This window comes from Pipistrellus kuhlii, unplaced genomic scaffold (assembly GCF_014108245.1).
Source record: "Pipistrellus kuhlii isolate mPipKuh1 unplaced genomic scaffold, mPipKuh1.p scaffold_m20_p_15, whole genome shotgun sequence".
NCBI classification, from domain to species: Eukaryota; Metazoa; Chordata; class Mammalia; order Chiroptera; family Vespertilionidae; genus Pipistrellus; species Pipistrellus kuhlii.
The window spans coordinates 36949749-37093927 of record NW_023425460.1 but is presented as its reverse complement, the minus strand read 5'-3'; positions in this window follow the sequence as shown (position 1 = coordinate 37093927).

Genomic DNA, 144179 nt, shown 5'->3' with positions numbered 1-144179 from the left:
TCTTTTTCAGTGAAACTGATTTGGTTTCCAGCAGAACTCCTTAACTCAGACCACCAATTCAAATGCTAATCTCTTCTGGAAACACCCTCACAGATACACCTTGTAATAATTTTCTCCCAGCCATCTGGGCATTCCTCAGCCTAGTAAACTTGACACATAAAATGACACATCACAGAACTCTTAAAGGAGTCATTCTAGGATTCACTTGAATTCTTTTAGATTGGAGCATATATTTTATTTATGTGTAACAGTTCCTGAACATAATTTTTAGAGAAATATTCTTCCACTAACTGTAAAGTATTCTACAAGGTAGAAATCATGATTCATTGGTCCATGGTAAGTAAAGAGAGCTGGGTGCTCCCTCCTGGGCAGAGAGAAAAAGATCTTACACCGAAGAAATCAAGTGGTTATTTTTCTCTTCACAGATTATGTCAGGATAGTTTTCCATGTTTCCTGGATTTCAGTGTTGGAAGCATCTCATTTGCCCTGAGTAGGGTAACACAGTATAATTTTGTTGGCTGATTATAGAACTTCTCCAGGGCATTCAGGCCACACTAAGGTCCCTAGAACTCATGCTATCAGATGCCCCTTAAGTGTTGTCTCTAAGAGTCCTGTGTTGCTTTGATATGTGTGTGTGTGTGTGTGTGTGTGTGTGTGTGTGTGTGTGTGTACATCTGTGAGTACACATGCTGATTCCCATGAGAGCAATCATGGCTGTGTCATTGGTACTTAATGGAGACTTTTTTGGGGGGCAAAATCATGTCAACTGGAATGCCTTTGGTGGTGGAAATGATTCTGCTGTTGGAGTATAGTGCTGGAGCAGCTGCAGAACTGGCTTCTTTCTTTAGGGCAGCTCTTAAACAGCACCTGACTGAGCTTCTTAAGATCAGCCTGGGACCACAGGGTGTCATCTCAGTGTTTACCTGCTCACTTCCATCTCTCGTTTCTCAGCTGGTAGGCAGAAATGCATATTTATGTTTTCATTTATCCTTATTTAAATTTTTTTCTTGCCTATTGGGACAAATTGGAATAGCAACTTTCAGTCAGTGGTGAGCACAGAATACTAAAAAATCTTCAAAAAGAAAAACACATAAAGCACTGCACAGGTGAAGTTTTATAATTTCCCTATAAGAACATTTGTAGCTAAATTTCACAAAATCTCAGACAGGAAAAGAGAGAGATTGAAAAATAATAACAATTAATGTATATGCAGTATATTCAATCATCAACTCATGCCAGAGTAGAATTAAATTATTATTTGACAGAAGGGGAAACCAAGGTATAGTGTGGTCGAATGATTTGTATAAGATCACATGATAAATTCGTCCTTAGGCTGAGAATATGGCTCTTACAGGTTTTTTGGGGGAGGTTGTTATGGAACATTTCAGGATTCCTATGAAAGCTGTGAATGAAAAAGAGAAAGAGAGAGGGGGGGATCTGTCTGCCCATGTGGTTACTTACATTTAATTTCAGGTGTTTCCTAGGCCCCTCAAGTCCATCCATGGGATAAGAACCCTTTCTCACCTGAGGGTCATTTTTCCAGTATCCTGACCACCAGGTAAATAAATTATTTAAAAGGCTCGTCAGAGAAAGGATGAAAAGCCAGGTGATGTGTATAGTTTTTGAAAGCCAGTGGTTCAGTATCTTGCACACAGCATTCTGTGAATAGGTAACATTGCTATGCTTTTTTTTTGCACAGTTAGTCTGGAAAGAGAAGTTCTATACCGTTAGTCTAGAATGAGAAGTTCTACACTGTTAGTCTGGAATGAGAAATAACTTCCATAAGGCTGATATTGTAGGGCCTGGGCTCCTGGATCCAATCAGTAGCCCAAGGCATGGTTTGGACCATTCCCATCAGTCTACAAGGGAATTTAAAAATCACAAAAAGGACAAGTAAGTTTTTTACTCAAAGTATAAGGGCCACTATATATGTGGTGGTTATGAGTACAAGCTGGGTGCCAAGTTCCCTGGGGCCATAGGCTAGCTCAGCTCTAAGGCTGGATTGGTTTCCTTCTTGTAAAATGGGAATAATAATAGTACTAACATCTTAAGGCATTGTGTCAATTAAATGAGCTAATAGACATAAAACTCTGAGAAGAATAAGCTGTTAGTAAATATTAAGTAATATGAAAAGTGGATGGCTTGAAATGTATATAACCTGATGGCAAAATGTTTTGCAACTCTATGATAATTTCCCAAGTTATTATTGTTGTTGTTGTTATATTGGAGTTACACTGATTATGAAAATCCAAATGTCTACGTCCTAAGTGAAAATGGGCAAAAGAGGGAGAGGAATTAGGAGAAAGCACACAGGAATGAGAAAAATAACTGATGAATTCTTTTCTGGGAATTACTATGGTTTTTTGTTTTGTTTTGTTTTTTGTCTAAAAGGAAGAAGAAGACTAGGTAGTTGAGTTCCATTAGATCTGCTTTTATGTGAGAGCCTTGATTAAATTTATACTGTGTATGTGCATGTCCTCTTCCAGAGTGTCAGCTGTGAAATCATCAATCTTGTCTGTCTTATTCACTGCTGCTCCTCCAGCACAGAGGAGTTTGTGAAGCTCAACCATTATTTACTGAACAAAAGAGTGATCATTTGATGAATCCATTAGTGCCAAAGGCTCTGACAAAAAATTGTGTTACGTTGCAAGTGTACTGTCCTCTCTTGACCCCTGCCTCCCACTAGCCAAGGGCACAGCTGCTGCCCAGCTCAATCCAGAGTCCCCTGGTGGGGATGGCTTGAATATTCCTTCAGTCTGGGTTGTAACACTGGCCACCAACCTCCCTCTATCCCTATCTCTATTTATCTACATCTATGTATACATATTACAAGATAATAATTCTCAAGCAGTTTTTGGCAATATTAATTCTAAATGTTAATTGACAGGAAAGTAAAAAGCGTTATAGCATTAAATAATTGACTTCATCCAGATCCTCCCCAAATTAAAATAGGTGGAGAACATAGAGGGGCATCTTGGATATTATGACTCCTCAAGGGGTGGGTAGTTCATGCAAGACTTCCAAAGTTATTTGAACGTAAGACTCATTCCCTCTTTTATTCTCTGTAGAGTGTTTCATGGGAGAGTGAATAGTCCATAGAATATGTTTTGGGATATGCTGGTATAGACTTTGGCTCTTCTCATTTGAAGATTTAAGTCACTAGCCCATGGTGCCTACATTCTGAATACCCTCCTCAAAAAAGGCACCCTCCTCCTGCCCAGGAGGGTGTGTGTTTGTTATTGGAGGGGACTTCTCAACCCCTCCCTCGGGGTTTAATGGGTTGTTACTAATCAAACTTTACAGTAATAGGAAAGCTTTTGCTAATCAGCCCAACTAATTACAGGGACGAGTGAATCAATTGCTAAGCATCGCTAGCACTGCTAATAAATCACAAAATCATTTAAACAGGGTTTAAATCCCAGAAAAACGTGGGAGAGTGAAGAACATTCAAATGAGTGTCCCTGTTGCTAAAGGCTTAGCAGGACATAACTTATGGGCACTTCTTCCATCCTCTGGTATGTCCAACATTTCCTGAGCATTTACCACATGGTGAGTGATGTGTTAGGCATTGAGGCATCTCATTTAGTCCTCTCACCTGCCCTCTAAGGTAGGTATGAGTATTCTCTCTTGATGAGGCTTGTGAAACTTGGAGAAATTAATGTTTGACGAAACCCTAGAGTTTATAAATGGAGACACTGGGATGGAAATGAAGGCTTCTGGCTCCAAACCAGCCTCCTCTAGCTTCCCCAGCCACACCCTGAGCAAGTCCATGGGCCCTTTGGTGTCTAGGGCAGGGGGCATCAGGGTGACACACAGAATATTCCTGTTTTTACAAGGAAAAGTAACTGCTTTATGCACTATGAAACATTATGTAGGAGAAAACCATGAGATTAAAAGTAATCATTATGATAACCATTAATATATGTTTTATTAGGAGATGCTTGGGAAAGTGCTTTTACAAGTTATGCCTTTTTATCTCTACAATGACCCTATGAGAGTTTCCATTATTGTCATTACATTTTATACATGAATACTTTAAAGTACACTAAAAAGGATTTAAAAACGTGCCTAAGATCACAGGGCTTAGGATCACAGGGCTAACTCCCAACCAGCCCGACTCCAAAGTCAGAAAAGGTCAGACTCATTAGCTTCAGTAGGAGTAAGGGAGTCTGCCTTCTTGTGCTAGAGCTTCCAAGCACTTGGGTTTGGGAGCTTAATCTCAATTAAAACGCATTTAATTTTTTAATTTGTGAATTAAAATAATTTAATTAGAATAGATGATGTCTAGACAGACTCTGTCTTTACAATGTATCTCATAATTATTTTCTTTAAAATATTATTTACAGCCTTGACTTGTTCTGATCTAGTGTTTAAATGGTTGTCACATAACCACAGGTATATCAGAAAGCCCCTTTGCTTGTTACTACATGGAAATATAGCCTTTCTTCTCCGGTCTCATCTCATCTAAACCAGGAAAACCAGGAATATTTTTGTTTAAGGAAATATATAATTAAACACAAAGAGAAAAGAAGACATAAAATGTATCTGAGGAAATTTAGACAGTTTTATATTTTTTGTTTTACTTTATTGTTAATTGTTCAATTTTTTTGTAATAGATCTGTTACTTTTATTATTATAAGACTAGGGGCCCAATACACGGATTTGTGCATTGGTGGGTCCTTCGGCCTGACCTTCAAGGATCTGGCTGAAACCGGCTCTCAGACATACCTTGAGGGGTCCTGGATTGCAAGAGGGTGGTTCTTGGGTGATGCATCCCGGAATCAGGCTCCCTCCTCTCTGGTTCTGGGTGCATCATCTGAGAACTGCAGCTGCCAAGTCACACTGCAGCTCGGCAGCTCCTGCATTGAGCACCTGCCCCCTGGTGGTCATTGTGCATCACAACTACCAGTTAGATGATCAAATGGTAGGATGGTCACTTAGGCTTTTATATCTATACATATAAATGGTTTGTTTTGCCTTTCTGCCCACTTCAGTTTTGCTTTTTATATTATTCTCAAGTTGTTATTATTATAATAGATCATATTATATTATTGATTTTTTTTTTAATATGTGCTTTGTCTCTTAAATTAGGTTGTAGATTCCTTGAGGACAGGCCATAGAAACATTTTTTGATATGCCACTTCATATTTTCTGTGTGTTTACTTATTGTTTTAACATTACAAAACTATTATTTGTCAATTTAAAAAAATGCAAATACCTCATATAAATATTTTTGCCTGAAAAGAACAAATTTTCATATTTGCACATAAAGTTTATTCTGTATTTGGGACAATTTTCACAGGAAAAACTGTATAATTAACATTATATATAAAATCTGTCTTTGAACATTTTTTTTAATCCTCGCCCAAGGATATATTTGTTTATTTTAGAGAGAGGGGGAGGTAGGAGAGAAAGACAGACAGACACAGAGAGAGAGACATTGATTGTTTGCCTCCCCAAAGTGCCCCGACCAGTGATTGAACCTACAACCCAGGCATGTTTCTTGACTGGGAATCAGACCCACAACCTTTTGGTGTATGGGGTGATGCTCCAACCACCTGAGCCACCCAGCCAGATCTGTCTTTGAACATTTTTTAAAGCTTGAATACACATTTTCTAGTGGCTTCCCTATAGCATAGCATATTCTCAACACAAATATGAGTGCCAGCTGAATTTTTCTAATCATTGATTATCTCAATTAAAAATATTATGACCAGCATAGTAAATGAAAATAGGATTTTGTTACTGTTCTAAATATAAGTTTTGAAGGCTGGACACTTTTTTTATATACATAATTCTCTAATAAATTTCCTCGTGATTTTTTCCCCAAGTTTACTGTCTATTTAGTTTGGCCTTGAGTATTTTTTATCTTCTTCTGTTAGTTCTTATAGAAAAACAGTTTGGCCCATTGATATACTTCCTAGATAACCTTGTCTCAGTTGATGTTCAGTTAGATAAAATGGCATTTTAAATTTTATATAGAAAAATATTTACAGTTTCTTCTCTTGCTTACATACTTAATATATGTACAGTTCTTAGACTTTTCAAGGACAACTCTGTGTTTACTCTAGGATGTTAAAGTGGAAAGCACAGTTTATAGTCAAGAAATAAAGTAAAACTAATTGCCTGGAATGAATGGTGAACACTTAGGTTATGGAATTGATTAATGTGTTTCTCTTTCCCCATGATTAAGACATCCTTTTCTTTCACTCCAGTTAGTTCAACTAAAGCCAACCAAGATTGGCTGAAAATAGAAGTGTTTCCCAGTACTTTAAAAAACAAACAAATACTATTTGTTAGCCATTGTGCTAAAATGATATAGATACTATCATTTAGTTTTTACAGTTATCCTCTATGGTCATTCTTATTACTTCCATTTTATAGATGAGGAAGCTGAGCCATCTAAATAACTTACCCAAACACACTCAATTAGTAAGGAGAGCCAGACTGAGTCTCAGGCATTCTGATTCCTATGAGAAGTAGCCACTTTGCAAAACTGCCTTCTGCTTGCCACATGCTCTGTTACTCCCCATGTCCTCACATCTCTCCTTTACATCACTTGTCTGGGTTTTTAAGGGTCTAAAGTCCAACACCTACTGTACCTTCTCATCTCTGTGTTCCTAAAGAACCGTGTAGGTGACTGGGGTGGAACCCTACTCACTACCAAGAACTGGCGATGACTTCTCCTTCATTTATCTCTAAAAAACAGTCCTTAGCTTGGAGGAGGCGAGTCTCCCAATATTTCAGGGTCAAAGATGAAGGAACTGAGAACATGATTGGCTTTCCTAGTCACACTACTGGTGATGAGATGCACAAAGCAGCCATTGGGCTGTGTTGGTGAGAGTCCATCCAGCTGATGATGAAGAGGACTGGAAAGTGGAATCTTGTGGTCCTTTGGACCCTCTAGTTCATGAGGTTTGCATTTTGCATGTTACTTTTACTTAGAGGCTAGGACGGCTGCTTTGTACATTTGTCAGTAACTTGAGAAGTTGATAAAAAGCTCCTGTCATGTAACAAAAAGAACACAAATTTAGACTGTACTTAAAAAAAAGTTCCATCTTCTTAACTCATAATATGAAAAAATGAGATGAATAAGCATACAAATTGGTTTGTTTCCTTTTAAGGAAAAGCTATTGACTAATTTTCACACCCAAACAATGTCTCTAACAAAAACAAATATACCAAAAATAAAAATAAAATACTGATAATGCATTTTAAAAATACATTTTGTATATTCATTGATAAAATGTGTGTGTGTGTGTGTGTGTGTGTGTGTGTGTATTGTGCTATGCTATGACTCATCACCAGAAGGTAATGGAGGGTTGTGGTGTGATGCAAAGTAAAATCATATACTGGGAGAGTAACTATGAGAGTTCTAATTTCTGCTATGAAAATTACTAATTTGGTAATTTGGAGGATGCTGCATAATTGCTCTGAATCTCACTTTATTTATTTGCAAAAAGTAGAAATAATGCTATCTACCACAAAGAGGTTGCACACACTGGTGTTTGAGAAAGATAAAGCATATGAACACCAGCCTGTAGCTATTTATTTTTAACAGATGTTACTTTATTTCCTTCATTGAAGCCACATTTCCTGAATTGCTAGCACATACCGTATTTTCCGATGTATAAGACGACCCCCTAATTTTACAGTTAAAACATAGGTTTAGGCCTATATTCGCTGTATAAGACTACCCCCCCACTTCCGAGGCAACACCAGTTCTTTTTTTTTAATAGGCCTAACCCTATGTTTTAACTGTAAAATTAGGGGGTCGTCTTATACGCCGGAAAATACGGTAGTTGTCCTAGGAAAATTCAATGAGGAGAGTTTCACCACTGAACTGCTAAACTCTTCATCCTACTCCAAGCCCCAGGCTCTTAATTATGATTTAAACTTTCCCTGAGAAACATGGCTCTCCTCAGATCTACTCTGTTCTCATCCTGACTCGGTGCATTTCTCAGAGTAGCTCACCTCTCTGGACCTCATCCTTCTCATCTGGTTTGTGTGACTGTCAGTAAGAACAGCATATTTCAGAGTAATACTTTATTTATTAATTCCAACTGGAGAGAGCAAATGTTGATCTCTCTGCTACAATTAACATTTCCCCCAAGAACATGGACTTTGTTGGGCATCTATCTAGCCACCATAGACACTGATCAAAATTGTGTGTTGGTTTCCATAGCAGTGGAAGCAAGTTGGCAAACTTCACTGACTGGTTAAGTTGCTATTAAACAGTTAAAGCTCCCAGTGCACTCTCAACTCACAGGTTATTGCAAAGGTGAAGCCTGGGAGTGGGGATTGGAATCAGATCGATTGTATTTGATTTCACTTCTGAATTTATGGATATAAGAACAAGATGATTAACACTTATGAGCTTTAGTTTCCTCATCTGTATAACAGAACAGGGATAGTTAACTCACATAAGTTTTATGAAGATATGACATACTAGATAGAAGTAATTGGGTAGGAGATTTTGCTTTCATGAAGTCTTCTGTGGCAATGAAACCATGTGTTAGGGGTAGAAGGCAACTTGATGTGAAGGAACTGGGGAATGTGCAAAAGAAATCTGATACTCATAGTAAAAGACCCTTCATTGCCTTGGTCTCACTTTCTGTTCTCTTTGAAATTCATTTCAGAGGCATGTACATGGTGAGGTCTGCCACTGAAAGTAAATGCCAATTTCTGAGACTGCAAAATGTTGACAGTTATTAATAATAACTACATAGTAGACACCTTTCTATTCCCAGAGATATATTACTTCTCCAACACACGATTTTCTAGATTTATTTACTACATCAATTTGGAGCCTTTATTTTGGAAGCAGCAGAAAACTTGACTCAAATTATTTTGGACAGAGGAAGTATTTATTTGGCCCAAGTAACCAGAAAGTTCAGAATGGGCTAGTTTTATTGGATCCTGTTTTAAATCTCAAATGTTATCATCAGAATCCAGTCTTCATCTCCCACATCTTATCTCTGGTCTGGTTTTAGTTCCAGGGTTCTTGTAAAAGGAAGATGACAAACAGCAGCCTCTGGCTTATATGTTTTCATATTCAAGGGCATTGCCAAAGCAGATGTCTCCTTGTCAGTCACTAAAAAAAGTCCTCCATGAGCTTAAATATCTTAACCGATTTCTAAACCAATCATTGCAGATGACAGTAAAATAGGATGATAGGCTTAAGTTACATGTTACCAGTAACATCAAATCCCTTCAAAGAAAGTGGACTTTGCTTCTTCAAAGGAAAAATCAGAACTGTTTTGTGGGGAAGAGGGTGGCTGTATGTCAGCAAAAATATCACACAGATTCTTTATTTTCTGCGAAGTCCTTCACCACCTCCATATGTTGAGTCTAACTGTTTCTTCCAGTCCTAAGTGTCACTTCCTCAATAGTATAGATCTTGAGTCAAGGCCTTTATTCAAGTCCCTTAGCTGTCTTCCTCCATTTAATCCAAATGACACTTATGCCTCTCACATGGATTTTATTATAATGCGCCTTTTCTTACTTGGATGTGTTTGAACATTGTCTTAACTAAAAGCTCATAAAGAGCAGAGACTCTGCCTCATCCTAATGGAATCCCTTTAAAGCAACTCACACAGCACATTACACTCAGGGGATATATTGTAAATATTTTCTAAATTAGATTCCAATAACAAGTCTATGTTCCTAAAATCATAATTAAATTTGAGCTGGAAAATTAAACAAAACAAATACTAAGCTCCAACTCTATTTCTTTGGTGAAAACATCATCCTAGATTTTGCTTTGATATCCTGTAAAGCCTGGTCTCAAACATTGGCAGCAATTTGAATTCACAGATTTAAGCTCATGTGATAGGTAAATGAGGAGTATCTCTTTAAATACAGAGCCATTCCATGTAACTGCCTCCATTGAACAGTCTTGACATGGTGATTTTTTTTTTTATGTGAACTGAACAGATTCTTAAGTCAAAAAGTAAATGAAAATCTGGGAAGATATATATGTTTGAATGAAAATAATGTTGCTTTGTACATGTTTGGGCTCCTAAGAGATCCCATGTAATTCATAAACATGAGGGGTAGTTGGAAATGTTATACTAGCCTGCATGTTTATACACCACAGATAATGATAAGTACAAAAACAGGCCCAGTCTCCTCATCTGAAATCCTATTTTTCTTATGATATGAATCAATCCACAGTGGAATCAATCCTCATCTATAATAGAGATGAGCAGATGAGATTGAATTATTATTTGACGTCCACAGTTTTAACCTGTGATTGATTTCCTGGGGGTAAAATGTACCTCTGAACTGGGGATTTTCTATTGCTTTTGTGAGTTGAATTTGACTATGATATTATACATTGGCATGCATTAAATGTATTATATATTTTAATTTTTTATTTATTGGCAGAAATGAAATCATTTATTAAATATTTATTGAGTATGTTCTCTGTGCTAAGCATTGAATTAGATACAGAGTAATGGAATTATCTTTTATCTTGAGGAACATTCAATTTTATCTGGGGGTTTGAATTTATATATAATACACCTCAATGGCCCAATTTCCAATTTCTGTCTCCTAATTTCAGCAAAATGGCCACGTTCTGCCAGGACTCTTAACTCTCTAACTCATGCCACAGTCTTTAAGGTACTGGGAGGCAGAAAGCTTGAGGAATTGAGGGCTGTCCTAATGGCTTTCCCCTCTGTTGAAGAGAGCCATTCTGTGCCCCCTAGTCCAGGGCCTAAAAATGGTTGCCTCATACATATATGTTTATGATGGGAAGGCTAGTCCAGAACTAGTTCCTCCATCATGGGCAGAAACAGAAATTATTATAATTATAAATAATTTTATCCAAAGGCAGATGGCTATTTCTACCTTCACCTTTGAAGAATGTCATCAGGGATATTTAATCCTGTGTTGTTACGTGCAACACTAGCTTTTCACTCTCTTCTTAGGAATTATCACCAGGATAATAGGTTAAGTGGTCGGCAAACTCATTAGTTAACAGAGCCAAATATCAACAGTATGATGATTGAAATTTCTTTTGAGAGCCAAATTTTTTAAGTTTAAACTTCTTCTAACACCACTTCTTCAAAATAGACTTGCCCAGGCCATGGTATTTTGTGGAAGAGCCACAGTCAAGGGGCCAAAGAGCCACATGTGGCTCACGAGCCACAGTTTGCCGACCATGGGTTTAGGTTATTGGTTTGTATATTATATATAACTGTCTGCATTGTTTTTAAGACATGAATAAATATAAAGTTCAATATAATTGACATGATAAAGTAAAAACAATTAATAAGGAGAGAAAGTTGATCATACTCATTATATGTGAGTGGATTGAAAAGAGCAACAATATGGATTGAAAGTTTATTACAAGAGTAATCAATTTCCTTGTGCAGTTTTGTCATAAGAAATTAGTATAAATGATGATGACTATTTTAAAATACCATGGACACTGAAGAGAGTAGAAAGTAGATGATGTGAAACAAAAAGATAATTTATTTTTCAGTTACAGATGAAATATTGAGTATGGAAATATGCAGATCATTTAGTTCATGATCCATTTAAAAATTATGTTTATTAGTATAAAAACAAATATATTATCTCATTAGGCAGTGATAGAGAACTCTGGCAAAAACAATAAATTCTCCAGTCCACCCACAACATGTATGCCTTAAACAGGCCCATGAGAGGGGTAATGTTCACCCAGGCAAGTGCATCTGAGAGTAGGCATAGAAGAAGACACAGTCACAGAAAAGGCCAACCTTGTCATTTGATAGGGATTATTAATAGCTGGTAAATGTTCTCACCAGATAAACATTTTTTCTGTGTGTCTCCCAGAAACAAATGTGTATTCCAAACTACATCCAGGATGAAAATAATAAAGAAAAAATATATGGGTATTACATTAAAGTAGAGCAGTTATATGCTGAACATTTCAGAGAAGGAGGAGCTATACATATTAGTTTTCTCCCAATCACTAGAATAATGTCAAATTTATGAGATGTAAAGTAACCCATATAAAAAATGCATCTTAAAAATCACCTTGTACATAGTCCTAATTTAATAAATGTTGATTAAATGAGTAATTACACATAAGTACTATCATTATTTTCTTGTTATAGGTGTTAGAGAAGCAATGATACTGTAACAAGCACACCTAGCACCCAGATCTTGGTTTCTAATACTCTTTCTGAACACATGGGGGCGAGGTTGCAAGAAGACAGGCTTCCAGGGGCTCCTAATGTTCCAGGTTTTGATTTGGCCATGGATTGAACTAATGCATTCAGTTTCTGAGAATTTATCAAGCCACATACTTTGTTAGGCACACTTTTGTATGTATATGGGTATACATGCACATATGTACATATATGGGTGTATATGTGTACATATAAAATATACATTAAGAATGTTATAAACACCAAAACATTAGCAAATAACTCAAAGATCACCTACAGCAATAAAAAGCAGTGCAACAAAATAATCACCAAGATCAGATTTTTAAAAAGCAAGAATCAAATTATAATAATGAGAAAATTAAAAAAGAATCCCTATATCAGAAAATCTATATTTAAGGAATGTATTATTGTTAGGTATAAAGTGAAACAATGAGCTTCCTGAGCTTCATTGTTTATGTTTGGTTATTTCATGACCAAAATTGGAATAGTATATTTATAACAAAAATATAATGTTGTTATTATTGTTAATAGTATTTTATGTATTAAACCAGTTTTGAACTCAGAGAAACATAGTATTTGAGACTTTATGTCAGGGATATTGAAGAGCCTAATATGTGATATTGTTAGTGTTTAAAACACTTATGCCCTATGTTTCATTCTTTTTAAGAAGGCTCTGAAATAGACGACATACACATATCCAAGACCCATAGTTAAGTGCTTTCGTGGTGGAGCACTATGTTGGCCCAATCTGGAACTGATAATTTATTAATTATCACTGCCATTTTGTTTCCCCCCCCCCTAAAAACATTATTATATGGTCTTGTTGATTTGGCTCAGTGACTAGAGAGTTGGCCCTTGGACTGAAGGGTCTCAGGTTTGATTCTGGTCAAGAGCACATACCTGTATTGCTGGCGCATTAGGGAGGCAACTAATGATGTGTCTCTCTCAGATCAACATTTCTCTCTCTCTGTCTCTCACCCTCACTTCCATTCTCTCTAAAATTAAATGGAAAAAATATCCTCAGTGAGGATTAACAAATAAAAGCATATATATATATATATATATATATATATATATATATATATATATATATATATATATGCCTAAGTGGCTGAATGACCAGTCGATGGGTCACTATTATGCACACTGACCACCAGGGGACAGACACTCAATGCAGGAGCTTCCTCTTTGGAGTCTGTGCGCTCCCACAGCTAACCTTCCACGGCTTCTCCCCTTCCCCAGGCCAACCAGCCCAATGGCTCTGATCAGGCCGGCTGGCCAACCTCCTGCAGCCCTGATTGGCCCCAATTGCTGGGCAAGCCGACGGACCCCACCCATGCAAAAATTTGTGCACTGGGCCTCTAGTCATTATATAACTTCCCTGGTTCTTGGAAAACAAAGCTTGTTTTATGCTGATTTAATGTGACACAGAACAGAGAAATACCAAATCCTGTGATATATGGTTAGCACTGTTGCCAAATGGTGATTTATTTTACAGTCCCCTCTTGGTCACTTCCTTCTCTTCAAAATCCATATTTATTCATTGCATTCAGGTCTCTGAGCAGGTGATTGACAAGTGCAATGACTCTGCAGGAAGAGCACGTTTCTGCAAGCAGAAGAAAAAGCCAAGGAGAATTGGATGCGTTGGTTGTGTGTGCAGATAGCCGGTGAAAGATTGGAATGTCACTCCAGCCAGACAGCAATAGAATAGGAAAGGCCATGTGTGTGATTGGTGTGCTGGGAAAGAGCCGGGTTTAGAAGTGGTCTTGGTTGTGAATGAGGGGCTGTGAAAGAGGAATTAGAGGAAATCCACATTTTCATTAAAACTATTAAAAGCCTCCCTCAGCTCCTGCTGTCAGGCCTTGCTCTGACTCCCCTGCATGTTGACCTGTAAAAGGGTCAGATCTCCATGCTGACTGTTTCTTATGGCAGTTTGGCTCGTGTGCATGCAAATGCCCAAGTTGTTCAGAAAACCCCTCACTGCTAAGTGGCTAGGGGCATTCCTGGTCCCACCTTCTGGACTCAACATAATTGAGAGTCAGAATCTGTCTTTAAGCCAAAGGGCAGGTGTGAGGGAGACTTTCTGGGTGGGCATGGAGGGATTCAGAGGGCTGGTACCTGTAAATGCAGTTCAGCTTTGCTTTCATTCAGCTACTCACCTCATGAGTTCTTGGTGTCTTTACCCAAACTGTTTTTTAGCTGCATTTGAGGTTTCTTAATGACATTGCTCAAATTATAATTTTCTGATGATGTGAATGTTGATCATTGCATACCAGATAACTGTAGTACGGTAATCCTCTCCCTATGGCTATGAATAATATGCAGCAACAGAACCCCCTTAAGAAGGGACAGCAGCTACTCTGTAAATTCAGGTTGTGCTGCTGTACCTGGAGCCCTACTAGCCAGTACAGGCAGCCTTGTCTTGCTGTCTTTGAATCCTAGCTGGTCTTTAAGTCAGACCTCCTCCATGTTTACAACTTTGACCATCTGAAGAGGGAAATCATATGATAGTGGACTAGTAAAGATGACACAGGCATGAATGACTAAATGAAAGTAAACACATTGGGCTTAGTGAGAAAGATGGCATTTGAGGGATATTACTGAGGTTGGCCTACTCTGGCCATTTTCCAATCCAGCCATCATCAAGTTACAGAACATTCTTTTTAAAAATTATATCAAATCACATTATTTTCCTCCTGTTTTTTTTTATGTAGAAGTAAGTAAAAAAAAAATAAAGATGAAAAACAAATACATGTCTGCCAAATTTTCCAACCCTATTTTTTCATTCCAGAAATATCAGTCTTTCTCAAATTCTTTCAGTGTGATACGTTCTTTCTGATCTCAGGACCTTTGCATATGCTCCCTGTTTTTTTGGTCTGGTCTTAATACCAAGACCCTTTCAATTGGTTAATTTATTCTATGTTCTCAGCTTAAATGTCACCTTTTCAGTGAGGCCATTTCTTATCAAGAATCACTTTCTAACGATAGAATGAAATAGGTCTACTTGTGTAGTAGTGAGCTACTTGTCACTAGGAGGATCTTTCAAATATTTGATGGAAATTATACAGAATGAAACAAAAGAATAAAAAGGGAAATTTTGGTGAAAGCTGAGAAAGAGCCAGTTTTATAAAAGTAGTGGAGGCTTGGTTGTGAAGTGAGAGTGTGAAAGATCATGCAGGGAAAATAAGGGTATGCAGAGGACATGGGGTGCCATAAACTTGACTTCTTCAAGAACCAGAAGGAAGAGAAGTGTTGCTAGACCATGCACAGGGCAGCAAGGCTAAGGTAGAGTGGCATGCAGGGTTATTGTACAGAAAGGGGCCTTGATGCCTATCTTGAAAGGTTCCTCTAGTGCCACAGGGTGCAGAAGCTCAACTGAACTTCATCTGGAGGTGCAGGAGTAAAATTGTGTTCTCTTGGGGAAACTTAAAGAATTCAGAGGTGGCCTGGGGCCCAGCCAATTTTATCCTGATGGAAAATTCAACGAAGTGTCGTGTAAAGTCAGAATATAAAACAGATTAAATCTAAATGTTTCTGAGGCAAAGGTCAGGGATATGCTGATAAATCTTCCTTTACTTCCCACATGAAAGAGTTCTTGAAACCCTTCCTGACAAATGCTCTTGTTCACTTCAGTGTTATTCCTGGCTGAAGAAAAGGCCCATGGGGTTTGGGGAAGTTGGCTCTTTCAATGTAACATTTTTCATGCTCTTCATAAAAATGTCACTGGGTTGATTTGAAAATATTTTTATTGGTACCCAAATTGGCAAGTCCGCAAAGGACTCTATATAGGTTGATCCTTTAGAACACACCAGGGCCCCTCCAGAGAAGAGCAAATAAAATCCTCAGATCTGAATCCGGAGAACTTTTTTCTTCTCTGAGCTCTGAAAAACATATTATTTTCCAGCAAACTTGGGGCAACTAAAATTGCTATTTTCTGCCAGGAAATAGTCCATTTTATCATATATTTATTTATTTACTTAAAAAACCAGTTTGAAATAGTTTTACATTGGAACCACTCGTGTTTTAGGCTGACAGAGGCATCATTTTGCTTTGCTAATAAGAATTAAAAACAAAACAAAACACACATATGTTTTTATTTATTTCAGAGAGGAAGGGAGAGGGAGAGAGAGATAGAACAGCAATGATGAGAGCGTATCATTGACCGACTGCTCCTGCACATCCTCTACTGGGGATCTAACCCAAGCATGTGCCCCTGACTGAAATCAATCCTTGGACCTTCCAGTCCACAGTCCAATGCTCTGTCCACTGAGCCAAATCATCTATAGCTAAGCATTTTTAAGTGATTATCCATTCACACCCTTGAAATATTTGAATAATCCTATTCACGAAGACATAAAAGAGGAAGGGAATCTTTGCATAGTTGCAAAGTAACTTCACATACACACACACACTATTAAAAAGAAAAGTTAACTGCAATGAGAAACACTACTGAATAGACATCATCATAAAGTGAACATTATCAGTAATGGGACAAATTGAAATCATTTAGATGACAAAAAAACAAAACAAAACAAAACAAAACAAAACAAAACAAAAAAACACAGAACCAAACTTACATCTACTCTAATCATGAGGTAACAGCAGACACACCATGAGAGACATTCTGCAAAGTGTCTGCCTGCAATTGTCAAAAGTGTCGAAGTTATGAAGTCAAGGAAAGATGCTGAAGCTGAAGGGGCCTAAAGAGGCAATGACACACAACCAATGATTCTGAACAAGATCTCTACTATAAAGTCATCTTGGGACAATTGATATGTGAGTATAATATAGCAGTAATTTCTGGCTTTATGCCCAGATTGCAGGCTTGATCTCCAGTAGGGAGTGTGTAGGAGGCAGATGATCAGTGATTCTATCTCATCATTGATGTTTCTAGCTCCTTCTCCTTTCTTCTCTCTGAAATCAATAAAAAACATATTAAACATACGTAAATAAATAAAGTAGGGTTAACTTTCTGTATGGAGACAGGTGTTTTAGGCTTTCCCTGCCATAGTATCTTTATCACAACTACTCAGTTGTCACTTTCATACAAAAACAGTGATAAACCAGTGAGTGTGATGGACTCCTATAAAACATCATACAAAAGGCCAAGAGACATATGAAAACATGCTCAAAGTCACTAATCATTCAAAATACTTTAAATAATAAAGAATTAATGAAAACACATTATTTACAAAAACAGGGTTGGGCTGTATTAGTTTTTTTTTTTAATTAAAATCATGAAATAAATGATTCCTCTTGTGTTTTTAGTTTCAAAATACTGAAAATCAGGAGTAATTAACTATTCATTCTATGATATAATGGATATAGAAATTCTACAGTATGACAGGGAAATGTCAGGGACCACACATGGAAGCACATTTGATCTCTAGCCTGGCAGCTATGGTTCCTGGCATCTGAGGGCCACCATCCAATGTCACTCCTGACCTCATTGACCCTCAAGTCAAGAAGAGGTTGGAAAAATATTATAATTGTTCTTCACTCTCAAATGTAGAAGAGAAATCATCTTAGAATGGATTTTATGCATCATTGTAAAGTAGGAGAGAGGAGCGTGTGGGACATGAGGGTCTGCTAGTGTGTGTAGCTTGGAAAAAAGAAGGCTTTCTATTTAGCTGCCTTCAGAAATACAGATTAAAGTCTCTAGTTTCTTCAAAGTTTAGCCTTGCTGCAAGTCTTTCTCTGATACTTCCTTGTATATTTAAATGAGCCATTTGATCAATTACCTGCCTCTTTTTGTCTTGGATGGTTTGCATTTCCCCAGCTGACATCTGAGTCTGAGCACTTTTCTGATCTAACGCTGCTGGTTGTAGAGGAGGGATCTAAACAGCATTGAGTCTGCTGCAGCCTTGACTGACAGCACTTGCAGGCACAAGGTCCAAGGCTGCTGACAAGTGGACTTCCCAGGACAGATCAGGCTGGGTTAACTCTCCCTTTTCATACAGTCTGTGTTGTTGTGGGGACAGGAGGCTCCTAGAATTGTGATGACTTGTACTTCAGATAATCTCTCTAAAATAAACACTATGTTCATAAAGTTTATTCTGGAGCGAGGCTAGCAATGTCAATGAGATGGCTTCACAATTACTTCTAATATTCACCACAGCAAAAAGCAAAAACAACATTTATATAGGACCTATTATTTAGCAGGCCCAGTTCTATAATATGTTAATCATATATTGTGGGAATGATGCCAGAGTGGCCAGGCAGTCATGGCAATTCAGAGTGTGAAAGGCCTTGTCGATAGTACTCCAGATGGCCAAGGCTACTCTGAACATGGGAATCTTAATCAGAATGTTCAAGGCTAAGGTATTATAAGCAGGTGAAAGGACAACAATTACAGTACACTGGGCACGCATACCGTACTATAGCCCGAATGATTGATGTCCCTGTTGGCTAGAAGCCTCTTTTGTGATACAGTAAGTTATTGACCAGCCAGTGTACGGCTTCTGCTGAGAGAGGAATGCAGGAAGGATGGAGACAGGGGAGAGGCCAGAGAGGCAAGAGCAGAGAGCTCAGATGCCTCTTCTATGTGAGGGGGTAAGTCTATGGGCAGCATGTGGCTGCTTAGATAATAGTTGTGGGTACAGAGGCTACTGCTTTTATGGGAAAGATGTATTCATTCACAAGCTGGTGTGCGGCTGTCTGTATGGGACTTTGCTGTGAAGGGCTATTTTGTCTGATAGCTATATGCTCTCTGGCTTCTACAGTAAAGGCTTTCTTAAGTACACCCACAACTGCTCATGGCTTCTTTGTCTACCACCAGTGTCCAAGAAGGTAATTTTAGACCCAGCTCTTCTATTGTATGATTAAAAGGCCCTAGATAAGTCATTGCCTCCTATTTCAAATGAGGGGATTGGTCTTACGGTAATTACTATTGTTTCCATTCAAAATGATATTATATGATTTTGTGATGTTTTTATGTAAAAATATTCCTGAGTACATTTTCAGATTCTAAATTATTCCTAGATTCATCTCAGTCTCTAAAGCTTGGAAATAAATGTAGATTAAATACTATTTGGGGGTCATTGGGATAGAACACAAAAACCTTAAATATAGAACACCCATGTTTAAAAACTCCACTAATACCATTTTTTAATAGAAATCATGTTGATTTCTCCAGGCTTCATGTTTCAAATGCATTTGAATGCCAGTGGTCAAATTTCTTTTTCTGGATGCCACACATGTGACCTACAAAGTACAAGACCACAGGATTTAGAACTCTCTTTGCCACGCTGCCATGGAAAATCCTAAACTGTGTTTCAAGGCATTCTTAAATGCTGAATTTTCTACTTATTTAACCAGGGCATACCAATCAGATATGCAGAATCAGGGAACCATCATGTCAATCAATGTTCACTTTATCTTTTGTAGGTATCCCACTAATTCATGTTCTCTGAATCCTTCAGGGTCATTTCCTATTTCTAGCTTTATGTAATATTGTGTCATAGACAAGCTTTCACTGGAATCCTGCTAGGTTTTTCTCATTTAGAATCTCTCTCTTTTCCTTAGTACTCTCATTGCCCTAATACACACACCTCAGTAATATGTTTAGGACCTTTCTTACAGAATATTAGAATCTGAGAAATAAAGCTAATTCCTTGCACCATTTAAACAAAAACAGATCCTTGAACTTTTTTCTACCTTTTCTCATGATTACATATTCAAATAGTTTACTGACATCCAGTTCTTTCTTTTTGATAAAAGTCCATGATATGAAGGCTGGAAATGTCAGATACTGCACTGGCTTTCTCAGGATTCCTTGGTTTTCAGACATAAAATTATGATGTAATCCATGCAAAGATTACCCAGGGGAAGTATCAGTCACCAGCTGGCATGACTCAGTGGTTGAGCATCGACCTATGAACCAGAGGTCATGGTTCGATTCCCCAGCAAGGCACATGCCCAGGTTGGGAGCTGGTCCCCAATAGGGGGCATACAGGAGGCAGCCAATCAAACATCTCTCTCATCGATGTTTCTCTCTCTCTCTATCCCTCTCCCCCTCTCTAAAATCAATATGAATACATTTTTAAAAAAGTATCAGCCAGTGATAGGGCATAAGAGGGACTCTGAAAAAGAAATGCATTTGAGTCTTTTCCACTTTCTTCCTTCAGTATGGTTAAATTAATGAATATATGATGCATGGAACAATAGTAGCCATTTTGTGATAATGAGGGCATAAATTTGAGGATTATGGCCAACATGCTAAAGTTGCTGGGTGGTAAGATGGGTAATAAATAGTGTCACTATGCTTCCTAATTAACCAAATCTGTAACTCTCTGGATCTTTTAGTTGAAATGATAAAAGCACTGATCTTAAGACACTTTTAATTGGTGATTCTCTAAGTTTCAGCTAAAAGCTGTTTGACACATTATGTAAATCCAAAATACCAACTTGCATAAACTTTTTCATTTCTTTTGTCTGATTTAACATTGTTTCTTTCATGATCCTGGGATAATTGTTATTTTAGAAGGATGCTAGATGGCAATATATGCTCCATAATTTATGGGGAAAGGGAATTTAAAATTAAGACTGAACTGTCAAAAGTATATAAAATGCTCAATTAAACTGTGAAAATATACTAGTTTCATTTACTCTTTAGCTCTGTGAACTTATTCTTTTAATTAAGCAGAAATAAAAATAAGAGAAATATTTGAGGGCTAAGTTGTTGGACAGTAAACTCTAATGTCCTACCCAGGTTAGGAAAAAAGAATGTCCTATCTCAAAAGTTTCTGTGCAAAGGCTAACAACATGCAAATCTCATTTACCTCTTTTATTTATGTAAGAAGGAACAACTGGTAATCCAGTGGGCCATGTGTAAAGTAAATATGTCTTAATCTGGGAAGAATTGCATTTTCTTTTGGGTCTGGAGAAAAATAATTTAAGAAATATTCACCATATGTTCAAATTTATTGCCTTAAGCTTTTGACCAAATATAGTCCTCTAGTTAATTTACTTTCATTTCCAAGAGGTAGTCTTAGAGATTGGAGTTGTCTTCACTCTTGATAGGAATTTGCATGTGAGTTTACCTTTGTGCCTTAACACATAAAAAAACCCCCACTATTATATCAAATACACCTTCCTCCAAATAAGCTACTGTTTGGGGCACCTTTTTAACAAAAGGTGTGTGTGTGTGTGTGTGTGTGTGTGTGTGTGTGTGTGTGAAAAAGAGAGGGGGGTAGAGAATGAGAATTCAGATGATAATGAAAACCTATGTATTTATATTTAGAATTTGCCTCATGTCACCATCCCTCTAGGCCCATCTGTGAAGTGACTCTTTTCAGACACACTGTTGCACACCAACAGAATGATAATATTTTGAATCCAATTGGTAATTAATTTCAGTAAAATGGGCACATGGACTTGAGAAATAGAAACTGTTTGCTCTTGTGTCCCAGTGGCAGGGCTGCTGTTTTGGCGGCAGCTTTCATCCATGTCATGGCTTTGCTTTCGGTACACATCATATTCCAGTTGACAATTAAACTTATTTCAAAATGTCTACCTCCTTAATTAATCACGAGTTAATTTGCTTTAAGTTATGACAACTGAAAAGGTGAAAATTGTTATCTTGATGTTTTTTAGAATAACCATGTTGAATGTCATGGGATAAGTGTGTGTCTCTGTACATATTTTAGAGGAAGAAATGCACTGGTTTCCATGATGTTACTCTTCTCTCTGATGCAAGAAATCATAACTTCTTCTTTCAAAATAGTATATTCTCATTAAGAAGTTGTAGGAAATTGCCGAAGCCAGTTTGGCTCAGTGGTAGAGTGTCGGTCTGCGGACTGAAAGGTCCCAGGTTCGATTCCGGTCAAAGGCATGTACATTGGTTGCGGGTACATCCCCGGTAGGGGGTGTGCAGGAGGCAGCTGGTCGATGTTTCTCTCTCATCGATGTTTCTGGCTCTCTATCTCTTTCCCTTTCTCTCTATTAAAAATCAATAAAATATATTTTAAAAAAAAGAAGTTGTAGAAAATCAAGACCATATGCTAAAGTTATTTGGCAGTTTGTAAGCATCTCTACTAAAGATTTATGAAAGGCAAAGTCAGTATAAGACATTTTATTTGAGTGTATTCCTAAAAGGATCAGTCTTGGATGGAGGCCTATTTATATTTTCACTAGAAATTGAATAATTGGATTCATTTCTGAGCTTGAGATTACTGAAGGTTTTTGTACAGGAACTTGATCCAAAACATTCAATATGATGAATATTCAATAGGGATGAATGTCCTCACACCAATTCAATAAATAGATCAGTTACAGAATTGAAGCCAGACAGCATTTCTCACGTAGGGATATAGATAGCTAAAATTTTGTGAGAGTCTAATACTAGGTGACAGGAGCCTAAAGAAAATTATCTCTAATCACCAGAAAATTTTTAGTCATTGTTTTCCATTATTTATGTGAGTGAACCTGAAGTCCCAAGAGGTTAAGTAACTTGCTGATAACGAAACTTGTCTTATTGCACACCAATGGATTAATCATTTTTATAATTCTCCAAATACAATGCATATGCATACATAACACACACATACACACAGTACAAGGAAGACCAAAGAACTGAGCTCTTTGTAAGCTTTAGCTTTTCTAACTGTTTGTGATAAAGAGCTATGTTTTCCTGATCCATGGTAGACCAATAATTTATGTTTAGAGAACTAAACAATAAATACAGAATTACGTAGAACATATCAGATGCTTAATAAACATTTGTCAAAAGATTTAAACAGATGCAGTGGTGTTACATCAAACTTTTACTGATGGCAATGGAAATGATTAACACTGTAGAAAACTGTGTGTATGTATTTTGAGATAATACTAAAAGTGTGGTTAGTAGAGATGCTTCCATCTGATGAGCCTTGGGAGGAAGAAATTATCTTGTATTTTCTCATTTCCAATAGAGATTAAAATTATTCCCAAAGAATGTATCAACTTTGGAAACACTTGCAGACAAAACTCACCATGAAATTCTTTAAGAGAAATACTCTCTATCCCTCAAAAAAGATTTGTGTGAAGATACTGCAATGCTTCCCTGTCCTTCAGTATGTTTTTAGAATATTTATTTCACCAAACTATAGTAAGAAAAAAGAAAACCTGCCTAACAGAACAATACAATAAATCATATCACTTGGAAAAATGGGAAACACAAAACAAAGCATATGTTATAGGAGGATTCGCAAGGCAGACATTTCTGCTTAGCTGAAAGAAAACGTGGCAGCACATTTTTTTATAAAATATTAATCCAGTGCCTCTGTATAAAATTATTAACATTTGTTGCAGAAAATTAGGATTTGTGATTTCTCTATTCAGCAGTGTGGTTGAAGAATAAAATTACCTCCCTTCAGAATGCAGTTGTTTGCATTAGACTGCCGGTCATGCATACAGAAGATTATATTTCATTTTAAGATTAATAGGTTTTTATGTATGAACTACATGCAAAAACGTTAAAAAAAACACACAAAACTAACATTCTTTCCTTCTCCTGTATAATTGCCAAGCAATCAGTTTTCCTTGCTGGATGAATAAAAATAAATAAGCTAATGTTTAATTCCTTTTGCATCATCCTTAATAACAACTGTTTCTTGAGTGTAAACCATATTTAAGGTATGCCTAGGGTATCTTTTGCATAAGAGAAAAATCACCTTATTGTCAGAGAGTAAATCATAAAACAATGAAAGATTATATTGGTTAGGACTCCCTTTGGTTACAAGGAACAGGATTCTTTACTGTTTAAAGTGGCTTAAACATTCAAAATATTCTTCTTCTGCCCTAGCCAATGTGACTCAGTTGGTTGGGCATTGTCCTCTGCACCAGAAGGTTGCTGGTTCAATTCCAGGGCAGGGCACACACCCGGCTTGTGGGTTAGATCCCCAGTTAGGATCCCTATGGGAAGCAACAGATCTATGTTTCTCTCTCACATCGATGTTTCTCTCTCTCTGCATTCCCCTCTCTCTAAAATCATTAAAAACATTAAAAATGATTCTTAAATATAAAGGAATTCAGATATCAGCAGCTTCTTTGTGATACCTCCATAGAGGCCAGGTGTCAGGAAGTCCTTGTTTGTGGGTGTGGCCAAGAGTCCACAGTTTGACCTAAAGCCATCATCTTTCTACTCATTATACCTCTGAGAACCCACAAGGTGGGTTAGAAAAGCATTATGAATAGCATGGAGGCTGGGCTACAAGGGAGGCAGTAGGAGGTGATGAAAAAGAACAAAGACTTTGGTATCAGGGTGACCAAGGATGAAATCTCGACTCCACCACTGCCACCTGGGATCTTGAGTGACTGAAATTCTTGAGTCTCCCTTCATAGCTTTCTAGAAATCATCTGGGGGAATAAACAATACCACTTGCAGAAGTTCTAAGAGGATCTAAAGATTTAAGGAAATGTGTGTAAAGTGCCTGGCATACAGTACATGGTCATGAACGGTAGAGTTTGTAAAAGACCCAAACTATGAATAAGAGGCTCATGGTTTGGATGTATTGCATAAATAGTGAGGTCAGCCTGTCAGGTGTGATTTTAATCCTGCGTTTAATGGCTGCACATAAGGTTTTCTCAGCATTGGGCTAGGAAATCAGGTGTTTGGCAAATGCATACTGGAGATTTATTCTTTATTCATGCTGTGAAAAGTAGTAGCATGAGACTTTCTACAAACACCATCATTTTTTAAGTGTAAAATTATTCATTAAATAATATTTCCTTGATGGAGTATGCATATTATTTCCATTATCTCATTTTTTATCCTTAAATTTAATTATTGAGTCTAATTATAATTACTTTATAATTACTGTATTTAGGCATTAATTATATAATCAAACCATTAACAATATTCTTTAGCATAAGGCTAATCAAATCTTGAACACACATAGCCCACGGCTTACCTGTAATATCTTGTTTCTTTCTTCTGTTTTTTTTTTTTTTTTTTTTAAATTTCTTTCTAACACATTTGTAAAGGCTTCTTGTTGATTTGGTTATTTTTCAGTCCTGTTTGCTCAGAGGCATATAACAAATGACTTATGGAACCTCGTTTCCAAGAAACAACTTTCTCCTCTCACTTACCAACAACCTGATCTCATCATTCATTGATCTTTTTCCAGAAAAGGTGCATCAAAGTTGTAGGAGATGGTCCCTAGGATTGGATTCTTGCTACAAAATGCAAATCTCTGTGTCTGTCATTCTACATACAGATTTACTATCTGAGCCTAGATTGAGAACATTTGAGGTATTTGAAAATCCCTCATTTCCATTCTTTCTCTCTCTTTTTCTTTTTCCCTTCTTTGCCTCCTCCTTCCTTCTCTCCTTTTCTCTGCTCTCCTTTCTATTCACTTTTTCATTACTTTTACTTTGTTTCAAAAAACCTTTCAAATTATTTTTATAATGTTAAATCATGTTGATGCTATTGATACTCTGTTTCCCTGAAAATAAGACTGTCTTATATTAATTTTTGCTCCCAAAAGATGCGCTAGATCTTATTTTCAGGGGATGTTTTATTTTTCCATGAAGTAGAATGCGGTACACATTTATTGTTAAATGAAAATAAAGGAAATTTATTACCTGTATACGGTACGGTAGTATGGTAGTTGTCAACACAAACCAGACAAACTGTGAATCCTACAGTATCAAGAATTTACTCATTTATTCAATGACAGTCATATCATCTTCTGGAACAGCATCATAACAATCCAATTCCTGAATTTCCTGGTGAATTTCTTGTGACTCCATTTCCTTCAGAATCAGTGGACCAAATCTCTCATGTTTAACAATAGCATTCTGAGACAGAGCCTAGGGGGGGCCTTATTTTCATGGGGTGCTTTATATGTTACTCAGAAGGAAACCTGTAAGTAGGCCTTATTTTCGGAGAAACACGGTAATTATAGTAATCAGAATGTTTTATAACTTTAATTTATAACTGTAATTTCATAAATAATATAGTATTTTTCAAGGTGCTTTCAGTTGAAATGCTCAGTGGCTATCTCTTCTTCAGGACAAACAGTACAAGTTGCTTCAAACTATTTTCAGGGAACGTTTATAAACTTTTGAAACTAAGCAAGTTTCCTTTGTGAATTATTTAAAAGACGCGCATAGAATTATGTTCCTACATGCTTATGGTGATTCTAAGGTATTGAACTCTAATGAAAAAAAAACTCTTCAACACATTAAGCCGAATCTTTATCACTGTTTCTTCAGAACAATATGCCTGTCATCAAACACATCTAAGTGTGAAAAAGACTTATATTTCTATGGGGCTTTTTGAGCCAGATAAGACTGTGTGATTCTATTATTAACTTTTCACTCCATTTTAACGTGAATATACTTATAAGCATAATTTTTAAGTACCTCCTCATTATGTAAGTGAAATGTTTTAAATTTTAAAGTAATGCACATTATAAAGAGGCATCCAAAATGCTCTTGGACAGGACCATTCAATGTCTATGTACATATTTTAAACCTATCTAATTGCACTTTAATTTTATAGAGTTTTAGAGTAGTTGAGTACAAGATGTGATTGAAAATTGTTTAAGTCTTGTTTTCAAGCCCTTTAACAAAGGATTATGGGAGTGAAAGGAATTAACAAAATGCAGAGGCCTTCCATAAGTCACCTAGTAAAGAGCCATGGATTCAAACTGCTGAAGGCTAAGAAAATGAGAAATTTGTAACTTGGGTTGTGGAGTAGAGAAGAGGAGGAAAAGCCAATTTGCAACCAGTACATTAAAGGATTTCTCCTAAGATAAAGTGACATTAATGGTCTTGGCAAATCATCCCTCTTAATTACTTTATTTTGAAGAATGCATAACGTGCCACTGAAGGGGAAAACAATTTTTGTTGTTTTTATAAGTGGAAAAAAACAAACAAACCCTGGACCATCAGATCTCTAGACATATATTACCTCAAGAATAAAATTAACATTTTTCCTCCCAAAGGCTGTGCAGTATGAGGATGTGGTCAGCACTACAAAGGAAGCAAATACCTTCTTCAGACACATTTCAGGTGGAAATCAGGAACCTTTCTCAAGCGCCTCCATAAGACATTATTTGATGTTCATTATGTATCACCAGAAAAGGCAACAGGAACATTAACTGCAGAAAAGTAAGTGATAACTAATGGAAATTGACCTAAAATTAGCATTGAGCTCATGTTGGGTCCAGAGAAAAAACAGAATGAGATTAATAATAATACCTGCCACACAGCATTGAAGAGTCAGATGGTGTTCTCCGTAGTTATATTATTTACTTCATCCTACCTGCTCCTTCATTACATAGTACAAATGAAGAAACTGAGGCACAGATATGTTGGGAGACATTCTCAAAACTGCACACTTGATAAATTGTAAAGTTAGGATTTCTACGTAGGCAGTGTGATGGGTTACAAGAAAATTGTTATAATTAGAGATCTGATTTAATTCAAATGTATCCATTTCCCATTCTATATCATTTACACCTTTAACAAAGAAGAAAATAGGAGTTGAATTAACTTCTACTTGTCATGGAGGTCTTAGCATAGATGTCAGTTATCTAGAATAAAGTTTCTCAAACGTCCTTATCAGTAAGATTATCTAGGATCCTTGTTAAAAATGCATATTTAGGAATCCTGACTTCAAAAGTTCTGATGAAGAAAGTCTAGGTTAAAGTCCTACAATCAACATTTTCATTTAAAAAATATATTTTATTGATTTTTTACAGAGAGGAAGGGAGAAGGATAGAGAGCTAGAAAAATCGATGAGAGAGAAACATAGACCAGGTGCCTCCCTACCAGGAATGTGCCCACAACCAACGTACATGCCCTTGACCGGAATCAAACTTGGGACCTTTCAGTCTGCAGGCCTACACTCTATCCACTAAGCCAAACTGGTTTCATCTACAATCAACATTTAAAAAAAATAGATTTTATTGATTTTTTAGAGAGGAAGGGAGATGGATAGAGAGTTAGAAACATCAATGAGAGAGAAACATCAAGCACTGCCTCCTGCACACCCCTGTAATTGAACCTGGGACCTTTCAGTCCACAGGTCAACGCTCTATCCACTGAGCCAAACCAGTTTTGGCCAATCAACATTTTTAATGAGCAATTCAGGGAGTTCAGATATAGTCTGTAAATATTCCTTTATCAGATACTCTCCCTGGCACCAAGATTGCCTAGCTGGCCCACATATTGCCTTCAAAGAACCTCCCTGCCTTCTATATTTTACCTTCATTTACTCTTCATTCTCTTCTGGACTCTGAGGTCTTTAAGGGCAAGGATTGCATTACTCTGCTGATGTGTTTCTCATATCTACTGATGACCTTCCACACAGTAGGTGCTTGACAACTATGTCCTGAAGGAATGAACTGTAGGTTGAGTGAGGGGAGGAATGATTATCAGATGGTCTTATAATATGCAAAGCAAAGAATCATTTTCAGATAACTGGTTCAGTATGCCTAATTGTCTCACTTAGTTGAATACGTGTATATAAAGAGATAAAAATTGTTTCAGTGATCTAAGTTTATATAACAAACTATCCTAACAATTAATGGCTAATGTTTCTCTTCACTTCTCTCTCTGCCCATATTGCACAATTTTAGCCTTTCCTTTCCAATTCATTTCCTGGGATTTTATTCCACTATATAGTTTCTCAGAAAATGTTCATGAACTGAATGATAGCACTCATTGAAAACGGATGGATTTGTTTGGCAATGTCTTTGGAAGAGTCAAGGCTCCAGAATATGCTATTTGCATACCACGCTTCCTCTTGGACAGGAGACAGCCTTGGACTTTTGCATTAATGTCTTCGGTCCTAGCATGGACCTTGGTCAATGACAGATCCACATCATTCATTTTCACAAGTGTTTATTGGTATGCTACTGTGATGTTAAATACCAGAGAAGAGCAGTTTAGAAGATAGAGTGCTTTTTTTATAAGCATTCTCCCACATTTCACCTCCCTTTATTCTTGAAATAAGCATTTGAGATGGACAAAACACTTGGTGTCTTTCTTATTTCCTTTAACACACTAAGCCTCAGAAATAGAGTGATTGCCCAAGGTTAAACACCTGTCTAGTGACTCCGTTGGGCCTGAAACACATTTCATAAAATTTGAGAAAGAATACCATCTAGGCTCTTTCAAAAATTTCATTCAGTTAAATAAACTTTTATGGAGCCAATTCCCAGTGATGGGTAGTGGGCTAGAAACAAGGAATTCAAAGATAAGTTAGCAATTCTACGTGCCCTCAAGTATCATAGGTTACTACAGGAAATGGACTTCTAAAAAGTACATTAAAATCAACATGGTAAGTGACATCATAAAGGCATGAACCGAGGGCAGATTGTAGAGAGAGGAGCGGCACCTTCCCAGGGCCAGCAGAAAAAGCTACTTTTTAAAGCTGTATCTTTAAGTCTTGCCTCTGGAATTATGATGGTTTATGAAAGAAGGTATTTGCCTTAAGTCAAGTTTTGGATTCCTCAGAAAATAGCCATTTTATTTTCTAAAACAGGCTAAATGAGTGATTGGAGTAGATAAAAAAATCATTTTCTGCATGATATTTTGTAGATTAATGAATGTATTAAACCATTCTAATGATAGATAGGGAATCTTTTTCACTAACGTAAAGAACTAACACTCAATTTTAAATTAAAGAGATCTAAAATTTGTCAAGCTTATCAAAAGTGCATGAGCAATAAAGAGGTAGCAATGTATATAACCCATTTTGGAGCACATTAATTTCTTAACATGCATAATTTTCTGCTTCATTACTGTTAGTGTGATCCTTGTAGAAAATAGTGATTTGGTGGAAAATAAATATAGGCTTGAGTAATAGCTTTCTAGGGGAATGCTGAAATTTCTCTACTTGATTAGCATATTGCAAATTCAATTTACTTCATTGGCATTGTCCTCTCTGTAGTCTCTGTATTCTAAGCTAGAAACATGATCTACTGTGTTTAGTAATCAAATCCAGATTTGAACAAAATCCGATGAAAATGTTAGCTAAGGCTATAAAAATGAACAAAGGGTTTAATAAAGTTAGAAAAGCAGCAAAGAACGGCAGGATCCAGCTGGGAAAAACACACACACCAAAACTCAAATTAAGTAAGCAAAACTACCCGCAGTGGTAACCTGGAAGAGAGGACATTTACATAATGAACTTGTGAGTGATGCAGAATGTTACAGACTCAGTTGGCTTCAGTTTCACTCCCCATGCAATGTTTGGAGGACAGAGAAATGAACTGAAAAAAGAGCTGTGTTCCCTCCTTCTCCTCCGCGCCCCCCCCCCCCCCCCCCCCCAGCAGCATTTAGAAGCTATACAAGGGGTAAGGCTTGCCTGGTTGGTAAAATTTTCTTGTCTTTAGTCCTTCCAGGAAGTAAAGGATTTTCTAAGTGAAATGAGGGTTGGGCCAAAGGGCAAATCAAGGGTATAGTTGTAACACCCTTTTAAAAGAATCTTTGAAAGCGTTAAGTTACTCACCCACCAGAATCTTCTCAGTTAGACAAAGTGGCTTTCTAAGGGTATCATTCTACAGCAGCCTGGCACAGCCAATGTAGAAAAAGGCCTGTCTCTTAGCCTTCCCAGCTATTTCTCTCAATACATTTTTTAAGTATGTCTGAACTCATTTTGATTTCTGCTCCCCACAGAAACTTTATTTAAGTTAAGCTGAAAGAGGTGCTCTATTTCTCAAGACTTGCAATTAAAGACTTAGAAATATGTCTCAATGATTCAGGTGGCTCTAACTTGGATCATGTGATTAACCTTAAATAAATCCCTGTGGACAGGTGTATATGCCATTCTTATTGGTGACTAGAGGCCCGGTGCATGAAATTTGTGTATGGAAGGGAGTCCCCTCAGCCCAGCCTGCGCCCTCTCCAATCTGGGACCCCTCAGCAGATGTCCGACTATCAGTTGGGATCAGGCCTAAACTGGCAGTCAGACATGCCTCTCACAATCCAGGACCACTGGCTCCTAACTTCTCAACCTGCTTGCCTCCCTGATCAACCCCTAACTGACCTCCCCTGCCAGCCTGATCACCCTCCCAGCAGCCTGGTCACTCCCTACTGTCCCCTCTTCCCCACCAGCCTGGTTGCCCCTTAATGCCTCCCCCCCCCAGCAACATGTTAAAAAAAATAGTGGAGCCCAGCTGGCATGGGTCGCTGGTTGAACACTTATCTATGAACCAGAAGATCATGGTTTGATTCCTGGTCAGGGCACATACCCAGGTTGTGGGCTTGATCCCCAGTAGGGACTGTGCAGGAGAATCAATGATACTCTTTCATATTGATGTTTCTCTCTCTCCCCCTCTCCCTTCTTCTCTGAAATCAATAAAAATATATATTTTTTTAAAGAAAATAGTGGAGAGTATCTCACCAAGAAAAACAAGAGGCTATAACCAAAAGGGGAAATGAATGCATTGCAGGTAAAAATACCAATGTCCTCTGTATTCTTAACTTACTTTCCAGCCTCTTCTTCAGCCTGGCAGCTTGTGAGTTGTGTTCTTCCTCTATGGTGCTGTCAGCCACCAACAACACATCTAGCCCTGCTTGGCTTCTGGCTTCATTTCCTACCTCCCTTTCCTGGGCAAACACACATCTCTTCGCAAACACTCCATTAGCTTTGATGTTTGTCTGGGCGCCCTGGCGTGTTTGAGGGGTTTCTCTGAGGTCTGCTGACATTTCCTGATTGCTTACTATGCACGATTTCTGTTTTCGTCCTGGGCCATCATTCTCAGAAAGGCATCTACTTCATCAATATCCTTTAACACTGTTTGGATTTGTGGGTGTGCATTCAAGCAAGAAGGGAGGCCTAGGAGGTTAGCAGAATCTCACTGATGTGTTTTGTCAAGTACCAGGGAAATTTCATGGTAAACAGAGAAGCTGGCTCAGGCAGGCTGTTAGAACAGACCTGGTAGGTAATGGAAGAGATGCTCAGGTGAGAGAGAAGGGCAGGTTGAATATGTATAGGTCACCCTTCTGCATGTCATCCATCTGGAAGAACAGAAAGTCTTTAACATTTTCATCTGAGACTGAGAAACTGTGGCCACCACTCTCTCTACTGGTTCTCAGGAAAAGGCAGAATGCATTGTCTCTTCCACAGTTTGTCAGCTGCTCGTTGTAAATATTCTCAGATACCCTTGAGTTGTCCAGGCATTTCTGCCCGGATTCATATTATAGGAATGGTAACATTCTGCCTCCTAGATGCTGTTAGAGATGCAGTTTTTAATGTATGGTACACAGTTTTGAGGGTATAGTGGTAAGTTTAATTCATGGATAGCCCAGGCTGTAGTTCAGATCCTCAACACTAACCTGGCACCATTATCACTTGGTCACAGTGTGGATTGTAGAAGGAAGCATATATGATGTGACACAAAAGGATCACCTCTTTTCCTCTTTAACTTTCACCAGTTCCTTTAACTATCTTTCCTGAATTACCTATTACATGGGTGACTCCAAAATGTTAATTTCCTAATATTATCCTTGCTCCCAGTCTTACAGCAGGGATTTGACTTGGAAAGGTCACGTTTTAAAATGCACATTATGAAATATTTATATTGTCATGGATGTAAACATTCCAAGATATATTTATCATGTTTCAGAAACAACAAAGAAAAAAAACCTGTGTTTTATAAGCCTGTGCAGCCGGGTGCTTCTTTGGACAGGACAGAAAACAGAGTAGAATTCTTATGGCCTGTTCATTTGTTGGTCATTTTTACCTATTTCTACCAGCACCAATTCTACTGTATCCTTAAGGTTCTAACTCTATTAAATTAATCTCTTCAAAGGTTTGTCGCAGTGTTTTGGGAGTACTGTGGGCTGTGATGCAGTTTCCAATGTATTATTGTTCAAAGGATATTAGACTAGGATTCTAGAGTCATGGATGCTGCTAACCACATTATGATCATCCATTTCTACATCAAAATGAAGATGTGTGACTTTATTTCTTTTTATTCCTAACATTGGTTGGTCCTCGAATTCTATGCCTCCACAACTTTTCATGAATATTTTGATGGATTCCAGATAACCTTTATTTTTTCAAGCCTTCACTCTTTTAGGATAGTAAAGAGCATCTCTAAAGGTTTTCAGGACTCTAAGAAGATTCTTTAAAGGGCTAGGCCTTGCCGAAACCGGTTTGGCTCAATGGATAGAGCGTCGGCTTGGGAACTGAGGGGTCCCGGGTTCGATTCCGGTCAAGGGCATGTACCTTGGTTGCGGGCATATCCCCGGTAGGGGGTGTGCAAGAGGCAGCTGATCGATGACTCTCTCTCATTGGTGTTTCTAATTCTCTATCTCTCTCCCTTCCTCTCTGTACAAAATCAATGAAATATATTTAAAAAAATAAAAAAAATAAAGGGCTAGGCCTTATTGTATGTGCAAAATTGGGTATCCTCATCACCACTATCATCCCTCACCAACATCTACTTCAGTGTATTTTATGTGCCAGGCCTGATGCTAAAGTTATTATATATATATTTTTTCTCTTGTGATATTATAATAAAAGGTGCTAGAGTTATCCTAATTTCACAGATGAGAAAAATTAAATTAAAGGAAAGATTGCCCAAGGATGTACAAGTAGGAAAGGATGGAACTCAGTTCTCAAAGTCATTTTGGTTTGACTCTAAAGTGCATGTGCTTCACAACTATTCTGAATTAATTTCTCATGGGCACATTTAATGAGATAAATTATTGGAGTCGTTATGAGGTCTGTAATTAAATTAATTAGAACAAGGACATTTTTTTCTTTATATATGGGTCACTTATACCCATATATACCCACAATATACATTAATGACTATCCTTAAATTTTAGCTTTATCCATTGTAAACAGTCCCAAAAGTTGTCCATCATAAGGTTGCCAAAACTATGGCTTCAAACTTCAACATGGTTTCCTTGGAGTTTTTTTGTCTTAAACTTCTCTTATTTAAAAACTGTTTCTCTCTTTCTTGGTTTCTATGTTAGAATCTTTCTTTATTTCTATGTTCAGATATTCCCATGTATTTTCAGGATTTAATATTCCAGTGACTCATTACATTTTAGAAATAACATTCTCACAGTAATAGACAAATACAAGATCCCAAATACAGAGACATCTTTGTGACATCATCCTTAATTAGAAAACAAATGAAAGAACAAGTGTTATTTGCTATTTCTTTTCCTGCCAAACTCTTCTATTCTTTTAGTTTCCTGTCTTTACTCAGAAGTGAATTTGCCATTTCTCCATAACACCACTCAGAGAAAGAAGATAACTCTCCCTCTTCCTTTATCCACTCCACCCTGCTCTTTGAAACAATGTCTAAGGATTCTCAGAGGCCAGAAATAGAGGAAGGACTGCTGAGAAGAATTTGTATATATTCTTCTACTTGCATGTGTTTATTTAATGTGCTTCCAAACATTTCTCTGTGTCCTTGAACTATACATTTTAAAATTAAAACATGTACATTTCTACTCGGTTTAAGGAAGATAATTTTGCAAGTGAACATTTATGGTGGCTGACATTTTAACATGTCATTAAGGAAAACAGCAAAGGAAGTAGAACCTGAATGTAGGTTATATAGACCCATTAGTCATATGCCCATATAGACTGCTTGTTGGCCTGTCATAGTCTATGTCTGGCATTATGAGTTCATGGCGGTGAAACCTTAAATAACATAACACATTTAGGCTCTGCCTTTATGGAAAAATATGTAGTTTACTTGGCTTTCAACTTTTCTTATTCCAGCTCTTGTGAGGTTGAATTAATTATCCCCTTATTATAGATCACTATTCAAAATAATATATAAAATGTATGCAATCCTCAGTTTCCAATTCCACATCTATTAAGCATAGCCTGTAGAAGGTGTGTGGAGGATGGAGGCAGGGCATTGGAGTAGATGGCTTCCCTTTGGGTATTTACCTTCCAGCGGCTGTGGAATCAGGAAGAAAGATGTGAAAGGTCCAGAACACCTGGTAGCTTATTACTCATAAACATGGATCATTTTAGACTGAAATAGTAGAGCAAAAGGAAATTAATATAAGGAGGCATATTAATATAGTATTGGGCAAGGACAGTATCTAAAGAGAAGGTGAGAAGAAAAAATCAACCCATTCTGTGAATTTCCCAGTTATACCTATGTATCATATATACTAGAGATCTGGTGCATGAAATTTGTGCAGTTGGGGAGGGGTCTCTCAGCCTGGCCTGTGCCCTCTTGCAGTCTTGTAACCCTCAGGGGATGTCTGGCTGACAGCTTAGCCCGCTCCCCATGGGTGAGCCCAGCTTCTGGCTGAGCAGTGCTCCCCCTGTGGGAGTACACTGACCACCAGGGGGCAACTCCTACATTGAGCGTTTGTCCCCTGGTGGTCAGTGTGCATCATAATGACCAGTTGTTCCACCATTTGGTCAATTTGTATATTAGCCTTTTATTATATAGGATATATGTGTGTATATCTATACTAATAAAAGGGTAATATGCTAATTATACCGAGAGACCTTCCGGACAAAGCCATGGTGGTGGGGCCAAGGCAGAAGAGGTTAGGAGCAATGAGGTTGGCAGGGGAGGGCAGTTGGGGGCAAACAGGCTGGTGGGAAGGGCAATTGGGGGCAATCAGGTAGCAGGCAGAAGGAGAGAGTAGGAGTGATCAGGCCAGCAGGGGGGGCAGTTGGGGGTGAGCAGGCCAGTTGGGGGGGAAAGTTTGGAGGTAGCAGGCTGGCAGGGGGGCAGTTGGGGGCGAGCAGGTTGCAGGGAGATTTTTGGGGGCAAGAATGCAGGCAGGCAGAGTGATTAGGGGTGATTAGGCAGGCAGGCAGCTGAATGGTTAGGAGCCAGAGGTCCCAGTTTGTGATCCAGGAATCGGGCCTAAATTGGCAGTTGGACATCCCCTGAAGGATCCCAGATTGGAGAGGGTACAGGTCTGGCTAAGGGATAACCCCCGTGCACGAATTTTGTACACCAGGCCACTAGTATATATACTGTACACTGAGTGGGCAGATTATTATGATCTCTGAATGCATAATAATCTGGCCACTCAGTGTATATTTTATATAATAAAAGGCTAATAAGCAAATTGTCCCCTCAACCAGGAATTCGACAAGTAGGCAGGCTGGCTAACTGCCCATGTCCCCTCCCCCTGGCCAGGCTGGCCAGACCCCACCCATGCATGAATTCATGCACCGGATCTCATATATATATATTTACTGAGTGGCCAGATTATTATGAGATCAGAGATCATAATAATATTTGGCCACTCAATGTATATTTGTGTGTGTGTGTGTGTGTGTGTGTGTGTGTGTAACATATTGAAATTTAATGTGATTGGAATCTTTTTCTTAACTATTCCTCCCACATAAGTTCTACATGGTTAGTATTATTATCCAGATTTATAGATGGTCAGACTACATGATAGACACAAAATGTACATGTACAAGTTTTCAATTTCTATGGTCCGTATTTTTCGGACCATAAGACGCTCTGGACCATAAGACGCACCAGTTTTTAGAGAAGGGAAATGAAGAAAAAAAGATTCTGAAACAAATAGTGTCCTAAAATATTTTATGTGCATTAAAACCCAACATCACAGTCATAAACACATGTAATCAACCCTGTAAAGTAAACAGCAGCATTTAGAACCATTTTAGAGCCGGGCAAGCACACAGAGACCACACAGAGCCGGGCAAGTAAAAAAAACTTTTTTTTTAAAGTATATGTGTAGGCTATATTTGGACCATAAGACGCAGGGACTTTTTCCCCCCACTTCTGGGGGGAAAAAAGGGCGTCTTATGGTCCGAAAAATACGGTATATATTTCTCTGTCCAAGCAGGGGGCACGGAAGCAAGTGTTTGAAGAGGGAGACACCTAATGATTTGTTGAACTTCTAAATTCAGCCTCACCTAAGGGCATTTTCCCAGTTGGTTTGTTTGCTTGTTTTGGCTTAAGGGCCTCAGTTTAAATTAGATTTTTGTCACTGTAATCAAGATAGTACTGATTTTAGTGTGGAAAATTGGAAGGGTAAAAGTTAGACTGAAATATTGCTCAGGGTCCTGTAGGAAGTCGTCCTCTGTGATCCAAATCTGGCATAGTAAACATTTAATGGAAAAGGGTATTGAATTTCCCTAGGGCAGTGGTTGGCAACTGCGGCTTGAGAGCCACATGCGGCTCTTTGGCCCCTTGAGTGTGGCTCTTCCACAAAATACACGCCCTGGGCGAGTCTATTTTGAAGAAGTGGCATTACAAGAAGTTTAAGTTTAAAAAATTTGGCTCTCAGAAGAAATTTTAATGGTTGTACTATTGATATTTGGCTCTGTTGACTAATGAGTTTGCTGCCCACTGCTCTAGGGCAAACAGAATGTAGGGAGGAGGGAAGAGGATATAAGGACAAAGAACTGTGTACTTGAGCCAGCATCATGGTGGAACACCCCCGCCCCCCCCCCCCCCCCCCCCCAGGCATCTGCATCAACTAGACAGGGGGAGGAGGAGATAATTAGAAAATGCCTCAGCCCATTTTATTAAATGGCCGGAAAGGAGACAATAAGACCTTGGTTACATATGAGGAAACAGTTAACCCCATAATACTTAGCCAATGAGGAACTAGAGAAAGGACTCTCACACAGTAGGGGGATAAATAGGCTGTGATCTCTACTCCATGTATGCCTGTTCAATGGAGAACATATTAAAAGTCTCATTTTCACCATATTTCTGTCTCCTAGTCCATTATTTTAATCCTGACAGGTGAGCATTTCTCACAGTCCTTCCAGCAGAGGGGCTGGAGAAATTTTTCAGGGTGACCTAATTTTCCTCTTCATTTAGTAAGAGTAATTTTTATACTAAGTAAGTTACTAAATCAGTGTACCTGAGAGGTGGGTTGTTTTTTTCTCCCTCATGAAGGGGAACTTGCAAATTTTTAATAAGCTAAGCAAAAAAGGCAAGATATTTATTATGAAAAGTCTAAAATGAGTGCTGTTCCACTTAGACTGATTTGGAGATATTAAAGTAGGAGAGGCTGGGAAGAAGTGCATTTTTTCCATACACAAACATCATCTATTTTATTTGCTGTGCTTGCTCTCTAGAGAGCTGTTGCCCTCCTCATTTCTTATGTCTAGGTTCCCTCCTTTATCAATCAATTCCTATGACTCTCTCTTTCCCTCCCTCCCCCAAAAAGAGAAACTTATTTTTTAAATTATATTTTTTATTGATTTCAGAGAGGAACAGAGAGGGAAAGAGAGATAGAAACATCAATGATGAGAGAATCATTGATAGCTGCCTCCTGCATGCTTCATATCTGGTATTGAGCCTGCAACCCGGGCTTATGCACTGACCAGGAATCAAACTGTGATCTCCTGGTTTAGAGGTTAACAAACAACTACTGGGCCATGCTGGCTAGGCAGAAAGAGGAACTTCTAACCTTGAACTTTGGTATTTCCTACAAGTTTGTTTATCTATTCCTTAAGCAGCAGTGTGGCAGAAAGATGGACAGTGCCCACTGGTTACATGAGTTTTTGCCTTGGTGACAGTTGGCAGCACGACCTTATGACCTTATTTTCCCTCTCTTTTCTCACTTCTCAGCTTTGTTCAGTTCATGTGGGGTGAGGTGGCTATGCCGGGGAAACTAAATGCTACACTGAGTAGAGTCATAAAAAAGTTATAATTCAGGTCTGTAGTCTTGTGTCTTTCAGGATTACAGGATAAGAGAGGCCCCCCCCCCCACCACCACCACCACCACTCATTTAATGCCTTCATTTCAGCTGTGGGAACATTGTTTTTAATTAGGAGTCTTTTTTTTTCTTCTTCTTCTTAGAAGGACACTTTGAGAGGATATTGTCTTTTACACATTCTTTAAACACAGGATCTGATGTTGAGAACTTATAAAAATTTCCAGTTACCTCAACATAAATTTTACATCAACCCATTTTTCTTTCTCCCTGTAATTTCTGCATTTCAGGTTAATTGACCTTCCCATAACCAAAAGAAGGGGTGAGGTAATATATCTCCAGACATTAAAAGAAACTGTCATCTGTCCTTTTCTATATTCTTCCCTTGCCAGCCATTTGGAGGATAAATGGTGCCGTCATGATTATAGGAGCACCTGCATAAATCTGGATAGTTTATTATTGGAGTCTCATATTGACAAATTTCCTAAATGTGCTAATTTATGGTTTTGTAAATCACCATGCTGGAGTCATGAAGAATAGTGTTCAGGACAAGGAATGGGCTTAGCCGATGCTAAAAGGAACATCAATCATTGCTTTTCCTCTTCCTAAGGCTTTAGCCCCCCCTCCTTCAATTTAACTATTTTCTAGAACTACAGCTCAGAATGATGTCATTAGGCTGTGTTTCCAGGAAACGAATGGCAAGTGGGTTTCATCTCATGTACTGACTGGAATCACTTAGTAAGTGGCTATTCAGAATATGTGTGAAAAGGACCCTGAGGCCTTGTGAGGACTCATAAATTGCTTGATAATAGTACTGACCATCATGGTGAGAAGAGAAAAGAGTGACAGTATATGAGCCATAAATTTATTCCACTAAATATTTAAAACTGGATCAAGGTTGAAGACTTATGTCCACACAAAATCCTGCTCACAAATGTTTGTAGCAGTTTTATTAATAATTGCGGAAATCAAGATGTCCTTTAGTAGATGAATGGATAAACTGTGGTGCATCCATATAATGGAATATTATTATGTAATAAAGAGATTTGAGTTATTAAGCCATGAAAAGACAAGGAAGAATCTGAAAGTGAAAGATTAGTGAAAGAAGCCAATCTGAGAAGGCTACATACCTTAAGATTCCAACTCTATGAATTCTGGAAAAAGCTAAACTATGGAGACAATAAAAAGATTAATGGTCGACAGGGAATTGAAGGGAAATGGATAGGCAGATTTTTAGGGCAGTGAAAATACTCTCTATGATATTATAATACATTTGTCCAAACCATTTGAATGCATAATATCAAGTGAACCCTAAGGTAAATTGACTTTGGGTAATTATGATGTGTCAATGTAGGTTCATCCTGGTATGTATGTGTGTATATATATATATAATCTCCCATTTTCAGATGTGATGTTGATAATGGAGAAAGCTGTGCATGTGTGGGGTTGGGGGTTTTATAGGAATTATTTTATTTCCCTTTCAATTTTGTTATAAACCTAAAACTTCTCTAAAAATTAACATCCTCAAAAAAAAAAAAAAGAAAAGAAAAAATAGTACAAGGAGCATACAATATTTTAAAACCTATGGTAGAAATCAGACACCATAGATCCTGGAGACTGGTAGTATTCCAATGTCATATATTGGCATTTAATGACAAAGAATACAATTGGGACATATGTTCATAGGCCTTTGCCAATCCTCAGTCATGGAAATGACACTTGACGTTTACTGACTAATTACTATGTACCTTCATGTAATCTTCCTCACCCTACCTCCTTACTGGCAAGTGCATAAATAAACTACAAGCTGTTATTTTCAGAAGCATTTACCATCTCAGGAGTCATTGGATAGATGCTATACATGACCTGGTTTATTATTCTCCCCAACAATCCTGTGAGGAAACTGTGACTACTTATAAAATTTGACCCCTTGGAATCATTAGTAAATTATCAGAATGATGAATATTCAATGTTTGAACATCAAGTTATTATATAGTACAAACTTTCTACCAGTATATTTTGAAGTTTAGCCTTGGAAAACAGAAGAAAAAAAATATGAAATATCTCTGCTAGTTTTTTTTTTTTAATTATCATTACCCATAAAAATACATGATTAGACTTCATATATTTTAGAAAATATATTTTTTTATTGATTATTTAGAGAGAAAGGGAGAGGGAGAGAGACAGCCATTGGCTGCCTTCTGCATGCCGCCTACTGGAGATTGAGCCCGAAACCTGGGCATATGCTTTGACTGGGAATCAAACTGAACTGGTGACCTCTGGGTACATGGGACAATTTTCAACCAAACTGAGCCACACAAGTGAGGACATCCCATGATTGGACTTTAATAAAAATGCAGAAAAAGGGGATCAATCCTATTACAAAAAATAAGTATATAATAGAATGTCCTGTTTATGTGTTGTTGTTTTTTAATGTTCAGATACCATTAAACCCCACTTCACTGAAGATAAATATTTCATGGAGCTCATTTGATTTTTATTATGAATCCCACTTTCCTTCTACCAATATTTACAGTTTATTTTTAAGAGCTAAAATTAGTACATGAAAATTAAAATACTAGCGGGGGGTGGGGGGCTTCTTTTGTCAGCTACTTCTCTCCTCAACCAAGGAAATATTATCTACAGAATATGGGTCAAGAAGATTTATTTTTATTAAAATTTGCTTTGCAAGACTCCCTTCTGTATTCTGACACTTGTGGTAAAATTATGTGTCCATTTTTAATCCATTTCTTGGAAATTAATTCATAGATTGCCAGTGGTTCGCACAGCAGGCTCAGGTCACGTAAACCAATCTTCAAATTTAGATATGATTTTAGCCAGAACATCTTGGAGATAAAGCCAAAATATGAGTAATAACTGGCCACTTCTGCACATCTTCATATGAGTCCTGTTGGAAAGGCAGGCATGCTGCTTCCACCTGCTGTGGCTCAGCTAGAGCTGTACTGTCGCTCCATCTAAAATATAGTGAGTTAAGGGATGAAGCCTTGGATGGCAGAAAATGGAGACACTTTTGGTTACTTTTTTATATTTAAGAAATGGTTATGGATAAAAAAAAATGGAGTTCTATGGAAAGTAACCTCATGGAGTGATCTTATCATACATTTCTTACTGGGAAGTTCATAGTAGTCACCCCCTACGCAACTGATGCTTAGAGAAGTGAGTGAACTTGTACTATATCACACACTTAAAAGGTAGTAGATTCAAGACAAAAGGGCAACCTACATTCCTTTTTATCACTCCATATATGTCTCAAAAAAGAAAAAAAATTAAAATGTTAATTTTTAAGACTATCAGTATTAGGAATAAATTATACCTGCTGCATCTACTTAAAAGATCCAAAGCTGATGGAATATGATTTGTATATTTTGAATAGAAAGAGTTTATTGATGGAGGAATAATCTTACACTTTAACATTAAATATTAAAATTATTACATGCAAACCTCCTTTCTCTTCACCAGGTTCTATTTACAGCATCCCACTTTGTTGGCAGAAGAAACAATTAGTCATTTCACAAGTTGATCAATATTTTCTTACACTGGAAATGATGAGCTCTAATCTCAGTAGCCATTTGCACATTGGCACCAACCTAAAAAGCATCTGTCCAGCAAAGAAAATAGTCAATAAAACGAAAAGGCAACTTATAGGATAAGAAAAAATATTTGCAAACATGATTCTGCTAAGGCATTAACATCCAAAATGGTAACTGTGTAAAGGCGAGGGGCAAATCATTTAACAACACAACAGCAAGAAAATAAACAACCCAATTCAAAAATGGGCAATGAACCCTAATAGTCATTTTTCCAAAGAAGACCTAGAAATGGCCAACAGATATGCTAAAAGGAGTTCAACATCACAAATCATTAGAGAATGTAAATCAAAACTGCAGTGAGATATCATTTCATACCTGTAAGAGTGGCTTTTGTCGTTTCAAAGGACAAGAGATTTACAAACATTGGTAAGGATGTGGAGAAAGAGAACTCTTGTGTGCTGTTGGTGGAAAGGTAAACTGGTACAGCCAATATGGAGGTTTCTCGCTAAATTAAAAATAGAACTACCATATGCTTCAGCTATCCCATTTCCAATTCCAAAGGAAATGAAGTCTGTACCTTGAAGAGATATCTGCTCTCTTATATAGTGTATACATATATATGTAAAAGGCAAATATGCAAAATGTCCCCTTAGGAGTTTGACTGGGATACCAGGAGTTTGATTGCTTTCTATGATGTGCACTGACCACTGGGGGACAGCGTGGAATGAAGGGCAGTGGCAGCCAGGGAAGGATATCCCAGCTGGCAGTTGGAAGGCCCCAATAGGCCCTGATCACCTGCCAGGCCTAGGGATCCTATCCCATGCATGAATTTTGTGCACTGGGCCTCTAGTTGTTGTTTTTTTGTTTTGTTTGTTTGTTTTGTTTTTTGTTTATAATAGCCAAGATATGAAAACAACCAAAATATCCATTGTTAATTAAAAAAGTGAACACACACACACACACACACACACATATATATATATACACACACATATGTAATATGTAAAATAAAATATTCAACCTTAAAATAGAAACAGCGAATAGAATAGTAGAAGGAAGAGAGTAGGGAGAAATGAGAAGATGTTGGTCAAAAGGTACAAAGTGTTTATTATGCAATGTAAATGTGTTCTGGGGATTTAATGCATGTCAATGACTCTATTAACAATATTGTATTGTATACTTGAAGAAATTTGACAAGAGGGTAGAGAGAATTTTAAATGAAATCTTACTATGCATGCATACCAAAATATGGTAACAGATAAGTCATTTAACTTGATTGTGGTGATCTTATCACAATGTACACATATATTAAAACACACATTTGTATACCTTAAACATATACGATTTCTGCATGTTAACAATATCTTCAGGAAGTTGTTAAAATAAATTTAAATTTCTCTAAATAGGAACAACAAGTAAATGTCACACCACATTTTGTTTTTGTGGGTTTTCTTTCCTATATATCAGTAAGTTAAATCCCTATACAACCAGACTCCAACCAGCAAATTGGCTTTTCCATGATGCATAAACAATTTGTCACAAGGTACCTGAAGTTACAGGTACATATGGCCCATTTTCCCATTTTGCTGATAGTGCTTAGTGCTCTGAGAGAAACATTTTTAATACTAAACCAAACATGAATAAAATGAAAAAATCACTGGTATTTTAAAGGTGAATATACTTTAAAAAGATAACTATTGTAACTGGTACTTGGCCATTTCACATGGCTACTTGAGTCACCCAAGAAGACTTTAGTGAGAACTATGAATGTGGTATCACTTCTTTCAGGAGCCCATACAATTCTCAGCAGGATCTCATAGCTACAATGGAGGGAGTTCTATATGGCGCCTTGATGGGGCGGTTCCTCTTTATCCTCAGATTGGTCACATGTTCCTGAGGGTTGAATATTTTATCCTGAAGTTCTCTAATCACCCAGCTTTCTCTTTTCCTAGAGAAGTATCAGGTGATACTGATGTTACAGCTAAATTCTTCTTGTGATCATGAATATTATACTGAACAAAAACCAATTTCAGATAAAAAATATAAAAGAGAATAGGATAGTCGCCTTTAAGAACTGAGCAGATAGGATCATTGGCTGGAACTGAGCTAATTGGCTTTCTGAAAGGACCCTCCTCCAGGGGCTCCAGTGACCTTTCATTTTAATAAGTATTTGCCAAGATTAGAGACTTCTTTAAGCTGGTGTAGTGCACAATCATTAAAGTGTCTAAACTAAAAGCATTTAAATGAGTCTGACAAAGGATGAAGTGACAAGAAGACACAGTGACTTTGGAGTCCATTTGCATTATTTTGACTTTCTCTGAATTACCTTCCAAAAGTTCAGGAAAAGTAGCTTTATTTGCATTTTATAAATAGTGCAAACTGGATTTCCTGGCGGTTATCAATTGCTCTTTCACTCAATCCCGGGATTAGAACTCATGATTTCTGGACCCCAAACCAGAACTTCCACCCATTAGCCAAGCCATTAATAAGTGCTTCTGATGTTTTATTTACTTTTTCACTTATAACACTTGAATTGCCCATTATTCTCTTATTTCTTCAGTAAACATCCCTCTAATTACTTGTACTGAAGGACAAATGTCATATTCAATTAAGAACAAATGTCATATTTTATGCTTGAAGCCTCTTCTATCCAGTTGAGGAGTTAAGATATGTACATGAAGAAGATAACATTATATGTCAAATTCATCTTTTTAAACATCTGCTTCAAAATTATCACTAGTGGTGCTATGAGAAGCATTCCTAGATGAAGTGATGGTCAAGAGGGTTGGTATAAACAACTAGAATTTAGAAGGTTGAAAAAATGGACTAGGAGCTTCCAAGCCCAGGGATTATCTCCAGTAGCAACTTGTGAGGTAGGATATATGTAATACTATACTTGACTGGGCAAGGGCATTGCCTTATCCTTACTTTGTATTCTGTATGTATCTTGTAGCTGATGGCATATAGTAGACACTTGGCAAATCTTTGTTGACCCAAGATACAGCATGCCTTAGTGCAAAGGGCACTGAATTAAATAGATGTTTGGCCTTATCATGACCACATTTCAAAGAGAAAAGCAAATAACCTCGTTGGGGTTGATTTTCTCTATTCATGGGGACATACGTACTGTCTTATTGAAATTTTTGAGCATTGTTTCTCACTTTAAAAATCTCTATATCCATGTGCTTGGCTTTTGCTCCCATGTATATGTTGAGAACTTCCACACTGTGTCTCCAACACAATCAGCCCCACAATTGCAACCTGTGTTTCTGCTGGTTTGCTTGACATCACCTACTTGGTATCCACAGATATTTCAAAATAAAAATGAAGGAAGAAGGGAAAAAATAAATATTGTCTTTTCCTGTCCTACTCCTTCTCCACAAGCCTCCTGTTATTCTTATACTCTTCATCACCTCTCTAAAGTCTCAGAAATGCTTAGCCCTGAAATAGCTCAGAAAAAACCACAATCAAAGTAAAACTCAAATTCACTCCAACAAACCAAGAATGGTCAAGTCTTAGTTTCCTCTTCCAAGGGTGTTTTTTTTTTTTTGTATCACCACTGATATAGAAATAACTTATTTTATTTGCATAGTTCAGTGCATTCCACATATTTTCAAAGGAATTGGTGTTTATGAAATTCAGGGTAGAGTTAGAGGATATGAAGGGGAAGTTGGAGATAGTATTTGATTAGAGAACCTGTCTGGCTCTAATTACTTACAACCTCTTAATTAGCATGTCTTTTAACAACAGCTTAGGCTGGCCAAGGTACTTTCCACTCCCAACACTTGGTAGATGGTTAGTAAAATAAATAAATGCTGTATAAGTGAATGAATACTCAAGTGACTAAAATGTAATGGCTTGAATAGCTGACTGATAATTGAACAACTAAAAGTGGACACACCCATATGAACAGCTGGAATAGCTGCCTCCTGAACCACAGATCTCCCGGTGTCACCTTGAGGCCACAGACTGAGGATATATGAATGTGGCACTTGACTCAGGACACTGAAAAGGAATTCCCTATAAACTCTAGACCACACGATCGATGCTTCTCATTTATGAATTTTAAATCATTAGCAGAGAAAGCCAGCTCAACAGATTCTTTGAAATCAGAAAATCAAAACTCCAAACTTAGGGTGCAAATTGTGACAGAAGACATAAATTTGAGCTTTAGTAGAACCAAACAACACATTTTCACCCTTTCTCCTGGGTTTACAGACCTTGAATTAATGCTCAGCACTTGAATTACTAAACTTGTATCCTGACAGTGATGATGTGAAAGATCTGGACAATGAAACTTGGGCCTTTCTAAGTAGATTATATTTGGGTTAAACATAAATTTGGCATTTGGGGACTGGCACTTTAGTGATCAATGTACTACTCCAGAGGAGAGACTATATAGGGACAACTGTGATTTCAAATAAATGAATAGCTATCAGACATAAGGATGGTGGTTGTTTCTCTGCATGACTCTGGAAGCTTGAATTTTCATCAGTGAGTGAGGGATCCTGGAGAAAAATTTTACTTGGGTAGAAAAAACTCACCTCTTAAAGCTGTAATATATAGACAGAGGTGTTCCAAGAGGCATCTTTAGTTCAATATGTTAAGTATTTAAACACTTACAGAAACACTTGGCAGCAGTATTACAAAGGGACTTGAGCCATGGAATTTAGGGTGGGATGAATAAAATAGTGGTTGGCAAGTCTGACTGCCCATCAACCTCACCTGGAAGAATTGTTAGGCATGTAGTAAACATAGTCCCTAATTCACTAGGTATGGGGTAGAGAAAGAAAAACACGTTATTTCTTCTCTAGAATCTATAAATGCTTCTCTTGAATCCAGCTGCCTACAGAAACACTGCATAAGCAATAGGTCTCCCTAAGCCTCTTATATCTCTGGGATTACAAAAAAAAAAAAAAAGAAGAAAAGTAATCGTTAACATTTATTGAGCAAATGCTCTGTTCCGCGTACTGGCTATTTCCATTATATTTATTTCATTGTATTCTTACACAGCTCAACTGGTTCACAGGCAGTGTGAGTGAAGTCTCCAAAAGTTGAATAATAAATAGTCATTGTGGAGTTATGGGGTAAGTGAAGTAACAGCAGCCATTTGAATTTGTTTTACTGTGCTGTAGAATCCGCTCTTGGACACAGGGATGTGGTGAGGCATGGGGTGGATCGATGCTCCAAGGAAGAGCCTAAGAACTGCCAGGTCTTCTGTCATGCTTTCTCCCTCAAAAAGAAAAACTGCCATGCGGCCTTACCCTGAGTGCTGAGGCGGTGTCAGGAGTATATGAGTATGTTAAGTCAGGGGCCAGGGCAAAGAGAAGATGAAATGAGGCAAGAAAAAACTATTATTTTCCAAATGGAATACTATTTGTCTGATTAATGCTCTAGGCTGACTGTCCACACAGAACTCTGTAATGAATATGGGGGGTGGGGGAGGACCTAGAAATACCAACACAGGCAAGATGACCTGTTTCTGAAGGAAACAGGGGCAGTGCCTGCAGTGTCAAATATTTTCATTTTCAATATCTCTGCAGCCGCAGCAAGGCAGAGCAGCATTAATGTGATAAGCAGATAATTTTGTTCACTTCTTCAATTTATTCTTTTCTCTAGGATAGGACAAAGCAAATGTGAGAGGATTTGTATTTGTCACAGGAGACCGGAGTTTGCTAAATTGAAATGGTCTTCGGGTTGTAAACGTTGGCCTTGGTCTTGACTCTTTTTATGCATTTACAACAAGTCAGTGTTCAGTCTCTGTTGCTTCCAGCTCTTTACACAGAGATGTTTGAGGGTGCCATGAGAAATGGCCAGTCGTGCATATAATATGATGCAAATAGCTGAGGCAAGTTTAACACACACTCACACATACACATACACAGACACATACACATACACATACACACACACACCACTCCATTGACTAAAAGAATTCTGCACATGATTAAATAAATGGTGAAATTTAGAGATAATGATCTTTCTAGAAAAAACAACTGTGTAATTCTCCTACTTAATTGTTGATTATTTGAGAGCCTGCAGTTACAAGGGTGTTATCAATAAAATCATATGGCCTCTAGAACACACGATGGGATTTCTTATTACATTAAGGTCTTGGGCTACATCGATGTCTTTCTTATAGTGCAACATAGATGTTAGCTCTCCAGATAGGTTGATATAAATTCCTGCCAATAAATGTAATATACCGGGGAAGAGAGATAGGAGGCAGGAAGTCTAACTAGGTTGTTACCGCAAAGGAATAGGAAGAGAGAGGAAATATATGCTTTTGAAACTCAATTCAGAGAAAGGATTTCTTATTGTCCTCTTGTAACACATAATAAGCACCCAATAAATGTTTAATGAACATAATTAAATTTGGCAACTGATTGGATAAGGGATTTTAAGTTGAAAAACTGATTTTAAGTTGAAAACCAATGTTCATTTACAGACTCTGAGAGGGGGTGGGATTTGGAAGTACATGAAAACTGGTGATTTTTATTTTGACTGAATAACTTTGCCAACAGTTGTAAATGTTGCAAAAATTCAGATTAAAAAAAATTAAAGGAGGTAAGAAGAGACAAAATGTGAAATATCAATATTGCTTCTAACAGAAACAATTTATGCTCAGAATCTGGAAAAATTATATATCTAATTTATATAACTGTTTTCATGAATTTGTATTTGTGTGTATATTTTTGAACTTTTTATATGTATTTCCTGATTGATGTTTAAATCCATCATATCTGAGGAAGGAAAAGAGCAGTAAGTGAAATAAACCTCTATACTAGAAACTGAGCTTAAAAATGAAAAAGTTGTCTCAGTAATAAGAGCATCATATTCTAAATTCTGGATGGATGTAATAATATTTCTTGAAAGAGAAATGTGGCCAAATTAATTAGATACTTTTTTGAAATTCCAAATGAGAAAGTCACAGTGAGTCTCACATTCAGATTTACTACTCTTGGAAATGTAAAAAATTGGCAGATTCATTAAAATGAGACTTCATTTTCCATCATGATTTTGAAGGGAACCTCTCATATCCATCCAACATTCTGGCTTCTCAGTGGCAGTTTTCTCTACAATAAATGATCAATTAGCACTTTTGGAGAAAAGTGCCAGGTAGAATTCTTTGAGGGAAAAGTTTATCTACGTGAAGGAACTAGCAGCAAAATCAGCTGTTCTTTGGTAAGCCAAAGCTTGGCTGGGTCACAGTCATTTAGATCCAGAATCCTAGTAGGGATGCCTGAATTACCAGCTCTTCATGTGAGTCAGGATTCAGCTGGCTGGCAAAATATTCCTTCCAGTCACTGATGTAGAAGGCAACTGAGTGAACAATCTCAACCAAGCCAGGAACTCTCCATTCTTGACAACCTTTTTCTCTCTGAGGATTCATTCTCTTCTCTGCCAAAGCAGGGTGTTGATGTTTCCAAAATTTCTGAAAGGAAGCTTGTTTATTGAACCTGTTCAGTGAATTCGATGTTGGCATTAGTAATTCAGAAGTTAATTAGGCCCAGCCTCTGCCTTCCAGATGCTCACGATCCTGTGAAGGGAGACAAACAGATGAACTACTATCATGTTATTGGTAAGAGCTACTACAAATGTATTTGGAGGTTACAAGTAGAGGAATGAAAATGGGATGGGATGCAGTCAGCAAAGAGTCTTGGAGAAATTTGTGGCCTGCATGTTGGAATTGGATAAGACATTATAAGATGAACAAAAGAGAAAATGATATTAATAACAATAGCACTGTGGAGTGCTTGCCAGGCATAGGTACTGCACTCAGTTCCCTTAATCACCTTGTCTTAACTATTATTAGTATCTCCATTTTGCGGATAAGAAAGAATTTTGTTTCCATCATTTACCATCCCCTGAGTAACAACATTCAAACTGATCCTGTCTACAGAATGTCTGCTCTTTACCAAGGCTCATCTATGAGAGCAGAAAGGAAGGGAATGGAGGTAAAGATGACAAATTATAATTATTTGTAGTAGGGATACATAAAGAAGTAGAGTGAAGAGGTAGGAAGGGGCTAACTCAGGTAAGCAATAAAGTGTCATAAAATAGTTTTCATCAATGTATCCCCCTGTGGTCACCTAGAGTTCAGCTAAATTATTCTACTATTTGTGAATGAGCTGGCTCATGTGTGTGAGGACAGATTGGCTGTTGGCTGATTTAGGCTGGCATTGGCTGGAGCAAGAGTCACCTGACTAGTTACCTGCTTAAGTTCTATTTCAGCTTGGCAAAAAGAGCTCCATCTTCATAGAAAATGTTACAATAAAGAGTAAGATTATTGAGATTATTTTTTAATAGTTCAGAAATAAGTAAAAAGACATATAGTGATAGTTGGAGCTAGGCTGCAAGTCTTTACTCACTATTACAATTTCCCAAGAACTGACATTTAATCTATTAAAGTGCCCTGAGTTTTTTGGTGAACTTCAATGCATCTGTTCCAACTGCAGAACAGAGAAACAAAATCCTCTCGGGGAACATTATTAAGGCTTTTACACAATGGCAATCTATCAAGAAAGGGCAGTCCTCGTGAAGGGAAATAAAACCTGAGAACTGTTGGGAGTAACTTCAGAAGAGGAAAGAATTTGAAATCAAGAGCTCCAAGAAAGAGGAAGAAAATACACACAAAGCCATCTCATCCTCAGGGGTTAGAATTTTCTCCAAGGCCAATGTCCTCGTCTTATTTTGAATGAAATTTTTATTCAACCTTTGATGCATTTTGATTGTAGCAGGTAGATCTTATAGAGAGAAAAAGGTATTCTTGCAATGATATTTTACATCTCTGAGCTCTTTAAAGAAAATTGTCTATCAGATTATATCATTAATTTGAAACTGCTCCTATTTTTTTTATCAGTAAGATTTTAAGCAATGCAAGAGTTGGAATGAAAATATATTTGAAGAGGCATGTAATACTTCTCAGATTGTTGAAATTGCTACTTCAGAGAAATTTACCTCCTCATATACATGATAGATCGTTTCTGTATGGCAACGATTAATATTCCATTCTCTGGATGTACCAGTTAATTTATTCATTCTGAAGGACATCTTGGTCACTTCCAATGTGTGTGTATCTTTAGGGAAAAACTTTCACAATGATAATTTTTTTCTAATATATTACAATAATAAAAAGTTGGTGTTTAAATTATTGAAAACTAGTATCTAATATATTTGCTTATACATATATTTTGGATATTAATCAATTCTAATATTAATTTTTCCTATTGATATAGGGACTCTGTATATAGTATAATCACTTTTTCTCTCATAATATATTTTAAATCTTTTTATCAAATTTTTCTTATCATCTATGTTGGTAGAAGGTAGTGTTTCTATTTGTTTATATCTTTGTTTCAGGGGTAAGGAGTGATAGAATCATTCTTTCTAAAATCAATATTTGCAACATGAAAATTTAAAATTCACTCCCCCACATCACTATCTTGTTAGAGAATGCATTCCCATGGAGAGAATTGGTGTTTGATTGTTTTTACCCTGCAGTCAACCATACCTTTTTCACAACTTAGAGTTCTGCCTGCACAACATTTAAAGAGGCTGATGTTCTTGCATGCCAAGCAGTAAATCTACAGGAAAACTGCCCATAAAGTCTCTTTCAAGGTGTTTAGTGAGAAAGGCTTTGGAGAAATAGAAAATTTGACCTATATTGATTCTGTGTCCTTTGAGAAATAGGCAACTTGGGCTTGATTAATGAGCATTTCCCACCTCATTCATGTCCAAAATCCCTGAAATTGACATCTGAAGATTCTCATACGTTGTTCCAAAGTAGATGATATTGAGGGTTTTGATATCCCCTTGCCTGCTATGGCTGGGCAAGTGCTGCATTAGTGACCACTCAGACATCAGGAGCTTGAAAAAGAAGCAAAAAGAACAAAAACAAACAAATTAAGTGAAAACAAAACTAAACTATGATAAATAGGGTTGGGATCTTAGACCACAGCCATGTTTAAATATTTTTGAAATCGTTTTTCATGGGTCCCTCATCTTGCAAATGACTTTTTTTTTCATATTTAAAATAATAATAGCATCAATATGTGTTAATCAATAGGAGAGTGGGGATTTTGTCTCTAGGATTAAAGAATCAAGCTCTGTTTCATGAATTTATACTCCAATATTCACATTGCTATTTGATTTAAAGAATCTCAGAAATCTATATACAACAAAGAAAATTTTAAGATATTACTGTTTAATAAGTTGAGTAAGAGACAAATCTTATGTATGTAATATCACATTTATCCCTCACCCACTCTGGATACTAAATCTTTCCATTTTATTTTTTAAAGACATTTTCTTCTATTGAGTTCTGTGTAAACAGTGATCTCAAACCCATTAGCAAAAATAAATTTTACAACATATTTTAATCTCGTGTATTAAAATAATTCCACTAGTAAAATAATAGATAGTACCTAAAAACAGGAATAAGTATAATGAAACAATTTGGCAATAGCTGCTAACTTGTTCAAGGCAGAATTCCTTTTCTTTTGAAACTTACAGCAAATAGTTTCTCATTGAATAATTAAGAATCAAAATTATTGCCATCTACTTTTTTTATGAACATGGGTTGATTAAAGGAAGCGAATAAACAATTATAAGAGTTGTGAAATTGTGGAGTTGGTGACAGGATTTTTGTTGAAGTTTTGTGCATGAAAGAGTAAAGGAAAGGATATTCCATCCAGATAAAAAGGAATAAAATAAATAAATAAATAAATAAATAAATAAATAAATAAATAATAAAAAAGAAAGAACATGGTGTATGGGAGTGCAGTGTAGATGCTTTTGAACCTCCCTTCCCAGCTTCAGTTATATTCTAGAATGTTTCAAATAAATCAATGTTCATTTGACATAATTATAATAGCCATCTCAATTCCCATTGCATCATGCATTTGCAGAATTTTTTACATTTTTCAAAAATATTTATGGTTATTATTTATCATTATTATTTGAGCTGCATATCAATTTTGTAGGAATGAAAGGAATATATATGTCAAAGTATAGAGATATTAGGAAACTTACAAAGGTCACACTGCCCATGAATGGCAAGAATCAGTTCTAAATTTACCATTTACTCATTAATTTTTTGGATGGATAAGGACTTTATAGGTTCCTAGCTCATCATTATTAAAGATAATGTAGTCTAGCATATAAGTACACAGATGCAAAAACCTAAGGTTTGTGGAAAAGTAAGAAACAGAGAGCTGCAAGAAAGGCTTAATTCATTTCTTCACATTACTCTAGTTAACACACTCCTTAGCTCTTTAAATGATTTTGGAATTAAATTCCCTGTCAGTATTTCCTGTCACATCTGAACTTGTGTCCATATGTGACTTGCTATGGGATAGGCTTTAGGTCACAGACCTGGCTTAATTCTGCCTTTCTAGACAGCTTGGAATTGAAGACATTTGGAAGTGACATCAACATATTGATGAAGCATACAACTGGCATTGTTAGGACACTGCGTTTTTCTTTTCCCTATTCCTTAGAAAGAAATTAAAGTCAGGGTGATCTTCCTCTGCCCTTGGATGGCCACTCTTCCAAACAATGCCATCTGTGCACCCACTCTAAGTTACAAAGGAGTCTCAATGCAGAAATCAGAATATCTAATCCAAGACATTAAGATATTAATTAAAACTCTGAATTTTACTTAGCATTAAATCTTCTTCTCCCGTGAGAATGGAAGCCTGTGTAGTAGGAAAGGGGGCAAGACCGGCTCCTTGTCTAATTCTTCATCTGTGCTTTTCTACTCTCACCTCACCCTCTTGGGCACATTCTGACACCTACAGGGCTGGGGAAGGGTGAGAGTAGAGCAATAGTGAAAAGTGCCATCTTTTCTTTAAGTGGTACGAAAATAGGCTGTTTTCATGTTTTCAAATATGTTGAAAGCAAATTCATTTAGTGCTGCTGTCAGAGACTCTACATAGTTTTAAGTTTTTCTTTGTGACCTGGACAAGCAGATGCATAATTTTAAAATTAAGCGATCCTTAAAAATACAAAGCGCCCCTTATTTTTTTTAAAGAAAATGTTTCATTTCTCTAAAACAAATGGATTAAATATTTAAAATTCGTGTTCATCAGTAATTATTTCTTTTTGTATAAAGAACTCTACATTTTATTTTGCAATGACATTTACACTCACTATTATTTTGAATTGGGTTCAGGTATTACAGCATATTTTTTGCATCCCTGTGGCGACTCCACTGGACAAGACTCATTATGAATGCAGCGAGGCTGGTTCTCCTTTTAGATAGCCTCCATCTGTCTGTAGGAAATACCTGTGCATCCCTCGTTCTGACCAACTCTCAGAGGTAGGCTGATTGCAAAGCAGCATTCCTTTCCTGGATGCTTCACAAAGTACCACCTCTTGAACTCTCTTTCTGTTCTTGATGGAAGTTACAGCAGCCACAGAGCATTCCTATTGACTGGTGGGCCCAGGGTTACCTCTTAGAGGAGGGGAGAGAGGAAGCAATCAGGACATCCCGCTCTTTCCTTCCAAGTGGTGGGTGATTTGGAGCACAACAAGAGCTCTTTCTGAAGAAAAACTCTTCTCAAATATATATATATATATATATATATATATATATATATATATATATATATATATATTTTTTTTTTTTTTTTTTTTTACAAAAGCCTCCCTTCTTTCCACTTGCCAGTCCCTTTTTATCTATTTCATCTGGCTGTGGAGTACCAAAGTTCTAGAATTGATTCATACAGTTGCCTTTTAACGTCTGCATACAATCATTTGAAATCTCACTTTGGAAATTTTCATGTCTTGTATGTGAGTGGCTGGTTGAAAATTTTCCTTAATATCTTGCAATATGTGATTTGTAGCTTGCATTTCAGATCATTTTCAAACACAAGCCCAAGCAAAGAAAACTGGGATGGATAAAAAATACTAGCTATGCGCAAACCATGTCAAAGAAATGTCACCTAATATGAACGTCTTCTTCCCTTGCATTTGCATTCCTTTTTTGAAAGAGTGTTGTTAAAAACAAAACAAAACAAAACAAAAAAAGCACTTTGTAAGGGTGTAAGAGAATTATGTGTATCTGTCTGCTATCGGTGTTACAGACCAGCTCCAGACTTGGTGGTTTAAAATAACACTCATTTATTTTGATCAGGAATCTGCCCTTTGGGCAGAGCCTGGCAGGTTCAGCTGTTCTGCTTCTCATGGCATCACTGGGGCAGTTTCACGGGGGTTGAGCATCCTTTTGTAGATCCATCACAGGACTGCCAGGTTGGTCCTTGCTGTCAGCTGTGGCTCAGGTGGGGCTGGAGCCTGGGGCCTCTGTTCCTCCTCCGGATGACACGGTGGCTGAGCTCCAAAGCAAGTGTCTGAAGAGAACCAGACAGAACTTGTATTGTCTTCTGTCATCTAACCTCAGGAGCAGCATAATGTCACTTCTGTCATAGGCACAGTCTGCCCAGATTAAGAGAAGGGCATGTCAAAGTCATATGAGAGGTAGAGCTTGTGGGATGAGGGAGACCGTTGCAGCCATTCTCAGAAAGTACAACATGTTATCAATCATTCTTCTTAGATACCACTTACAATTTTTCACTTTTGTTGAGAAACAGCCACTTTATCTTCAAGGTGTACCATCAAAGATGCAGGGATTGCCTATTCTCTGAGGTAATTGATTTACGTGTGAAGAATAAGCAAGTTATATTAGAAACTGGACTTTTTCTTATTTTATAGGAATTGTTATTTGCATTTCTGCATCATGTTTTCTGCCAAGGGCCATTTAGATATTTATAACATCATTATCAGGCCATACAAAATTATCAACTTAAAAATTCGCCTGATATATGTGGTCAAAACATTTAATGAACTCAGCTCATTGCCTTGGCAGGGCCAGACCAAATGAATTCTGCAGCCTTATAGGGTTATAGGGCCACTGGCAAGACTTCCCCACCCCTGGATGGTGATTAGGATTCTGAGGACTGCAAAGACTTTAGAAGGCATTTTGGTTTTTGTCAGGCAAGCAAACACACACACACACACACACACACACACACACACACACACAACACATGATCTGACATTACCCTCCCCACACCACCTGGACACACAAGCCCAGCTGCCTTCCTTCTCTGGGATGCTCCTTGTGCTGGACACTCAAATTGTGCCCTGGGCCAGATCAAGGTGTCAATTCCCAAAGCCCAGGAGCAGAGAGGACAAGCACACACCAATAGCATTGACACAGTTCCCTGAGACCCGGAGACTGGCTCCTGGCAGTGGGGAGGCAGCAAAGAGCAAAGACTTGGAGTGCAGTGTAGGACCAGGCAGTGGCAGCATCCACTAGCCGAGAGGGCAGGTCATTGTGACAGTGGCTCCTGCAATCCCTGCTCCACCATGGTCCTCAGCTGCCATCACTCCTGCCAGCCAGGCCTGCCAGCCCACAGTCCCTCCACCTGTGACTCTCCTCCACCACCTACCTGGCATGGTGGTGGCTGATCCCCTCCAAGCAGCTGCCACCAACCCTCCAACCTGGAGTCCGCATACTAACCCTCCTTTCCTACAACTGCTCAGAGGTGTTGTTTAACCAGACCATGGGCCCCCACTGGTTTGGTTTAAAAAGAAAAAAGAAAGCAAGCAGAGTGAGTAGAGAAATGTTGATGGGCCCTGGGGCTGTGGATCCGGGGTGGGAGGGGCGGGCAGCAAAGAAAATGAAGGATAGAAAGAGAGGAAGTCAGGGATGGGATTAATAGGAGAATGGGGTTGGATGAGGGCTTCTAGGTTTGGAAGAAGCTATGAACTAGAGCCTTCACCTGACATTCCTTGAAAAGAATATAATTTACTGGGGGAAAAAATGATCTCCATCCCTTCTCATCTCATCTTCTTCAAAATCCAAGTGATCAGGAGACGTCTAAGCCAGATGACAAATTTAGTTTCAGCAAAAATGCACAGATTATCCAACCTGGTACCTTTCCCTGTTTTCAGTTGTAACATAATTGCCAGAAACATTTTCAGAAAAGTGCTACTTTAGTTAGTTGTACTCATCTTTAGCTTTTTATTAAAACTTGTGCACATTTCAAAATAATAATCTTGTTTTTATATTACATTAAGGCAAACCATGATAATAGCATTTAGTGTATTATCTACACAGGGTTTACCCTACAATTCAACCTTATGTTAGAGGTTATGATTTTATGTCATTCCTGGGAGCGGTTTAATCAAATAATTGAATCAGAAATTCTTTCCATTCAGGTTTGAGAGACTTTTTTTTGTCTTTACTTCCGAACTTAATCACCATATCTTTCATATCATAACCCTGAAAATTAATCCTCTAATTTGAATTTGAATCTTCTTATACTAATTGAATAACTTCCCTGCTGCTTTAAGAATTAATCAAAGTTCTGTGTTTAAGCAGAACATTTCAATTCATGAAACATGTACAATTTATTAAGCCAAGACTCAGAGGACTTTGGACTTGAGTTATTTCTGCATGTTAATACTATCCAAGTTGGAAAATACCCATTTGACTTCTATATTTGTTCATATCTTGAACTAAAAATCTTGTAAAGACTAGGAGAAGAGAGTTTATTTTTGGTAAATCAGAAGCTCCAGTTAAGCAGTGGAACAAAACACTGCTAGGTTTTTGTCTAAAGTGCTATAAATCCCAGTGGGGCTTATTTGGGTCAGGACACAGGAAGGAAGTGACAGAATGAGATTTGTAGGATAAGTAGTAAACAATATATATTTGTTAAAGATGGGTATTCAAAGCATGTTCACTATTGAAATCTCTTTTCTTTAAAGCCTTATATTCATGAGATATGTTTTTAGTATGTGCATACCTATTGCAAAGGAAGAACTTATTTTGTTCCTCTAAAATTACATGAAAATTACTGTTTTCCTTTTTGTGTATCTTTTTTTAAACTCCTCACCTGAGGATATTTTTCCATTGATTTTTAGAGAGTGGAAGAGGGAGTGAAAGACAGGAATATTGACTTGGGGCTTGTTCTGGGGAGGAGCCTGCAACTCACATACATTTGACCAGAATCAAATCAGGGACCCTATGGTGCACAGGCCAACACTCTATCTACTGAGTCAAACCAATGAGGGCCTTTTCGTGTATATTAATTAATGTGTTATTCTCTAGACAGATGACCCAATTTCTGGATCTAAGTCTAATATTTTGTGGGAGCTGGATCTGGAAAAGGAGAAACCCAGAGGTATGGTAGGAAGACAACAGGCAGATGTTAACAACACTCTCCACTCTGCATCTTGGGCTCACAAGTAGATAGAGAAGGGTGAGGCAGATATACAGCTGACGATCCTTAGAGTTACTGTGCTGGATTGGACAGAGCATGGGCTTTAGGGCCAAAGAGAATAAGTTCAATCATATTATTCATGTGGCTATTAAATTAATAGTCATGAGCAAGTCACTTTACTTCTCAGAACAAGAGGGATTCACAATTATTAATTAATGTGTAGAAAGTACTTGGCACATTCACTCAATCATTTATTAAACAAATGTTAACAATGTTTAACGTAATAGATTATTAGATAAAAAGAGGAGTTAAAACCACAAATACCTGAAATGAATAATTAATTTTTGGTGATGATAAATCATGTTAATTTAATAAATAGGGTGATTTGAAAAACAGCGTAGGAAAGAGAAATATTAGATTGGGAAGATAAGGAAATACTTCTAAGGAGGGAATGTTTTAGCTGAAATGTGAGTGATGAAAAGGAGTCTATTATATTCAAAGGACTGTTATGCAAATATAAATAAATGATCATTACAGATCCCGTATTTTTACCCACCTGCCTCCATCGTATTAAGAAAGGGCCCCAAAGATAATCTGACTATTTTATTTTTGGAATGGCATTATTATCTCAGAAGTTTATTAAAATGCAGAGCTCAGGGCACCGTCAAGGTTTAACTTCTAAATTTTGCAAAATTATTCAAGTCCAGCCTTCTTTCCAACTCATCATCCTATTTTGGATTCCAAAGAGTCACCAGATGTACTGTGCTTCCAGAAGTCTATTTAAAGGGGAAGCTGACAGCATCCTGAGGTCTTGAAGGCTGGGATGGGAATGAAGGGCCCCGGATTTGTGCTGACTGTTGACCATGAATCAGGCCCTTCCAACTGCAGCTGTTTCTTCTCTGCTGGCCTCCTGCTTAAATGTCTAATTCTAGGAAAGCACCATGGACCACTACTGTTAGGGCAGTTAGAATTAACCCCATCTGCATGGACTCTGACTTGTAGCAATACTATTACTCTTAATGCCATCCATTTAATCAGGGTATTGGGTGGAGTGCTCTTGTTCCATGTTATCAGATACCACTCTGAAACTGTGGGCCAGTTGACAACCAGCACTGGTTCAGGATACCAGTACACCCCAATCAAGAATAAAAAATGTCTTCAGTCGCCGAAACCAGTTTGGCTCAGTGGATAGAGCGTCGGCTTGGGGACTGAAGGGTCCCGGGTTCGATTCCGGTCAAGAGCATGAAAAGGAGTCTATTATATTCAAAGGACTGTTATGTAAATATAAATAAATGATCATTACAGATCCCGTATTTTTACCCACCTGCCTCCATCGTATTAAGAAAGGGCCCCAAAGATAATCTGACTATTTTATTTTTGGAATGGCATTATTATCTCAGTAGGGGGTGTGCAAGAGGCAGCTGATCGACGACTCTCTCTCATCAATGTTTCTAGCTCTCTCTCTCTCTCTCCCTCTCTGTACAAAATCAGTAAAATATATATTTAAAAAAAAAGTCTTCAGTCAAACATTTAGCTTGAAAGAACTGATGCTTATTTTATTTGCATACCTTTACCTCTTCCCTTTTTAAATAGCATACAAATTCTTGAGATAATACTATTTCATCTTCTTTTTTTAGGCTCAGTTCTCCCCTCTCTTCTTAGGAATGGGTTATAGAATTCTGCCTGCAAAACCTGAGTGAGTGGCATGAAAATTTGTGAAGCTAAAATCTTTGAGGGGGGAGTGCAAATGTGATTCCTATATTGGGGGCCTTTTTCTGGGCTGTGAGAAGGACTTTCTGAGAGAAAATGCTCTCTGAGTCCCCTTCTCTCTGTTGCTCTTCTATTTTCTTCCATAACTGGGGATGCTGCTACATCACCATTCAAAGAAGACTAGGAAATATCCAGAGATTTTTCAGCCGGAGGCAGCGAGAATGAGGAAAATCCAGCTTCTCACTTTTGCTTACGGGATAGTATATGCTCACAGGTTATCTGTTCTTATATAAACCTTAGTTGGGATAAGGGGAAGGGAAGGAGGGGGAGGAGTGAGGAAGAGAAGGAGAGGGGAGAAGGAAAGAAGAGAGAAAAGAAATAATTACATTATTAAATTTAAAAGTACAAAAAGAATACGTACACTGAAGTGTAAACACTAAAAATTGCCCCCCTTGCCAAAACCGGTTTGGCTCAATGGATAGAGCCTTGACTTGGGGACTGAAAGGTCCTGGGTTTGATTCCTGTCAAGGGCATGTACCTTGGTTGCGGGCATATCCCCAGTAAAGGGTGTGCAAGAGGCAGCTGATCGATGACTCTCTCTCATCGATGTTTCTAACTATCTCTCCTCCCTTCCTCTCTGTACAAAATCAATAAAATATATTTTTAAAAAATTGCCCCCCTTTCAAAAAGTATCTGGTATGAATTTTAGCGCCTTTTTAACAGCTTTACATTATCTTCTTTAAAACATGAAATAGTACTATCATATCTAAAGTATTATGAAGTAACGTAACAGACACTAGTGGATTTAAGAACTCATCTTTGTAACATTTTGCCATATTTCAGTTTTACTCTTTGCTTATTTAAAAATACACATTCACAATTAAGTGGCTTGGTTTTTGGAACGAAATGGAATGATGATGTTCAGATTGTTTCCAAACTCTTTATATATTTTTCAAGTTACTCTATAGAAGAGAGTGTTTCTCAGCTCGGGAGGCACATTATAATCAGCTGAGGAACTTGGGACACAACACCCGCACCTGCAGAGATTCTCATCTCAGTCTGGGGTGGGTTAAAAGTCCTCAGATGAGTCTAATTGGCAGCCAGGATTGGGGACTATGGATATGAATATTCCTACTATTTTAAAAAGTACTGTTAGATGGGCAATAAGCCACTTTTCTACAATCGTTATTGGATATTTAGATTAGGTTCAGTTTAATTGCATCTGCATGATTATTTTTTCTTCCATATATACATATACCTATGCTGATGCACACAAACATACATATACTCCCAGATTACATATATCGAGTCCTCATGTAGCTACCTGACCACAAATCTTCCATTGCTAAGAGAGGTGCTCTTAAAATGGGGGGACAAAGATCCATGGACCTAACTCGCGTTTGGAAGTTAGGATGTGAGCTTAGATTTGATTCCTAAAAAGACAGGTAACGATGCAGTGCAGGTGTGTCTCTTCAGGGCCACGTGCAGGGTAACTTAAGGCAGGCGGCTCTCACTGGTAATATGCGCTTAAGCTGCTCTTTGGGCCAGTCGCTGCCCCAGTAGCTCAGTTGGCCATTTCACCTTAGGGACCTGGTTACTTCGTTTCTCTGCTCTGTGGATTACATACTTGGTTGCGTGCTTTTCCGCTGTGGTATCTCACAGACCATCAATCCCATGGAAGCAAGACAGGGGACAATCCTTTGCAGTGCTACCCGATGCAAGGTAAGAGGAAGCATTTCACTGCTCAGCCTCACAAAACACAAAACGCGACACTGCATGCCAGTGGGACCGGCTGTGTCCTTACACTGTAAAGTTTTCCCTTTACTTAGAAAACAAAACAAAACAAACAAAAATCCCATGAAAGAAATGCAAGAGAAGGGAATTCAATTTAAATGTCAGGGCATTGCATTTTGATCTAGGGTCTGGTTTCGGTGAGGTCTGTCTCTGAGAATGAGAATTCACTGAAAGGAATGCCGGCTGCAGGAAGAGAGGGCAGAAACGGTGTCTTTCCAGGGCTTCGTGACCTCGCGCTTGGGTTCCTCCTGTGCTCGGGTTCGCCCTCTACTTGGCTGCTTGGAGCCAGGACTCTGGTGTTAAATTCCAGCCTAAGCTTTCCCAAAGAAAAAGCAATATCATTGGGCACAATGGTTGAAATTGCTGGCAAAAACAGTGTATTGGAGGCAAAATGTATGCTGCTTCATCTTTGGCAGGGCCTACCTCTGATTAATTGTATTTATTTTCCAACATGTTTGTACTGCATGTCAGGCATGTGCCAGGTGCTGTGTTAGAGGGGGCCATTGGTGAAGGATTGGGCCAGTCTCTCACAGTAGCAGTCTGCTGGGAAACGGATGAAAACAGTCCTTAAAACAGTCACAGTTGGAATATAATTTGGGGAAAAGTCCCCCCTTTCTGTGTTTTCACTCCTCTTTCTCTGGCACCTTCAGTTCCCTCCTCCCGTCTGGCTCCCCAGTGAGGAGCAGCACCTGGGACTCCTGGAGATAAAGTCCCTGAATCTGTGGGATAAGGCCTGAGGCCTCCCCTTCACAGGTGGGGGAGGGGAGGTGTCTCACAACCTGCAGGGATGAGAAAATGATATTGTCCTGAGCAAGAGACCAGTAGCTACCTCAAGGGATGATGGGAGGAAGGTATTGGACTAAACTAGAGCCAGGCTTGGAAGATGGATGTGGGGGGGGGGGGGGGAGATATAGGAGGATACTAGATTCAGATATGTGAATCCTAAGTCATATCTGTGGTTTAGAAGTATTTTTTGGAACTTCTGGCTGAAATACTAGACTTCATGCAGTTGCAACATGGGAGGGAAACTCTGGACACTGGCCTTGTTTCTGGCTTTGCTGAACTCCCAGCTGCCCCTCTTGCAGGACTGGCTTGGGGGAAATGGGACAAGGAAACAGGAATATAACTTCATGCCAATAAAATCTTCTACAGTCTCTGATCCTCCTGTAGGGGCTTCTGAAAACTCTTATTTCAGTAGTGCCCCAAACCCCCCATCTCACAAACAACGGAGAACTCCCCCTCGTGTATTCCTCTGGCAATACTATGATCTGTACTGGAATTTGGGCCTCCCCAATTACATGCTCTCAGGCCTTGGTTCTGTTATATGACCTCTTGGGGTTGGGTTTTCTCATCGGTGAAATTGGGATACTAATTATACTTGTCTCATTAGGTAGTTGAGGAGATCCATTGAAACAATCAGAAATAACAATCAAACAATCAGAAAGAACATCTTCCTTGTGAGTTTCTATAAATATTTCATCCCTGAGACCTATCCCTGTGGTGATAACTGTGCTTGTGTTACAAAGCTTCCCTTTGATGCTCTGTGTGGGCCTCCTTTGGGACAGCCCTGAGATGCTCTTTCTGTCCTGACATTTTGTTAAACATTTTGTATTAACATTCCTTTATCCCACACACATTCAATCATCACTTTACTGTTTCTCTTTGCTTAATGCAATGGTGGGTCTGAAGAATGTTTGTAAACCTGGTTTCCCTCTGGGCTGTCCACCTGAGTTTTTATTTATGGGTGGCAGAGGCAATCATGGAGAGTTTCTCTAAGTGGGAGAGTTCCTAGGATGTCCACTGAAAAAGGAAGATGCTGAAGAGTCCAATAAGGCTGAATCCTGAAGAAAAGTGGGCTTTTAATTTTTGCAAGGATATTTGGGGGCTAAAAGGGGCTCTGCCTCCCAGGGTTATACATCCACGGTTTTATTTCTTCCCAACTTTTAGATTCTCTCATCTATCCTTAGTTCCCCATCCTTCAGGCTATCAATTTTCTTCTATTTACTGTCCTTTGTCTTTTCATTACTCTGTAAAGAATGCTCCATAACATGCATTTAAATTTTTATGTGGTACTTGTTTTATTATACTAATAAATCCTCTCTTTGTTTGCCAAAGGCCCATAGTATACAAGAAGAGTTTATATGTAAAGTAAGAAAACACTTTGTCATGTTAATTACACAGAGCTATAAATAGGAGCAAACAAGTGCTGCCTGAAAGAGAAGGAGGCTGGGAAGGGTGTCTCCTTGCAGTTATTTTCCTGGGTCAGTCTGAGGCTATAGTCTCCAGGCTCCAGTCTGGTGGGGCACCTCCCCCCTCAGCAGGGATCGGTCCTTTTCTGCCTAAGATTGAAATACTCTTTTCTCCTCCACTATTATATGAGTAAAGACATACAGAGTGGACACCCATTGATACTTTCCATGAACAATTTTGGCCTTTTCCCTGGCATGGTGGTTCTCAAATCTGGCTTTATAAGTGGAAGTAGGGGAGGAGGGAGTAGGCTTAAAAGACTCCAGATGCTTGGACCTCATTCCAGAAAAGAACAATTAAAATTACACCCAAATGAGTCTGTTTCACAGCCAAGTTCTGAACAATGTGCTTCCTGGGGGATCTGATTGATAGCAACAGAGAATAGTTTAGAGGAGCATTGCTGGACCACAAAAAAGTTTTTCAATTCTTCCATTGTTACATGAAAACTCAGGCACATAGTTCAAAGATAGTTTGATTGACATACAACCACCTATCACTACATAGACACACAAACATACTCAGAGACACACACATGTTATGGAGCCCCAGACACACCCTTCAGACAGTCATATTCCAAGATGTTTACTGGCACAGGCACATAAGAGTAGACATGTATATTCACAACATAAGACATAGGCATATACACCAATACACACAGGTATACACAGATATAGGTATAGAAAGATATGCAGCACACAAAGTCAGACAACATACACACAGTAAAGCTTCCTAGTACTTACTTAGACACAGCTCTAAGCAAAGACTTGCCCACAATGAATGTAGTCAAGGATTTACATACTGGCACACATTGTGATCTACACAGAGACACACAGGACCAAACAGGAAGCCATCGAAAGACATGAATAAAAAGATGCATTCAAAAGTTGATTTTGAAAATTATCCCACGTTTGCTTTGTGAAAAAGGTCTTGGAACATTATGGGAAATTTTCTGCTATCTTTCTATGGACATGATTTGCTTCAGTTCAGTACAAGTGCCCAGATTCCTCATGGAGATGGGTATTGTGGAAGGTAGGATGGCCTCAAAGGAAAGAACCACTCAGTGTATCAGTGAGAAAGCAAATTTGATTGGAAATTTTCCCACTTGGTCTGGACTGCTGACAGACAAATGAATAATAGACCAAAAGAGCCCTAAAACCTATAATAAATAATATTTGAGTGACACTATACATTTTCTAAGTGTTTTCATACCTTCAAATTTATTTTATTATACTTACATTTATAGATAGCTTTACAGGTTTATTCTCAATCTTATTTGATTTCCTGAACAACTCAGTTACCTGGGTAGATTTATTACCCTCGTATTACATTGAGAGGTTGGAATTGATGTTATTATAATTTACAGACAGAAAAAAGAGGTTCAGAGAAATTAAGTACCCTATTCAAGTATTCTAGGACAAACCCAGTTCCTAGTCTGGGTCAATTTAACCATGACAGTAAACCATACAGGACTTGATCAGGTGTGAAAGAAAAGCGATAACTTAGGTACAAGGGACTGGGCTCTGGAGATGAAATAGCAATATGCATGCTTGAAATAGATTTATAATCATGAGTCATCCCCTGGAAGACAATGGGGGTACATATGTGTGTTATGGAGGGATACATATCTAAGAGATGGGCAAATTCTCTCTGTAGCACATAGATCGATGCTATTATGTGTATAGCCTACTGTAATCTGGCCTGATAGGTATTGAGATGATCTGGACTTTGGAAAAAGGCTTCTGACCATTTGCCATTTTCTGAAGATGTGTTTGGCTGGAAATAAAACTGGTTACATTGACACGTGGAATTGTCTTCTAAACGTCTCCTCTATTTCAGACTGTGGTGATAGTTATGTGCTCAGAGGTGTACAGTTATAAGATCTGCCAGCCAACATGCAATGGAATTTATAGAGCAGTTCTGTGCTTTTTCTTGAAATTGGATCTGTGGTAGAAACCAAGCAGGATCTCTGTACTTGGATGGCTTCAGTTTTTATTTGGGAGACAAGTAGTGATTAGAAATTATAGGAGGATTAGATGAAATACAGATTCCTAACAATACTAATATTTGTGTAGTTTCAAATGATGAGCAAGTCTGGGCCCACATGCCATTGTTAGTTAATTGCTCCATTCTCTCTTCTTTCCATTATCTTAGTTTAGTTCCACTTGATTCATTTGGGTTAACTTCCTGCCACTGCAGGTCTGTGGGTTTTATAATCCCTGATTAAGCAATAATTATATCAAGCCCAAGGGATCGTAATTTAGGAGTCCAGAGAGGAGAAAGAAAGTCAGTGAGGGCTAGAGCAGTTGGGGGACCTCAGGAACTAGTAAGGAATTCCTTTTCTAGTAAGGAATCAGGATTTAGACGAGAGGGGGATTAAGGTTCTTTCCCTGAGAGCAGAGTTCCTGAGAAGAGGTAGAAAAAAGTTAAGGCAAGGTAAATTCCAGGTAGTAAATTTCTACTCATGAAAATCAACATTTAAAACTTTAGGAATGCAGTATAAGAGACTATCTTTATGACATCAGGATTTGGAAATACTTTTTAACATTGGTCAGAAAAATCACAAAAAAAAATGATTTGTGATCTTTTAAAATTTAAAAAAAAATGATCCAAATACAAATAACAGACTTGGAATATTTACAGTGAATAAAACTGGCAAATAATAATATAAAGAATTTACAAAGTATTCCTACAAATCAATGTGAAAAAAGGCAAGTTGACCAACAGGCGCAACATAATGAAAATGCCATTCAAAACAGAAGAACCACAACTAGTGTAGATATGAAAGCAGACTCACCTCTCAAACTGCCAGGCTCATGTAAATTAAAATAACAGTGAAATGTCATTCTATAATAACTATATTTGGAAAATTCCAAGCATTTGGCAAGGGTGTGGGAAAAAATGCTAACTCTGTTAGACCACCGGTAGCAATGTGAATTGGTAAAAATCCTTTTGATTGCAAGTTGGCTACATTTTGTAAAGTTGCTTTTTCAAAAGTATATAATGAATATGCAATATAGTGTGTTTATATATATAGGAGATATACATATATCTCAGAAATTATTTCATATTTGCCAAGGGATCATTTGGAAAATGGTTAATGTAACATTGCATGTAAAACTCCAAATAATTAGAATTAAACATTTCTCAACAAAACAATGACTAAATAATTAGTAGTATACACACTCACGGGAAAAACAATACAATAGTGAATATGAATGAACTAGTACTACTTATTTCAATATAACCAAATAAAAATCCAAGGTTACTGAGAAAAAATAAGTTCCAAGCAATACATATTATGGGATACTATTTATACCAATTATAAAAACATGCAAAATACAACAAACAAAGCAATTAAGACTGAATGAACATTGTCAGTGGGGAGCAAATCCTTGGGACTAGAAACAGGTTGTGGCCAAAGATAAGACTGGGCTAATCTGAGACTTGGGATGTCTGGGGTGGAGACAGACAGTGAAATACAGGCTTTGCTGCTGGAGCTCTGAGAATCACTCTGCTCTCATCATCTGATGAAGCAGTCTTCTTTTCAAAGACATTGCCTGGGGGAAAATAGCTGTTATAGAATCATGTGTAAGACATTCATGTATGGTTACCAAACCTTATCTGAAGAAAGATGCAAGTCTTTGCAGAGCGGCCAGCTCTGAGAGAGAGAAAGGGAAGGGAGAGTTAACAAACCATTTTTCATTCTTCCTCCACCTAGGGGGAAGGTTCAGGAATTCATTGATATCACTGACTAGACCAAAGGAACATGACCTATTGCTTAAATGTTTTCAGTGACCTCCTACACTGCACTTCCTGCCATGTATGCCTCCTTCAGACCAAGTAAATTGCCTGATAACAAAGATCAGACAATTTATGGCTAGTTCTGACTTAGTATAAGATCCAGATTCAGCACCCTCCACTATGTGACTTCAACTCCTCTTGCTAGTTTCACCACCTGTTCACTCCAGAGAATTTGCTGAGAGCCTGTGTCAAGCAGACTTCTTTGTGAACATTGGGGACTTGATGAGAGCAAGATGGAAAAGGACACTTCTACCAGAGTGTTCTCATTCCAGTGGGGATACAGACCAAACAAACAAACAAACAAAATAAAAATAAAAATAAAACCAAAACAAATTACAAATCGGTGCTGTACATTCAGTAAAGCAACTGGACCGTGAGTGACTAGGGAGAAACATTAAAAAGGGTACTCAGGGAAGACTCCTTTGAGAAGATGACATCAGAGCTGAAATCTAAAAGATGAGAAAGCATCAGCCACACAAACACCAGTGGGATTGACATCTTAGTTATCTTCCTTATAGTCTGGCCCCACTGACATCTTTTCCCTGAACACATTCTACTTGTTCTAATTGCTATCCTGTCTTTCATGGTCTTTCCTCTTCTTAGAACATGTCATCTCTGGTCTCCACGTGTGGGAGCTCCATGCTGTTTTAGATTTTACCTTGCTCAGGAAGGCTTACTGAGTCCCTGCAAGCAAGTGCCATTTCTCACAGCGTTAGTGTCAATGCTGGGATCATCTCTCTTTTAGGTAGGACTCTTTTGATTACAAGTGACAGAAGCTTGCTTGGAATAAGAGTAGGCACACATGGGGAGCGTTATTGGCTTCAATGAACAAATCATAGAATGAGCTGGGGTAGAGCTAGTCTTGGAGCTGCCTATATGTCGGGATCTGTCAAAATGGGAGAGGCTTCTCTGGGGTGCTCTTTGCCTCTTGCATTTCCTCAAAGCATCATCCCAGTTGTGCTTCTTTGCCTCAGCAGCAACAAATCCTTCCTGTGACAGCAGTTGAATGTTGTTTGCAGTTTTTCCAGCTTTTGTAGAATCAGCTTCCTCATACTTTCCTTCCCATCCTCTCACACTGACCTCCACTCATCCCCAGACGCCAGCATCAGCTCCCTGGCAACCCATGTTGAGGAGTCTGGGTCCAACTTCATGTGATTTCTCTTACAAGTTCAAAGACACTTCATCAGGGGCCAAGCAGCCTTTTCTAACAGGTCTGAGTCCTTATGCCATAATGCAACTTTCTTGAGAGGATGAGTTTCAGCCATCTTCTTTTTATCTCTAAATTTTAATAATTCCAATTTCTTCCCTTTCTTTCTCATCCCTAGAGGTGGAAGTGTTTCTTCATTCACTGTCTCCATTATGCCCAAGTTTCCTTTTTCTTTTCACACTTTTAGTTACCTGGTTATAACCTTGTACCTGTTAACAACACTGTATATCAAGTTCTGTCAATGTTATAGATGTGGTGTTTTTGTCTTCTGACAGCTTCTCACAAAGCCGAGGGAGTGTTATCATAACTTCATAACTTTCAGCGCTAGACCATGTCATATAGGAAGTATAGCATCAAGTCTTCCAAATTTCATATAAAATGCTAACCTGACTATTTCTATATTATAATACACTAGAGGCCCGATGCACAAAATTCATGCAAGAGTAGGTCATCCTTCTCCCAGCTGCTGGCACCAGCTTTCCTCTGACACCCAGGACCTGGACTTCCCTCACAGCCCTGGCTTCATTGAGAAGGACATCCAGTCTAATTAGGATATTACACTTTTATTATAGATAATAAATATTGAATAGTGAATTAAGCCCATCATTCCAAAGATTTATTACATGCTTGAGATGAGTAGTCCCTGAAGGCCTTGAGAAACTTGGCCAGTGCTCTGCCCACTACTCTTAAGTCTTACCATCAATTAATGGGCAGTGGCTGCCCTTGTCTTCAGTTTCTCTCGGAGATTATTTTAATCAGTCCCAATGTACTTTGCTTTGGGATTAAAAGTCTTTGCTTTACTTGAGGGGGCATGACTTTCATCCTCTTTCTTCTTTTATCTGGTACAAATATTTAAACTTAGACCTTTCATCCCATCCTAAACCAACACAGCTGCCTCAATAGTGCCTCAAGTGCACTAGGCATTTTTTTGCACCTTTAAAAAACAACAACAAACAAACAAATCCTTTGTTTTAAATGTAACATTTTTTTAAAATATATATTTTATTGATTTTTCACAGAGAGGAAGGCAGAGAGATAGAGGGCTAGAAACATCGATGAGAGAGAAACATCGACCAGCTGCCTCTTGCACACCCCCTACCAGGAATGTGCCCGCAACCAAGGTACATGCCCTTGACCGGAATCGAACCTGGGACCTTTCAGTCTGCAGACCGACGCTCTGCCACTGAGCCAAACTGGCTTTGGCTAAATGTAACATTTTTTAAAAATATTTTTTTTTATTGATTTCAGAGAGGAAGGGAGAGAGATAGAAACATCAATGATGAGAGAGAACCATTGATTAGCTGCCCCCTGCATGTCCCCTTCTGGGATGGAGCTTACAACCCAGACATGTACCTTCACCAGGAATTGACCCATGACCTCCTGGTTCATAGGTGGACACTCAACCATTGAGCCACACCACTGGGCTGTACCTTTTCTTTGAAGGCATATAATCTAGCATTTTTTTTTTTTCCAAATTGGACAAGGCATAAAAAAATTATGTTAATTTATAACTATTTGCAATTTCCCCCTTCCCTGCTGACTTTTAGGGAGAAGTAACTGTTGTTTTCCATGTCAGTTTCTAGATCTTTGTTTATGGTGTGGAATCCGAGTTAAGTGGATTAGAGAATTTGAAAGGGGCCTCAGGCTTAAATTGATATGAATGACAACTAAGTCAGAGGTAGGAGGATAACCTAAAAGCCTGTTTGAGCTCTTGGCTGATGTAGAGGAAGATGGTTTTTTATTTGTATTTTTAAAGGAGATTTTGGAATGAAGGAAAGGAGAAAATTCTGAATACCTGTGAGTGTGGGAAAGGGATATGAAATAATTTAAGATTTGCAGAGGGTTAAGAATGGGATCACTATTTGGTATACACAAATAGGCTTCAGGGAAAATAAAAATTTTAAATTACTTATGGTTGTCACATTAGGATTTCCTAGATTGTGATTCCATGACAGAATTGCACTAAAAGCTGCTTGGTTTGCTATGATTTATATTGTAATTTGATATTTTTCTAGTTGAAGAAGTTTCTTCATATTCCAATATGAAGAAGTTTCTGGAAGGCATAAGCTTGGTCTCTCCCACATTGCCTATGCCCCTGCCTTGTACATATTTCTCATTTTATAATTGTCAAAAGATACTTTTATTGTTGTTACCTAACATATATAAGAATCTCTATTTGTCTATTACCCACAATGCCAATGTTTAAGCCTCACAGCCAGCAATGCATGGGCATGGTTGTTCTTCCTTTCAAGAGAAAACAGGTTTTTAGTTATGCCCAAAGTCATACATCTTAAGATTTTTAGCAAAATTAACCAACAGACTTGTAGTACTGTGGCCATTTCACTCATCAGAACATCTTTACAAAGTACAGCTCTCTGAAAGTTGTGCTAAACTGTTCTTTCTTAGTGTTTGAATGGGAGATGTGAGAAGCTGTCTGGATGGACTTATTATTTTGGGGTAGGTGAGCCTTTGGTCATTTTCCAAAATAGTTCAGCCCTTAGGTTGAAGGTATGAGAATCCCTCTCTATTTATACTTATTCTCAGGTAACTTCATCCCCCTCTACCTCAACCCACATTCCCCAAACTTATAGAAAAATGCCTAAGGGAAATGAACATATCTGTCTTATTCAAGACCTACATTTTTTTTGGGTGGGGGGATGATTAAATGTTTCTTTTGATTGCCATCTGGTCATCCTCAAGGAGAGAAACACTATCTCCTGTCATGGACTTTTTCTTTGTAGTCATCATGAAATGTATTTTTATGAAGTACTAGCAAAAGGATTTTCCGAACTGTGTAGAGAAGCTGTTTACAGTGAAGTCTGTAACATTGTGATGAAATAAGTGGCTGAAAGAGATTCAGGGAAAAATAAAAGACATAAAAGTAGCTGCTCTGCAGGATATATGACATATTTTGGTGGAGGGAGAGTTGGGGCGGGGAGGGGGGGTGCAGAATGTGGTAGATTTTCCCTTTTTCTTTTTAAATCTGTTTTTATTGACTTCAGAAAGAGAAAGAGAGAGGGAGAGAAAGATGGAAACATCAGTGATGAGAGAGAATCATTGATAGGCCAAGGAGGCAGGTTTTTCAATGAAGTGCATAAACAGTTTGAATAATCCCAGGACATGTCTTGTTCCCATGAGCGCTTCCTACCTGTCACCCACTCAGAGACTAAGCTTTGTTTTCCTTTGGCAAAGGGAGAGGTATTTGCAGGTACTTAATCCTCAACACTTGAAAGAGAACACATCTACCATACAATGTGGTGAGCCGACTAATACAATAAACCAAGAATAAATTCACACAGAAGGGTTAGACCAGATGAAAACATGAGCATGAGTGGCAGGGGGTGGGCTGTTGGGAAGGTAAGTGGGAGGTGAGGACAAATATATAATACCTCAAGCAATAAAGAAATTAAAATGAAAAAAAAAAGATTATCAACAAACACAATACAATTACCACCACCACAATTTATTAAAATATACCATGTGCCAAACCCTGTATAAAGTGCTCCTCCATTTCCATAAACCATTATAGTAATCATGAAGATAGATGATACCACTATATTTACTTCACTAATTAAGATACAGAGATTTAAAAGGGTTAAGAATTTCGCTCAAGGTTGACAAGTAGTAGGTTTGAGATTTGAACTCAGGTCTATCTGCCTCCAGCAAACTGTCAGACTTTGGAGAAACCCAGTCTTCTTGTCTTAAAGGTCTTTTATTATACAGATAAACTGAGGTTCAAATAGTATCTTATTTGGGTGCAGCCTTTTGGAGTCAGTTTGACCTGGCTTTGACTCCCAAAGCTGCCTTTTTTAAAAGTTGCATGACCTTGGGCATCTGTTTAACTTTTTGGAGCCTCACATATTAAAATATCTACAAAATAGGGTGAAAATAATATCTAACTCATGGGGTGATTGAATGAGATCATTCAAATGAAATAATGCATGCAAACATCTTAACACCATTTTTACTTAGAAAATTCAAATGTTTCACTGTCTGTTTCTCAGTGTATTTACACATTCAAACATGGGTACACATGTGCACACAGGTAAAGAAAATGAGATGTCAGAGGCTCTATAAATTAGGCTAAGGACTGAAGAAAGGTTGCTGTTAGGCGGGGGTGGAGAGGGGCAGTATAATTCCGAAATCTTTTATTGAGAATCAACACTGTGTATTTATCTCATTATCCAGCACAGACCTGGGTGTGTAGCAAGAGCTCAATAAGTTTATATTAAACTGGGTAGAGTTTGAGTTAAAAACAAGTAAAAATAAAGTTACATTAAATTAAAATTACCAGGAAACATTGCAGATTTTCCTACAGGGGTCATGGTCACAGTTTTGTCTATGGATGTATTTGAAGAAAAAGAGATTAAATTAATAGCTTCCTGATATTGTGTCTAGCTGTTATGTTACTGAACTTCCTACATATTCTTGGGGGAGAATTAAAAATCAAAACAAAAAATAACTTATTCCTTTACCAATGGAATAAAGTACAAATTCCTGAAAATGGCCTGTGATATTTTTCTTGGTCTAATTATTTGTACCCCTCATAATAATAATCTCATTACTGCATATCAGGATCTCTAGCCAAAATCATTTGTAATATGTAAATAAGTGCCTATGGAGCACTTACTATAATCTAGGCACTTACTAAAAGCTTTACATAAATCCACATACTACCTTGTTTCCCCGAAAATAAGACATCCTCCGAAAATAAGACCTAGAGCATGGAAAGATAAGACATCCCCTGAAAATAAGACCTAGCGCAACTTTGGGAGAAAAAATTAATATAAGACACTGTCTTATTTTTGGGAAAATAGGGTATTCATTACAAGTCTATGAAGCAGATACTATTATGATCATTGGTTTACAAATATATTCATTCATTCTACAAATATTTATGGCATGTCTCCAATGTGTCAAGCTGTACTAGATAATAGAAATACAGCACTAAACAAGAAGGACACAGACTTATGCACTTTTTAATAAAACATTTGTTACTTTTTAAAAAATCGCTTTATCTAGCATCTTTTAAAATAGTGATCTCCAGTGTATTTAAAACACTATTTAAAAAAACAAACAAACAAAAAACAAAAACAAAAAAACAACAACCCTCAAACTTAATTTAGGGGCAAAACTTTTCCTTTTTCCTCAGTTAGCATAAAAAAAGAGATTGGCTCATAAATCACAGGTTTCTTTCCAGGACTAGGTATATTGAACATTCAGCCTTTATCATGGGACAGGAATCAACTTGTCTGGGCTAAATTGTATTGATTCCCGTTACAAGTGCTTGTGTGAGAGACTTTGTTTGTGATGAATAAAGCAATCAAAGACAAAAAGTGATACCTCAAGCTTATAGCACACCGTATTCTCTCTCAAGTGCCTCCAGGAAATGATGTCTTGCTTTTAACCACATCATTTGTTTTCCCTCCCCAGCCTCACCTGATTTCCTGCTGGGTCTCAGATGATGTCCAAAGCCTGATGTTTGTCCTGTTCATATATTTTATCAAATGTCTCAAATATGTGATGTGAACGATGATTCTGGATTATAATTTCTGTGCTGAGAATTTACTGTGTTCCTAGACATATTTGTGTACATCCAAATCACTCAAATCGTGTAGGTGTAGTGCAAAGGTGATAATAGCATCATCCTTTGAAGATCTGGGGTTCTGGAGTTAGAATATTGAAATTGGAATCTTGCTTCTGCCAGTTTACATAGCTACCTTACTTGATCCCCAAAATAAACCAATGGGAAGTAATACTATCCCTGTGTTCCAGATGAAGAAACTGAGGGTTAGAATGGTGATGTAATTGGTCAAATTTTCAGTCTTCAAGGGTTAGTGATGGAATTGAGCTAAGTTTTATGTTGAAAGCCGAGCCTCTTAGCCATGGTGCTATACATAACATGGCTAATGATCATGCCTTTGTCTCTATCATCTATGTATAATACTCCTCGATAAAATTATGCTGACTGCCTAGTATGCACAACTGAGAATTACAAAGGCCCCCAAAGAAGTCCAATAAACTATTGAATATTGAGTTTAAATAAAAATTCAGTGTCTTGCCCAGCTTTGTGTCTCAGTGGTTGAGCATTGATCCATGAACCATGAGGTCATGATTCCATTCCAAGTCAGGGTACATGCCCAGGTTTTGGGCTTGATCCCCAGAGAGGGCCATTCAAAAGGCAGCAGATCGATGATTCTCTCTCAATATTGATGTTTCTATCTTTCTCTCCCTCTTCTTCTCTCTGAAATTAATACAAACATATTTTTTAAAAATCCAATGTCTTAAAGATACATTTCTTAATTAATCCTGCCATTGTTAATTCTTTTATATATTAATATCATAAGCTTATTTATTTTGATTTTTCTGGACATCAGTTAGTATTCTAATGCAATTTTCTAATAATGTAAACTAACATAAATAATACTGTTGTTATTAATGCTATTGTTTATCTTTAGAATCTCCCTGCATTTCCATTTTTCCAGGTCTAAGGTATACTTCATATGCTCTCACTGCACCAGGTTGAAAGTGCTCTGATTTAGATCTTCCTTGTGTAATAAATGCATCTCTTCAACAAGCCAGTTTTCTAACAGTATTTTTGAGTTAACTTCATTTTATCTTAATGAGAACTTGAGAACTTGGCAACTTGGCTTTTTTGCTCCAGTATGAAGTTTCCATTTGCTTTCAAATTATTGTGTGCTGCACTCTGCTCTTTCCAAATTGACACTAGTTGGACTATGATGCCCATTTATTTGGTCAGGCGCTGGATCAGATATTGCGGTAAAAAGTTTTTATAACTGTGTTAGCGTCTCCAGACTGTTGACTTTAAAGAGGATTCCCTTTGATAATATGGTGGGACCTCATTCAATCAACTGGAGGCCAAAAGAGCAAAGGAGGTTTTTTAGGTAAAAAATTCTGCCTCCTGACTCTTAACTTCGAGGTCCTACCAGAATTTCAACTCTGCTGTCCTAGCCTATAAATTTCAAAATTGCAAGATCCAAATCTATAATAATAAAAGCATAATATACTAATAGACTGGACGTCCTTCTGGATGACCTTCCAGATAAAGCCAGTGCCACTGCGAGGGAAGCCCGATCCCTGGTGCCAGAGGGAAGCCAGTGCCAGCAGCTGGGGGAAGGAAGGCCTACTCTTGCATGAATTTCATGCATTGGGCCTCTAGTCACTATATAGTACACATTCCCTATTGTCTGTGAAGAACCCTGACTGATGCAAAGTCTACCGTCTTGAGAAGCAGTATAATGAAACCTATCTCTAATCAAAAATATATGCCTCTAGTTCATACACTATATATTGGGGATTGTGCTAGACACTGAGGATGAATAGAGTAGATAATTATTTGGTGCTTAGGGTATTAGCCAATTCTGAATAAATGTCAACATTTAGTTTTATATTGCTCAAAGATGAAGTTATTTTTAAAATATGCATTTTTGTGGGCTCATTTTAATATTCCAAAATGCATCTTAATACTGGTACCTTTATGCTCAGCATCACTCCTCGTTTAGTGTAGAAGGATTTTAGTGGGTGCAGTTTAATTTGAATAGGAGATGGATCTCTATTCTGTAGCTTCATGCACAGCCAATGAGTGAGTTTTATAAAAGAAACTGTTTTAAAAAAATGTGATTTTCACAAACCTTTTTGGATGAATAATATAAACATACATATTCATAAATTATTCTTTTAAATATGTTGGATAAATTTACATAGAGATGAAAGTTGACATTTTTGAAATGCTATTTTCTGTTCATGCTGATGGTTGAATGCCAGTCTTATTGCACGATTGAGGAACCTGAACAAAATGGCCTTCATTTCTCTACCTGACTGAGAACACACGATTCTATCCTCATGCAGACCACACAGGGTTAAATTACAGACTGGCTGCCAGATGACCTAGAGAGATGGGTTGAGGAGGGAGGGGCTGGGGCGTAGAAATTAGAATTATTGAAGTTAACTAATTTGATCTGAGAAACTTAAAATCAACCTGTCTCCTCTTAAAGAGAGGTTAAAGGTGGAAGTTTTAATTATTGAGGCTGCATGATGAGGCCAGCTTTTGATCAGCATTATTCAGTGGTTGTCTGTCAGGAAAAGACATAAATCTTTCTGACTGAAGGTTTATCAAGCAAATGCATGTGTATACACATGCACACACACAAACATGTGCACACATACTCCTTTTGGCAATACTCATGGCCTAGTTGGAAGCAGATATGAGACCCTAGTCTTATTTTAGATTCACTCTTTAATTGCTTTTGTTTGGGATTGGGTAACAGGAACTAAGCTTTTCGTTCATTTATTACCAAAGCCATGTTTTTGAGCATAGGCAGTTTAATGACTTGCTTTGATTTCAATAATGATTTATTAATGTCCATAGTGGGGAATGCCTGCTCCCCACTCCCAACTGAGATTTGACAGGCCTCCTATTCACAATAATCTTCCCTCTCCATTTTGTTCTTCCTGCCTTACCTACCCCATTTGTGTGACGATTCAAAACTTGAACTTTCTGAACATGTTTCTTCACCTATTAAAAGGAGGGGCTATAATTAATAGCAATGTTATCATAAATCCTATTGTCATTAAGTGGGATGATTGATAATCTTCCTTTATTCAGCTATATCTGCTGCTTTTCCCACCATTCTTATTTAATTCCAGGAAAGACCAGCTATAGGTGTTTGCAGTCTTTACAGTGGGAGCAGGTTAGCCTCAATGATAAACTAAAAACAAATTTAGGGAGTATGCAGGGTGGGACAGGGATCAACAACCAAAACAGGTGTCACTAAATAAGTCATATGCAAGACAGAAACCAATAAGAGAATATTGATCACTTTAGTACTACTTAAAATGCGGCCCCTTGCCCATCAGATATATCTCAGGTGCCTTATTAAACATTGAGGTTCCCTGTTATCACTCAAGGTCCCTTGAATCAGAATATGGGAGCTAAGCATAGGATCCCACTTTTTTTTTTTTTTTTTAACAAGCACACAAAGTTATCCTGAAGTTCCCAGTGAGATATGTGCAGGCGAATGTGGAAAGGGTAAATGAATTGCTCACATCACCCAGCTAGAAGAACAAAAGCAAGTATATCCACACACCCACCCATCCACCCATCCACCAAACCATCCATCCATTTATCTCCCAGATATTATAGAGCACTTATTATATGTCACTGTTATAGATGCTAGGAATGTAGCAGTGAACAAAAGAGAAATAGCCCCTTTATTCTTTAATCTGTATTCTATAGGGAAAACAAATAGTGTCTCGATAAAAAATTGAATGCATAACAAAGGCTGTGGGGGAAAAACAAAAGAGAAGAAAAAGGGCTAGAGGATGGTAGAGTGAACATGTTACTTTGGTTGTAGTGGTTAGGGAAGACTTCTCTACATACGACTCTATGCACAGAGACATGAATGAATTGAGTGAGTGACCCACGATTGATTGACATGGCATGTAATATGCTTAGGAGCTGGCCCTGCACAACCTCTGAAATCCCTTGCCCTTCCTCTCTTCCCACCCATGCTTTGACAGAGCTTAAACAGCTCTTGTTTTCAATGTGCTTACTATTTTTCAGAGTTTTTATTTATAGTCTTTTCACTTTCTTCTGCTTGAATATCTCCCCACCCACTCCCCTTGAGTAAGGACTTGCTATGCTATTTTCCTATTGCTGGATATGTATTTAATTATTTAGTGCAATCAGTGGGAACAATAGAGAAGATGTCAGTGAGCCTCCTCTTCTGCACAGAGGGTTGGATGAGCAATGGGGGAATAACGTAAGTTGCTAAGGGTCTAGTCTTGCTGTTTATCTGTAGAAGTTATGTGCAAGTCAGTACTTGCTTATCCATTTCTACTGATCTTGAGTGGAAGAAATGTATTGCTTGTCTTCGCTGACCTCTCAATCTAGAATCCAAATCTAGGTCACTAATATCTGTGTTTTCCTAAAAATTTTAAGGTTTTATTTTATGTGCAATTTCTCATGATCTGTAATGACCAATTGCTCTCATATTTGTTATTGAAAACTTTCTTGAGTCAGTTGATACTTTTGACTCTCTCATCTCTCAGGTTGATGTTTCATTAGCTAAAGTGGCATTCTCTTTCCTTGCCTTTGCCCTAAATCTCTCTTGCTCTAGAGTAGTGGTTTTCAACCTTCCTAATGTCACAACCTTTTAAAACAGTTCCTCATGTTGTGGTGAGCCCTAACCATAAAATTATTTCTGTTACTACTTCATAACTGTATTTTTGCTACTGTTAATGAATCATAATGTAAATATCTGTATTTTCAGATGGTCTTAGGCGACTCTGCTAGTGGTTCTCAACCTGTGGGCTATAGAGTCTAAAACCATCAGAAAATACATATATTTACATTATTATTCATTAACAAAATTACAGTTATGAAGTAGCAACGAAAATCATTTTATGGTTGGGGATCATGGCATTAGAAAGGTTGAGAACCATTGCTCTAGTGACTGGTGCTTTGGGAACTTTTCAATCTGATAATCAGGAAGGAGCATTCCAACATAATTTAGGAGACAGATGATTCCCCAGTTATTCTGTCCCCAAACTACTGAGTGAGTTTCAGAGAGATCTCTGTTTTTCAAGTTGGAGTTCTTTATCTGAATAATGGGAAAATAAGTCTATATAACTCAGTTATTATAATGCTTCAATAGCCTAATATATATAAAAGATGATTTCACTATTTCATGGACTAGGATACCATTCCATCTCAGCTTGAATTCTTTTGGTCTATAGTCATATTTACATTATTATTTATATTATTATTATTGTTATCATTACTATTGTGTGCCTAGTAAAAAACAAACAACCAATAGTACCAAAAACTCTATGCTGAAAATCCCCATCCCACTGAACCCCAGCTATAACCTCACTCCCTGGATGCATCCAATTTTAATATTTTAAAAAAATATTTATATAAATATTTCAGGAATATTTTTATATCTCTATATCTTGATAACTCACTTTATTCATTCTTGTCATTTATAGTCTACATTGTTTTCATATCCATTTTTCAAAATGTCCCCTTACCCTCTTTATCACATACAAAGAAAAAAAACTGAGTTTGAAGGAAATAGAGATTTTTTAATTTTTTATTCTAAGATCCAGGCATCCTGTCCAGGAAGAGCATTGCTCTGAGACCAGAGGGTGGCCTGCTGCTCTCAGTGACCGAGAGCTCCCTGGGAGAATGCTTTGTGTTGGTATTTATCCCAGTACAGGGAAAAGTATAAAAAAACATTGAGGACAATCTGACTATATATATTTATATCAAAATCATTTTGAGAAAAGTGTTGCCATACTTAGTCACAAATCAATGTTTTTTTACACTTCAGTGTGTTTGAGTCTTACTTGAATAAACACATTTTCCCCCCCTATGTACCTTTACTTACCTATATTAACTTGCACAGTTGGACTTGAATTCTTACAACTGTCAAAATAAATGAGATGAAATACAAATTTTAGTGGCGGTTGTTTTTGTTGTTGCTGTTGCCTCTAGGTTTCTTTTACAAACCAATTATTCACAAAATGTGGCATTTCACTATTTTCCTTAGGGCTGTGGATAAAGACTTAGCATATATCAATGCCTTATTTTCACCTGGAATTACAGAGGAAGAGGGTCCCTCAAGGATTGGGGTACATGGGAGAAAATGCATTTCTCATAAGGAGAAATAAAAGGAAGGCTTATATTACCCAAGGAAAGATTCAGGGGAAAATAATGATCAGTGTAGAGAAAGTAAGATACCCCTGTTTACTGAAGATTACACAACTCGCAGGCACAAAAAATTTATCTGCAGGTAAAAATAAATATTTGAGGCACAGAATTTGACTTATAAGAATTCTGGCACAGAGGAATGGTTAGCAGAAACAGCTTAATCAAATTAGAATAATTTAGGGTAAAATATTGATTAAGGGATAAATTAGCTGGTGTAAAATTTGTTCCTTCTACTGCCTGTTTAAAATCTACTCTTGTAATAGGGACTTGACTTCTCTGCGATTTTACAAATAATGTTGTTAGAAGTGACTACAATTTATGCACAGAGGTAGCATATGATATGAAAAGTAATGCTTTTACTTGAATGGAGTTTTTCCTCTATTTTATTTTCAGTGTGCTTTGATATTTTCTCACCAGTAAGAAACTTATGAAAACTCCATGAAATGGTGGGTGGATATTAGGGTCCATATTTTGTAGATGAGTAAATTGAATTTCAAAGACTAAATGACTTGTCCATAGTAAAAAATGTATCAGCAGCTAAGCCTAGACTAGAATCCACTTTATTTCTAATCTTTATGATAATTTTATTCTATGTAATAAAAGTCTAATATGCAAACTGTCGACTACGGCAGTCAATCGACCCTAGTTTGACAGGGAGACCAGGAGTGTGACCACTCGCTATGACGTGCGCTGACCATCTGGGGGTGTCGCGGAACATGGTGGGCATTGGCTACCTGGGGCAGAGATGATGGGAATGGAGGTGCAGTGAGAATGTGGGGTGTCTGCTGATCTCACTCTCATGCCCCGTACAGCCCTCCCCAGAGAAGCCAGAGGTCATGCGCTGGGGAAGCCCCCATGCTCAGGTGCTGTGCTCCTGTTAGGAGCCTTCCCCACACCTATGTGGCCAATTCCAGGTGAGTTGAGCCACTGGGACCTCAGGTGTCAGTCAGGCTCCCTGTGGGTTCACGCAGGAACTGTTCTGTAAGGCTAGCTGGGAGAGAGCACACTGCACAAACTGGCTTCTATGTGGTGCTGCTGGGCAGCCCAGAGGCCCATGCTGCGCCCTAACCCACAGTATCTGGCTGTGCTCAACACATCTCCACATGGGGACTCGGGTGCCGTGACTCAGGCGGAGGGGGATGCCCGAGGTCAGCTGGGTCCTGCCCTTCCACGCCAGATGTCTCGCGCTTTGATCACCAGCCAGGCCTAGGGACAGCATCCATGTACAAATTTCATGCACCAGGCCTCTAGTAGGAAATAAAGTTAGAGCTAGAGCTGAAAGAGCATAGCGTTACATTCTCTTTTATCATTAGTTAAATTTCATTGCTCCAAAAAGTTCTTTATAAATTATCTTATTCTATTATGATATCTCCCATAATGATAATGCTAGTAATATATATTTGATCTATAAGAATATATATATCTGCAAAATTTTCAAGACAGCCTGCTCTATGTAAGAGGAGCTCATTCAATATTTAAATGACTTGCTTCCTTTCCTTTGTAGACAATGAGAGGAATGATTAGTTAGAATTGAAATACAACTGTCATTCACTTAAATGAAATGTCCTTTTATATTTTGCCAAATATAACCACTCCTGATGATTTCTATTTTAATTTCTTCTTACGATAGACAGTTTAATATATTAAGGTCACTGGACACTAGATTAGTACAGTCAACTGCGTTTTTATGTAAGCGTAATGAATAATTGAAACTTGAAAATAAAAACATTTAAAATAACACCAAAATTTTAAAAAGTAGTTCTTAAATATAAATGTAACAAAAGGCATACAAGGTCTTTATAGATAAAGCTAAACAACTCTGATGAAAGGAACTGATGTCGATCTAAATAAATGGAGAAATCTATCCATGTTCATGGATTTGAAGAATCAATATTGTTAAGATGTGATTTTTTTCCAATTTTGAAATACAGAATTAACACAATTTCAATAAAAATACCAACAAGCTGGAGGGGTGGGGAGTATGAGATCAACTAAAGGACTTGTATGCATGCATACTAGCATATTCCATGGACACAGACAGTAAGGGGGTGAGAGTATGTGCTGGGGGGCAGGAGTTGGCAGGGAGAGATCAGTTGGGGGAAAATGAGGCATATGTAGTACTTTCAACAATAAAGAATTTAAATGTAAAATAAAATACCAGCAAATTATTTTGTATATATATGCAAACTGAATATAACATTAATAGGAGAGACAAAAGTCTTAGATAACCAACAGCATACTGAAGAACAAAAATAATTTTAAGGATATACACTATGTGATTTCAAGCTTATTATAAAGTTGCAAAAATCAAGAATGCATATTATTGAATAGACACACAGACCAAGGGAACAGAACAGAGAGCTCAGAAATGGAGCTACACAGATGCAGTCTGATGATCTTTGACAATGGGGCAAAGACAATGCCATGAAGAAAGGATAACAAAGGATTTCATAGTTTGTGATGCCATCTCTGAAACAGTCAGGTCTATAGAGGTGGAGAACAGATTAGTACTTGCCAGAAGACAGGGTAGGAATGGAGGGCAGGGTGTGCTAATATGCAACAGAAACACAAAGTAATTCCTGTATGATGTTGGAGCCAGCTGTATCTTGATTGTGGGAGTGGTTAGATAAATCTATTCATGGGATAAAACTGCATAGAACTATGTGCACAAATGTATAAACAAATGCATCTAAAATGGTAAAAATTGGGTGAGGTCTATATTTTAGCAGAATTTTATTAATGTCAATTTCCTATTTTTGATATTATATAGTCTATTGAGAAAATCTAAAAAGGACTCTAGGTATTATTATTACAAATTCCTTGTTTATATTTATATAAATATTAATTTTTAGTTATATTTGTAATTGAACTTACATTGGTTAATAAAATTGTATAGGCTTCAGCTGTATAATTTTATAATACATCATCTATATATTGTATTATATGTTCACCACCCCAAGTCATGGCTTCCTCCATCACCATTTATACCCCTTATTACTTTTTATACCTCCCCACACTCCTTTTTCCTGTCTATAATTATTTAAAAATACAAAGTTAAAAGGAAATTCATTATAGCATTAATTTGTTTTTAATATTTTCATAATATAAAATTTTACAACCCTAATGCATCTAGCTTAATTTTTATATCCCTGTCAGATAATGCAAGCATGTTTTATGGTGTTATAACTGATTATAAAATAGTTCAAATGCTTTTATAATTTCTATTGCATTATATTTCTTCAACAAGTAATTTAATATTTATTAATTTGATTTTAATGGAAACCAAATATGCAGTTACATTTATATAACATAAAAATGAATTTGGCAAATTATTGGACAATTTATTTACAACTTATTGACATCTTCAAAAGTTAACTATATTTGAATATGTTTCTTTTTTAAAATTAATAGGCTTTATTTTTTTTTAGATTTATACAAAAATTGAGCAGAAAGTACAAAGTCCCCAATATACCCTCTCTCCCCCCACATTTTCTCCTATTATTAACATCTTGTATTCATTAGGTGCATTTGTTAAAAATAAAGTGAACCAATATTAATATATTATAAGATAACACTTATAATTTATATTAGTGTTTATTCTTGATGTTGTAAAGTTTTATTAGTTTTTAAAAATACATAATGTTGCTGAAACCGATTTGGCTCAGTGGTAGAGCATCAGTCTGCGGACTGAAAGGTCCGAGGTTCGATTCCGGTCAGGAGCATGTACATTGGTTGCAGGCACATTCCCGGTAGGGGATGTGCAGGAGACAGCTGGTTGATGTTTCTCTCTCATCGACGTTTCTAGCTCTCTATCTCTCTCCCTTCCTCTCTGTAAAAAATCAATAAAATATATTAAAAAAAAATACATAATGTCATGTATTGCCATTACAGTATCAGAAAGAATAGTTCACTGACCTAAATACCCCCTGTGCTCAACCTATTCATCCCTCCCTCTAGTCCTTTGAACTTGGCAAGCACTGATCTTTTTACTGTCTCTCCACTTTTTTCTTTCCTGAAAGGTTATATAGTTGGAATCATGCAGTATGTACTCTTCTCAGACTGTCTTCCTTCACTTCGCAACGTTCAGTTAAGTTTTCTCCATGTCTTTTTGTGGCCTGGGAGTTCATTTCTTTATATTACTGAATAATATTTTTCATACAAATGTATCACAGTTTATTTATTCACCTATTGAAGGGTATCTTGATTGCTTTCAAGTTTTGATGATTATGAATGAAATTGCTATACGCATTAGAGTGCAGGTTTCTGTGTGGACATAAATTTTCAATTCATTTGGGTAACTATCACAGAGTGGGATTGCTGGATAATGTGATAACACTGTTTAGCTTTGTAAGAAATTACCAGATTGTCTTCCCAGCAGTTTGTACCATTTTGCATTACACTTGCAATGAAGGGGAGATTGCTCCATATCCTTGCCACATTGTTGTCAAGTGTTTGCATTTTGGCCCATTCTAATATGTATATTATGGTATCTCATTGGTTTACTATAACATAGGATGTTGCCATGTTTTCAAATGCTTGTCATTGTATCTTCATTGGTGACCTGTCTGTTCAGATCTTGTTTTCATTTATTATTATTATTTTTGTTAATCCCCACCCAAGAATATGTTGTTATTGATTTTTAGAGAGGGAGCGAGGGATGGATAGATGGAGGGAGTGAGAGAGAGAGAAACATTGACCTGACAGAGAAACATCAATAGGTTGCCTCCCATACCTGCCTCAGCTGTGGACCAATATGTGACCCCACTTTGTGTGATAAGCAACCATAATTTTTGTTATGTATATTGCTTTCCTTAATGAAAATTATTTTGTTAATGTAATTGTTCTGACATGCCATCTATTGTGCCAATTATTAAAGAGACAGATTAAAAAATGATATTTTGTCTTTACTCTCTTCCAGATGGCTTCATAATTGTTCTTTTGTTTGTTTTTGTAGGTAATGAAAAGGAAACTTTGGGGTGCAAGCCAACAAAACATCAGAGAAGGTAATAAATGCATGCTTTTTCATTGAGCATTCATTATGTAAAAATCAATATGTTCTATATCATCTGCAGGTATGGTAGGCTATGAGTTAAGCATATTGTGATTTTATAAACTGATGTCAATTGTATGGGATATAAATGGGTTTTTTATTTTTATTTTTTGCTTTTGGGGAGATGAGGGTATATGAAAATAGATGTAGTCATAGCCACAAATCAAATGTTCTTTTAACTTCATTTTTGGGAAAGTTATGTAATTACATTCTCTTGCCTTTTTATACTGCTTCATGGTTTTAAACATGTTGGACCATTATCCTGGGAAGAAAGCCAGGCAGGTACTATTATCCTGAGAACTGCATTGAGGAAGCTGAAGTTCAGAGATGTTATAATGTCATTAGACTCCCCAGTGGATGAAGTTCTGTCTTCAGATTCCTAGTCCCCTATACATTATTTTGGTACCACAGTCTCCTGGATACAGAAATCCCTAAGATAGAAGCAGGTTAAAGAGGGCAGTTTCCAATAACCAAAGTCTATAGGAATATTAGAAATTGGTCTTGTAAAGAGTCTTTTTTCATTTGGCTCCAAAATACATCATGAAAGGAAGTAGTGAGTTTTCACTGGAAAATTCTTCCTTTTACAATGTGGAATAGGCCCATAGGCCATAGAGGTCCTGAGATTCAATGAATCATCCTAACCAAAAACCTTTCCCACGGTCTTCCTGGAGGATGCATTTCCTGCCTTTGACAGAAGCTTCTAAAGGTAAGGTAATATATTTCCATTTTTTGAAATTTCTGAGTTTGGCTGTTCTTTTTTCTTTTCAGAGCAAGTCACTATTTTATTTCCCTCATTTGTAATGGTTCTCATGTTTCCCATGTGCATGAGTAGTTCTGTTTGTTGTGTAGCAGCATAAATTATTTGATTTAATATTTCACATAGACTAAGAAATTTTCCCTAAAAAACTTGAGCTATTGATGCCATCCTATTTTTTTCTGCTAGCTTGTTTTTTTTTCTTTCTAAAAATACTTTGACCTTCTAGTTAATTACCATATGAAAAGGTATATAGATTTCTCACAAGGCTGGTCTTTTTCCCCTAAATTTACTCAAGATGTGTTAAACCTATCCTCTCAAGGTTCTGGGATAGCTGAGAAGAAGTGACACACACACACACACACACACACATATATATGTGTGTGTGTGTGTGTGTGTGTGTGTGTGTGTGTGTGTGGATGGAACTTATTTAGGATGGCCATTGGGGAAGGCTGCCTAGAGATATACATTTCAGCCTGCTCTTTAGTTGTTCTCATGTATTGTACAATAGAAGGAGATGGTTAAATTGATACAGGGATATGGAATGAATGTAGGGGTAGTGATTAGAAACTTTACTTTTCCTCAAATAAAATTACTGAATAGAAGTTTCCAGTCAGTAATGTAATTTATTCCACTTCAAAGACACAAATCCCATGGTTAGTTAATAAAAATAAATAACTTGAGGTATTATATTGAGGAAAAAATTATGTAGATCTTTTCATTGCTTTTTTTCTACACACATGCATATGTGCTTTACCTAGAGTTGCATTTCATAAAATTAATGCTCCACAGTGTCCCTCTTCTGTAAACTGTCTTCTCATTTAACACTTCATGAGTATGTTTATGTTATTAAATATTATTCCAATTTTTGTGTATGTCATTTTACTTTTTCCATGTACAGTAATTTATTTTGCCAATGTCTCATTGGCACACGTTTCTTTCTGTTATAAGCATTCCACATTTATAAATGTTTATTTTATATTCATAACATTTCCTCAGGATAAATTCCAATTTGTAGAAACATTGGCATAAATGGCATACGTTGTTTTTAATCTTCTGATACACATTACTGAAAGCTTATTCCCATGCTCAATATTCAAGACTTGATATTAACATTAAAAACATAATAGTTTGGAAATTTTATAAAACAAGTGGCATTTGATGCTGTAACAGTCTGTGCCTCAGGGACATTACCATTTCTCTGATGCTTGATAACTGGCAGCTGATGTCCTACAGCAGAGATGGGAAAGTTAGGTTCAAGTGAAAGAGCTGACACTGGCTTCCTACACAATCTCGGCCAAGTTTCTTCATCCTTGTTCCTTAATTTTCTTATTTGTAAAACAGAGGAAAGAACAATTTCTATTTTAAGAAAATTCCTAATTTGTGTTTCATGAAGATGCTGTGAAAATACATGAGGTCACCATCCCAATCCTTTTCAGACTTCCACTACCTGTAAAAAGTCCATGTGAGTTTTAATAGCCTTATTGTGTTATTTATGATAAAACTATAGGCCTGGTGCATGAATTCATGCATCGGTGGGGTCTCTCTGGGTGGCCTGCAGGGATTGGGCCAAAGCCTGCAGTCCAATGCCACCTGCAGCTCCTACCAGCCACTTCCGCTCATCCTGGCCCCACTGTGCCTGCCACAGGCTTCTGCCCAATCAGTCCCAATTGGGAGAGGCTCACACTGCCCTAGCAGTGCTCACCAGCCATGAGCCCTGCATCTGGCATCCTCCCTAGGGGAGTGGCCTGCAGGATCAGACTGAAACCAGCTCTCCAACATCCCCCAAAGAGTCTCAGATTGCAAGAGGGTGCAGGCCAGGCTGAGGGACACCCACCAGTGCATGATCAGCCAAGGGAGGGACCCTGGGAGAGCTTTAGGAAGTTTCTGGCCCATCTTGCTCAGTCCCAATTGGCCAGACTCCAGCAGCAAGCTAACCTACTGTTCAGAGCATCTGCCCCTTGATGGTTAGTGCACATCATAGTGACTGGTCTATCAGTTGACTTGTCTGCCCTCTGGTGGTCAGTGCACATCATAGTGAGCCTTAGCATATCATTAGCATATTACATGTTGATTGGTTGTTCCCTTGTTCTGCCTTTCGGACTATTTGCATATTATCCTTTTATCATATAGCATAGATTCATATTTTTGTGTTAAAAACTGTCATATAACTGAAAACCTGTCCAAATCTAAATTTGAAAGTATTTTGTGATTTTAGAGGTGCATGCCAAACCTGTGCTAAAGTTTTCACATGCAATTAACTATAAAATATATATTATGATTTTCCCTGTGATTTAGATGATGCTGTCCAGGCAAAGAGAGTTTAAGTGAGCTATGCTAGGTCATACAATCCGTAAATTGTCATATTTTGGCTCAACTGTATAGAATCTGGCTTTAATGATATGCAGTATTTGCTTTGGATGTCTTGGAATTAAGCCCTAATTTAATGCAATATATCAACACCTCTCAAACAACCACATTTCTTGTTAATTCCAGGTTAAGTCCCACTATCTGTCTGGACCCTCCTATTAATTTTATATGTATACAACAATAGAAGTGCATTAGCCCAAGTGAAATATAAGGGGTGGAAACCAGTGGAGAAAGTCAGTGGGAAAAATTATAATTTCCTTCAAAATACACAAGCAAATGTGACTGGCTTTTAACTTACCACTGCGTTAGAATGCTTTTATTTGTCTGGTTGAAGTTTAAAGCTTGGGAGGTACTTAGTACATCTTTCTCATGCTTCTATTTTCCAATGTGCATATTGAGACAGAAAGAGGAAGTACAGGAAAACAGCTTGCTCTGGCCTTTAGGCTCCCAATTCAAAATCCAGAACTTTTCAAGCAAAGATTTTGCCCCTTGGGCAAAACCTCATTGATCTGTGTTCCCAAAGAGAATAATTAACCAAATGCATGATGGTGTGTTCATGAAAGTATTTCACTCAATAATTGACAATACCAGAAAAATTATTTTAATATATTTTTATTGATTTCAGAGAGGAAGGGAGAGGGAGAGAGAGAAATAGAAATATCAATGATGAGAGAGAATCATTGATTGGCTGCCTCTTGCATGCTCCACACTGGGGACCAAGCCCACAACCCAGATATGTGCCAGAAAATTATTGTATCATAATAGATTCATAAGAATCACTATGCAGGGGATTATTATTATTTAATACATGTAAGATTTTTTTTGGGGAGGTTTCCCCCCTTTATGATTTTATTCTTGACATAGTTGAGAAATTACCTTAACACCTTCAACATATCTCCGTCTCACACCCCCATATTAGTGTTATTTTAGCATAGTAATAACTGACCATTATGGAGTAGAATGTTCAGGCTGTGTGCTTAACTAATCCAAATTATTAACACTTTTTCTTTTTGTTTTATCCCAGCTTTATTGAAATACAATTAACATACCATTCCATAAGTTTAAGGTGTACATCGTAATGATTTTATATATGAATGTATGGAGAAATAATGACCACAATAAGGTTACTTATTGCATTCATCATCTCACATAGTTAGAACTTTTTTGTGTGATGGGAACTTTTAAGATCTAACAACTTTCATGTATACAACACAGTATTGATAACTATGGTCTTCATATTGCACATTACATCCCCAGAACTCATATCTGTGATCACCGCTTTAATTGTAGTAACACTTTATCGAACTCCATTGTTTCACAGATGTTGTTTCAGATTTGGGGACAGTGCATATTATGAATTCAGAAATCAGTATCTCTCTCTCCTTGAGTCTAAATGGAGGTGCCAGTGAATCTTTCATTAAGACAAAGCTTTCCCTCCAAGCATTGCTGTAGCTAGAAATTGATTTCTGATGAGGAAAGAGAGGAAGTAAAATGATGAACAAAGGGGTAACTCTTGTTAAAGAGGCCAAACAGATGACAAAACAATAATTGGAGAACAGGAGAGAAAGAGCTCTCTGATCACCTAATGTCTTATTAGCAAAAGGGTAGAGAATATTGTTTGATGTTAGTATGTAGAAGAATTTGGAAAATTTTGTAGTTAAATACTGAAATCTCCTTCTAAGGATACAATGCTGTTTGGAGAAGGATTCAGGCCAGAGAGGGTCACTTTTCCACCACAGAAACATGAAAGAGAAAGATAGTGTATGGAGAACAAATATAACATTGTTATTAAAGGTCCACCTCTGGAGTCACTAGTTCTGCTGTTTTTCTGTTGTGAACTTATGCCTGAGAGTCTTGGTTTCCTCACTGAATACTGAGACTAGTTCTTACCCACAGGGGAGATGATGCTGAGCAGAGGAGATAATGCTTGTTAAGTCACTTAGCCTTGGATGTAGGAATTACATGATGCATTTTAGCCACTGAAGTGAATATGTTTGAGAATCTAAATTGCCCTAGTTGCCACACCAAGATTTTTCAGACATTATTTCGCTTAATTCTAAAAACTGGATAGTAGGTCTTATTGCCATTTTGCAGATGGAAGAAAAAAACAAAACACCTGAATAAACTAAGGAACTTGTGACTGTGAAGTTTTGCTTGTATGTCTTTTTTCCATATCCCATATACCATTTAGACTTACACCTATTGAAAGCATTCTCAATAGCTGGTTTTCTCTACTTGTGAACATCTCTGGTGACGAAAATGTCACTTAGAATTGTAAGTGTGACTTCTGATCCTTTTTGAATGTGTGAAAACACAAGAGACTTCATGATAGCATGCCAGATAAACTTCAAAAAACATCCATCTTTAGAAAAAGTCTACCAGAGAGGCAAGGATAGGAATAAAACTAAATGGAAGTAATTCCATAACAGATTGAACCTTTTCACAAAGAAGAAACTGATGACAAGAGGCAGGATGATACCAATGTAAAAGGTGCTAGGAAAATCCATCCAAATATTTAATATATGGGCCTACACATTTACTTTTTTTTCCTTTATTTTTATTGTTGACACTATTACAGATGTCTCCATTTCCCCATTTGCCTATCTTTATTAACCCCCCCCCCCCCCCCCCCCCCCCGCGCGCTTCCCTCTGGCCATCACAATGCTAGCTGTTGTCCCTGTCTATGGGTTATGCATATATGTTCTTTGGCTAATCTCTTCACCTTTTTTTTTTAAATTTTTTTTATTTTTTTATTTTTTTATCCAGTCCCCCTTCCCAGAGAGGTTTGTGAGAGAAATAATAGCATAGAGATACAAAAATCCACAGTACTTTGTATTCTCCCTCTCTGCTTAATTAGACCAGGTAATTTACTCAAAAGCACTGTAATTAATTTTCCATTACAATACCCCTTTCCTTCCATTGTCTTTTTCCCATTGTGATTTCCTTCTAGATCTCTCTCTGCACTGATGTTTCCTGACTCTACCCTCTGTGAGCCTCTGAATGGATGCCCATAAGCAGCTCTGACTTAACATGGCAGTAACCTGCAGAAGGTGTCTTGCCACAAATGACTGTCTAATACTATACCTAAGTGTGGATCTTCTAAATCTCCACTAGAATTTCTGCCCACTAATAACAAATATGAACACAGAAAAATGTGATGGTCATAAAAGACCATGATGCTGTGGTCTTTGAGGGAAACAACAAAGCCATGTTGAGTTAATATTAAGTTTTGGCATCAGCATACAGTGCTACGCTGTACAAGAGGACACTTTATTTCATCGAAATCTTCACAGTGGGGGGTAGAAAATAAAACACGGGTCCCAAAACTGAACAGAATTTTATTGCTAGTGAATTAGAATTAATAGGCTGTTCATGTGTTTAAGGATTAGTGGTAAATTTTTTTTTTCTCCATAAGATCTGCTGTTGCCTATTTGCTTGGTTTGGAGGCCAATCCAGTAAAAGCCTCTGATTAGACATTAGACATCACCTGCTTTCTCACACAGCATAGCCCTCTGTGGTTCGAAGCCTGCTTACCTCTGCAGTCTCTGTAGAGGGTATGGATACCCCTTCTTTGTGAACACTCTTTTTTACATTTTTATTCACTGTGGACACTATTAACAGATGTCCCCCATTTTCACCCCCCACTACCCACATCCATCCAGCCTCCCTCTCTTTTTAGAGTCGTCTTTTTCTTTGTCCCTTCTGTGGCTATACATCCTTTCCAGTGTGCAATTGTCTGCCTTGGCAAGCAAGATCTAAGGCTGGTTTCCAATGGTACTGTCACCTGTTAATGCCTTTTATGCCCCGCTAAGCTCCCAATTATGTGACTATTCAGTGTTAAGAGACCTGGAATGACAGTGGGTTAGTGACCTCAACCTGCTTCAAGAAAGAAGTTCTAATCCTTGAATATGTAACAAGGAATCTTTTGATAGCATTTAGGTGCTGAAGTCCCTGTGTTTTGAAGAAGCTAGTGAACTTGTGAAAAATTTAGTTTCTAAGTCTCAATTATATACACGGAATCCTTAGAACTTCACTTTCATGTATAAAGGTGAGAGGTTTTTATTTATTTTTTTCAATTCTCCAAGCTTTTGTAAAATTAAGGCTATGAATTGGATTCTGATTCATCAAAGGTAAGTTCAAACACCCTTCCAATAAATGCAACAACCGGTATAATTGTGTTGCGTCAGCACAGCCAATGGTTCAGGAGCCTGAGTGAGGGCAGGCTAAGGATGAAGAAAAGACAGACAAAGAATAAGTTGGGTCTAGGTGGGTCTTCTGTGCATGGCTAAGGCCACCAAAGAACATCCAGACTGCAAGCTGAGGCTTTATTTTATAGACGAAGGTAAACAAGGTAGTGGTCATGATAGTTACAATGTTCTTGTGAGTTTTACTTGTTTCGACAGCACTCCATGCACCTCCCACAGCCCATTAGCTACCCAGATAGGATTTAGAGAGCATCATAAAGTCAAGCTTAATTATGCTAAGAGGGCTGTGGCCTCTAAGCTGTGACTTGTTTGAGGCTTTGCCAGCAGGTTAGTCCCAGGCTTAACCCTATAATCACTCCCTACATATAATGAAATAGTTTAGCAGCTTTACAACTCTTTTCCTTTACACCTCTTCTCTTAGCTCCAGACTGGCCTCTCTATTTCACAGGCAGCACACTTTTGAGAAGCCTCATGAACTAGGGGTTAAGAGAGTATGGACTGTGGAACCAGGTGACACAAGTTCAAATTTTGTTGCTGTTGATATGTAACTGTGTAACTTTGCATCTGCCCTTAAACTCTCTGTATGTGGTGTTTTTATCTCAAAGTAGGGGTGATGAGGGTTAAATGAGTTATTATCAATAAATCATAGACTAAGACTTAGCACAAAGTGATTTTTACCTGTGAATGTTATTATGTATTTTTCAGTATTATTTTTCTGCTGTAGTTAAATGTAGTAAACATCTGTTTTGTTTTGTTTTTCTGCACAGCATCCCTTCATCTATCGCTAAGGAGTTTTAAAATGTTTCCTTCTGAGAAATAGCTTTCTTCTGCTCCGTGTCTTGGTTAAACTGCCAGTTTAATAAATAACTTTGTACCAACCCATCTAAGACTCACGTTTCTAGGAGAGTGTCAGGTTGATGCAGAAGTAGATGCTATCTTGTTTTCCTTGTCATCTATACCCCCACAGTTGTCCTATATCTACTCTAATCTTTCTTCAAATACCCCCACCCCCATTCATACCTTGTAAAAGTTATGGCAATTTAGGAATATCTGCTGCTACTTGAGCATGATTCCTGGATATTTCAACTCCTACTTTAATGATCAGAATGAGCCTTCTGACAAAATACTGTATATCTTTGAAGTGAATATTTTTCTATTATCTTGTTATATTTCAGAAGACATCTCAGCTCCTTTAGGATCTGTTAAAGCTTTTAATTCAATAGCAACCTGCCTGGCTTGTCTATAGTATACTAATCTAAACCCTAGGATATTTTAACTCCTGTATCATTTTTCCTTCTCCTTTGATTTAGATAATTTCACCTTTGTCTTCCACACACTTACTTTTTTTTGTCTTTTTTTTTTTTTTTTTTTTTGCTTGAGTTCAATGAACATTAAAATTCAGGTATGATTTCTCCAATAACTAGAAGCAGAGGGAATAAAGGCAGGGATGAGTGAAGATCTTCAATATTTTATCTGTGACAGTCTTGCTAAAGAGAAGAATCAACATTTGACACTGACATCCTTAGGAATGTGTATGCACATTAGAATATTATGCACTCCCCTAAAACTCATCAAATGTTTCATGGATTCTAATCACTGCCTTAGGTTCAATGATGCAAATGTAAATGACATAATTCTTGCCATCAAGGAGTTCTTAATCTTTTGGGAGAGACATGTAACCTGGTATGCTGCCAAATACAGTAGCCTTTAGGTCAAGAAACTTTTGATGTTGGATTTTCATTATCTGCCAGCCTTTCCCACTCCGTATGCTAGAAATCAACTTTCTCTTCAAAACCTCCTCCTCTTATTTTTATTTTTAGAATTATTCAACTTGGCCCATCACTGTCATCCATGTATTTCCAATAATTCTCTCTTGAACTATAGTGATTCATATAGGATTTGATTTAACCAGATGCTTTATCCTCAGAATACCAGAGAATAGCGATTTAAAAGAGGAGGTCCTGACTCTTGTAGATGTCTTCTAAGATAGGAGTGAAAAAGGACAGCGACTTCTGAAGCTTCTGCCCAGATCTGTTCTCATCTCTCTGCACCTTCCTTCTCCCTGTGTTTTCTGCAGTGCTATGGATAGCAGGGATCTCTCACCATATATATAGATGGTGAGTTGTGAGAAAATGGTCCTGTGAAATCGGAAGGCACCCATAAAACCCAGGGGTCCTTCTTAGGAGACAGAGGGATTATAAAAAAATATCCAATTAATTACAAAAGATGTCTTGGTCATAGTTGGCCTTTATGGGGAAATACCCAAAGACATTGTGTTAGGATGTGATATTTTACGGTAGTATTTTCTGAGCTTGCATTTTCCTGTAACATAATTGCTAATGAAGAAAACTGGGCATTTTTGATAAGGTTTATAATAACTAGCTGACATCATATCTGGAAGTCGTGGTTTAAAACAGGACAAATATTAGTCCAATCTCTTCTCTAGGAGAAGGGGTTGTTCTCCACATTTTTCACACCTGAAAGTCAAAGGAGGGGTGTGAGTGTCTAATACCCAGGTATCTTCAGCAAATAGCCCAACTACATGCTTTCTGGTTTCCTTCATCTTCATTCCTTTGAAATTATGCTCATCTCTTGGAATTGAGGTGCCGAAAATAGCTGTACAACTTCAAGTATCCACTTATTATCCCCTAGAAACGGTGAGCCACTTCTGCCCTTTGCCCAGTAAACTACAAAGACTGTTTTATTTCCATTTCTAAAGGAAGATAAATGTGTTGGCAGACTAGTCATTAGTACCATTAGGAAATAGGTATTCAAGCTAAAATAATGGAGAAGGTGAAATTTGGGCATATTTTAAATGAGACCGGACAAAGCCTGGGAGACAGTGCTGAAGGGAATAATACAGTACTGTCACTTGGGCTAGCTCAGGTGACTTCTCTTCAAGGGGACCTTTTAACCCCTATTCGCACTTCTGAAATCCTATTATGATGAAAATGGGTTTGGCAAATGAGTGCCAGATACCCTTTAAAAGTCATTTCATAATTGCTTCTGATCTGGCCATTTAAAAGTATAACCTCTTATCTATCTCCATGATAGGACGTATATAATTATTTTAAGGGAAGAAAATGTTTTCTGCACATTTCTTTCTTACATGGTCCCATAAAATTGAGTTCATCTTGGGAGAGCTAAGTTGTAGTCTGTAATTTTCCCTACTTGAAAATATATTCCTGGTTTTCTTTTACATGCTGAGGAAAAAAAAATCTTATAAAACAACAACAACAACAACAAACAGCTGTTTATGGTTTGATGTCAAATGTGCATATCTGTTTTTCAGTGAACATTAGAGGGTTTAATACGAATGTAATAAATTTCCTTTTTATTATATACTAGAGGCCTGGTGCACAAAATTTGTGCAGGGGGGGGGGGCGGATTCCTCAGCCTATGCCCTCTCACAGTTCAGGAGCCCTTGGGGAATGTTCAACTGACAGCTTAGGCTGCCAAAGCCCAGTCAGACATACTTAGCGCTGCCACAAAGGCGGGCAAGGCTCCCACCACCACCATCTGCACTTGCCGGCTATGAGCTTGGCTTCTGGATAAGTGGTACTTTCCCTATAGGAGCGCACTGACAACCAGAGGACAGTTCCTGCATTGAGCACCTGCCCCCTGGTGGTCAGTGTGCGTTATGGGAACTGGTCATTCCGCCGTTTGGTCAGTTTGCATAATAGCCTTTTATTATATAGGATTAGAGGCCTCGTGCATGAAATATGTGCACAAGTAGGGTCTCTAGGCCTAACTGGCAATCAGGATTAATGTGTGGGGTGAACAAGGCGATTTGGGGGACCCCACTGGCACCTGCCTTCGCCCTGCCCCCTGCTACTGTCACTGGTCGCCTTCCTCGGCAGGGCAACCAGTGGAGTGATTAGGGAAGCTCCTGCTGGCACCCACCTTAGCTGCTCTGGAGCCTGTGGGCTGGGGGTAGCTCCTGTGTTGAGCTTCTGCCTCCTGGTGGTCAGTGAACATCACAGCGACTGGTCATCCAGCAGTTGTTCTGTCTTTCAGTCAATTTGCATATTAGGTTTTTATTATATAGGATGTAAGAAACATCAATAGCAGCCAGTAATAAAGAATACATATTCCCTCAGATGAAATTCTAAAATCTATTTTTACCTGTAAATTTCTTGGGCAGAGTGGGAAAGAGCAGAGGCACAGGGTAGCACGTATAGTGAGAGAGATCGCGGACTATTTGAAGTCCCATCAAGAATATATCTTATTTGTCTTGGCAACATATTGTGCTACTCTCCTCTGATTTATTCAATATAAATTATTTCTGTAACATTGGCGAGGTTAAAACATTTCTAGCCAAGCCCAAATGAGTAATGTTAGATTCTTTTCTTTTTAACAGTTTTATTGAGATATAATTCACATACTGTAGAGTTCTAATTCACATGCTGTAGAGTTCGCCATTTTAAAGTGCCCATTTCAGTCATTTTTTATTCACAGAATTGTGTATCTATCAACACTATTAAATGTTACAATATTTTTCTCATTCCAAAAAAGAAATCTCAGACCCATTAAAGAAATTCCCATTTTCCCCTTCTCCCAGCCTTTAGCAGACACTGATCTGCGTTCTATATATATGCATTTGTCTTCTGTGGACATTTCATATACATAGAATAAAATGTGGATTTTTTTAACTGATTATTTTAACATTTTCAGGGTACACCTATCTTATAGCATATATCAGTACTTTATTCATTTTTATTGCCATATAATATTCCATTATAGAGACATACCACATTTTGTTTATTCATTTATGAGTTAGTGGACATATCTGGTTTTTATCCTTTTTCAGTTGTTATGAGTAATCACATTATGAATATTTGTGTACAAATGTTTTTATGAAAAATTATTTTTATTTCTCTTAGGACTCTATAGGGGTAGAATTGTTAAATTAAACGGATATATTATGAGGTTCTACCAAATAATTTTCCAGAGTAGTGATATTATTTTACAATCCTGCCAGCAATTCATGAGGGTTTTAGTTTGTCTATATCTTTGTCAATATTTGTTATTTTTTATTTTAGCCATTCTAGTGGGTATGAAGTGGTTTCCTATTTAGATTTCTTTTTCCTGATGTAGAGTATCTTTTGCATGTGCTGACTATTTGTATATTGTCTTTGGAGAAGTGACTATTCAATTACTTTCCCATTTTTAATTTGGTTATATGTCTTTTAAATTTTGAGTTGTAAGACTTTTCTATATATTCTAAATATAAGTCCCTGGTCAAATAGATAATTACAATATTCTCTCCCATTCCATGGAGTGATTTTTCAGTTTCTGTTGAAATAAAATTACTCTTTATGACACTGAAGTTCAGTTTGTCTATATTATTCCGTTGTCACTTGCTTTCAAAATTCTTCCTTTAGGTTTTCTGACCGTTTCTTATAATGTGTCTATAAGGACCTCCTTGAATTTATTGTTCTTATAATTTGTTAAGTTGTAGACTAATGTTTTTGTTTTTAATTAAACTTTAGAAGGTTTTTGGCCATTATTTCTTTAAATATGCTTTCCCCCCAATTGTGATGCTCCTCTCTTTTGAGGACTCCAGTTGAGTACACTGGTCCACTTGTACTTGAGGCTATTTTCATTTTTCGTCCATTTCTCTGCTCCTTACACTGGATGATCTCAATTGATTGGTCCTAATTTTTCTATTTCAGTTATTGTAGTTTAAAATCCAAAATTCCCATTTACTTCTTTTCTCTTTATTGACATCGTCTGTGTTGTGAGTCTTGGTCCTCATATATTCTTTAAGTATGTAGACATTGTTTGCTCTAGTTCTTTAAAGATATATTTAATATCAAGTTTAAAGCCTTTTGCTAAGATAAAGTCCAACACCTGAGCTTCCTTGGCTACAGTTTCTATTGACCTTTGTTCCCTGTGTTGTGACCACACTTCCCTGTTTCTTTACATGTCTGATAATTTTATTTTGAAACTGGATATTTTAAATAATATAGTGTGGCAATATTGGAAACCAGACCCCTCCTGCTGCAGTGTTGGTTGTGCTTGCTTTGTCTTTTGGCAAATTATTGATTTAGTGAGTTCCTGGATTAATTATGGAAATTGTGGGTGGCTACTTCGGCTTCTGATGAGTAGCTTTAGTAGTCAGCTGGTAATTAGACAGAAACATTTTCTAAGTGAATTAACCAGAAAGTCTCCTAGAATTTAAGTGGCTGTGTGGGACCTGCCGTTAGTGCTCCAGCAGTTCACAGCTGTCTCATCCTTAACCTCATGCCTCTATATAACTTCAAGTGAAGCAGAAATAAGAGAATAGGACTGTCTCAAGTTTTCCAAGGCATGTGTGTATCCCAACACATGTGTGTGGCTTTTGTGTGACTACGTCAGAGCTTTTAAAATGTCCTATTGACATTTGATTTATCAGAAATTCCATTTAAGTTTTGTTTGTGTGAGACAGTTCTTCAAATGACATCACTTTAGACAGCTTTATTGTAAACAATTTCGATTTTTATTTTTATTCTGGACATAGGCTTTTTCTGTTGAGTCCTGTGTAATGTCAAATAATGCCAAGTCCTTTGAATAGGGTTTTTAAAGGTAGCCATCAGACAACTCACACAGTGACAATACTTTGGGGATGAGGCTTTTTGAAAAGCTCCAGTCCTGATATGCTATAGGAAGCTGACCTTCATAACTTTCATATTTTCAAGGCTGCTGGAGAGAAAGTGAATGGGATAAGTTAACATGCAACACATTTGCTAATTTTAGTTTAACCCAGCCTTTTTTCTTGAATAAGTGCTACTCCGATTCTCACAAATCTAATAATTTTCCCAATCCTCAAACATTTGATTTTAGCAATACTTGCTTGTGTTCTTTCTGCTTTTCTGGAGCAGATTTACTCAGGTTGTGGCTTCCCTATATTGGAAGACCATCCAGGACCTGTGGGACTCAAATGTAGAGTTCCAACATCACTTTGAGTATCTGGGTCACTAAATCAAAAGCAAGGGGCTCACAGATCCCTTAGTCTACCTGTTGAGTTTTCCATGATTCTTAGCGCAATAGACCCATCTCAAGTTGTTTTTTAGTTAAACATGGGATCATGAGGAATTGTCTCAGGTATTATTGCAGTTATATATTCTAAATCTTCCCAACTTTTTGGGGCCTGGTAAAATGGTAACAGTTTGCTCTCTTCCTGGGGGGCAATAAAATATCATTAAGAAAAGTAATAGTTAAGAATACTATAGCAGCTTATGAGAAAATTAAAAATCCTACTATTCCAACTCCAGAAATTACGTGTTAGCTTAGCCCTATCACATTTATTCCTTGGATAAATGTGAAGTGCTACTGAGCTTTTGAGCTAAATTACTGTAAATTACAAAAGCATCCTACTCTTCATTAAAAAATCATCAAGGTGCATGCTCCTGCCTTGGTAATTATACCCTAACACATACTATTCATTATGGTAACAGTCCCTTATTAACTTTGCTTATGAGTCAATGACTATCTGTTGATACCCAGGGGTTGACTCCCAGTTAATTATCAAAAGCTTCACATGACACATTATATTCCAAGATGTCACTATGTATGGTGAAAAATTTTAATGCATCTCTTCATCTGTGAGTTGCAGCCTGAGGTGAAGAATGCTAAGAGTTTATTTTAATGACATGCTGCACAAATAAAATATGAACAGCAATGTCATTATCATTGTTGAGAGTAGACACGTGACTCTAATGCAGGTTATTAGTATTTTTTGGAATCATCCTGGAAAATCTTTACAACTTTGATTTAAATAAAAAAACCCCACATAGCTTTAATAACATAAAAAATTAAGTGGCTTTCTTAGGGGTTTATTTTGTAGTGACTTCATTAGGGCTTGCCAACCATGTTTGTGTAAATATCCACTTGTTTAACATATGCTTCTAAGTTCCTCAAGCATATTCAAATTGTATTAAAGGATATCCCTTGGTTCTTCAGTGTTTAAATTTCTTTAGAAGTAATCAGAATATCATAGAGACTCAAAATTAGTGTTTTTACTAACGAGAACTTTCTGAAAATAATCAGATAAATTTGGGCTTGTTATATAATTAGAAATATATATCATTGGCAACCCAGATTCTGAATTAAATTTAAATTATGCTGAAATTGCCCTGGATGTGTGGTTAGAGCATTGACCTAAGATTGAAAATGTATTGCTAACACTTCAAAATCTTAAATGTTGGGGTCTCCATAGTTTATAGTTTTTACCTTTATTGTCATCTCTCATATTTATATCTGTACTTCCATTCCCACTTAACCCTCTCTAGATGCATAATCAATCTGGATATTTCAACTTGTTCCTCTTTGTTTTAACCTTGGTCTGACTGCCAAAGCAAAGTTCTCACCTAATCACTCTCGAGTAGCAACCTTTCATGACTCTCATTACTTGCCTATAGAAGACCCAAATTTCTGACTATTAAAGTTGCATACCCTGTAGCAACTGTCATATCAATTGTATCATTTTTCTAAATTTAAAAATGTAATAATTAAGAGTTAGAAATACTGAATAGTTTCCCAAAGTTGCAGAGCTAATGACATATTCCCACCCATTCTAATAATGATTTTATTACATTCTTGGTTAAGGCAATAGCCATAAAGATACTGCTTTTTCACATCAGGAAAAAAAAATAACTATATATATATATATATATATATATATATATATATATATATATATATATATAGTTGAGTTTTTGTTCATGGTTGTAATGTGAAATGTAACTGTAATAAGTAGCTGAAGAAAGACATTTTTTAATCTCTTTTGAATCATGAAAAGGACCTTGAAATTCAAATCCACTATATTTTACTAGTCTCTTTCATTTCAAAAAGACAAAAAGCTAGTTCAAATGAACAATGCACTATTAAGGAGAGTTAGCAACAGAAATGTGTGTGTAGCTCATGAATAATAAACAAACACATTGTTCTCCTGGCTGTTCTTCCTATTAGCTTTTTAAAAATTCATTGCACTCAGGAGATTTATAAATTGTCAAGCAGTATCTTTTCTGAGGGATATTTATTTTGTAGTCAAAGGGGAAAGATTTACACTTTCCTCCTATGATCCTTAGTTCATTCTATTGGGATTAGCCAGACCTGAAAGAAGCAGGGAGTCTTTAGAAGATCATAGGCTGATATATTTAGATAAACCTACATTGAGCAAATGTCACATTAATTGAGTTGAGCTCAAAAGAAGCAAAATGTATCACTCTCTCAGAGTATGTTATATCCAGTAAGGGCTGGGAGTTTCGTTTGTTGTAAATAATGAGAAATGAAAGTGAAGTCAGCTGAAAATAGAATGATTTGAAAAAGAGCAACATTATAGTTTTTGAAAATGGATCTATTCTCTGTAAGCAGAGGCAATAAGATATTCAAGTAGAAAAAGGATTAAAGGGTAGGGATGAAACTCTGCTTATTAGAGAGGACCAGAAGATCTGTGCTTGCTTTCTCAGATTATGGGTTTTTCCTACCCTCTTAACAAAGAGAAAGGTCAGTCTTGAGATTGGAAATGTAGTGGTGCAATACAGACACTTTGTCAGAATTTGTAAGTGATAAAAAATGGAAAATAACCAGGTGCTAAGAAAAGGCTATGGCACTTAAGTCTGGGCACTAGTCTTTTGTTGCAAGAGTAGACTTAGAGGGTTTGCAAATGAGGAGCTGCAGAAACAGGGAAGGAGCTTCCAGCATTACTCCTGAATGGTTGAGTGACCAATAGAGGAAGCATTAGCATGTTTATATCCTGTATCATAGTACTAGACTCACTACCATCATTGTGGAGTCTGAAAGAGTTGAAAGGAAGAAAAGACGATCTTGAAAAGTAGTTTGTTAAACATAATATAATACAATACTGTACTGACTTCTTCTCCCAGGAGATAGGTAGGTCTTGGATTTCTTCAGATCAGTAGTAATTGCAGATCCCTACTCTTCCATAGCCATGCATCTGGAGGGGTCGCTGCCATTACCACAAAAGGCTGTTACAACTTTTCACAGAGTCTGTAGGAAAAGGACAAGGCTGGTTGAGTAAACTGAGCATTGAAGATATAAGTGCTGGTTAAGTTTCCTGTTCTTTTCTCAGAAAAGGCATATTTAATACTGGTACTTTCCCCAGTATACAGCTTATGAAATGATAGTAGTAATAGCATTTAACCCAACCTTTATTCCTTTAAAACATCCTTGATATTTCAATGTTGAACTTATTGCTTTTTAAATGTAGAAAACTCATTACCTACTAAAGTAGTGTGGTCATTTTGGTTCTAGACAATTTTGATTACTGAAAAAAACTTACTATATCAAACCACAATCCATCTCCCTGGGACTCCTGATCATTGGTTCAGCTTTACCTTCTACCTAGACAGAGAGCTCCTATGTTCCTCTCTCATTTTTCACTAACCTTCCAATACATGCTCTAAAAACACCTACTTTTTATTCAATTATTTCTTTAATGTTATGCTATTAAATTTCTTCACTGTGGTAAATTTATGGTATGAACCTTCTTCTTTAGATTTATTCTTCCTTCCAATATGGAAGCATAACAAATACTTTGTGATTTTAAGTTTCATTTCTTTTATGAAGTTTCCTATGACCTCTAATCTCCATTGGAAATTCTCTTTCATTGAATCCCCAAAAGGCTAGTGTCAGATCTATATAACATAGGCCTTGGGATTTATATATACTCAAAGCAATTCATGCTAGGTTCCATAAAATAAAACAAATTTCAGTTGCTTTATACAAGAGGAATTTATTTTTCAAAATCCAATGTGGAAATTTCTGATTGGGTGATTCTTCTGGGAATCACTTCTCTATTCAGTAGCTAATGAATGTAGGCTTCCTCTATTTGCCATCCTAACTAATCAGAGTTTTCATGGCTATGATAGAAGGAAAATCAACAGAACATTAAGACATCAGAGCATTTTTACAAGGCAAGTTTGAAAATAGTATATATATCATTTCTATTCACACTGATTAAAATTGGTCATATTGCTCACTTTGACACAAAGTGCTTGAATGTAGTCTTCATGTATTTCCAGGAGGTAAATTAGATGAGTGGGTTAGTCTTTAGCATTTTCTCTGCCACACATTGTCCCTTGTCTCCAAACACATATGATTCTGAGACATGAAAGTGTAGGACACTTTCTTGTTGGATAGTTGAATTTCTAAGGCTTCTTAACACAGACTCATGTGGTACCAAGCACAGCACATGCTTATTCTCATAAGATAGCAATAAACACATTAAGTACTCCTTTCCAGAAGCCCCATCAGAATTAGAAGTAAGGCTCATTGATGGCTGAGAGTTGGCATTACATTAAGTATAATTATTTGCCATTTAACTTGTACCTTTTATGAAAATTCAGTATTGTCAGATGCACACATTTCAGATAAGATGACTTGACTCCCCATGGATTAATCAAATTTCATCAGGCAATGCCCTTCAAATACCTATATACATTTTAGGCTTCAGTGTCATTACACCTGCTCCTGAATTTTGATTGTTTCATGGTCTAAGCTTATCTTCTCTTGTGCAAACTCTCATTGAAAACAGATATCCTAATGTCCTCAATACAGTCTAGAAATCTTAAGTCACTAACAATGATTAACAGTGGTTCAAACAAAACATTTTGGCTCTGTGATTCTTTGGATCTTTAAACTCTCTGGTATTTCAATTCCTTTCCTTCTTTTTATTTGGGCTTTTAAACTAGAAGAACAACAAAAACCATGAATTTTATCTATAAATTGCCCATCCTTTTCAACTTTACTATTGGACAATAAAGGAGTGAAGAACTAAGTTGAAGTGATTAGCATCATAGGTGAGGTCTGGTACAGAACTGGCCATTTATGAACATAAATGGCTTGTTCATACCACACCAGCAACACCTAAGCCACATATTTTAAACTTATACCTGATTCATATGCTACTCTGCCACATTTGATATTCTTAGTTGACTTCAACTTCTGTTACTATTCCTCTTTGCTAGAGCATTCAGGGAAATATGATTGCTACTCAGAATCTTGTCTGCCAGGTATGGAACTTCAATAAGCAAAAATAACACAAAGAAATATTACCTCAAAGCCATGGCTAATCAAGGTGCTTCTCAAAAGCTTATTTTAATAAAAAGTTTTAAATCTATGTTAAATTGTAGCTTCAATTGAACGATGGTGAAGAGGAATGGATTTATCTAAATTGGAAAATTATGCAATCACACTGATTCTTTTTCCCTAACATAAAATACTCTGGTACTCAGAGTAGTTCAACTTGTTTCTTCCTCATCTCCACAGAAATGTATTGTTAAGTATCTTGAGAAAAGAGAAAAGTTACTAATGAGCTCTCTGTCTCAGATGGGGTCATGGAGGCATCTCTCTGGGAGACCTTGTCTTGACTTCTGAGGTCATATTCTCAGAGGTTGTTGTATGGAGTTGGGAGTATGTGTTTCTCTGACCTAATGGAGAGCAAAGATGAATCAATAATGAGTTAAAATGGCCAAAGATTAGTCCTGCTGATCCAAAGAATAACTATTGTTCTAGGTAAGTGGAGGTAAAAAGCCACGCTTTTCCCAGAAAACACCAGAAGAGTTTTAGGGAAGAATTTCTCTTGAAAGACTCCCAATAGTGTACCACACCTCACACAGAACAGAAAAAAAAAATCCACCTAGCTAAGATATGTGAAGTTACATCTTAAAGTCTCAATGACTTCTTTCAACTACTCCCTCTTTTTCCTAAACTCAGCAGCTCTGTTTCTCAGTTAACCAAAGCTCTTCCAAGAGGTCTGATCATCACAGCAATGTTGCATCTATGAGCCCTTATCATTACTGCCTTTTGGTAGTCCTTCCTGCCAGGAGGCAAATTACTCATAATTTTAGAATGTAGATAATGGGTGAAATAATTTAAGTGCTATACTCCTCTTTGAACATATAATGGGCTGAACAATGAAATTACTGTCTCCAAAGTCAAGGTCAGGAAAAACATAGCCATGATACATAGAGGAAGAAGAATAGGAGTAGGAGGAAGGAGTAAAGATAGTCCCTGAAGTGAAGAACCTAGTGAGGAAGTAGAAATTCTAAGATATGAAGAAACTATAACAGCCTGAAATTTAAGTGTAAAGAAGCTCCAATAGTCACAAACTACTCAGAATATTTAAATTAAAAATTGTAACCAAGGGAATAATACAAATGGTTACTATTGATACAATGGTTAATCCAGAAAGGCATGGTTTTATATATATTTACATATGTTAATTTAATCCTCACAGTGAAGTTATGAGGATGCTGCTAGCATATCAATTTTACATAATGATAACACCAAGTCTTAAGGAGGTGCAATAATTTGCTTAAGGTTACCCAAGTAACAAGTAGGATAATTAAATACCTTATAGTGGAATAGGGTGGCTTAAGAACCACCAGTGAAATTTAGTGAGGGTTAAATAGAGAGTCAGGGAAGCAAAAGCGCTAATATAGCTGTTAAGAAAATTGGTATAGCAAGATTAGCTTATCTCCTGCCTAGGTGTCATTTCACTGCTCCAACTATATTGTCTGTCCTTATCCAAGAAATTAAAATTGGAATTCAATTCAGGGGAGATAAACCCTAGATTTTAAACCCAAGTCTTTCATTCTACTTTCAGTTCATATCTTGTTATCTGAAGGTTTTGCTTTCACACATATATTTCTCTAACCCACTTTTCTTCTGTAACTTTTTAAATATTCTCCACATATGAAAACTCTGGTGGTCCACAGATTCTCTAAATTAGTCTTTGTCATGCACCGAGTCTTGTCTTCTTTCTGCTCATATCTGCAGAACTCAGCTGTACAATTCCATTTCTTTTTAAATAAAATTTTTCATCTTTACTCTGATTAATCACTCCAATGCCAGACTGTGTTACTTTTAGCTAAAGTGGATTAAAACACATATGTAACAGAAAAGGTTAAGTTCCAAAGATTTTTAATATGTTAATGAGAAAAATGCAGATAGTCACCAACATTTTCAAAAAATTCAAACCTCACATGTTGATTTAAATTTAGTATGTAAAATAAATTAGTGTGTTTTAAGTCATCATTTCAAAAAGAAGAATTGCAAATTTATATTCACTTCTCTATATAAGATAGATCCATAACACCTTTTAAATACTGATCTTTCCTGGACCTCATTTTTAAATACTACACAAATACATGGCATAGATTCAGGCACATAGGGCAGGAAAAAGATTATGTGGTATAGAGTTCAGTTCAGAAGGTCCATTATTCATATTAGCTGGCTCTCAGAGGGAGGTGGAGTGTTTGGTTTAGTGAACAGAAGAGACAGGCTGGTGGAGACTTACGAGTCGGTAGTTAATCCATGAGAGACAGTCTCTCATGATTTTCTAAAGGATCATCTGTATAACAACTGTATAAAAATTATCTGTACACTTTAAAAACTCAGAATCCAGAGCCCCAACCCTTTCATGCTCTTTGGGATGATTCTGTGCACAGCTGGGTACAGGGGCTCAAAAGATGTTTTATATGGGTCTCTTTTTACTCATTCTCCTGCTTTCAGTATTAACTCTATCTGAAATTTTTTTGTCTGTGTGTCACAAATTGGCTGCCAGGCATGCCAAAGGCTGTATTTTCTTGGATTTATATCCAGTAGAAAAAGTGAGTTTGCTCCCTCCATAGCTCCAATAAAAGTCCCAGGCTTTAAACATTTACTTTAGTGGGCAATGGGGAACCCTGTATCTCTTTTAGATGTGTCAAAGACTTAATCATATTTTGAGATATAGAAAGCTGACTGACAATAGTAAGTATGATGGGCTTGAAAGAGAGAGAAAAAACAAAGTTTGTGACTATTGAAATAGCTGGGTGAAAAAGCAAAGGGGCCTTGGAATAAGGGGAAGTGAGAAGATAGAGCAGACCAGTAGATTCAACAGACATTTCAGCCCTAGCTGGTTGGGCCAGTGGCTAGAGCACCAGCCTGTGGACCAAAGGGTCCCAGGTTTGATTCCTGTCAAGGGTACATACTTGGTTGCAGACCCCTTCCCAGTTCCTGCCCTGGTCAGGACACGTGCAGGAGGCCACCAATTGATGTGTCACTCTGTCCCTCTCTCTATAAGCAATGCAAAAATATCCTCGGTTGAAGATTAAAAACAAAACAGGAAAAATAAAAAAAGAGAGAGCCAGAGAGGGACAAGATACAGCTGACACAGTTTTATCTATAACAATAGAAGGTACATTTCTGGATTTGCAATGAGTGGATTTAACTTCACACGGTTAATAATACTGTAGTGTTGAAGGTGCATGTCACACATTTTCATAGAAGTGAGTGCTAAATTTCACCAAGTAATTATTTGTACTTGTTGTGGTGATTATACATTTTATCCTTAATTTTGGGCATACTCTTATAGTAAATGGGGAGTCATTAAAATCTTTAAGCAGGGAAGTGACAGAATTAGTTTTGTGAAAGAATAGTTAGTCTCTTAGTGAATTTGAGGAAAGCAGAAATGAAGAGGCTACTACAACACTCTAGGTGAGTGATTATAGAGGCAGCAATACAGTAAACTGAATAGACTCAAGAGACATTGAGATGGTAAAATCGTCATTATTGGGTATTGTACCAGATATAGAGAACTGTATAGAAAGACAGTGAGGATAATTTTATATATCTGTTTTTTAAAATCACAAATCAGTTTCAAACATTAATATGCAATATTCTTTTAGTAGAACAAAATATGTTGCCAGTGTCTGTCTATCTCTGTCTCTCTCTTCCTTCTTCCTGACTCAAGGTCATGTCCATACAATCTAAGGAGACTATTGGTTTCCTACATAATTGTTGTCATTAATTTTTTTTTAAATCTGGCTATTTGCCCTGTAAAGTCTCTTGCATTCTGAATCTTGCTGAATGCATAGCCATTGAACATGTTCCCTTTACCCCTTCTTTATATTGTACTTGGTTTTGGAGGTGTTTTTTTTCTTTCAGATTCACATTTAATTTTTTGGCACAAAATGTATTATAGTTTGTCTTATGTACTTCCATTGGGAGATTCATAATTTCCAGTTATCTATTTTTGGAAGCACAATAGTTATGACTTAATTGTGTGCGCCATTATTGCTTTAGTGCTAGTTTTACCCAGGAGATTAAAATTCAACGCGTGTATGAAATACTCCTGTATCGTTTACCATGGTAACCCATGCAGCTGGTAGAATATCAGACACAAATAACCTTTCCAATGCTTAGTTAAGTAAATGAATAAATGAGCCTGTGTCCTCTAACTTGCTCTTGGCGTGCTGGCCCCAGAGTCCTGGGCCTGTCACTTCCTTAGCGGGATGTGACTGCAGAACCCTGGCTTACAATGTCTGTCCAAACCTCTGCACTAAACAGAGGACCACACAGTAGCCTGGCTTCTAGCAGCCCAAGGCTGTGTCTGTAGGAGGACACCAGTCTGCCCGAGAAAGTCCAGTGCTTCTTGGAGAATTTCCTGTTTGTTCTCGCCAACACAGGGCAATAGGCCCTTGACCGCTCTTTCTTAGGATATTTACTAAAATGAGCTTATGGTTCCAAACCTCTTTTACTTACTTGCATTTTTGGATTTTAAGATATACATGTATCTTCTACAACTCAAGAGTGTCTTTTCCCCCAGTCTCTCTGGGAGGATAGGATCCTAACTTTAATATTTGCCAGAAAGCAAAGTAACATTTACACTGAGCAACCCTTTATAATTTCTCACTTATGTGTCTAGTGAGCCTCTGATTGCCCCACATCCCACCGCCCCTTTCTTTATTTTCAATTTGAAAGGCTCGGTTATTTCTGCTTTCCTCTCTTGTCAGTTATGGAATAAAATCTGTAGTCATCACTTGAACTGATGTCTCACTATATTTGTCATTCACATAGGCTAAAATTATGCTTTTAGTCTATATAATTCACCCCATTATTTCAGATTTCACAGAGACTGAGGATTTAATGAGGCATCTTACAGCTTATGATTCAACTTATATGTAGAATCTAATTAAAATAAACTAACAAACAAAATAGAAATAGACTCAAATACAAAGAACAGACTGATAGCAGTCAGAGGGGAGGGGGAAGAGGGACTGGGTGAAAAAGGTGGAAGAATTAAGCAAAGAAAAAAACCTCATAGAAAAAGACAACAGTAGGATGATAACTAGAAGGAAAGTGTGTAGGGGGAGGTAGAAGAGGGTAAAGGTAAAGGAGGGATAAATGGTAATGGAAAAGAGACAAGACTTGCGGTGGTGAATACACAATACAAAATGCAGATCATGTATCATAGAATTGTACACTTGAAATCTGTAGCATTTTTTTAAGCCAATATCACATCAATAAATTTGTTTTTAAAAAGCTTCTAAACCTCTGCAATTTCATCTTCTGAAGCCAATTGTGGGCTATGCTTACTATATGCTTTTGCTATTCAGCATTTTTCTACCCAAACTCTATCCAAGATCTTTTTATATTTTAACTCTGCTTAAAACTGAGCTATCTAAATATGAGCAGACTGTAGCCCCGTACAAAAAGTTGCTGATATGAGAGGCCCATTTGGGTTTAGAGTTAAATAAGCTCAGTTAAACCTAAGGATATTTCCCCCCTCTTTATTCACTAGACCTGGATCTCTTCCATAAATGCAGATTGAAGTAAAGTTTTGTATCTTTGGTGCTTTCACTTTACTTTCTCTTATTTGAGCCACAGAGTCTCAACTTACAGAAAACTAATTCTTGTCTTACCACCACATAGAAATTACGGATATTTTGCCTTTACTTTCTCAGCTTGCATTAGAAAGTTCAGCTACAGAATGGGCCAGGTACTATGCAATTGTAGGGCAATTCTACTTGAAATTGATAAATCATTCAGGCAGAACTCAAAATATTTATCAAAAATACATTTACCTAAATCACAGCTGCTTTGTGTGCAGAGGGACTAGGTTGGTTTGCCAGCACTTACTAAATAATTTATCAAACCCAGATTTGTTTGTACCAAACAAAACAGCTCATAGTAAAATGAAATGAAAGCGATTCTTTCTGGGAATAGTGAGTTAGATATAATGTGATTGTAACTCATCATCAAATTGTAAATGCTGAGTTCAATAGTCAAATAACTCCTGATGTATTTCAAAATAGATACAATAAGCAAAATATATGTTTTGTTATTCTCAATTTAAAAGTGGTCTGTATTGCCTACTGCCTCCTCCCTAGGTCTTTCGTTCACTGATGAATAGAAAATACCAATCTCGTGTGACGGATATAGAACTTGTGGTTTTGATTTGAGTTCCTAACTGAGCTTTAGTAGCTAAGACAACACTTTTCCTCTTTCGCCTAAATGCTCTAGTCACAGTTCCTGCAATTCAGAGTCTCTGTTAATACTTAATACCCAAGACCTGTAGCAATAGGGAGAATTCTGCATTTTGCTTGTGGGCTAGTTCTATCCCCAGCAAGTGGTGTCCCAACAAATAAAGGTGGACGTGGCTTTTTTTGTGTTTTTTTGTTTTGTTTTGTTTCTTTCTTTTTCTTTTTCTTTTTTGTGTGTGTGTGTGTTTTGTTTTTTTGCTGCTATACAGGTATTAGGCAAGCTTGGCTAATATTGTTCCACCAGCTTAGAACATATTAAAGAAATATTTTTTTACCCTATAGTAGCCATAAGAATGCTCCCTGCAGATTCCCACCACTGGGAATGTAAGTAGACAGAAGTCCTCATTGCTGTTGAGTACAATCCATCCCTATGTATTGGCCAAGAGAACTTTTCCTGTCCAATGACAGAACACAGCAGGGATCCTATGAAAGACTCCTGTGAGATATGGCACTCCTATGACTGCACCTCTGCTCAAGGATTTACAGATGGCATTGATGGACATTCCTGGATTCTCTAGGCCACACCCACCAAGCTTCTCTCTCCTTTACTCCGGGGCAGTTATAAACCCACACTTCCCCAGTTGCCTCTCCATTTCCCCTCTGAAACCCTTTCAATTTTATTCTGGTCTTGGTATCTGCTCTATGAAAGAGGAGCATGTAGACCCTACTCTACTGTCTCTCTGAGCTGGAATTACTAGAATTTTCTCCCTACCATCAGGCTCTGCCTACTCCCTGAAACATTCCTGCCCAAGACAGGAAATTCATAGTACTTTCCCAACACACCAAATTATGGGATGGGTCTTGGTGCCATAAATCTGGCTGTCGATTTTTGCTTATTGTGTGATGGAGAGAATATGTACTGCCAATCAAACTCCAGCTTCCTGCTTCATTAGTTTGGTCTGTATGACTGGTCCTTTCTCTCTTGGCTCTCTACCTTGGACCTGGACTTCCAATTGAGAACAGTCTGGCTCTGAACCCTTGTGTACTTGGCTGATCCTTGACATGCTGCTTCACCATTGCCATCACCTCCTTTTGCAGAGGTGAGTTCTATTTCTTACCTGCCAGCCACAAACTGATGCTTTATTGCAAATGGACTCATTATTCACATTCATTCTGCTACTTTCCCTTTACTAATGAGCTTGTCCTATGATTTCTGGATTAAATTGGAACCAGAATAAAGTTTCTCTGAGATGGCCATTTTGACAGAGAGTTAGCTATAACAAGAGCTTGGTCTTTTAGATTGGTCAGTTTCTCTAGGCCAGTCTAGGCTTTCTCCTTTTTGCATTGGGCCAATTTAATTGGGCCTCCAGCATGCGTTGAAACTGAGGCCACATGAAGTGATTAATACAGAATTTAAAAAAAATTATCTTGTTTTCAATAGAGCTTTGAGGGAGAGGGCAGAGAAAGAAACTGGGGAAGCTGGCATCTAAAATACCCAGATTTTGAGAATAAAGAAAGAAAAAGTAAACACTTTTTATTATCTGTCCCTAGCAATGAGGTCAATTTGTCAAAGTTTAATTTTATTTTTTATAAAACCTGTCAGTGTTCAGATAAAACCATAGTTTGTGTTTTTCCTCTTATTTTTAAATAGTGTGTAAATAATTTGATAGCAAATTAGTTATAACAAGGTCAGTTCCATTTCATTATATTACCACAGCTGTAAAAGCAATTCCTTCTGTTGTCTAAGGAATTCTTGGTAAGGGGAAATCTCAGGATTCATTTGCTGCAACACTGTTTTCTCTCTCTTTCCTCTCCTTTTTACATACACATTCTTTGTTCTTATGAAAGACTTCAGGCAGGTCCTCTCATGGCTGTTCTTTTGAAGGCAGCATCTCAGATCAGGGACCCCTGCTGACAGTGAAGAGAGATCACATGGGTTCCACGGGAAGCCCAAGGCAATGGAGAGCTGATGTGCTAATCTCAGAGCCAATGTCACTTTTCAGGAGCATTATACCGTACATTTCAGGAGAAGCCACTGGGATCTCCTTCTAATCAACTAGTATAAAATCAAGAATCACACAGCTCATGGAAATTAGAAAGGGTGGATAAGTGCTTTCAAAATCACCATAATATTTGACCTAAGGGATGTGCTAACCTTCCTATGAATACAGTTATTATACTTATTATAGAGATGTTGATGAACATATTGTTTTCATGAAAATCATAGAAGAATTTTCTCACAGTTCCTGCTATGAAATGTGCCACTATTTGTCTTCATCAACTGTTTGCTTTATTAACTTGTAAACTCTGCACATTTTGTAACTCTTTCATGATATTCGTTGCTTGGTGAATTTTGGTCATTTGATCAGTTCCTGAGCAGTCTTTTTTTTTTTTTTTTTTTTTTTTTTTTTTAATCACGGTTTCTCCAGGACCTTTTCCAATTTTTCTCTCATGGATCTTTCAGGCATTCCGTGTGTGTGTGTGTGTGTGTGTGTGTGTGTATGAAATGAAAAAACTTATTTCCTGATTTGGTTGAGTAAACTCCTATTGGACTCACCCTCCTGAAGACAAGAACTCTAAGTTCTGGACAAATGAAAAAAAAAATCTACACACACAGGAAAGTGAACATAACAAGGCAGTTCAAAAAGGGGGGTAACACTTGAATGAAACTGTTTTGACATAGTGAGTTTCCATATTTTTTCTCTTCACCAAAGAGTGTCTTGCAACTGGTGTGCTAAAGAGACAATAAAGCTTCAATCAAAATGAATAAACAAACTTTTTATTTTTGTCAGGGGAAAACGAAACAGTTTTGGGTAACCTTACTCATAGCTGCTGAAAAGTGAAAGGAGAAATGAGAGAACAAAAACTATTGATTAATTATGTAATCCAGAAATATTCAAATTATCTAAGATAACTAGTTAAATGAAAGAGTAAGGTATGGAAGGTATGGTTTTATATAGCATGTTATCTTTAATGAAAAAGCAAGGTTTGCATCTGTATATGTTTGCATTTGCATAAAGAAACTTCAGAATGGGAGGGAGAAAGTTACACCAGTAGTTAAGCTAAGGGAGAAAAACTGAGTGGATAAAGAAAGATATACCGTAGGAGTAAGACCTTTTTCTTACCTTTTTTTTTTTAAACCTAGCAGAATATACAGGCTAGAGAAGTTTTATACATAAAATATCAGTGAGCAAAACATATCAAACAGCAGCATGAGTTGTTTGTGAGGCTGGGCTCTGATCCCCAGATCAACAGAATCTCAGTGGAAAGAGGCTGCGGAGTGTGTGCATTCATGCATACTGGGGCCTGCATAAGGGAACTAACTAATCCTTTCAAGTCCCTTCCTGACAATCTGTCTACTGTCTGCTCCTCACTATCAGGAAATACCACTAGTTCTCCCACAAGGGAACTCATATCTCCGGTGATACTGACAGCAGTGAAATGGGATGTGTACACTTGGCCAAGGCATCATTATCATGATGTACTTTACCTCATTCCCAACACTCCTAGATAAGGGAGCAGGCAAGCTAGTCAGACAGTGCCTAGAGCTTACCCACATTCATCATCAAAGGAAGATCTTCCCCTCTTTGTGCTCTAGTGGCATTGAGAAGAGGAAGCACTACCAAAGATAATTCTGAAGTCACCTCCTTATCTACCCTTTGGAGATAGCTCATGATAGTTGTTTCCTTCTTCTCTCAAATGGCTCACCATGGAGGCATACACCTGCTTATTTCTATGAAATAAAGTACATCATGAGGGTTCAATAACTGTATGTCTGACATCTATTAGCAAAATGACTGGGGAATTTATTTCTAAAACTTAGTTTCCTATCTATAAAAATGAGGAATAATTTTCTTTCGACAACATCTATATTAAATGAGATAATGACAAAGAAACAGGTCATGCAATTAGAGTTTGAATGTGTCTTATCATTGTATCTACTAGTATTTTATTGGATATATATTTGTATTTTATTGGATATATATTTAAAAAGAAAAATACTAAAATTAGAGATGTGCTTCCTTGAAACTCAGGGAGGTATAATCATCTCTCATTACTGCAACTAAATTTAACAAATTAATGAGGGGTTTCCACCACTTTGCCTAGTAAAATTATTCAAGTTATAATTCATAAAGATTCTATTCAACAATTACCATTATTTACCCTTGGTCACCCAGCTACTGGTGGGTCAATCTGGGAATCAGATCTAGGAATTCCGACTCTAGAGCCCTGTTCTTGAACACTGCATTTTCCTGTTACTTGTAGAGAAGATCTGTTGCTAGTGGGTACTCTAGGAATGCTGATTCGATTTTCAGACCATTTTTAGATTGAGTCTTTTCTCATCTAGTCTGACAGCAATGATTCTTTGGTTTACCAAATGATACACTGTCCTTTTGAAGATCCTGTGACATTTTTAAGTCAATATCTCACGGGCTGTAAATTTGGTCTGAGTGTTTATAAGAGTTGAGACATACTGCCCAACTGACTTTCCTGGGCAGTGGCACTCTGAGGGCAAGGGCCTGGGGCGGAGCTTAGCTGGCACCAAATCCAGCTTGTTCACTCTGAGTAGTATATGGGTAGAGCGATTGACTATAGTTAAATATAGCTTATTACCATCTCTCAAACCTTAGGACTGGAGGAAGCAACAGAATCCTATTCATGAACTTTCCCAGAGTTTAGAAGTGAAAACAGGACAGGACTAGTGTGAACCTTTGCAGTAGAAAGAAAATGGGGGGGGGGGGGGGGATCTGCTGTCCTCTGCTCTTCAGCTCTGGCTTCAGTCCAGGAAGAGAAAATTCACAGCCATACACACAACCCTGATGCCAACACAGGGCAGAAATCCCAAGCAAGGGGCTCGTGCTGCTGCATATTCATGGATGCAAATCAGGCCCCAGAGCTATAGCACTTGGCTCTAAGATCTCAAATGTGAGTATTAACAGACGTACCTGCAAGTTTCTGTGAATATTAACCAGGAGGGGGGATGCCAAAGAGCAGGTGAGTGCAGGTAGAAGCTTTTCTTTCAGCCTATTTGAGAAATGTAAGCCCAGGGTAAGAAAAATGCCTAGCCCTCCCATTTGGCTCCTTTGTGGTCTGGGCCAGGGTGGGGCTTCCTCAGTGAAAGAAAACTGAAGAGCCCTGGGCCATGGGCTCCTGCAGAGTCACCTGCAGCCCAAAAGAGTAAGTGCCAGGAGGGCAGGAATCATGGCACTTACTACTGTATTCCCACCTGTTAACTTAGTATCCCCACCTGTTAACTTAGCAAAGTGCCTGGCTCCCTAGATCTACCACTGCATAACAAATGGCAGCAAATCTTAGGAGCTTCCTACAACACTTACTGTCTTACAGTTTCTGGAGGCCAGGATTTAGGTGTGGCTTAGTTGGGTGCCTTAGCTTGCTTCTTTCAAAAAGACACAGTAAATTTAAGGCCTTGATTGGGAAGGATGTACTTCCTAGAACTCAAATGTCATTGGAGTCAGTAGCCCTGTGGATCTCTCCATAGAGCACTTAACATATGGCAACATGTTTCATCTGAGTAAGCAAGCAGACGAGGGAATTCGCTGAGCTATCTTTATGAATCTCTGTAAATCAAAAACTACTCTAACAGTTTATTAAAACAATTATTATTTAAAAAGGAGGTTGGGGGATTTCAACATTAATAGTATGGAGTCTGGACATGTGGCAATGACATTTTAAGATCTCACTAAATCCTCATGTAAAACACAATAGAAAAACAAAAACAAACACCAAAACCACAAGGAAAACATTTACAACCAAATGAGGTGAGAGGATAAATGTACCAAACCCGCAAAGACAAGTGCTAATCACAAACAGCTACAGGTATCTGTATGTGAAGAAGAAGCAACATAGGACTGTCATTAACGTTAGAACAGGAGCTCCCCCCAAATGCCCCTGGGTATCACAAAGTAGAGCTATTTTAAAAAGAGCAACTGAGATTGGGTAAGATGTCAACTTTTCTAATACTGGCAAGGGGCCTGCCATAGAAAGATCTAAAAAGCTTTAAGCCTTCTTAAAATTGACACAACAGGACTTCTAAGACAGAGCCCTATATGGAGGAGAAACTGTTGGAGTCAAAATTGGGCAGAAGAGGGATAATATAAAAAACGGAAATAAAAGATCCAGTTATATAGAAAGTGCCCAATCTCTTCCCCTCTCCTCCATATATCGATAATTTTTTGGCACTAAACAAAAGCACCAGAAGAGGGTAAAGCTTCCCTAAACCAGACTTAATTCTAAAACTAACCCTCCATAAAACCAAAGGATCAAGAGCAAATTTCATACAAATTTATTATAAGAAAAAATAAATTATAGTTTAGAAAAAACTGTAACTATAAATTCAGTCTTCTAAAGAACATTCAAATTATGTAGTCCATGAAAAAATTAATATAATTTTGAAAAATTCAGAAAAGAGAACTCAGAAAAGAATTAGTAAAAACTAAAGAGGGCTCTAGAAGAAACAAGAGAAATAATCAACACAACTATTACTTCCCTTAGAGAATTTCTAAAAGGAGAAAATGAAAAATCAAGATGAAGTGAGGAAGAAGGTGAGGGTTGAGATAAAGTGATAAATATTGAAGAAAGGCATAGAAGACCCACCATAAGGATAATTGAAGGTCGTAAGGGGGGAAAAAGCAAACCAAAGAAGAAAAATTCAAGGCAAATTTCCTGAATCTAGGGGGGAAAATGATCAGAAGCTACATATTGAAGGCATGCTGCATACCTGAAAATATAACCCCAAATGGCTATCACTTTTTTAAAAGGGAGAAAAAAACATTTTAAAACAATGTTGAGAAACTAAATCATGTGACAAAGAAAAAATAAAATCATAAAAAAAGTGATTATCATCACTTTTGACAGCGCTGCTTTATGCCAAAAAAAGAATAGCATATATAAGATTGCCAATAATTGAAACTGTGAGCCAAAGATTTTATATTTAGCAAAATAGTTTCTTGTTGATAAGTCTTGAGCAAGCTGTTATTAACAGCAAGAAATCAGAGTACATATCTGTTTTCCGTGAGTCTCTCTCAGTGAATCTGCCAGGCAATTATATTTAGCCCACCAAAATGACCAGGGAGACCATCACATCAGGACTGGTGTGTGATAAGTATGAAACATATTTATCTATAGAAGTAAATGATAGGAGGGCTGACAGCCATAAGAGTACTAGGATATAGTACATGTGGCAACACGGTCTGATAGCATCAATGTCATACAAATGTAGGTAGTATGAGGAAATAGGGAGAAAGGAATGCAAACCATTTTTTAAGGAATTATATATATCTGGGTGTTTATATTAGTATATGGTAATCCTATATAATAAAAGGCTACTATGCAAATCTACTGAACAGTGGAACCACTGGTCACTATAATACGCACTGACCACCAGGGGGCAGATACTCAATGTAGGAGCTGCCCCCTGGAGGTCAGTGTGCTTCCACAGAGGGAGTGCCGCTCAGCCAGAAGACCTGAGCTAGGCTCATGGCTGGCAAGCATAGCTGTGGTAGCAGGAGCCTCTCCCACCTCCACTATAGTGCTAAGGATGTCCAACTACCAGAAAGAGTGGGCTTACGCTCTATCCACTGGTTTGGCTCAGTGGATAGAGCGTCGGTCTGCGGACTGAAAGGTCCCAGGTTCAATTCCAGTCAAGGGCATGTACCTTGGTTGCGGGCACATCCCCAGTAGGCGGTGTGCAAGAGGTAGCTGATTGATGATTCTCATCTATGTTTCTAGCTCTGTCCCTCTCTCTTCCTCTCTGTAAAAAAATCAATAAAATATATTTAAAACAACAAAAAAAAGAGTAGGCTTAAGCCATCAGTTGGACATCCCTCAAGGGCTCCCAGACTGCAAGAGGGCACAGGCCAGGCTGAAGGACACCCTCCACCCCCTCACCTCCACCCCTGCCCTGAGTGCACAAATTTCATGCACCAGGCCTCTAGTATATTTAATAATTGTTAAAAAGAAATGAGTTATGAGATACTTTAATTCTAATATTTACTGTGACTTTGCGAGCAGGCATATAGTGGTGTGGAAAAAAGGAGAGACACATTCAATACAAGAGGAGGGAAACTAAAAGCTCTGCAGTTTTAAAATTAAATTGGAAGTATTAATATAAACATATATCACTATCTCTATATGTATGTACATATGTGTTTATTATCTTTCTTCTAGCTTTATCCACTAAAAGTACTTAAAAACAATGACCAACTCAGTACCAATATGCATTCCTAGCGATCATATTTTAGCCTTGAAATAACATTTCTTACTGAAAGAAACTAGAGATTCTTGGAGAAAGGCTGATTGCACATCTAGAAATGGGATGATTGATTTTAAATACTCTGGGATCTTTATTATTATTATTTTTTTATGATAGAAAGGATTCATGTTTATTTTTTGGATCACTGTGAGGGGGATTATTTGGAAGTGAGTGTGGGGTAACAATGAGGAATATCTATTTATGTCAATCTATCATATTTCCAAAAGTTTTCTGTGCTTTTTATTAGACTTGGGTTTTGAGTGTTTGTATCTTTGTGTGTTGAGGTACGAGGGCTTCCTTAACCTGGCTTTTTTGTCTTAAGGTTTAGCTGCACTAACAACAGGTAGAGTCTGGTTTGTACTAAAGGCAGTCTATGTCCATTTATGATATCTCCCCATGCTGCTGTTGAGGCAGCCAAGATTGATGATATAATAACAGTTACTTGTATTGTGCAAAGAGCCTGAGATCTGAAGAATGAAGATCTGATAAGTGAAACTAAAAATGAAAAAGAAACAGACAATATAAACACCAGATGATTTAAGGTCAGAGAGAACTAAGGTTATTTGAATTTCTCCCTGCTCTATCAGTTATTTTAGAATATATGAAAGTAGCTAATTCCTCAAGTCTGAATGTCTACTTAATGGGGGGTCGAACAGTCAGACAGGGCAACTTTTTATTGCCTTGAGTCTAAGCCAAAGATGCATGGTTATAATAAGCAGAGACTCAGGGACCATTACACAGCTTTCCAAAGCTCTTATTCCAGCTCCCTCTGTCTCCTCAGCCTTCGAGTTCCATCTTTTTAGCTCCATGAGAACTTCATGTTCTGCTTGGTTTCTCTTTCCTTGTCTCCTTGGTTCAGAGTTCAGAAAAATGTCTCCAAGTAGGAAGCAAGAATGATCATGTGGCTAATTATAATTTTTTTTTTTTTTTTTACATTTTCTCAGCACTACATTGCTCTGCTTCTTATCATTCAACATCTAAAAATGTTAGATTATTTTCCTATATCTCTATAGTGTTCTGTTTGTTTGAATAGTTGTTGGACTAGCTCTATGATATAAAGTAACAGATGAAATAAAAACTTTAAAAATAAATTATGGTCATGTAGAAGCCAAAATGTTAAAAATAAATTATGACTTTTTCAAATTACTTGTAACTTACACCATTATCACGGGGAAAGTATCCTATTCTATTTAACAGTTCACATTCTAGAGCCAGAGTGATTGGGTTCAAACCTTGCTTCTTTGCTCAGTGCCATGGGAAGGTCACTTAACTCTTCTCAGAGTGCCCCGATTTCCCTTCTAGTTTTTCACTGTTTTTTTATTTGCTTTTTAAGGAACGATGATAAGAGTACATCTCACTGGGCTACTATCTAAATTAGTATGTATAAAACACGTAAGTAACATTTACTATGTGGCTATTTTTAAGTATTCGTTTTTTTCATCTGATTTATACTCATTTTATTCTTTCTAGGCCCAACCTAGTATCCATATTAATTCTCATCATTTACCATCTCTTTGTAATTTTTCTGTTATTCTTTCTAATGTAACATTTGGAGTATTGTTCTGAATTTTAGAGAAAAGGGGGAGAGAGTCTCATCTGAGGGATTGTAGAATTGGTCCCTTGCTCCGCACAGTCTGAGGAAATTAATCTGTTTAATTTCCTTAGGATAAGATACATAAATAAAACATCAGATTTATTGGTATATCTTCCCTCTTCACTATTACACTATCCAGTACATCAAATAAAGTCACTGGAAGTGATAAATTGCCCTGAATATGAAAATTAAGCTTATAAGAAACTCAGATTTATTTTCCTCCAATGTACTATGTATAAATTAGAAATTCTCATCGTTTGCAACACTCCACACCCCAACATACTTAAAATATGATTAACTTTACCTTTCCCTTACTCTCAGATATTTGCATATACTGACTTTTTGCTATTTATCCTATAAAAGATCTTTTAGAAATGTACCTAAAGTTAAGAGCTAGAAATTTTGTAATCACATTCTGTGTTCCACTACTCTAGAGCAGCATAAATGTATAATGTAAGTAAGAAAGCTTAAAACAGCAGAACTAGAATAAAGTCTCAAAGCATTTTAAAATATGCTATATATGAACTTAACTACTTTGGTCAGCTAGTAAGGAGATTAAAACTATGTCTAAAAATACATTTAAATTAATACGTAGTTATAAGATATAATGGAGTAATTTATAAAGTCTAATCTGGCTGAAAAACCTAATGGAAGTTAAGTGTCTTCTGCATTTTTAGGCAAGACTTATGGCTTCTATATTGTGCTGAAGGCAAAATAACAATGTTTGAAGCTCAATGAAAATACAAAATTGATTTAAGCTTCTTACATTGGAGCCAAAATTTATTACATCCTCCTGAGCAAGTCAGAGTTTCATTTTCTAATAAGATTTTTATTAGTCCTAAAAAAACTGTTTGCCTCTTTACCAAGGATATTTCCAACTCATTTAAAATGGTTGCATTTTTTAATAGAAAAGTTTGAAGCAAATGTGAGTGAGCATAAAATTTCTCAATTGGAAAAGCTTTGAAAAAACACTTAAGTTTTTATAAAGAATGAAAGTACTCAGGTAATATAGAGTACTGGTTTCTGGTTCAGTGAGTAATGAGACTAGAAGTTGCCCCACTATCCTAAAAAAACAAGTATAAAGCTAAATAAATTGGAACATCAACTTTTCTTGTGGCAGAGACTTGAGCTCTGAGGGCAAACCACTGACCCCCAAATGGGAGACACACAGGCAGATACAGAGAGAAATCACCACTTACTAGAAGAGAAACCTGTGTGAGCACCAGTGGCAGGGTAGGAAAACCTGAATTTAATTGACACATTGGTGGAGTCTCAGTGTAGCAAACCACGCAAGTTAAAAACTCCAGGGGAATCTAGTAATAAAGGGGTCCTCACACTTTTGTGAGTTTTACCTGCAAGAGCTCTAGCAGGGGGAGGGGAAAAGGAGTCATTTTGAAATACCTCAGAGTATTCTCTTGTGAAGAAGGCTTACCCTCAGAAGAAACTATTTTACTGGAGCCTAGCCTGGTGGGGTTTTATCAAAGATGAACCTATCTGGGGTAATGCACCTCTATCTGGGGTAATGCACCTAAGTTCAGTCAGATCTAACTTTACATCTAAGGGAAGAGAAGAACACAACTCCAACTTCCCCAGCCCCCCTGCCCTAAGGGATGGGAGACCCGAGAAGAAAGCTGAAATTCACAGTCAAGGGCCACAGGCTCACCAACAGACTGAGACCTAATAATAGGATTATAGAATGCTTCCCTTCTGCCCATTACATTATTAAAGACTTATTTACCACAATTTAAAAAAAAATTATTGATTTCAGAGAGGAAGAGAGAGGGAGAAACATCAATGATGAGAATAATTGATTAGCTGCCTTCTGCATGCCCCCCTACTGGGAAATCAAAAGCTGACCTCCTGGTTCCTAGGTGGATACACAACCCCTAAGCTACACTTCCCTCTTTCATAGTCAAAAGGATGAGATCCTAACCACTCAGCAGTGACCACACCCTTCCTCTCTACCCAGTGCCAACCTTTAGATTTTAGTAATTATATAAAATCCCTGCATTCTGAGCCTTCTGTTAGCATATACCATTTATTAAACACGTGCTATACTAAACAATTTGTATGAATGGTCTCACTTCATATTCTTCAGAACCCAGCAAGAGAGAGAAAACTGAGGCTCACTCAGATGAGGTGAGGTAGAGAAATAATTTGCAACTTGTCCAAAGTAGATGTTCTTGGAAAAGGGGAGGAAGGAGTATAAGATCAGGAAGAAACTTGTCTAAAGTTTAGTCAAACTGAAGGGAACCATAATTGGTTAATAACTTTCCTTTCCCCACTTCTTAATCTCAATCCCAGTGGAGAAAAACCTCCTCCACCATAGCTTCTTAGCTGAATGCATCCTGGATGTTTCTTTGATTTTCAAAGATTTACTATTAAGATTCTAAAGGTTTTTGTTTTGGAGTTATTGTGTTGTTGTCTTTTGGTAACAATTTCTTTTTTATCTTGGTCATATGGGAAGTTTGAAACAAAAAAAAAACCCTCAGCAGTTTTGGTTTTTTTTCTCTCTGTACCCTCATATACCTATTAATATTCAAGAGGAAAGAGACAGTGGGAACTCTACCACAAATCAAAGCACATGAACACAAGCAGAGAATGCATAGAGAAATAGGAAGAGGTTGCTGGCACCTATGGGCAAAGGGGAAGGGCAAACAGTGAGATGGGTTTTCACTGTACACGAAGACAATCCCATTAAAGAACTTCATCTTTGATAATATGCTCATGAGGGGTGTAGCTCATGACTAAAAATATCTTCAGGGTTCAGATTAGTGAATTCATTTCAATAGTTTTTTTTTCTACATCTTATGGAAACACAACTAACCCAGCCTGTGTGGCACAGTGATTGAGCATCAACCCATAAACCAAGAGCTCCCAGGTTTGATTCCTGGTCAGAGCACACACCAGGGTTGCAAGTTCAGTCCCCAGTGGGGGCATGTAAGAGGCAGCTGATCCATGTCTCTCATTGATACTTCTATCTCTCTCCTTTCTTCTTTAAAATAAAATAAAAACATTAAAAAAAAACCCACACATATAACTATACTGTGCTGTTGGGAATAACCAACTAAAAATTAGGAAAGACAAATAGAAAGAGGATAGGCCAATCAGGGTAATAGATAGAAAATATGAAGCTCTATAGAGTTAGTTGTGTTTTTATTAAATTGACTAAAATGTCCTTTGGATATATAATAGATTCATAATGACAACCTTAGTGAAACAAAAAGAAATATTGACATGACTGAGGTCTTTTTCGTTGCTTTTTAAAAGAGACATGATTGGGTATCCTCAAAGTATTTGGTAATTCAGTATCATTTGAAGAGATTATATAGCTATGAAAAGTGAATCAAGTATTTGGACCCAGGTTGATCTGATTTCCAAGCATCTCAATTTGCAATTCAGATCTTCCATCACATTACCAAAAAAAGTTATCAAACCTTAAAGACAATAAGTCAAAACTGAAAATTATTTCAGTCTTGAAGAATTAAAAAGGTAATTAAAAAGGCAATTATAATGCCATCATGTTTAAAGTAAAAAGAGCCAGAAATACATGATTAGAGCAATTTTTGGATAATTAGCTGTGACATCTATATAATGAAAAAATAAATTATAATTCTATATAATGAAAAACTAAATTATAATTCTATATAAGAAAAACTAAATTATCATTTTAGAACATTTATAAATATGTAAATTTGTAAATGATCTAAAATAATAATCATTGTTTTTTTCTCTCCCCACCGAATTTTGTTTTTTATATTTCCAATAACAACTTTCCTTATTTGGATGGATTAAAACTCATTAGGGGTGAATAGATTGTAAAGAAAAAACATTGTCACTGTAGGTTGGCTAATTCCACTCCCAGTTCCCACTCATCTGACAGATCAATGAACAGTTGCACCAACATTGGATGGTTCATACCTGGACTTACTTTATGTGGAAAACATTTCCAAAATTTTTAAGTCCTTATAGTTAGCTATTTTATTTTATTTATTGTTTTTTTAAGAGAGCACATAATCTTTTATTTTATTGGTTTTTTACAGAGAGGAAGGGAGAGAGATAGTCAGTTAGCTATAGTTAGCTATTTTATTACTTGCATCCAAAGACATTCTAAATTGACATATCCTCTAAGTCTAAGGGATTTAAAACAGAATCTTTGAAATCATAGTGTTTTCCATTCACTTAAACAAAATCAGAACTAGAGGATAGAATAATTCTCTCATCATTATCTGGAAGAAATAAAAAACTTTAATTTTCTTGGAGTTATTGATCAATTAAATAAGGGACCTTGTCTCTTGTCCTAGAGAAAAAAAACAGACTATACCTCTCTTTGTGTCTTAGTTCACACTGCCCAGGATGAATATTTGCCTTTTGAAAATATTCTCTTTTCCCTCATAAATTATAAGACCCCTAAGACACTTAATTCTTAATAATCAATACTCAATAGATTCTAATCAAGCTACATAAATCACATAGACTAGTTTTTATGTCCATATTTCAGTTCATCTGATAAGGACACTGGGGATTTGGCAATTAAAAACTAATACTTTCATAATTATTTTATAAAACATTTAACCAGATTTCATAACCAAAATGAGAAAGAAAACTTTCATTTGCATTAAAATTCCCTAAGCCAACACATTGCTTCTGAGCCAAGGAAATGTCATTCTTTAACCACGCTGCTGCTGCCAGCAGAAGTCAAGCACGGATGCCCACACACCTTTATTTTTATTTTTATTTTTTTTAAATATATATATATATATTTTTTACAGAGAGGAAGGGAGAGAGATAGAGAGCCAGAAACGTCGATGAGAGAGAAACATTGACCAGCCGCCTCCTGCACACCCCACACCAGGGATGTGCCCGCAACCAACGTACATGACCTTGACTGGAATCGAACCCGGGACCTTTCAGTCCGCAGGCCAATGCTCTACTGCTGAGCCAAACCGGTTTTGGCCACACACCTTTTTTTCCTCTCTAAAAATGTTAACAATATCATACAAAGAAACTAGATTAATAATTTAGAAAATGAAGCTGGGCCTGGGTCAGTGGTTGAGCATCACTCTATGAACCAGGAGGACACAGTTTGGTTACCTTCCAGGGCATATGCTGGGGTTTCAGGCTCGATGCCCAATGTGGGGTGAGCAGGAGACAGCCAATCAATGATTCTCTCTCATCATTGATGTTTCTATCCCTATCTCTCTTCCTCTCTAAAACTATATATATGTGTGTGTGTGTGTGTGTGTGTGTGTGTGTGTGTATAAGAAACTGGACATTTTCTCCCACTATGTCATCAGCAAGGCAACAATAGTGTCTTGTTTTAGAATCATCTTGATCTTATTTTCTATATCTACTTCCTTTGTTCCAAAACAAGTTTAATTTTATTTCATGCAAACCATTGACTAATAGCCACTGAAATTATTCCTGAATCTCAAGCAACAACCTCCTCTGCTTTTTATCGATGATAATAAAATAACAGTGCCTTATAAAATTCATTTTATAATTATTTTAGAGAGCTTTAGGCTCCTAAAAAATCCATTAATTTTGAAACATGTTATATAAGATTTTAGAAAATAAATATTCTAAAGAGGAACTCAAGTAGAAAGAACCAATGCCTTGCCCTTCCATAAATAACTCCCTGGGGAGTCGATGCTAATGGTCATTCCTATTGTGGTTCCACTGAGAATAATGCCAATGCTGGCTGACGAAAAGCAGAATTTCAGTGAAAGACTCAAAGGTAAGAATATTCCCCTCCATTCTTACCAGAATAAAACATCTTTTAAATAAAATTTTGCAATATTGGTATTGATGTTTTGACTATGCCTGTTGAACTTCTGAACATCAATAAGTGTTCTGTATACTTTATAAAGATAGGTTAACATGCTGACAGGATACTTATTACTTTATCAGATATTAAACAACTGTTAAGTACTAGGTAGTTCTCTAGGTGCTATTAATTCAGTTGTCATGTTTACTTTTACAATTGTACTTTTCAAATCAAATATATTTATTTTCCAAATGGTGAAAATATAATTAATTCCTCAGGATAAAATGTTTTTAAGTTTTGAAAATCCAGTAGTTGAGCATAATACTATATGAATTGACCATTGAAACAGAATTTATGAAAATTATAATCTATAATAATAAAAAGTAACATACTAATTAGAACAGATATCTTCTGGAGGTCATTCCAGATGTCCTTCTTGACCAAGCCAGGCCAGAGGGAAGCCAGCCCAGTACCCAGGTGCCTGCCAGTAGCTGGAGGAGGGAAGCCGGGGTCCTGGAGGTCCTGGGTGCTGGAGGGAAGCCAGTGCTGGCAATCAGGGGAAGGAAGGCCTTTTCTTGTATGAATTTTCATGCATTGGGTCTCTATTAGAAAGATCAATGGATATGACAGTGTTTCTTAAATTAGTAGCCAAATGGATAATTTTTAATTAAATGTCAAAAGGATTGACCTTCAGTGTCTGTTCTTATTAGGTCATTTTCAGTTTTCTTTATCAAGAGAAAGTGAAAATGAGATTTGAGCCCAAGAAAGCCTCAGGATCCTGGTCATCCAGAGCCCTCTAACCTTGCCCTGCTGAGTGACTGCCTGTGGGGACCCTAGAAAGTCAGGGTCACGGGTGCCATGGCTCTGTGATGCTGGTGCAGCCCCTGAAAGAGTTGGCAGCTAAAGGCTGTCTGTAACTCCACTCCCAGCAGCTAGGAAGCAAGTCCTTCCTCAAAAGGGGTTGGAGAACTCTGTCTACCACAAAGAGAAACATGTTTCACATGAAGTGGAACTGAATGAGAACCAAGATTCATCTCCGTGAACACCACACATTATAGCTGTTGATTGGATTTTCCAAGACAGCCATCGTTTTGTGTTATTTATTCTTCTCAATAGGAAAATTCCATAGAGATACAACTAAACTTACTTTTTATCTTCAATGTTTAGCGAGCCTTTAGTTTTAAATACAATTAATTAAGACATGTTCTTTAATCACACCATATGTTTCACTTTTTTGGCTGAGAAAATACAACCTGTTTAACCACACAACTTGTTTTGTTTATCCACTTATTGGGAAGATTAAACAAATATAAGTGTCCACTTGACCCATTGTCTACAACATGAGCCAGGATTGACAGTCAAAATTGTCTGAAGTCTCCAAAAGGGCCTTAGAAACTTCAAGAATCCCTAGTGATGATGGTAATGATGATAACTTACATTAAATTGTATCTAATTTTTTCTCAGTTCCATGATGAGTCATTTCTATGCATTATGTCAAGCCAGACTCACACAGACTTTAGAAGTTGATGCTGTTATCATTTTACACATCAGAGAATTTATTTGGAGAAGTCAGCAATGTTGTTCAAAGTATCAGAGCTAATACAAATGAGCAGGGACTCTCATACTGTTCTCCCTAAATACCCTGTCCACTACTGGACCAGGTTGCTGAAGGAAAATGGATAGAGCCTAAAGATATATTACATTAACCCAGAACAAATGCCATAGGTAATCACTAATTCTTTCTGGGATTGTATCTCACACAATAATTACAGACATTGTTGAGTTATGATTTTTGACTAGGAAGCAGTACATCGGTATTATGAGTCGGGCTGACAATATATCGGTTAAAGTTATGTTTTTATGTCTGGAGGCAGTAATTAAAACTTGATGTCCCCTATTTTTCTTATTAATAATTGAGAATAACAATAATTGGTTGCTTCCTGTGATTAACTGTAGTATCACATGTATATCACTTAACACAGTGTATGTATGACACAAGGTAAACACCAAGTAAGTACAAATATATCTATTGTTGCTGTTAATGGTACTGTTATCTGATAGCTTCTAACAACTATGCACCATTCTATTAAAAGTTAATAGCAATACTTAACCTTGAAACCAGAGGAACACATCCTTAGTTATAAGGACTTAAGAAATTCTAATACTTTCTGTAAAATAATATAGCTGGTCCACAAATATGATGTGTGAATACTATATACATATATTGTGTTGAGTATTGAAAGCCCACTAAACTGATCTCCTGCTCTGGACATTTCAGTTTCCTGTGTTCTTCAGTGACATGCAGAAAAATAGTACACATGATACTGATCCTCTTATGTTCTACATGGCAACACAGGACTTTAAACATAATACAAAGAAGGACCACAGAGAGAGGGTCTCTAACTTTCTGGAAGGAGAATAGTTCAAGAAATACTAAAGAATAGATTAAAGAATAGATACATAGAAAACTCTAGAACTTGAGCTGGTTTTCTTTGTCTTCAATTAAAAATATAAACGTTTTCAAGTGAGCAAAGATGCAAAAAAATTCCACCACAAAATGATTGTGTATTCTAACCTCTTAAGTGAAAAAAAAATAATAATAAAGCCTAATTATTACAAGTCAAGCCCTCTGTGAACTTCTGCTGGGGAGTTGATATGATTATTCTCAATATACAAGTGTCTCTCCTTACCCTTTGTGCTGTTCTGCTAGAGTGAAGAGTAGGGTTATTCAATTCCTTGAAGGACATTGAATCACTCCCTAAAACTCTTTTTCACACATGCAATATTATCTTACATGAGCTAAAAGTATGACATATTAGATATTAAAGTTCAGCATTCATTTCTTAAAATGTCTGACACCCTCATTAATCTATTACATTCTCACGGAATACTTTCCCTCTTTTTTACACATAAGGAGTTTTTTTTTGTTTGTTTGTTTGTTTTGTTTTGTTTTGTTTTTTACTTAAAAGAGTTTGCTCAGATGGATAAATGGGAGAACTGAACCGTGGATAAGTTTCAAATATTTGTTTTACCAAACACTGCCTGTGAGACCATGAGAAAATGTCATCTCTGAAAATCCTGGTATCCTAATATACAGAACAGAGGAAATAGTAATATCCACGTGATAGAATGGCTACAAAATTTAACACAATAATGCATACAATGTAAGTAGCACAGTGCCTCAACTAAAGAAAGTGTGAAACAAATACCTCTTCTCATCCTTTCTCTGCAAGATGATTTAAATCCTAAAACTCTTAAAAGCTGACACTTGGGATTTGCAAGAGACATAGGTGACTTGGCCATGGGAGGTGAACATTATGCATGCTGGGTATGAGTAATTGTTAGACAGCAAGATTGCCGATAGGAACAGGGCTAAAATGATTGCTACTGCGTGCTTGTCTCTTGCAATGCAATTAACCCAAATCCTTAATGCTTGACGACCCTCCAGCATCAACAGAGCAGGTCTTTCCTTCAAGGCCCACACTCCACTTAAGCTTGAAATGACTTCTGGAACTCGGGGGAAAGCTTTGAATTTTCTGGAGAAATTCGAACGGAGCAATTGTAATGAATTCACAAATGGCATCTTCCCCAGACTGAGGAGTCATAAAAATAGCTCTGAGCTCTCTTCACCTGTGGTCTGGAAAGCAACCCCAATCTGAACAGACAATAGCTAATTTTAGGGTTAATGACAGCAAATGCTAAATGTTAACTTCTTCTATATTTCCAACGAGGAATACTATCCATACTCTAATCAAAACAAGCCCAGGCTGGGTCAGTACATAGATCCCTGCAAAGCCAAAATACCCCTTACTGCAGTACCTCTGAATTGAAATTGGGGAAAAAAAAATTGTAAAAGTAATTCCAGAAGATTGTTTGGAGGCAAAACTTGTCACTTCTAGGCAGGCAAGGGCAATTGAGATGCTCTCACGGTTCCCAAAGAATAATGGGTTGTTTGCAAAAAAAAAATTCCAGGAGGAAGGTTCTCCCTACATATGTTGACATTTCTATTTGGCCCTCCCTGGAGGGTGGGGTTTCGGGGTGTTGTAGGGACAATAATAAATTAGCCTTCTTCCACTTGTGAGTCCTGCTGCCCAGAAATAGTGAGTTTGAATCAACTCACTGGGAATTCTACATGAGGTTTGAAAAATTATATATTGCACAAACCAACCAATTTCTATAACCCCCACAGGCGTTTCTTTCCCCTAAAACAATATTGTCTCAACAAGGGAGTTTGAAAAAACATGGTTTGAAACATTATTTCATGTGGGAAGCTCGGAAAGATTTAAAGGGACCATTCCTGACCTTCTCTGAGAAACATTTTGATTTAATCCCTTTTATATGACTGCCTTTGCAAGAGGCTTCTTTGAAACTTTCCCAGGTTGGATAGAATAGATCTCATGAATAAATTTGCCTGGTTTACAGGCTGCTGCTGAGCTCTGAGCTGTTTTTCAAGAGAAAACAAGCAGATGCCTTCATCCCAAGGGTGAAAATCAGTCAAGTTCTCCAACCTTGTGATATTAAGGATACTATTCAATATAGCCTCAATCTCAAACCCTGTTATTTTACAAAAACCCCTGCATACACCCGTACTTCCTCTTCCTTCCCTGATGTTCATTTTCCCAATCTTTCTCCTCCCCCCCATGCCAGCCACATTTCATCTTTCTAGAAAGTTCTTGTTCTTACCTTTTATTTCAAAACCACAAAACCATATCTTTCTCCCTTTATCAAATGGGTCCCTTTACATCCTTTCTATTAGACTTTGTTCTTTCCAATGGGGACATTCATGATCTTAAATAAACTGGATCCTGTTCTTTTTAAAAACTTATACTTTGGTTCACAATTGCATAACTGATCATTGTGTGCATTTTTTTGCCTGTATGTTGGCTTCTTTGCTCTCTCAGTTGATTGAAACTTTCAGAAAGAGCAGGTACCACATGTGCTTTTTGCTTTATGAGAAGGAGAGGAGATAGATAAGGGGGAATTTAAAAGCAATAATGAAAAAGGACCCGTTTACAAGGGAACTCCAATGAGATTAACAGAAATGAGGGAGGCCAGATGGAATGTGTCAGTCAATTCCTGTTAGTCATGGTGCTTCATAAAGTCACTACGAACACTGAATTAACAAATATTGAATTACATAGCTCCTAGAGTAAACATAGGTTTAAGTTTCTATGAGCTCCTGGTCACAACATTTTTGGCAACCAAAATACCACTTGCATTACATAGGGTTATTTGTCAGCATCCTTAAAAACAAGCCAGCTTTAAAATACTGAAAACTCACTCTTTAAACATTTATTTTTCAATTAATATTATTTTGTATTAGCTTTATGTGCACAGCATAGTGGGTCGATAAGAAGACACTTAAAGTGTTTCATCTTCCCCCCTTTCCTAAGGTAAATCCAGTATCCATACATAGTTATAACAATATTCTTCACTATATTCCCTATCCTGGACTTTATACCCCCATGACTATTTTGTTACTACCAATCTCTACTTTTCACTCCCTCCTGATAAGGGACTTGTATCTAGACTATATAAAGAACTCTAACAACTAAATAATAAACAAAAATAAAAATGGGAAAAAAATCTAAATAAGCATTTCTCCAAGGAAAATATACAAATGGCCAGTTCAATTTCTAGGTATATATTAGAAATGAAAATATATGTGTACACATAGATTTGTATTACTCATAACTGCCAAAAAAGGAAATGTCCCAAATGTCTATCAATGAGTAATGGTATATCAATACAATGGGCTATTATCCCATACAATAAAATGGTAATATGCAAATAGATGGAATGGCAGAACAACCAATCAAAGCTTAATATGCTAATGATATGCTAAGACTGCTCAACTGCTAGCTATGATATGCTCTGACCACCATGGGGCAGATGCTTTGACTGGTAGGTTAGCTTGCTGCTGGGATCTGGCTGATGGCCTATTGGGACTGAGGGAGACAGGACAGGCATGCCCTGGAGCCCTCCCGGGCCCAGTCGTGCACCAGTGGAGTCCTTCAGCCTAGCCTGCACCCTCTTGCAATCCAGGACTCTTTGGGGGATGTTGGAGAGCCAGTTTCAGCTGATCTCACAGGCCACCCCCCTTGGGAGGGTACCAGACACAGGGCTCATGGCTGATGAGCGCTGCTGCTGCTCCAGCCCTCATGGGAAGTTTAGGAGTTTGATCCAGAAGAAAATCTGTGTAACAGATTTTTGTACAGAAGCAAGTTTCTTAACTTCTTCTGGGCTTAGATTGGTCACATATAAAATGAGATTCATGTTACCTATCTCATAGTGTGATTCTGGAGCATTAAATATTTAAGATTATAACTTTGAAGCTTCTAAAAAGGCCGAGGGATTTAAGAAGCATTCTATGACTTTAGGGATTAGGGATGGGAATGGGGGAATAAGGACAATTATGTGAGACCATAATCAATTAAAAAAAAAAACCTGGTAAGTATAGGAGGCAACGTATAGATGTTTTGCTCATACATCAATGTTCCTCTCCCTCTTCTTCTCTCTCCTTCCCCCTCTTTTGGAAGAAAAAAAAAAAACAGTAAAAAAAACCAAAAAAACACAACATATCCTCGGTTAAAAAACAAACAAACAAAAAACCTTCTACTTGAATCCTATTCTCTTGATTCCATGCTATTTTTGACAAAATAAAGTATGGTTGTCTCCTCTCCTTGATAACATATGCATATTCATATTGGAAACAATACACTACAGGAATCTATACTAATAAAAGGATAATATGCTGCCCTGAAAAAAAAAATGAGTGATGTTGTTTGCTCCCCTGGTTAAAAAGAGGTAAAACAAAAGGGGGGTGAGGGTGGGAAAGGGGGATTTCAAACAGTTTTTTACAAGATTGGCTCCTTTACTTGAGACATAAATCTTTTTACCACTTGGCCCAAACTTATTTCTTCAGCCTCATTTCCTTACATTGTAATTTCCCATGAGGCCTCTAGGCTCTGGGCAAGCAGCAATTCTCACCCTTCTGAGTGTATAGTCATACCTTTTTATAACTCCATGTCTTCCCGAACATACTGTTGTTTTTCTATATGTAATGCCCATTCCTGTTTGTTCACCCAACAAACTCCAACACATTCTCTGATAATGTGATGTCTTTGGTAATTTATCCCATATCCCTAGAAAAAGTGAATTGTCATGCCTATGCAATATCCTGTAATAATTCATTTAGGTTCCATGAATTCACTTAACATGTTATATGCTATGTAGCATGCTATATGTTATGTTACATATGCCTATTTAGAAGGCTGAAAATTTTTAAGGCAAAATGTGTGTGTGTGTGTGTGTGTGTGTGTGTGTGTGTGTATTAACCCATGTAACTCTAGGAAGCAACACATACTTTTCAAGCTCAGGTTATATCCATATTTATTTGTTCATTCACAAATACTTATTGAGTTTCTAATGAGGTAGTTCCTATGCCTGACAAAAAAACACACAAAAAACAAAAAAAAAAAAACCCCAAGCATTATAAAGTATAAAAAGAACTATATTAGAATAAAATTATCTAGATTCAGATTCAGAAACTATTATCTTTGTCTTTTGCATCTTCAACTTTAAAATAAAGGCATTATAAAACCTTATCTCAGAGGACTTTCATTAAGGCACATGCTTAATGGCAGCCAGAACTGCAGAACATTATGGGGATGTTAACTGTCATTTCAGACAAGGTCTTTTTGTTTCTGAGGATGTTATCACTTAACATAGGAAAGTTAAAACCTAAATGTATCTAGGTAATAGTGACTGTTCAACCATTTTGATGTTAAAATAACCACCCTTAACCCATTTCATTACACTAGAGTGATATTTTGGTATTAATATTGGTACTAAAATCTGACAAATACATTTTTTCTAGTAATATTACAAAATAACTCTCATGAATATAGATGTAAAAATCCTTAACAAAATTAACAAATTGAGTCAAAAATTATATTGGAAGGATAATATACCTTGACCAAACTGGTTCTTTGCAAGCATGTAAGTTTACATAACCACAATTACAGAATAAAAGAGGAAAGAGATGATCACTACTATAAAGGAAGAAAAAACATTTTACCAAATTCAGTAGAAGTCCATGATAAAAACTGTCAGCAAATTAAAAGTACAAGTAAACTTCCTCAAATTTATACACTTAAGGCTGACATAGTGAATATTTCCCATGAAGATTGAGGACAGAAAAGAATGCTTGCTTTCCTATTTCTATTATACATTATACTACACAATATGCAAGTTCAATATGCAAAAGACAATGACATTTATATATTTTAGCAATAAACACCTGAAAATTTAAGTATAAATTTGAAAAAGCATTTACAATAAACATAGCAGAAGAAATGCAAGACCCTTTACAGAAAATTACAAAATGCTGCTAAGAAAAAAAATAAAGAACTAAGTAAGAGATATGCCATGTTCATGGATTGGAAAAACCAATACTATTGAGATGTCTATTCATCTTACTTGATTTATAGATGCACAGTAATCTCAACATCCTAACAGTTTTTTTTAATACAAAAATTGATTCTGAAGTTTCTATCAAAAGGCAAAATATCTTGAATAGGCAATGCAATCCTGAAACAATAATTGGCAGAATTACCCTACCCTTCAGGGCTACAAGTAACTCGAGGCAAAGTCCTGCAGAGATGCCCTGGAATTCCATCACTCAGAGTGTCCTAGGAGCCTGCTTGCCTGCCCCCTCCCCCCCATCAAGGCCTGCTAGGAAGATGCAGTAATTAAAACATTGTAGTAACTTATAAAGGTAAACAAATAGAGTCATGGAACACAGTAGAGGCTCTGAAGTAGATCTGACATATATGATGATTTCATCTTTACAGAGAGGACAAGATAACACAAGGGAGAAAGTATTTTCAACAATGTGATGCTAGGAAAACGAATTGTATTAGTTGAGATGAGTCCAAAATCTAGACATAGAAACTAAAACTGTGAAACTTTCCAGAAGGAATATATGATATTTCAGAAACATAGAGTGGACAAAGATATTCTCAGAGAGGGCCCAAATGGCAAAAACCATACTTTTTAGAGAAAAGATTTTTAAAAAGGTGAAGTGTATTTCATATACATGAAAAGTATACTCATGAAGAGACATCATTAACCATTGTCAAAGATAAGACATAGTCTAAGAAAATACGTGTAATACATATACCTGAAAAAGGCCTTATACTTTGACTATAAAACCCTGCAGATCAATAAAATGCAAACAACCTAATGAATAACATACCCCCAAGAAAAGATAAACAAAATTGCAACAGTACATGTTGCTGATGATGAGGAACAACTGTAACTCTCACAACATTGTTGTTGACATAAACTTTTGGAAAATTGTTCACCATTTTCTCATCAACTTAAACATTTAGGAATTTATCCAAGAGAAATTAAAACTTCTGTGGCTTCCAAAAGATTTGTATAAGAATTGAAAAGCTGTTTCAATTAAAATAGCCCTGAACTAAAATAACTCAAATGACTATCAGAGAATAAACACATATTTATTTAAATGCAGATAAAGAAAGGTTATTCACCAATACACTACAATAATAATTTTGAACTTCTCAGAAACACAGCAACACAAATGCATTGCCAATCATTAGAGCAAATCGAGAAAGGCAGGCAAAAATATATAGTAACAAGATTTCATTTTGTTTTTATTTATTTATTTTTAATATATTTTATTGATCTTTTTACATAGAGGAAGGAAGAGGGATAGAGAGCTAGAAACATCCATGAGAGAGAAATATCGATCAGCTGCCTCCTGTAAACCTCGACTGGGGATGTACCCGCAACCAAGGTACATGCCCTTGACAGGAATCGAACCTGGGACCCTTCAGTCTGACACCCTATCCAGAAACTTTCTAGGCTAGTGGAAATGTTCTTTGTCTGGGTTGAGATGTTGTCTGTATGGCATTTGTCAACCCTCATCAAATTATACATCTGTACATTTTACACTATGTGACTTAAAAAAATAGAACCACAGCTGGTCAATAATTGTGACTCAATTAATTCACCTATCAAATGGGACTTTTATTACATTAACTGCCTGAGTCACCTTCAGAAAGGTGAAGATTAAATGTGATAAATGATATATAAAGTATAAGTATTACTATTTCTTCATTTTCTGTTTTCTTCTGGGAAGTGTGAGCTTATATCTAATCTACATGTTTAAGGGTTCATTGGAGTAAATCTTATATTTGGTATAATTTAAAGCCCTATTTTGAATGTTTTCTCTCTTTATCGAAACTTTAATGTTCCCTGAAAATTTTTATTTCTATTTTCTCCAAAATACCAATAAATGTTTCCCTTCTTTGAAAATTCTTTAATATTCTGCTGTGATTTTTTGCAAATTTTTATTTCTATTTGTTCCAAAACACCAATAAATGTTTAAAATTAAGAATAAATAAATGGGACATGTTTTGAAAGGTTTCTAAGCACCTGGCTCTATGCTCAGCACATGGCCATGCATACACTATTCAAGTTCTACAAATCTGAGGATAGGAATTTCTACCTTTTTTATGTCAATAGGGGAGATGAGTGGGAACTCAACCAGAACCCAGGCAGAAGAGACTAAATGGGAGCTAGAAAAATGCCACAGTCGAAGCCCTTGAGAGCTATAGACACAGTAAGACCATCCATGCATGTACTGAAGAAATTAAGAGATTTCATCTAACTTCACAGCCAGGCACGTATCTTCCCATTTTAAACTAATTGAGTCATCAATCAATGAAAATCGATGTTGAAATTGTAAAGCTTATAAGCCACAGATTCCCATCCATAAGGCCAGCAGTCTTGAACATAACCTGACAGCAGTGACATCACAGGTTGACAAATCAACATGGTTTCCATAGAACCCAAGGCCAATTTGGGGGGACTTTGTAGTCCATGAAGTATAGGTTTTTTAAAAACTCAGTTCTTTCATTCAGTTTATCACAACCTACTGAATCATTTTTCCAAAGTATTGCATGCTTTCTTATCAAGTGGAAATAATGTTTTAAGCATCAATCACATCCTCTTAAAGTTCTTGAAGTAAAAATGACTCTGGAATTAGTCAGATATGAAAGCCAGTGGGGGATCTCCCGCCCTCATATCAACATTCAATTATCAAAAGGCACAAGACTGGTAACTAATATGAACTAGTCATAAATGGGTGAAAATTCATCTTTTATTTATACCTTACCTTTAAATTGTATTCTTTTAGGCCAAGTTCAATTAATGAGTTTCTTCAACTATAATCCCTGATATCTGAAGCACTATTTCATGTAAAACTTCTCCTCACCTCTTTCCACAGGAGAAGGGTTTAATAATATTAATAAACTGCCATAAATTTAAATTTGGGGATATTAAATTGTTTTTCATAAGAACATTTTAAAAATGTGACTAGTAGGAATTGCTTACCAGATACAAGAAACAGGGCCTAAATCCTTAAATTTATGCATACAAAGGAGAACAGAGATTATGTAAAGCCAAATATTGGTAGATGTTTTGATTTCCTTTTTGTCTTGAAATTGAAGCAAAACTGCATTTATGGAAGCAAAGATGAATAAGTCATTTCTTGCATAAAGATTTCTCATTTTTCAGACACTGGTTGGAAAAGTCAGCCTCTTCAGGATCACTCAGACACGATTTTACTTTTCTTAAATTTGAACTTATTTCATTAATCACAAAGTCTAACAAAATAATCTAATAGAATTTGTCGCAAACAGGTCTTTGACATGCAGAATGGATTTTTGTTTTGGCCTACTTGGTCTCACGTTTCATTATGATTAAAATGTCAGTAATATTTTGCCTGCTAGGAACACCCATTTTTCTATCTTCCTCAGAACCCTAGATTGGATATTTTACAAGTTGCAGTAGATCTTTGTTATTGCCTTTTAAAATTACAAACTGTGGAGCCTATGCTGGCATTTTGCTAAATGGTTTTTGCACATGTAGACTTGTCAAGCATTTATAGATAAAATTAGAAATCCATTCTTGGCTGATTATAATGTTGCATGGGACCTTGGAATCCTATATAATAGGATTATATTAGCCCATATAAAAGGCTAATATGCAAATAGACCAAATGGTGGAACAACTGAATAACTGGTTGCTATGATGTGTGCTGACCACCAGGGGATGTGAGCAGAACATGGCAAGCATTGGCAGCAGGTGGCAGAGCATGGAATATGATAGGCGACAGCTGTGGCAGGATGGTAGATCAGGTAAGCGGGGGAAGCAGACCAAGGTGGGGTGCCAGTCGCTGTCATAGAGGTGAGCCTCTAGGGGTTACTGGAAATTCTTTGCTCCCATACACGGTGGCCTCACCCAGTGCTTGCACCTGCTCCTGGCACCAGTCCCACTCACACCCACTACCAGCACCAGAGCCACCACTTGTACCGGCTATGGGGCACTTAGGGCCAGCAGTCTCCTCTCACACTTGCTGACAGTACTGAGTGATCAGGGCCAGCACTTCCTGAGGGGTGATTGGGACTGGCAGCCACCTCTTGCATCCACTGTCTATACTAGTCCCGATTGCTTGATGCCATCAGTGGGTGCAAATGGAGGCTGCTTGCCCCAATCTCCCCTGAAGGCTTCTCTACCTCCCACTGCTCCTGAGGGGTAATTGGGGCAGTAGCCACCACTCACACCCACTGCTGATATGGGCTCCAATTGCTCTGCGGGCAGGGCTGTTAGCAGACAGGGGTACAGGGACAGTGGTGGAAGGAGCCAGGTAGGGGAGAGGAGGATAGGCCGAGACCCGCCCATGTGCCCAGTTCCTTTCAAGGTGCATGAATTCGTGCTCTGGGCCTCTAGTCAAAAACACTAAGGCTTCATATCAAAGTAGCAGGCTGTGTTCCTCCACAGCCGATACACATATTCAGCTCATAAGCTGCCTTTTCAATGTATTCATCAAATACTTCAAATACTATAAACTTACTTTCTCCTTTTATCTTCCCCTCCCTCCAGGTACCATGTAACATCGAGAAACCTATTGATTAGAGTCATGTAGAAACAATTTTATGGGCTGACTGTTTCCTTCATTTAATTCTGCCTTACCTCTTGCTTTGCTACAAGTTTATATATTTTTTACTGCCTGTCTTAAGAATACTAACAATGGCAAGAACTATCAAATTTGCAGTTGGGAGAAATTAAGGGGGACAAGGGGAAAATAAAACATTTTAGAAAAGAGGAACCCAGAGATTTTACAAGTTTTCTTTTTAAATATTTGGAGTTTGTACTATAATGGCTTTAGTAAGATTGAAAAACATTAAATTTGATATGTATTAAATTAAGTACACACGCCTATATTTATTTCTGTTATTGGTCCACTCCACTTATTCATAAATTTAACTATATTTATATACACATCCATATCTAACTCTATATATTGCACTCCGCTGTCCCCTCTCTGGGGACATCGGAATTCTAGCATATCACTCGGATGTCCCCTCTCAGGGGACATTGCAGTTTATTAGTGATTACGGGGAATTGAGTTAATTCAACGCACATTTCGCAAAGTAGCGTTGAGTAGCTGGTAGCCAATGTCCAGAATGGTTCGGAGTGCAAAGGGTTAAAAAAAATACGTATTCACACTAATAACTCCAGCTTCAGACACCACAGTGCTTGCTTCCACAATTTCAACTTTCTGCCCTAACACAGAGAGACTTTCACTATTCACAATAGATTCACTTATTTGCTCAATTCTAAAATATATATCAGATCATTTCAGAATAGCTAATGTATATAATTCTTGATAACAAGCCTACTAACTATAGTTATTTAAAAGAACTTATATTTTGTCTTTAGCCTGAGGACACATAGTTAAAATACTGTGGTCAAGAATTATTCCTTTTTCCACAACTTGTTTATACTACTCATTTAAATTACAGCTGGGTTCATGTGTTTCTGTTCTTATTCCACTTCCCACAATGCTTGCTGATTTGATTATTATTACTTTTTCAAGTGTGGGTAATAGAACATGGTTCTAAAAGCCAGTTAGTTTTTAAAACAATGTACTCAGAGAAGTGTTACCATCAATCCTTTCCTGCATTTATTCGACCATGATCCGGTTCCCCATCCAAATCACCCTCTTCCTCCCACCCCCATGGGAAGCCAATCTCATGAATTTCTAATTTGTCTTTTCTATATTTTATTTTTCATACAAAAGATAACATAGATACTCCCTTGTACTTAGCTTTTTACAGCCAGAAATACTTATAGGGAATAACTCTTCAGAACATTGAACACTCCTTTGAAATTAATCCTAATCCCTTCCATTGTTCTTTACTGCTGCACATTTTATGTTTCCTACATACTATTTTCTATAATGCACAATGGTTTTATTGCTTTGTTGTCCTTTTCTTCTGTTTGCCCTCATACAACCAAACCTCAATCGAATGTGTTAGGAAATGTACAGGGACAGTGTGTAACCCTCCCCCCCAACTCCCAATCCAGCCTTGCATCCCTAGCTTCTAGAACAGTGTTTGGTCCAAATGTAGTATTCTATAAATATTTGTGGAAGCACTGAATCAATACTTATAATTTAAATATATAATACTATATTGAGAGTGGGATACTTTTGATGTGTGGTTTTTCAGATAGCTGTTTAAAAATTTTTTTTATTATATATTTTTTCTCATCAATGTGCTCCCATTTTCCACAATGGTCATATGTGATTTATTTTCAAAATACATTAAATATCTAAATAAATGTGTTCTGGCCATCCCTTCACTTCTCAATTTCTTGTATATATGACCATTATTAGAATAAATTCAAAGAAAGGATTTTGACTTTTTTGAAACTCAGTACATTGCAAACTGAACTTTAAAATCAGACTGAACATTTGTTTGAATTCTAAGGTGACGACTTATTATATTATTTGACACAATTTATCGCCTCTGGACATCTATGTTATCCATTCGTAAAATGGCAGTAATGGTATCTGGCTGGTTTGAACAAATTTTGAGATAAATGATTATTTTGTTCAGCTTAAATGTAAGTTCAAACAGGTGTACATGATACTGGTATACGAGAACTTAGAGAGCGGAGGACACACCTGAGAGTCAGGAGAACAGATGTGTAGAAAATATGATACCATCCTCCAGCTATGCCAAGGGTGGACATGTCATCAAATGGCTCCTGCTGAGGATGCTACCTGTCCCATGCGCATTCACAGCTGCATACTTTTAGTGTGGTTCTGTGCCCTTCCCTCTGCACTTAGGTTCTCCTTTATTTCATTAAGTAACTTAATATTTTCCTTTAAGTCAGCAAGAGTCAGTTTGTATTGTTTGTAACCAAAGAATCCACCCTGATACATTGAGTCACTCAATAGTATCACACAACCCTGAGGCTGCCAACTCTTACCCTCATCTCAACCTTTTCTTTTTTACCTCCTTCATCTTCATCTCAGCCTCAGTGTGAGGAATCTGGAGGGTGAATTGCTCCTCCAATGCTTATAAATCAGTAGCAATGTCAGAGTTGCTGAGATGGAGGAGAATCAGGTCACCTACACAGAGCAACAAGCAATTTTAGCAAGGAAACCATGATCTCTAAGGCTGCAATCACAAGACTGCAGCTCTGGAATTTGGGAGGGTTATGGACCCTTATCTGCTCTAATCAGAGGCAGATCTCTTTGCATGAAATGTCAAATGCACATCTCACTGTGTAAAAATCATACAATTCAAAAGGGCCTATTCTTAGTCACTGGTGTAGAGACACTGTTGTCTCACTCCCTCTTTCTTCTCTCCTCACTCTTTCTTGTAACAGACAAGAGGAGGTAATAATTAGGTTCATTTTTCTGAATATTAATTGAGATGAGTGAGAATTAATGATCCTAAAAAGAATAAGCAGTATGATTACCTTTTTATTATCCTTTAAGTAATAAAATAGCAAAGTTTAAAAATTTAATAAATTTGGCACAGCAAGTAAGAGGTTGATCCAGGATCTGTACTCATTGGAAAGCATGCCAAGATCTCTGACAAGAAGTAATATCTCTCTGTCTCCAGGCTTTCTAAGTCCCTACTAAGGAGACCAGTAATGGTAATAAAAGGTAAAACTTTAATGATCCCTATAACCCAGGCATTTCAGATGCAACAGGCTCTGAGACTTGGGACAGTGGGCTGCTTTAGCGGATCTGCAAGTGACTCAATATAAGTGAAACTAAGGACACATGAGCAACGGTAGAATTTGGGGCCAGGAAAGCAGACAAGGGGCAGATTTTGGGGCGCCCTGTGCTGAGGAGTTTCAACTTCATCCTGGGAGAGTCAACAAGCCCCTGAAAGACTTTGAACAAGATGTATGCCACCTTTGCATCTTAGGAAAGCCCCTCGGATGTCTTGGTGGAGAATGGATTAGAAAGGAGCAAGGCTGGCTGCAGGGAGATAGCTAGGAAGTGTGTGTCGGAATCCAGGCTCAGAACTCCTATAATGCACAGGGTAGACAAATTGGGAAGGGACATTTAAAATTTAAGAATGGATATGCTGTGCTGACGTGGACCAGAGGAGGAATTAGTGGATGTGGAGGAAAGTGTCTGGCTTGAGAGTGATACGGTTTAGTGAAGGGGTGGGGGAAGCAATTCATTCAGAGGACCCCGCAGGACACTTAGCCCCAGCTGCAGGCATGAGCAGCCCCAAAGTAAGATGCCCTCTTGGAATCATTTTTTCTACCAAAATAGCAACAGTGTGAGCTTTAATGCAGGATAAGAAAGGAAAGCACACCTTTAATGAGATGAGGAAATGTGAACTCGGGGGGAAAAAAAATCAGGGGAAGCGAAGGACACTATGGAGGAACAAGAGAAAGCTCCAGCCAACATATGAAGAAATGACGCTTGCAGAAACCTGTCTAAGAACAATTAGATCAGGAAGGCCACCCCCACAGTTCTT